At 36.9% G+C, this 144179-nt stretch overlaps 3 protein-coding genes and 1 long non-coding RNA gene across 15 annotated transcripts in view; 2 read left to right on the top strand and 2 right to left on the bottom strand.

Annotated features, from left to right (window-relative positions):
- col22a1 (collagen, type XXII, alpha 1) overlaps positions 1–3050 on the top strand; it is a 69640-nt gene extending 66590 nt beyond the window's left edge. For all 6 annotated transcript variants that reach the window (XM_048202977.1, XM_048202978.1, XM_048202979.1 and 3 more), the window contains one exon: positions 1–3050. This exon is cut by the window's left edge and continues 2 nt beyond it. In XM_048202977.1, coding sequence (XP_048058934.1) covers positions 1–192 — 192 coding nt within the window. In that variant the 3' untranslated portion in view covers positions 193–3050.
- A 2520-nt stretch (positions 3051–5570) lies between these two features.
- On the bottom strand, positions 5571–63037 carry LOC125275747 (collagen alpha-3(IX) chain). 7 transcript variants are annotated; one of them, XM_048202987.1, is made up of 45 exons: positions 62900–63037; positions 61300–61452; positions 56812–56934; positions 56553–56633; positions 56257–56321; positions 54132–54320; positions 52352–52388; positions 43847–44002; positions 39127–39209; positions 35977–36048; positions 34915–35044; positions 31351–31747; positions 29040–29120; positions 28418–28435; positions 27769–27861; positions 27004–27039; positions 25122–25193; positions 24740–24784; positions 24276–24311; positions 24070–24093; positions 23927–23980; positions 23472–23543; positions 23063–23104; positions 22622–22681; positions 20761–20814; positions 20592–20645; positions 20417–20470; positions 20068–20121; positions 19310–19363; positions 19135–19188; positions 18684–18737; positions 18425–18478; positions 18134–18178; positions 17982–18035; positions 17583–17636; positions 17367–17420; positions 16898–16969; positions 16774–16809; positions 16605–16649; positions 16477–16509; positions 15882–16028; positions 15708–15762; positions 12189–12383; positions 9355–9432; positions 5571–6265 (listed from the first exon to the last, which is right to left on the bottom strand). In XM_048202987.1, the coding sequence occupies exons 8-45, from the start codon at positions 43870–43872 to the stop codon at positions 6066–6068; spliced, it is 2841 nt and encodes a 946-aa protein (XP_048058944.1). In that variant the 5' UTR covers positions 43873–44002; positions 52352–52388; positions 54132–54320; positions 56257–56321; positions 56553–56633; positions 56812–56934; positions 61300–61452; positions 62900–63037; the 3' UTR covers positions 5571–6065. The 7 variants fall into 7 exon arrangements, with proteins under 7 accessions (XP_048058944.1, XP_048058942.1, XP_048058943.1 ...); XM_048202985.1 differs by having other exon boundaries at positions 52352–52391; XM_048202986.1 differs by lacking the exon at positions 52352–52388 and having other exon boundaries at positions 61300–61449.
- Positions 52802–116229, top strand: fam135b (family with sequence similarity 135 member B). The gene is made up of 20 exons (XM_048202982.1): positions 52802–53042; positions 63574–63665; positions 72338–72417; positions 83858–83997; positions 92652–92722; positions 94490–94663; positions 95662–95788; positions 100479–100632; positions 101586–101635; positions 101768–101923; positions 103921–103994; positions 104216–104370; positions 105602–107819; positions 109017–109183; positions 109301–109392; positions 109802–109899; positions 110851–111002; positions 111224–111334; positions 111416–111529; positions 114459–116229. The coding sequence occupies exons 2-20, from the start codon at positions 63586–63588 to the stop codon at positions 114662–114664; spliced, it is 4419 nt and encodes a 1472-aa protein (XP_048058939.1). The 5' UTR covers positions 52802–53042; positions 63574–63585; the 3' UTR covers positions 114665–116229.
- Positions 67529–75551, bottom strand: LOC125275749. Its single transcript, XR_007186498.1, has 3 exons — positions 75494–75551; positions 72855–72979; positions 67529–67584 (listed from the first exon to the last, which is right to left on the bottom strand). It is a non-coding gene; the product is annotated as an uncharacterized LOC125275749 (long non-coding RNA).
- Positions 116230–144179: the final 27950 nt, after the last annotated feature.

Genomic DNA, 144179 nt, shown 5'->3' on the forward strand with positions numbered 1-144179 from the left:
CCTGCAGGTATGCCAGGATATGGAAAAGACGGTCTTCCTGGAGCTGCAGGTGCTCAGGGAGAGCCTGGTAATCCCGGTCCTCACGGTCAGCCCGGACCTCCTGGACCACCAGGACAGTGCGACCCCTCACAATGTGCCTACTATGCCAGTCTGGCATCAAGACCTCACACTAAAAACGTCAAGGGGACTTAATACACCCCTCACTGTCCTGGGCTAACACCTATTTATGAACTTGGACATTCAGTAAGCCAAGAAAATGTTCTTTACCATCAGGTGAACTCCAGAGTCTGAAGGGTGTGTAAATATATGTGTGTGTAAATGTGTGTTTGTAATAGGCATTAATGCCTTTTTTAACCCCGAGTAAAGACCATTTTTAGTCCTGGGTTAAGTAGCATTTCACACTTATAGTTTTAAAAAAGTGTTAGCGTTTAGCATGAGCACTTTCAACTGTGTGTAGTGAAATCCAGCTCAAGAGCAGGGTTAATCATGGAAAATGTATGGAGCTTTCTATAGTGAATATTTTCTAGTCGTGCCTAGATATTTTGATTCTTTTAGAAGTTGTGTTCTTTCAATGAATCAGTTGAACTGGTTCACAAATCGGTCAGAATTGATTCATTAGTGGGTTATAATCACAAACAGCTCGAAAGATCATAGAAAATCATTAAAGTTTTTTGCTATAAATTCTTGTAAAGACCTCATTAAATATTAATGCTAACGCTTCTGTGATTGCACAGTGTCTGAGAGAAGCAGTTAAACATATTTTGGTAAACATGTTTAATAAAACCCATCTTGTGTTCTGTACTTGTCCACTCAATGAATAGATTCTTATTTGCATATCAATAATAAATTCAGATGTAGAGTGTGAAATCTCTACAAACTGACAACTCAGGATCAAATGCTAAACTAGTATAGTGTGAAACACATTAACCCAGGGTTAAAAATGGCCCTTGCTCAATAATTTTAAGTGTGAAGAGCCCACAAGTGTCCTGCCGGTCAGAGTTGGTTATGACTTCTTTTTTTTTTTTTAGGGGAGGGTGGGTGAGTAAGTTTTAGCTCAAGGTCATTTACTTCATTTACTTCAAGGCTTTTCATGTAACAGGACGTGAATTCCTGCCACGAAAGAAAGATGTTTACAGTACTTACCAGACCGTGATGTCATAGTGACACAATCTGTCTCCAGATGTTGTCCCGCCCACACTCAAGTTCTGCTGACGCCGTTTACTGAGGTCATCGATCGGTAATCAAGAGTTGATGCATTGTTAGTGATGTCTGTACCAGGGCAGGATTGGCTTATCAAGTCTGGGGAATTCTCTGCTTGAGTTTTATTGATGGAGCGCTCTGTTCCTCTGGGAAAAGACGCCATGCTTTTGCACTCATCAATAGGAAATCTCATTAAGGATCATTAGAGGTCTTGGAGGTGCTGGAGAAGTGCATTTCTGCTCTTTTTTTTAGTCTATGTTGTATCTCTTTTGTAGCCATGCATCAGGCCTTTTTTCATATTGGATCATTAAACTTGCATTCGTGATGACTGAAAGGCAGCTGCTCAATTCAGTGCCTGTTTAATAGTTTAACACAGCTGGTTTGTCATGAAAACAATTACCAAAAAAGTCTGTCACTGCAGAAATAAACACCACTCTTATAATGTCATTTATAATAGGTTCGTGTAGCACTTTCCTTTAAAACGGCATTGCCTTTTTGTCATTATGAAGGTTCAGGAACACAAAGTCCTAGTTAAAGGTCCAGCGTGAGTGCGCGCTACCATCGTTTGTGCCACTAAAGAATTTAGATGGATCAATCCTGCAGATTGCTCCCTTGTGAGCCAATTAAATGCGTTGAAAGAGGCGAGAGTGTCAAAACAAACTCGCTTCAGCCCACAAACAGGTGATGAGCATTGTAGCAGAGGTCAAGAAGAGTTATCAAACGGCGTTCAGGAAATTATGAGTTAGCTTGAATGGAATTATGAAATCCAATTTTTTTTTGTGTGTATTCACATATAAATATTGCTTAAATATATTATTTTTTTTTAAATAATTATTTTATCTTCCATTTTTGAATCGGATTATCTAAGGTTGAAAAACTACAAAGAAGAGATAATTAAATTTTCTTAGTTTTTTAAACGTTTTTTTTTTTTTTTTTTTTTCCAAATGCTAATACTTCAAGATATGTTGTTTTTATTTTGATATATATATTTTTTTTTTTTAAATAGTCACTATGCTTTCCTGACACGTATAACTGAAATAGGTGTCTCTGTGACACAGGGAGTGGTCTGTTCTTTCCCAGCCAATCAGAAAGTCTCTCTGCCTGTCAGTCATTTTGCATTTTCACATTGGCTTTCTGTGGAGGGCGGGGTTTTAGTGTGAGGTCATGTGTTGAATTTAGCAAAATGGCTGAAATAACGTACAGTATCATTAGTGAATCTGTTAAGAATGAATTGAATTTGTTGATTAATTATATTTGAAAACAAAACCACCCATGATACCAATATAGGCTTTCTTGTACCTCCTTGTTTTTTCACCTCCATTCAATGCTCAAGATAAATCTCTTTGTAATTAGTATTGTATACACAAACTTGATAAGAACAAAATTTCTTATGATTGTTTCTTTTTTTCTGCATTTCTTAATTGTTTGTCCTTGTTTGCCCAGCCTTCAAGAGTGGATGTTTTGGTGCTGTATTTTGAAAAGCTGATGCAAATTTATGTAAATTCATGGTGCTTTTTCATTGCAAGCCAAAGAAATCCCAATCAGCATTGCTATCATGTTCTCCTCCACTTTATTCAAATATAGCTGCTTTTTTGACTTCATATCCTCCTGTTAGTTTGTCTTCTTCAAGCTGTTAATGACTGTATTTGTTTTTTTCATATCAATTTGCATTAAATTATTCTAATGAACTACAGGTGCAGGTGATGTAAAATAGTATAATTTATGCATGGTATAATCTACCTGTTTATACTGGTTCTCTGGTGCTATAATGAATCATAATTAGTTTGATGTATGTGTATGTGTGGAGGGAGAGCATATGTGTTAATAAAGAGTGGAACAGGTCCATTTTATATTGGGCTGTTATTGTGGGGGAAAAACTTATGAAGTTAATACCATATACAGTTTTTCAGTGATGAACTCACAAGTTTTCATATTTTATTCCTGCAAAACAATCTAAATGAACAAAAAATGGTCGAATGGATTATTATTACTATTATTACTATTATGTTAAGATAAATTTCTTGTTTATATGACCGCAAGGTCTTATACTGTACATAAAAGCTTTCTTTTTTTTCCCCAAATCAATGCAATTTCAATGGCTATAATTTTTTTATTTTTAATTTTTTTTTTAATATATGAACCGGTCAAAGGTCAGGCACTTTTGTTTTAAAACAGCACAATTTTTTCATGTGAATTATCAGTTTGTTTAAAGTATTCCACTTTTGTGCTTAAACCACCATCTGTGCATCGCTCAGTTATCATGACCATGTAACATTTGCATAAGGAAAAATTACTATAGGTACTTCAAAATATGGCCGCTTGTTTTCAATTCCTATATGATTCAAAATAATTTTCTGTGGCAGTTGACAAAGTCACTGATGCTGTACATAGAGATCAAGGAGTATTGAACCTGGAATTGTTCCTTTTTGCCAGTCTATCTATAATTATCTTAAAAATGTAGTGGGCAACCAGTCCACTAGTCTTAAACACGAGATCGAGGGGTTAAAGGGATAGTTCACCCAAAAATGGAAAAAACAATTGTCATCAATTGTTTGTTGTTCCAAACCCATAAGACTTTCGTACATCTTTGAAACACAAATGAAGATCTTTTAATGAAATCTGAGCAATTTCTGTCCCTCCATTGACAGTCTATGCAACTACCAATTTGACGCTTCAAAAAGTTCATAAAGAGATCGTAAAATGAATCCATAGGAATTGAGCGGTTTAGTCCAAATTTTCTGAAGAGACTCGATCACTTTATATGATGGACAGATTTTATTTAGGCTTTAATTCACATAAACACTGATCAGCGAATGTAAACTGATGCAACCATGCTTGATGGGTGAGAACAAACTTCATTCGTTTTTGTGTGTAACATACGGAAGAGGATTAGGGCCAAGCAATAATAAAAAAATAGAACCATCTCGAGATTAAAGTTGTTAAATTTCGAGAAAAAACTCGTTAAATTTCAAGAAAAAAGTCGAGATAAAATGTTGAGAATAAAGTCATTAAATTACGAAACAAAGTCGTTAGATTATGAGAACTAATTCGTTAAATTATGAGAAAAATGTCGTTAAATTTCAAGAAAAAAAGTCAAGATAAAATGTTGAGAATAAAGTCATTAAATTACGAAAAAAGTCGTTAGATTATGAGAACAAATTCGTTAAATTTATGAGAACAAATTCGTTAAATTATGAGAAAAAAGTTGTTAAATTTCGAGAAGAAAAGTCGAGATAAAATGTTGAGAATAAAGTAAATTACGAGAAAAAAGTCGTTAAATTATGAGAACAAATTCGTAATTTAACGAATTTGTTATCGTAATTTAACAACATTTTTCTCACAATTTAACGAATTTGTTCTCGTAATTTAACAACTTTTTTCTCGTAATTTAACGAATTTGTTCTCAACATTTTATCTCGAGTTTTTTCTCGAAATTTAACGAGTTTTTTTCTGGTAATTTTACGAGTTTATTCTCAACATATTATCTCGATTTTTTTTTCTTGAAATTTAACGAGTTTTTTCTCAATTTAATGAGTTTATTCTCAACATTTTATCTCAATTTTTTTCTTGAAATTTAACAAGTTTTTTTCTCGTAATTTAATGAGTTTATTCTCAACATTTTATCTCGACCTTTTTCTCGAAATTTAACGAGTTTTTTTCTCGGAATTTAATGTTTATTCTCAACTTTTATCTCGACTTTTTTCTCGAAATTTAACAACTTTAATCTCGAGATGGTTTTATTTTTTTATTATTGCTTGGCCCTAATCCTCTTCCGTAGTAACACATGAGAATGAACCTCATTGGTTCTTGCATGTCATGCGAACTCGAGCTTCTGTTTAAATTAAATTAGCCTAAAATAAATCTCTGCATCGTATAAAGTATAAAGTGATCGAGTGTCTTCAGAAAATTTGGACTAAACCGCTCAATTCATATGGATTAGTTTTACAATCTCTTTATGAACTTATTGAAGCATCAAAGTGGTAGTTGCGTGGACTGTCAATGGAGGGAAAGAAATTACTCAGATTTCATCATCTTCATTTGGAACTACATGAGTAAATGATACATTTTCATTTTTGGGTGAACTATCCTTTTAAGGTCAATGCCATCAAAATAATAATAATCAAATGATATCACTAAATATTATAAAGCCAGGTCTAGTTATTGGAGCTCTGCTATATATAAATAATAAAAGCTTTTTAAGAAAATATTGTAACAATTATAATCAGTCCTTCTGAAAGTACAGTACTCATTTAAGAAATACATTTTCTGCAAGTAATTGTCTAAAAATTATGCAGTTCTTATCTACAGGTTGACAAAGCTCTTCTTACTAAAGCTTTTCATGAAAAATAAAGCATAGCACGCAGGTAACATGGTGGTGAAAAGCTTTTATTTCAAGCTGCCCTGTTGTTGGATCACACTGTCGTTCTGTTGGCGTAGCTTAATGTCTGGCACCATGTCTAACATTGGTCTTTACAATCACATTTTTTTATGAAAATTATTTAAAAAATACATGCAGAAATGCAATCTCATGGCATGTAGAGGTCCGCAAATTACTTCACCATTGATTTTACCAGTTTGTGGCCCAAGAACGGAAACATCAATTTCCAATTAATTTATTTATCTGCAATTTACTGTAAACCATCTGAAAGAACAAACACTAGTTTATGTACAAGGTACAACAATAAACCATGTGAACTGGATCCACCATCAGGAGCTGCATCCGTAGGTCTCTATACAACTGTCACGTTTGTTTAACTCGCCGTCTGCTCGCCGTTTGAACTCTTCAAGTTTGTCGGAAATGGACTGCATCTGTGCTCCTGATGATGATGGTGATGAAGGTTTCTAATAGGTTTCTATGTTTCTGTTCATGGACCCTTGATGTTGACGGATTTCTTCCCGCCAACCAGGTAAAGAGGTTGAGGCCTGTAGCAGTTTGAAGGATCACAAAGACCAGGGGGACCCTGGGCTCCTCTCGCTCCAGGAGTTCCTGGGGTTCCAGGCACACCGGCCTCTCCTCTGGCACCATCTTGACCATCCTTGCCAATGCCAGGCTTGCCAGCTGGTCCTGTTATAATGAAATAAGATTTGATAAGGAAGGGTTTTGAAAAGGTTCATACAAGAATTTGACTACAACATATAGTACAGTCTAGATCAGGGCTTCTCAATTCTGGCCCTCAAGGTCCACTTTCCTGCAGAGTTTAGCTCCAACCTTGATCAAACTTGCCTGCCTGTAACATTCTAGTAATCCTGAAGACCTTGGCTGTTTAAAATCGCTCCCTATACCCTTATTCACTATTCCCAACATTACTTATAGTTCACTTGAAGAAGCGAATTAAAACAAGTGAGAGAATTCAGATACCGAGTGTGCCGGAAGGGCTGCCGCTTTTGCATAGTTTGTACTTGGTGTTTAATAATCATTTGAAACTTACAAACTGGCAGCTCCAGTAGTAGTGAAAACATTTATCTTGAACTCTGTCATTGGAAATAGCATGTATAAACCTTAATTGAACAATTTAATAACCAATTAAAAAATGTATTTATACCTGTATGATATTATGCTGTACCCACATTTGACCAGTGGGTTGGAAAACGGATGGATGGATGATTCAGTCACGAGCACCATCTTCAGGTCAGGCGCGGAAATTCATTTGGCATGACCCTCAACAGTGCATTATGGGTATTCTCTAACCATTGCGCGCATAGATATATATATACATATCTATGGTTGAGAGTACATTGGTTATTGTGGTGCATTATGGGATTGAATGAGTGCACTCGATATTGCCGACTGGTCACCGTGATTTTGCCAAGTAAGACATGTTCCTGGATCAACATACAGGTGCTGGTCATATACTTAGAATATCATCAAAAAGTTGATTTATTTCACTAACTCCATTCAAAAAGTGAAACTTGTATATTATATTCATTCATTACACACAGACTGATATATTTCAAATGTTTATTTCTTTTAATTTTGATGATTATAACTGACAACTAAGGAAAATCCCAAATTCAGTATCTCAGAAAATTAGAATATTGTGAAAAGGTTCAATATTGGAGACACCTGGTGCCACACTCGAATCAGCTAATTAACTCAAAACACCTGCAAAGGCCTTTAAATGGTCTCTCAGTCTAGTTCTGTAGGCTACACAATCATGGGGAAGACTGCTGACTTGACAGTTGTCCAAAAGACGACCATTGACACCTTGCACAAGGAGGGCAAGACACAAAAGGTCATTGCAAAAGAGGCTGGCTGTTCACAGAGCTCTGTGTCCAAGCACATTAATAGAGAGGCAAAGGGAAGGAAAAGATGTGGTAGAAAAAAAGTGTACAAGCAATAGGGATAACCGCACCCTGGAGAAGATTGTGAAACAAAACCCATTCAAAAATGTGGGGGAGATTCACAAAGAGTGGACTGCAGCTGGAGTCAGTGCTTCAAGAACCACTACGCACAGACATATGCAAGACATGAGACAAGGAATGCGACAGCTGAAACCCAAGCCACTCTTGAACAACAGACAGCGTCAGAAGCGTCTCGCCTGGGCTAAAGACAAAAAGGACTGGACTGCTGCTGAGTGGTCCAAAGTTATATTCTCTGATGAAAGTAAATTTTGCATTTCCTTTGGAAATCAGGGTACCAGAGTCTGGAGGAAGAGAGGAGAGGCACACAATCCACGTTGCTTGAGGTCCAGTATAAAGTTTCCACAGTCAGTGATGGTTTAGGGTGCCATGTCATCTGCTGGTGTTGGTCCACTGTGTTTTCTGAGGTCCAAGGTCAACGTAACCGTATACCAGGAAGTTTTAGAGCACTTTATACTTCCTGCTGCTGACCAACTTTATGGAGATGCAGATTTCATTTTCCAACAGTGCCAAAGCTACCAGTACCTGGTTTAAGGACCATGGTATCCCTGTTCTTAATTGGCCAGCAAACTCGCATTGCTGCAGTAATTCAGGCAAAAGGAGCCCTAACTAAGTACTGAGTGTTGTACATGCTCATACTTTTCATGTTTATATTTTTCAGTTGGCCAAGATTTCTAAAAATCCTTTCTTTGTATTGGTCTTAAGTAATATTCTAATTTTCTGAGATATTGAATTTGGGATTTTCCTTAGTTGTCAGTTATAATCATCAATATTAAAAGAAATAAACATTTGAAATATATCAGTCTGTGTGTAATGAATGAATGAATATAATATACACGTTTCACTTTTTGAATGGAATTAGTGAAATAAATCAACTTTTTGATGATATTCTAATTATATGACCAGCACCTGTTTTATTCCTGTCCGAAAATTTAGTCTTAACCCTATTCCTACCCCTAAACCTAATCCTACCCATAACTTCTCCCTAAAATCAGAGGGGAAAGAGGTGAATAACATTGATGTAGAAGCACCTAACCCTGGCTGCAAGCCTAAACTTAACATAAATGGTAAACTTGTCCCTCAAATCTGATTGGTTGATTGGAATGTTGTTCCAGGATCAACAAAGATGTTGATCCAGGAACATGTCGTACTTGATGAAATCACATTCACCATGGCTGAATCCCAAATGACACCCTAAACTCTCACGGTCTTCCTCTGAGTCTGCACTTTCCTGACGTAATGCCGCTTTGACTGCCAGGTAAAGTCCTCTGTGTAGCTAGCAGACTTGCAGGCTCAGCTGAAGTGCGCATCCAGGGCATATAGCGGCCGCAAAAGGGGCGCTCGCGAGCAACCTTCTGAAACCTAAAATGATGAATGGGACACCCTACAGTCTCGTGGACTTAACGAACGTGCTCGCGGCAGCCATTGTAATTCCACAAGATCGAAAGTGCATAAAAGTGTGCCATTTGGGATTCAGCCTATGGTTCCGGACACCACTACAAATGGCTGTCCCCTCAAATAGTGCCCTATTTAAGGGTATAGAGGGCGATTTTGGACACAGCCATTGATTAGCTTATTCAGGTGTGTTTGTTCATTAGTGCTGGAGAAAGTGGACCTCAAGGGCCAAAGTTGAGATCTCCTGGTCTAGATCAACACTTTTGAAGTCTTTCCACCTACTCAATATCTAAACACTAACTAGAACAATCAACAATTTTCACCAGTCTAAAATGTCTATAGCTTTCGAAATGGTGCTAAAATATGACTAGCAGAAAGTTGAGGTTTAGCGTTTCGTACCTTGAGGTCCGGGTTCTCCAGGAATTCCTGGAATACCAATTCCATTATCGCCCTTGTCACCTTTTTGTCCTGCATCACCTACACAAATGCATAAACATATAAAGTATTAGACAATAAAATCTATCACATTGTCACTTTATAGACATTTATATAGTACATTTCATATGGAATAGCAAGATGCTTTACAAAAAAATTTTCAGATAATCATCATTAGAATCAGATTATATTATGATAGTCAGAGTTGGGTAATCCAGGGGCCAAAGAGTAAAAGTCCTGCCATATTTTTATTCCACCCACTGAAGCATTAATGAGATAAATAAGTGATTAATTGAGTGATGATTGAGCATTATTGAAGACACCTGATGATAACAAGCAGAATCACCAAAGGAGAAAATCACAATTTTTAAGTTACCATCATCGAGGTCAAGGTTTGCTTTAGTTGGGCTCTTGACCCTTGACTTTTTAATATTAGACTTTGTTTGGGCAGTTTTAACTGCATTAAAACCAACCAGACAAGCAAAGTTAAAAGATGATCAGGTGGTGTTGGTTATGTTTTTACATAATCAATATTTGATCTGAATCACTGAACTCATTTAGAGCCCAATTTCTGAGTTAGATTCACATTATTGATTACAGCAGCACTGTGATTCTACAGCACAAGATCTGCTTTTACAATACAGATATTTTTTTTTAAAAAGTTGTCCTTATCACAAAAAAAATAAATATATATATATATTTTAGGCACACACAGACATCAAGAATCAGCCTGTGAATCTCAATGACGGTGACAAGCAACATATTGTGATCAACAGATCAACTCTGAACATTAGAAAACAAGCTACTAAAAAGTCACAGAAAAACAGCAAAATTTCAATAGTGAGAATAAAGAAAATTACTAAGACAATTCAGCTCATAATTTATTCATGCAGCAATGCATGATGGGAGGCATGGATGAATTTTGATTGGTGGCACCCAGAATGCATTGCAACATGCTTTATGATGGGCACCACTGTTGAGATTCACAGGCTGATTCTTGATGTCTGTGTGTTTAAATGAGCTCTGTTTTTTTTTTTTTTTGTTGTTAAATCAGAACTCTAAAAAAAAAAAAAAATGTTTTGATAAAGCTGATCTGCTGTAGAATCACAGTGCTGCTGTAATCAATAATGTGAATCTAACTAAGAGATTGGGCTCTAAATGAGTTCAGTGATTTAGATCAAATAATGATTATGTAAAAACATAACCAACGCCACCTGATTATCTTTTAACTTTGCTTGTCTGGTTGGTTTTAATGCAGTTAAAACTGCCCAAACAAAGTCTAATATTAAAAAGTCAAGGGTCAAGAGCTCAACTAAAACAAACCCTGACCTCGATGATGGTAACTTAAAAATTGTGATTTTCTCCTTTGGTGATTCTGCTTGTTATCATCAGGTGTCTTCAATAATGCTCAATCATCACTCAATTAATCACTTATTTATCTCATTAATGCTTCAGTGGGTAGAATAAAAATATGGCAGGACTTTTACTCTTTGGACCCTGGATTACCCAACTCTGATGATAGTTTGATATGTACCATAGTACTGAATTTTTGCCATATTCATGTATTTAAAAAAGTGATAATTACTGATTTCAACATTTAAATTTGAAATGTTGAATTGGCATTTTACAGATTAATTTGTTAAATGTCCATTAGAACATGTGCATAGACAAGTACTGCATATACCAACATGAAGCAACTTTGTTTGAGTGGTAACAGTGTAGTTTTAATAGTGCTGACATTAGTGAATCCGGAGTATTCTATCACTCTCTCTCTTTTAAGCTCTTATAAGGGTCTTCAGAACCTCTTCTGACATTTATACTGTCAAAATCCCTGCTAGGCATGAGTGCTCAGAGAATGCTAGAACATTTTCCTCTGGAGAAGCATTTGTAAACTTCAATAAACATGTTGACATCCTCAGAGGTTCTGCAGAAATAATTGAGGTAGATTGAGATGCAGTCGGGGGCTTTTCTAATCATCCTGTTATTGCATCTCAATCTCTGTCTTATTAGCAAGCGTAGCATTCCTCCTCGGCTCGGTGGCAATTAGCACAGACTGCACTCACTGTACAACAGCCTCCGCTCGTGAGGACAAAAGAACTGCAATGCTTAACATTCTGGAGGCTGTTACCCTTGAATGACAAGACCGCCAGTAACTGATCGAAATCAATGTGAGCTCGCAGTTTCAGAGGAAAAATCCAATTATGAAATAGCATAAAAATGGCTGATTCTTGCAGAGATATTCAGCTGTGCACATTATGTGATATTAAAGGAATTTTAGCAAGCACCATTAGCATGATGTGGATCACTAAAGGGGCTTTACAACGTGCTCTTTTTAAAATTGGCGAGTTGCCTGAATTACTTTTAAGTGCTAAGCCGATAAAGCTTATTGTATCATATTATTATGCATATGCAAATTTCTAAAGCCTCTAAACTGTCAACGTGATCAAAACTTTGCTGAAAAACCTACTGTACACAATCTAAATGCCTTCTGTTGTCTGATTAATAGTTTATATTTTTTAGCAAGTGTCTTTTTGCTGTGAAATCTTTAATGAATATTTATAAAGTAAACAATTTGCATGACGCAGCTGAAGCTTAACTCAATATTTCATAATTACGAGCATTTGATCTTGAGAATTCACAGGCAATAAAAAACAAATAAACGATGTTTGCATTCAAAGGCTCACTGCAATCACAACACTGCATCCTCAAGAGCTTAGCTTAATTCAGCTGAGCACCAATTGGAACAGTGAGACATAGTTTGGAAATATCAAAGGAAGTGAGAGTCAAATCAATGGCACCTTTAACTCCTGGTTTTCCAGGAAGGCCATAGTATCCTTGAGGCCCCTTGGGGCCCATAAGTCCTCTGGGTCCGGCTTCTCCTGCAGGACCTGCTGGTCCCGGTGGTCCAGGTGGTCCCATGAGTCCTGGACTTCCAGGGGCTCCAATGGGAAGAGGTTTCTTGGCTAGTTCCTTCTTGTAGGCATCTAAATGTTCTGTTTAGTACAATACGATGTTACAGTTTAGTTGCCATTTATAAAGAAAAATATGATTGATGTAGGTCAGGAGTGCCCAATCCTGTTCCTGGAGATCAACCTCAGATCCAACTCTGCTCCAACACACCTGTCTGTAATTATCAAGTGCTCTTGAAGATCTTAAGTAGCTGGTTCAGGTGTGTTTGATCACGGCTGGACTTTGAATGAAGGTAGATCTCCAGGAATAGGACTAGACACCCATGATGTAGGTGTTTTAAAGTGATTAAAGTCGGCATTAAATGGAAGTCTTTTCTTCCCTAGTGTGATGTACTGTAAATCTGATTTAAGGTATAAAGACAACAGGCACAAGACAACACCACTGTCAAAACGATCTCCGTTTACACAGATCCACGAAAATTATTATAAACGCGGTATTATTCACATCAGGCCAGTAGTTGGCAATGTCACTTTGTAAAGAAACACTATGCGCCTACAGACTGAACACGTGATGTAATATGCATGGGCATGACATCATCTTTTTCACAAATTCGTGTTTTTACACGGAGACGATGGCAGTATAGTTTGATACCCAAAAGTTTGTGTTTTCAGGCCACTAAAACGCCGTTGTCATGTAAATGAATGACCAAAATGCAAAAAAAGTTTTAAATTTTTAGCTGAAAATGTCTTGTAAATGGCCCCTGAAACAGCTTCTCGATCAAGATAAAACGTAGGGTGGGTATTGATTTTGTTCATCGGTAACTGATTGGATGATTGACATGTGAATGACAGGTTGTGCCAGTAAACAAGTCATCAGAGAAGAGATGTTGTTGCAAGAGGGAGTGGAAGTTATTTTGATAAAAGATTACGAGGGCACATTAACTAAAGAAAAGAATGATGTGCAGAGATAAATCATTTATAATAAATACTGCAATATTCCATAAAAAATAAGAATTGTCCATTTTGATTTCATGGTGACGTTAAAGGATTAGTTCACTCCAGAATGAACATTTCCTGATAATTTTCTCACCCCATGTCATTCAAGATGTTTATGTCTTTCTTTCCTCAGTCGAAAAGAAATTAAGGTTGTTGAGGAAAACATTCCAGGACTTTTGTCCATATAATGGACTTTAGTGGGGGACAAATGGTTGAAGGTCCAAATTGCAGTTTCAAAGGGCTCTACAAGATCCCAGACGAGGAACAAGGTTATTGTCTATAGAAATTATTATAATTTTCTAAAAAAAAAAAAAAGATATACTTTTTAATCACAAATGCTCGTCTTGCACTAGTTCTGCGATGCGCATCCACGACTTCACACATTACATAATCACGTTGGAAAGGTCATGTGTTACGTAGGCAGAAAAATGAAAAATTCCATCTCATTTTCTCCTCCAACTTCAAAATCTTCCAACATCATTGTTTTAGCTTTTTTTTTTTTTTGTAAAGGCCGTTTGAAACTGGGTCGGTACTTCCGCCTACGTCACGTGTGACCTTTCCAACGTGACTACGTAATGCATGAAGTCGTGGACGCACATTGCAGAGCTAGTGCGAGACAAGCATTTGTGGTTAAAAAGTATATAATTTTTTAGCGATCGTTTCGCTAGATACTGTGTCCTCCACAAATATTGGCACCCTTAGTAAATATGAGCAAAGGTGGCTGTGAAAATAAATCTGCATTGTTTATCTTTTTGATCTTTCATTAAAAAAATTCACAAAATTCTAACCTTTCATTTAAGTGAAACATTTGAAAATGGGTGGAAAAGCTCATTATGAAATAAATGTTTTTCTCTAGTTCATGTTGGCCACAATTATTGGCACCCAATTATTGCAACATCCTTTTCCCAAGATAACAGCTCTGAGTCTTCTTCTATAATGTCTGATGAGTTTGGAGAACACCTGACAAGAGATCAGAGACCATTCCTCCATACAGAATCTCTCCAGATCCTTCTGATTCCCGGCTCCATGTTGGTGCTTCTTCTCTTCAGTTCACTCCACTCATTTTCTTTAGGTTTCAGGTCAGGGGACTGGGATGGCCATGGCAGAAGCTTCATTTTGTGCTCAGTGACACATTTTTGTGTTGGTTTTGATGTTTGTTTTGGATCATTGTCCTGATGGAAGATCCAACCATGGCCCATTATTGGATTTCTAGCAGAAGCGGTCAGGTTTTGATTTTTTTTGTTAGTATTTGATAGAATCCATGATACCATGTATCTGAACAAGATGTCCAGGACCTCCAGCAGAAAAATAGGCCCACAACATTAAAGATCCAGCAGTATATTTAACCGTGGGCATGGGGTACTTTTTATCCATGTGTGCACCAAACCCATCTGGTGGGTTTGCTGCCAAAAAGCTATTTTTTTAGTTTCATCTTACCACAGAAGCTGGTCCCGTTTGAAGTTCCAGTCTTGTCTGACAACTGAATATGCTGGAGTTTGTTTTTGGATGAGCAATGAAGGATTTTTCTTGAAACCCTCCCGAACAACTTGTGGGGATGTAGGTGCTGTTTGATCAATTTTTAGGCTTTCTGAGACTCAAGACTCAACTAATCTCTGCAATTCTCCAGCTGTGATCCTTGAAGAGTCTTTGTCCACTCAAACTTTCCTCCTCACTTCACATTAGGACTATTTAGACACACGTCCTCTTCCAGGCAGATTTGTAACATCTTTAGTTGATTGAAACTTCTTAATTATTTCCCTGATAGTGGAAATGGGGATTTTCAATGCTTTAGCTTTTTTCTTATACCCATTTTCTATTTTGTGAAGCTCAATGATCTTTTGCTGCACATCAGAAATATATTATTTGTTTTTTTCTCATTGTGATGAATGATTAAGGGGATTTGGCCTTTGTGTTTACACATATTTGTACTCCTATATATATATATATACTGGCTGCACAATTTCATGCTCCTAGTCACCCTGGTATGCTAAAAAATGTAAATGTGAATGGGAATATACTTCAGAGATATTTTACTCAGAAGAATTTCTAGGGATGCCAATAATTGTGGCAAACATGTATTGGAGAAAAACATTTATTTCATAATGAGCTTTTTCCCCCATTTTCAATTCTTTTCCTTCAATGAAAGGTTAGAATATTGTGAATTTTTTGAATGAAAGATTAAAAGGATAAACAATGCAGATTTTTTTTCACAGCCGCCTTTGCTCATATTTACTAAGGGTGCCAATATTTGTGGAGGGCACTGTAAGACCCTTATTCCTCGTCTGGGATCGTGTAGAGCCTTTTGAAGCTGCATTGAAACTGCAGTTTGGACCTTCACCCCATTGGTAAATGATCAGGAAATTTTAATTCTGGAATTAACTAATCCTTTAATAACTAATAAAGATGTTGTACCTTCAACAATAACTGAACAAATCTCACGGATCTTCTCGTCATTCATCTTGGGACCCTTTAAAAATAAATTTTTTCAACAACATCAGCAACAACTGCACAAAAGGCATTTTTAAATAGCAACATACTGTCCAGTCAAAGATGAAAGTGAACAATGTCATTAAGCCATGTACTGACAGGTAGACCTCTGGGACCAGGGGATCCTGGCAGACCTCGTTCCCCCTCCAGACCTCTGGCTCCCTGGGGTCCTGTCAGACCCTCATGACCTGGCTGTCCTGGACGACCATCAGCCCCTGTAGCTCCTCTCTGGCCTTTCTCTCCACGCTTGAATAAAACAATGAATAAGAAGAAAAAACATACAACAAAAGCAATCATTTTTACTTCCTGAAGGAAAAGTGTTAAGATGTGGTAAGTTTAGGTCTATCATTTTATATATATGTATATATATATATATGGTTATATGGTTATTATTTATCAATACGTTAACTAAAGGATTAACCAACTAATCAGAAAAGAATCGATAGATTAACCATAATAATAATTAGATTAATAGACTAATTGAAAAAAAAAAAAATATATATATATATATATTATTCGATCAAAATAATTGCTAGTTGCGGCTCTAATATATATGTATTTTATAAAATAATTTATTTAATTTCTAAATCTATTATTGATTTGTTTTATATATAAATACTTAGATTTAAAAATGACATTTTTGTTTGTTTTTCACCAATATGTTTTGAATGGATGTTGAAGGTGGCACACTTACCTCTCCCTTGATTCCAGTAATACCCGGAGGCCCCTGTAAACCATTATTAAAAACCATCACACTACTGTACACATACTGAAATATAATTAGAGGGTATGACCGGGTATGTTGCTATAAATATGTCGAACCTGATCACCCTTCACGCCTGGTTCTCCCGAAACACCTGGATCTCCCTTTAGAATGAAAAGAGAGAAAGACATTATTGTAAAATTACATGGTATTAATGCAAGTGCAGGAAGCAGCAGGCATTTAATAAGGTCACTGAGTGCATGGATCGACTGGGGCTTTATAATTTACCTCACTTCCTTTGGGACCGATGGGACCCATTGGACCCTGAAATAACAGAATAATGACATGATAACACAGTGAAAAATAATAAGGTCTGCTCTGTTATGATTATTAAAATGAACAATGATCACACCTGGTCTCCTTTATGACCCGTGTGACCCTTGATTCCACGAGGACCCATGAGTCCTTGGTCACCTTTATCTCCCTGCGCAAGTAGTCAAAATAATAATGAATTACTGTACAATAACAATGTATAAAGCGCTTCACCATATAATTGCCTTTTATCAGTAGTCACGCATTTACTGTAATTATACTAATTGGGAATGGGGGTTGTCATCTCTCGAAAATGAGTTTTTGCTGGGTGGGATGCCTGTAAATGCTTGGAATCACATGCAAACATATGCATCATATGGTAGTATCAAACAATACACGTTTGTTTTTGTTTTTTACTTGCACGATAAATTACAACTTGCTCACATGGACTGTCTTTGCCATCTCCAGTAAAGTACATACTTTTACTGCATAGTATAAATATGCAAATTGGAACACAGCCATTAAGATCCATAATCAAACAAACAGGTCCATTGATATGTCCAACCCACCTGGATTCCTTGCGGGCCCATTTGGCCGACTGGACCCTGTTTTCCTGTTTCACCCTGAGGAGGGAAGTTTGTTGATTAATTGGATCCATTTTTTAGGAAATTACGATGAATTATAATCTCAGCACAGAATGGTGTGCGCCAAAGCAAAATAAGTAAATAAAATAATAAAAAACAAAAAAGATGTTTGTATGTATGTTTGAATTGTGTTTTTATTACAGTGGCTCCTTTGGCTCCTGGAGTTCCATCTTCTCCTGCTGGTCCAGGTGCTCCCTAAAATATAAAATTAACAAGATTAATAATCATAAATAAAAACAGTAACACTTTAGTTTAGGGTCCAATTCTCACTATTAACTAGTTGCTTATTATTATCATGCATATTACTAGGATATTGGCTGTATATCAGTACATATAAAGCACATATTAATGTCTTCTGCATGACCGTATTCTACATCCTTAATCCTACATAATGTCTAAATTTAACATCTACCTTACTAACTATTAATAAGCAGTAATTAGGAGTTTATTGAGGCAAATATTGTAGTTAATTGTTAGTTACATTGTTAGTTGACCATAAAAACATGTGCATACAAGTGCAAAAAATACAATAATACTCACATCTTTACCAGGAAGCCCAACTGGACCAGTCGGTCCTACAGCACCGATTTCACCCTGTAATAGAAAGAGTGCAATTGCTTGCTATGGCATCACTGTTTTAAAATTCAAATTAGATTCAGCATGTATAATTTTTTTATGTAAATGATGTTTACCTTTTGGCCTGCAGGACCCACGAGTCCCTGTTTTCCTGGTAAACCCTGAATTTGAGATGCAACATTGTTAAGTCAAGGTGAGTCACAGATTACAAATGAGTAAAAAATCTCCTCATTTACAGTTTGTTGGTGTCAGTACCACATGCCTCATGTAAATTCAGTATTTACTGTAAAGGCAAAATCTCTTTCGATAGCTTTCAGAGTAACAGCAGCAGCTTTGAGAATCATTTCAGGAAAAGCACACACAAATAACACATACTGAAACATATACAAATGCACTGATTAACTCACTGGAATTCCCACAATTCCTCTGACACCAATGGCTCCGGGCAGACCTGGGTCTCCCTGTCAAGCAGACGGCAAAATCTCAAATTCTTCTTCAGTTTTTATCAATTTAAGAATCAATGATTTGAGTCACAAAACAATACGCATTTTAATAAGCAAAAAGGTAAAATTGCATCATAAAAACAGGATATGCATGCAGTGCACCAGGTACAAATGGAATGAATTTTGAATTGTATGCATTAGCATAAACATCATCATAACTCACCTTCTCTCCTTGAGCTCCTGGTGCTCCATCAGATCCATGCTTTCCTGGCTCACCCTACAAATACACATCCTCTTCAACATCATTAAAGTTATCAAAGACATTTCAAGTAACTCTTCAGCACAATTTCATAAATATTACAGTGATGGTGAATATGAAGGTCATTTGAAGCATAAATGCACAGTAAAATCCCCAGAGTTAAATCAACTCTAAGCAATTAATAAGGCTGTGACTGAAGTCAGTTGTAGTTCTTGTGTTTCTATTTTTTTCAGTGATTCTGCTTGTTAACAGCAGGTGTTCATCACTATTGCACAATCATCACTTACTTAATTGTTTAATTATCTCATTAACTTTAACTCTGCTTCAGTGTTATTTTAACACTATTTAGAGAGGGACCATATGTACTCTGAGCAGAGTCGATTTAACTCTGGAGATTTTGCTGTGTGTCACTCACAGTGTCACCCTTGGCACCAGCAGCTCCCTTCTCTCCCGGGGCTCCAATCGCACCCTAAAACAACACATTGTAATTCGTCAGAAAGAAACCAGGTAACTTTAAATGATTTCACAGATTGTTATTTCATTCATAGTGTTCTTGAGTAGAGTAGATCACATGGACAGCAATAACTCACATCATCTCCTTTAGGACCAGGATGTCCCTGTCGCCCTCTGATGCCTTCAACACCCTGTTAAGATACATAAATACTCATTTACTTCACTAAACTCAATATAGAATTCATTATCTGTACAAGTAATGTCCCAATAAAGCAGCATCCAGTTATGATTTTACTAAATACAATCATATACACTGAATATGTTGTTATTATTGCACTGTTTTATAATATACTACAATACACAGAGGTGTAAATATCTGCCAGTATTTGCACTAAAAACAGCAATATTTTTGGGAACACTTTATTTTTGTGATGTCCACTTTATTTTGCAATTGTCCAGTTTAGACATTCTAACTATAAGTAACTTTTCAAACTTACATGTGAACTATCAATCATTAAAGCAGTGTTTCCCAAACTTTTTTTCAGTCACGGCACCCTTTGAAAATTTTCAAAAATTTGTGGCACCCCACACTAGTGTTGTCACGATACTACTTTGATATGATACCTTGAAAATTATCGATTTTCAATACAACAGGGAAGGACCATTGTATATTATACTTAAATTTAGTGTAAATAGCATCTATCGCTGCCATAAATTTATGCTGATTCTGAAAATTAATTTATTGTATACAATATATAATATATAATATGTTATTATATTAATATATTGTTTATAATAAATATAGATATTATAATAATTTATATAATACATATTATTTTTAGTTTAGTATTTATTTAACTAATTTATGCACTCATGGTGCACTCTGCTCACGTACTGGGGATCCTGGTGGTCCGGTGGGTCCCGGGATCCCGTTGAATCCAGGGGGTCCCTGCAGAGATGAAACAGGCAGGCTAAAACTTTACCAAAGCTCATTCTGCTCAGATGGAAAATGACATTTCTATTGCTTTTGTGTAGTCACACAAGCCTAATTTTTTTACCCTGCATACATTATGCTAGCACAGCAGTTTTAATCTGTTCACTGACTGCAGATGTTATTTGATTGGCTTTAATGAGCTTTAAACAAATGTAATAATTATTTCATGCATTGGAGGATACTGCTCTGCAAGCGTTCCTCTGGCTCTTTCCTCAACTGATGCAGATGAAGAATATTTTTTAAATCTTACCCGATCTCCTTTATCGCCATGAGCTCCAGGGAATCCGATTGGACCTCGCTGACCCTGCAGGGAATTTGAGTAAACATAATATGACAAAGTGTAAAAAATATATTCTTGTGATGGCAGACAATATTAAAAAGGTGAACACATCTCGATCTACAAAGAATGAACAAAGTTTTCATACATCATCTCCTGCACGTCCAGGAGGACCTTGCTCTCCAGCGGTCCCTCGCTCTCCCTGTAAATAAAGAAGAAAATGACTACAGTTTTTGTTGATTAATCATTCTGAAGAGCTTGTGTATTGCTCTTTCTTGGTTTTTATCATTCTTAAGAACGTTTCAAAGCATTCTTACCTTTTCACCTTGGATACCTGGCACACCGTCCACACCTGGAAGACCACGATGTCCCTGGCAGAGAGATTCAATTTAATAACACACTCATTCATTAGAAAAGCAGTTGGTGTTTGGCCAAAGAAACATTCCTCAGTGAGCAAAATTATGCTACTCCAGACAACACATTTAATCTTTGTGCAACAATAAGTAAATGGAACCTACAGTATTAAGAAACACAAATATTATATATATATATATATATATATATATATTTTTTTTTTTTTTTTTTAAAGTTTTTAAATTGTTTATATTTTTAAAGTTTAAGGACTAAATACATATTTTTCCAATTGTTATTGAAAACTTTCCAAGTGTACGGGTGTTCGGTGTGTTACTAGGGTGTTGCTATGTGGTTGCTAAGGTGTTCTAGGGCATTGGAAGGCGATTGGGGTTGATCTCGGGTGTGCCGCACATGTCTTTAAAAGTGAAGCCAAACCATTTTGATCGTCCCCAGGTGGCTGGATGCTAGTGTTGTAGTCAAGACCACCTAAACCAAGTCAAGACCAAGACCAGAGTGTGTTGAGACCAAGACAAGACCAACACTCCTTAAATTCATCTAAAAATCCATATCTACGGTCTGAGAGATGTCTTATATGTAATCAATAAATACAATTACAATAATAAGACACTATAGAGCTGTTACCAATCAAATCACTAAAATTAAAATTCATCTTTGTGCTGTACAGAAGTTGCATCTGAATTGGTACAACCTGCATAAATAATGTTGAGATTAATGTTTTAAAAATAACATTTTGAATATAGAAAATATGATGGAAAAATAAAATGATGCACTTAAAGGTGCCCTAGAACTTCTTTTTAAAAGATGTAATATAAGTCTAAGGTGTCCCCTGAATGTGTCTGTGAAGTTTCAGCTCAAAATACCCCATAGATTTTTTTAAAGTCATTTTTTTAACTACCTATTTTGGGGCATAATTAGAAATGAGCCGATTCAGGGTGTGTGGCCCTTTAAATCTCGTGCTCCATGCCCCAAGAGCTTGCGCTTGCCTTAAACAACATAAAAAAAGTTCAAACAGCTAATATAACCCTCAAAATGGATCTTTACAAAGTGTTCGTCATGCAGCATGTCTAATCGTGTAAGTACAGTGTTTATTTTGATGTTTACATTGATTCTGAATGAGTTTGAGGCTATGCTCTGTGGCTAACGGCTAATGCTACACTGTTGGAGAGATTTATAAAGAATGAAGTTGTGTTTATGCATTATACAGACTGCAAGTGTTTAAAAATGAAAATAGCGACGGCTCTTGTCTCTGTGAATACTGTAAGAAACGATGGTAACTTTAACCACATTTAACAGTACATTAGCAACATGCTAACGAAACATTTAGAAAGACAATTTACAAATATCACTAAAAATATCATGATATCATGGATCATGTCAGTTATTATTGCTCCATCTGACATTTTTTGCTATTGTCCTTGCTTGCTTACCTAGTCTGATGATTCAGCTGTGCACATCCAGACGTTCTGACCTTGTCTAATGCCTTTCATAATGTTGTCTAAAATTTAAGTCACTTAATATTAACTTCTTTTTTTATTGAACGTTTGTATAAAATCAGTATCACATTTGGCTCAGAACAACATGATTAGCGCAAAATGTTAAAATTGGAGCTCCTTTCAATGTAAATTTATGACATTTTTTGCATGTTTTGTCATCCATCAGGTGTAAATCAGAACTCTGATCACGTAGTAAGTAACAGCGGATTTCTCCTCAACAAGACACATGATTAGAGGAATGATTCATGTCTAAAGCACAAGCACAGATGTGTTACATGCCAAAGTTTAATACTTGGGGGTAGGGACTCACCTTCATCCCTGGCAGACCAGGCAATCCCTGTGGTCCAGCTGGGCATGTTGTCTGGCACTGCTAACAAAATGAGACACACAAGCGCATCAGGTCCATTCATCATTAACTGCAGGATCAGACAGGAAGTGAAGAATAACACACATTCAGCCTATGTAGCTCACCAGAGACATGCAAAAGAAGCACTGAAGATTTAAGAAGAGAGAACTGCAACCGACTGTCAAGTCTTATTAAGATTTTGCTGTAGTTCCATCAGCCAATGATAAATTACAGAGCAAATATAGTGCAAGTTGACATATTTTCCAAGTTCTATATGTTGCATACTGTATCTTTTTGTGTTCCAAGATATAGGCCTTTGCCAGAAAACATGTCTTGAATGCTGATGTGCAAGTTCTGTGTGTCCATGTGAAGCATGAATATTATTAAAATCTAACAAGCACTCACAGTCTCCCCACTTCCCTCAGGGTTCCCAGCACCTTGTGGCCCCTACGGATAGCAGAATGACAGCAGCGTAGTTTAGATTAAAGTAAAGTAAGGGTTAACAGCAGGGACAAAATTACTCAAAGAGTCTTAGAATGTACAAAGACAAAAAGTGAATTACAATGTAAGTTCCGAAGATGGAACTTACATTGTAATTGTGTTCTGAAGATGAATGAAGGTCTTACGGGTGTGGAACGACATGAGGGTGAGTAATTAATGACAGAATTTTCATTTTTGGGTGAACAAATCCTTTAACTAAATTAAGCCCATACCAGTATCTGTTCCTTTTAAGTTGTTTAAAAGCATTCGCCATATGTAAAATTGCTAAACTTATGAAATTAGGAAATATGTCAATAGTAGAAGCAGGTCTTACTGCTGGTCCTGGAGGTCCTGGTGGGCCTGGTGGTCCTGGGAGCCCAAGTCCTCCTCTTGGCCCAGGAGGACCCTGGAAAATATAATAAAGAACATTTATAATCAGGTAACAGAGATAACCAATAAAGCAATGACAATGAGAGCTACGTTAAGTATGAAAACCTATATCTAATGCCAATTTTACAATGCAAAGGTGGCACAGAAGCACTGAAATGGCATTTAGGTGTCTGTTTAATGCTGCTTAAAGGGTGGCATAAATGCATTTAAACAGCAATTATAACTGTATACTTTGATACTAGGGGCTGAAGTGGATTAGAGCAGACATAATTTAGTCAGGATTTTATGCAGCATTACACAGAATTTTGAGCAGGCAGAGAGTAGCCTTAACTCTTTAGCTGTGTTAAGATGCCTTAAGGGTATTAATGCATTTCATGACACTTTGAAAAGAATTCCAACCTCTGGTCCGATGTTTCCCTCATCTCCTGGAGTACCAGGCTTCCCTGGGGGTCCCTGCATGAGTGGAAAGTAGCATTAAAAAGTGTAAATGTAAAATGAAAAGCTGAGAGTGAGACAAATTACAGCGATTTATTTATACATACTGGAGGGCCAACAGTCTCTGGTCCCTAGAAAAGATAAAAAAATGGAATAAGTCAAACCTTCAAAATGTATACATTTTCTAAAAAAAACATGACAAGTGTAATTTTTAAATACAATACAAAATACAAGAAACCAATATGACAATACGATGTCAATAGAACACGTCAACAGCATGTGTTTGCTTTCCAAAAATGAGGAAAAGACTTACAGGGGGTCCGGCAGGTCCAGGGAAACCAGGAAGACCCTAGAAACCCCAACAAAACCAAATATTAGCATAAGTTTAGCTTTGTTTTTTGTTGTTTAATTAACATTAATGACAGACGGCAGCAGGTTTATTAGGCTGCTGTCACTTTAAGATCTGATGCACGGATCCAATATATTGACACATCTGATTTTCTCCCATCTTTTTACACACGATTTATGTGAAAACTCGCCAAAACAGACATTCAAGCATGTGTGATGTTAAGGTGGCTTTCTGTTTGTGTGCACTTCAGGTGTGTGTCAGTCAGTGTGTGAATAATGTTTGTGGCTTATTGCACTCTTTTTAACATCAAGCATGTCCTGTGCTTTATTTTCACATTCATACGTTTCTTTATCACACTAACGTGTCAATAACTTGTGAATTCAATGTGAATTCAAACAGATTTAAGGGATCATTCTGAGGTCTCTTACTCTTTCTCCCACTGGTCCTCGTGGCCCCATGGGGCCCATTGGTCCCTACACACATACAAAGAGAATCAATTAACATTACAGTGATTCATTTAGCATAATGAAATAAAACAGTTTGTGTGGAGCTGTGAAACTGATTACACATTATTGATTGTCTCACTGTTAACTCTTTCCAATAAGGTCCCATCGCATTAACTAACATAATGAGCAATACATTTGTGATAGTATTTATTTTTTGTTAACATTCGTTAATAAAAGTACAACTATTCATTGTTAATTTGTGTTAACTAATGCAGTTTAATAACATTACCAAATGGAACTTTATTGTAAAGTGTTATTGTCTCGTTTAGGTTGTGTTATTAAGGCCATGTGTCTCAATACTAACCATTGGTCCTGGGGCCCCCTGCAGTCCTCTCTGTCCTGGCAGTCCAACCTCACCTCGATCTCCTTTGCTGCCCTACAACACACACAGAAAGACAAAAACAGGTTTATCATCATTCAGCATCGACTGAAGCCGTTGCTAAGATATGGCGGAGCTTGGCGGGTCTATTCTAACATAATTAGCGATGCCGGACTCCTCTCTTCATCTGTCCTCATCTGATAGGACCACAGTCAGCTCTGAGCAGTATTTCACCTATTTATGACACTCCAGATGATGGTGCAATTCAACCATGCTTTCCCTTAATAGATATTGACAGAGGAAGCTGGATTGATTGGCTGTGTTTTGGATCTGGCAGCCTGAAAATGCATTTTCTGATTAGGAGTTATAATATAAAACTTGCTGCTCTGTTTTAATGGATATAGCGGTCAAGTTCAATAAAGGTGATGTTCAGTCTTACTGAGTGAAATCTAAGTTTTCGTTTTAGTCTATACTTACTTATAAACTTACATACTTGTATATTTTCATTTTAGAAGTTTATATACTACAAAATATTGTATAATACAATCCATGTGACACATAGGGCATTGTTCAAATTTAGTTCTCAGGACTCTGTTCTCATTTTATTTAAAGGAAAATCCACCCACACAATGACACCTCTTCCTCCATGCTTCACTGTGGCAGAGATGGATTTATTATTATATTTCTCAACAGATTTTCGAAGACACTGCTCTGGAGCATGCAACTCGTGTTTCATTGTGATTCATCACTCCACATACAAATTCCCATATTCTGCTAAAAACTTTATTCTGTCTTTGTTTTTTTTGTTTTTTTGTTTTTTTTGAGACAGCAATGGATTTTTAAAAAGTGGATTTGTTTAAATTTTGCTAATTAATTACCTGACCAATAATTTGTGGTTAAGACCATTAAAAGCTTAGTGTTTAGTCACTTTGGGCTTGACCTAATTTCTTTTCTTTTTTTGCCCAGAAGTGTATATATCAATTTTACAATATTTTTTTTTTTTTAGTGTAGATTTATATATCAGCTTTAAAATCTTTGTAGCTTACAAACTAATTCTTTTTAGTGTGTTTTTTATTTTTAGAATTGAATTGTATATGAGCTTTATAATCCTTGTAGCTTACAAACTATTTTTAGCAGGTTTTCATTAAAAACATGTACAGAATTCTGTATCAGTTTTGTAAACTTTGTAGCTTACAATATTTATTTTAGTGTTTAATAATAATAATAATAATAATAATAATAATAATAATAATAATAATAATAGATTTATAAAACGGTTAGTTCCAGTCCTTGATTCTGATTGGTCAATAGCCGTGTTTTATTCACGATAAAACACGGCTATGACCACTTCACCCAACAGTTTTATGTATCACTGCACAACACCCTTAGCAACCACCCTTAGCAACTCATGCATATGTTTGTTCTCAATGAAGTTTGTATTACCTGCATTGATATAGCATTTTCCTTCAGGTTAGTCCTTTGTTCATATTAAAAAAAAAATCCATCTGAATGTCAAGACATATCTTGTCTTTTTAACAGTTAAGGGATTTCCCGAGCCCTGACACTGACAACGCTAGTGTCTTTCAAAATAAAAGTCTTCGCTACTGACTGACTCACTCTCAAGCAGTCTTTGCTACAATCTGACTTTACCTAGTCTGTTTTAAGTTGATCTCCATGAGATGACGCATTCTGTTGCTGTTCATGGTCAGGGACTATTTTTTCCAGTGGAAGGAAGGCTTTTAGAGATTTTACTTCATGAAAGTTGCATCTATAACCCTCCGCGTCATGCCTAACATCGCCCCTTAGCTGTTATAAATTCACTGTTGATGTTGGAGATGAAGAAGTTCCGTCAATATTTCACACTTACCTGAGCTCCGGGGGTGCCCGGGGTACCTGGAATACCCTGAAGAACAGAAGAAAATAAAAAATGAGAAAAGGACACTATGTGCTAAAAAAAAAAACAAGAAAAAAAAAAAAAAAAAAAAAAAAAACTGTAAGTCAGTGAGTGAAACAGGACAGAGGTGTTGACATAAGAAAATCTCTAATGAGCAGCTTCTGCCTCCCTGAACAAGAGAACAAAACCCCTAATGAGCTGCCCGGGACGAAAGAAGAAGTGGTTCATTAGCTTGAGCTGCTTAAGTCTAAGGAAAAGCTCTAATGGAGGTTCACTAGACTTTTAGTAGAGGAAAATCTCTGGATCACAGAAGATGACAATACAAAAGAACATGAGTTAAAAAGTATTGTTGCAACTGATAATCATTTGAATTTGAGTATCTCTGCAGGGAATGAATAGGAAAATCGAATCAGTTGTTGATGCTATAAGTAGATGACATCTTGTTGAATATAGAGACTAATGTTATGGCTGTTAACATACAGTATGCAATCATTTTGTATTTCCTATTTTTCCCAAATAATTAAAAAGAAAATTAATAGTTTAATTATTAAACTATGCTGTAAAGTGTAACAACAACAACTGTCACCAGGCTAAATAAGTTGATTTTTATAATATTATGTATATTACATTATGTATTATAACATTGTTGTTTAAAAACATTTAAAAAACAAAGTTTTTGCCTGTAGTGTCTTGCCTTAATTTGCATTAGTCAAGTGTATATTGAACAGAAAGACATACATCTCTCCCATCTCTGCCATCTTCTCCTTGGGGTCCACGAGGCCCCTCAGGTCCCTCAGGGCCGGGGGGACCAGGGATTGGTTTGGGATCCGGCTATAAAGTGTTGAAGGCATAAAAGAAGGAAACAATGAGCAAACGTAAACATGAAATGTTTTAGAATCCTTTTTATTGTTTGCTTTAGTCAAATATAATTAGTTTCATTAAACGCCAAAATCAGTAACTGGAAAGGCTGCAAATAATCTCTCTTTCTCAAGGACCATAAACAATTACTTTAACACAATAAAGAATAAAATGAGAATTGTTAGGTCTCTGCTGTCAGCTACTCTTTATTAGCTTAAGTTTTAAGCAAGCCAAGGAACAACACATTTAGAAAGTAACCGTATTCTTTAAAGTATGGTTAAGTTAAATTCCAAAGAAATTTCTTAATAAAATAATACATTATTTACCTTGAGGTGTTAATAATCTCATATATAAATACATAATATAAATACATAAAAGCTGTTCTGGGTCATGTTTTGTGGATTGCAGTAAGTATAGCAGGTAGCAATGAGTCACTTCAGCAACAAAGCATTGTAGTAGATTATTTGCTAAAAAATAATAATAAATTAATTCATTAATTAAAAAAAAAACAAAGTAAAAAATTAAATACCTCAGCATTGGCATACATCTGAAGAAGCAAGAGAGAGAGAATTAAGATTATTGCAGTTAGTGAAAATTAAACCCCTTCACCAAAAAGAGAAAGCACACCTGTAGATGGCGCCACAACATGCGGCCTACGATAGCGCCCCACCGGCCAACTCGTCAAAAAACAAAGCAAATGCATGAATGTTGACATTGACGTTAAGTTGCAAAGTGAGGTGTTGTGAGGTCTTTTGAGGCAACTAGCGTTTCCAGTCTGCCATAGCAATAAACTGTCGACATTTTAAAGGCCGTACCTTGGTTATGCAGTGCATATATTAGAAAGAGTAATGCTGTTGATAATACTTAATTCAAAAGTCTGACTAAAGTCTTAAATTGTACAGTTTTATTTGCAGTTTACTGCTTAAAACCTTCTTAAACCAGCCTAATGTGGTTTGATGGTCTTTGCTGGCAAGGTTTGAGAGTTTCGGGTGCTTGCTGAAGAGGGTAAAAGACCAGTCAAACCTTTCAGCCTTTAAGAAGGTAACTGACTTGATTTTCCCATATTTAAGTGATTAAACATAACAAAAAGAGACTGTGATTGGTCCATTTCTCATTTAAGACAAAACAGGAAGTGATGAAAGAATGGTTACCTCAGCCAGAGGGAGTTCTGTACAGCTCTCTCTCTGAGCTCTCTTTGGGTCACAGTGAATCAGCATCCACTGCAACTCAAACTGGAAAACATAAAACAAGTTATTGCTTTATTTGTACAGTAACTACAACCAAAAACAATGACTATATCAGAGACGAAAATTTCCCATCATTTACTGAATCTTCAGAAAATCTTTTCTGAAAAAGGCCATCAGTGATTTTGACAGATTACACTGTAATTCCCACCCCTGTCCAGTTGGTGGCGAGTGCACTCCAGTGTGGCAGCAGAGCAAGGTTTCAGCCTCAAGAACAAAATCTAATAACAATGACCTCTGCATCCGTGTTGATGCGTTTGATTATGCACAATTGAAAACTTGATGGATTTATTCAAACGTACATGCACACTGAAGAACAGTAAAAACATAATGAATATGTATGATGCATATATTTAGCAAAATGCTCCCCTCTAGAGTTATTTTTCTTGCTGACTATTGAGTTTATGGCCACTGAATGGCTTTTCTGAGGTAAATGTAACATTACGTGACGTTTTTTTATTGATGCCTTGACTGACTATCAAAAGTATCAAAGCACATATTTGAGAATCAAAGCACTTTCTAAATCATAAACATCTTAAAGACATTTTCTAAACGTCTATTTGACATCTGACAGGAAATGTCCAATGGACGTATTGCAGATGAGCAAACACTCTTAAAAAAAAAAAAAAAAAAAAAACTCTTCCAGACAGGGAAAGTTAAATTCTTGGAATTTAAGAATCAATATCGTTTCATAAAAACGTGCATTGATTAAAATCGAGAAATCAATATTTTTTACCTAGCCCTAGCGTTGTACATATTTGCCTGTTCAGGCAGAAAGGTCGTGTTTTACATGACAACAATGTACTAAAAATGTAAAACTTGTAAAATTTGCATTTTTGCATATAGACAACAACATTGTCAAAACAACCCCCATTCAATCCAAGGATCCACAAAAGACAAAAAAAAAAAAAAGCTGTATTATGCTGCAAGGCCAGTAGTTGGCGATGTAACTTTGTTAAGAAACACTTTGCGCCTATAGACTAAACATATAATACGCATGCACATGACGTCACCGTTTTCACAAATTCACGTTTTTGTAGTTATCACGGAGATGATAAGAGTAGGCCCCTAAAACGCAGCTGTCGTGGAAATGAATGGACTACATGCATAATAAGTTTTCCGTTTTTGAAAATTGATAATGATATAACTTTTTACGGTTCTGTCCATCAAAGTGACAGACAATGCGAAAGTCTAATAAAGGTGAAGACACACAGGGCAACTTTTTGAGCGATGCTGCCGGGAAATTTTACTGAGCGATGTTTCTTGGGTACTTTCCCATTAAGAATGAGCAGCAAATCTAGATAATTTTGATCGATATTTGTTGCACATTCTCAAAGGGAAAGTACCCAAGCAACATCCTTCGACAAAACTGCCCAGCAACATTGCTCAAAAAGTTGCCCCGTGTATCATCACCTTAATGCAACCACTGGACTATACAAATCCAAGCTTTTTATGATTTACATATATCAGCTTTAGGTTTTCTGTTTTAGTTCACTGACTGACAGCACTATCAGACTTATTTTTATCTGTCCTTTGGACAGGAAGTGGCAAGGTGCCGAGGGTCCAGCAATCTGACAGTAACACTCATCAGAGGGTTTGACAGTTATAAAGACCGACACATTTATCACAGGTAGAGACTGTAACAGTATGTGATGGATTTGGCAGGTGCAGGGTGACAGTAACATTCATCAAATACTGTGGAGATCAAAACAACTGAATTAACCCTTCCAAGCGTGTTCAATATTAGGTCTGTAATGACAAATCTTGGAGTGTTTGGTATGGTAATGAGTATGACAATGTTGTATGTTTGGTTTTGGCGGAATAGATCTGCTACGCTCCTGCTGCTTTTATTGCTGTAGGCTATTGCTGCTGCAGAGCAAGAACAGGACTTGCTACTGCCAATACATACACAACACGTTATTTTTTATTATTATTAATAAATACATAAATAGCCAATGCATTTTTTTATATCTAAAACTATATGCAATTCATCACATGAGATGTATATTTTTAAAATTTCTGTTAAAAACATACTATTAATTTCTTTCTTATAAATAAATAATGCATTTTATAATAATGTATATACATCTACGTGCAATTAATCTCATGGGACTGTACATATCTGTCAAATGAATGAATGAATACTTCATGTGTAAAAAAAGTTCCACACATTTAAGAAAGTGAAGAAAACACTAAAGATGAAACTGTTGCCTCTCACCACTACAGAGGTGTTGGGATCAGAATCCAGTCTTCCGATCAGAGTGTCTCCTTCCGTGTTGACGTAGCCTTTCCTCTTGATGGGCTTCTGGTCCACCGGGTGACAGTCCACGTACAGCGTCACCAGCTCCTTCTCCACGCCAACCATCACTTTGTGCCATTTAGTGTTGAAAAGGACGGAAAGGCCCGGAAAGGTGACGGTCTGGACGTCTCCTTCCATGGTGGTGAGAAAGAACTCCAGGGCCTGCTGGTCTCCATTCAGACGCATACCTGCCTGCTTCAAGCCGTCTTCATCCACCACCTGCCAGATGTTCCACACCTTGTTCACAGTGTTCTTGATCATGCGGAAGGTAGTCATGAAGGAATACTCATCTGGGAAGCCCCTTGGAAAGTTCAGCCTGGTGGGAAACAAATATGGATATTTATTAAATATATGTACCTTAATACAGTTTGTTTTATTTTGCACAAATGGATTGCAGACGGCAATCAAGATCAGTCAGCGCTGTTAGATACAAACAAACAAAAAATGTCTGTATGATCTGTTATGATCATATCATGGTTGTGACACAGCAAATGTAAGTTATAAATTACCTAATATTCCAGCTTTAGAAGCACACTTTAAAGTTTTAAATATATATTTTAATCTATATTAATATTGAAATATGGTCTGAGGACAGGTGGCTTTAGTGAAAATGAGAAGAAAAAATAAATAAATAATGGTCCATTTGTATTGAAAACATTCTAGTGTTTAATTTCAAAGCAGAAAAATTGTAATATTAAAAAACTAATGGCAGGTAAAATTGTGGAACTTTTCTTACAAACAAACAAACAAACAAACAAGCAAACAAACAAAACAAGGTTTTGAAGCCTGTTTCAAATGTTTAAATATAATTTAATCTATATGAATATATACTGTAAAGAGAAAAATAAAATAAAATAAAATAAAATAAAATAAAATAAAATAAAATAAAATAAAATAAAATAAAATAAAATAAAATAAAATAAAGATTATTTTTAAAGTACAAAATGACCATTTTACAAACTGATGGCTGGTAAAATTGTTGAACATTTTTCAAGAATTGCTCTGTAAAAGCTTATATTTCAAACTATAATGTTGCATTGGTAGGTTTGTTAAATATAAAGTACTTCTGCAAATTCATAATGAAGTTACGTTATCGTCACGAAGCGCATCTATTTATAAAAGGGATCTATTACCTCTAAGAATAGTAATTCACCTCCATTATTGTCTGATCATCAAGGGAACAGCCTGCATTATACACACAGATCAGCTCGGCTTCAAGTTGCTCTGAGATAAAATTATGAATAGCAAACAGATCAGAGCGAAGTACACTTTCATCTTCAAAGCCTGTGTGCTGTTGTCCGTTAGTTATTTCAAAGGGACGGTGCTGGCTTTCACAGCGGCGCGTTAAAGAATCAGAGCCCGGGCTGCAGGCAGTGAGTGAACAACACACACCATCTGAGAATCAATTACCTTGTCTGGTTTTACACGCACCCTCTCTGGGCTCGACCCCGTGTGGCGTTTTAACAGGCAGAGGTGCTCTGCGGGAGATGTTTTTACAAATGAAGCTACAGTGGCCTTTAACCAGCTTGTAAATGGATCAAGGCAAGGCCATAAATATGGAGTATCCTGTTGGCTAGTAAAATTAATGAGGGCCAATGTTCGGAATAATCTCAGTCTCAAGAAATCACTTTCTCCCATTCCATTTCTAAGTCATGCTCTTCCATTACTTCAAAGACAAGCTGAGAATCCATTTAATAATTTGGTGGGTAGTGTCAGTTGCATAACTGTTTCCTTTTGTTACAGCACAGTTTTTGGATTGTGTTAGTAAAGATTAGCGTTATCAAGACGCTCAGGCCTTGTCTTTCATGAATATTTTACAAAGCTGCATCCCCACAGAGGAAAAGGTTCAATATAGAACCTTAAATGGTTCTGTCAGGCACTTCATATGTAGGGGTTCCAATCATGGGATCATTTTATGGATTTAGTTTCAATTATTTAATTTTGTTTTAATAAATTTTAAACTTTTATTACATTTTATTAATTAAACAGCTCATAAACATACTTTATCTCTAGAAAAAAAATAAAAAAATAAATGAAGGCAGCAGCTATTTATATGGAAGAGGATTAGGGCCAAGCAATAATAAAAAAATAAAACCATCTCGAGATTAAAGTTGTTAAATTTCGAGAAAAAAGTCGAAATAAAATGTTGAGAATAAACTCATTAAATTATGAGAAAAAAGTCGTTAAATTACGAGAACAAATTCATTAAATTACGAGAATAAATTTGTTAAAATATGAGAAAAAAGTCGTTAAATTACCAGAACAAATTTGTTAAATTATGAGAACAAATTCGTTAAATTTATTGTAATTTATTAATTAATTTAACGACTTTTTTCCTCATAATTTAAAGTGTTTATTCTCAACATTTTATCTCGACTTTTTTCTCGAAATTTAATGACATTTTTCTCATAATTTAACGAGTTTATTCTCAACATTTTATCTCGACTTTTTTCTCGAAACTTAACGACATTTTTCTCATAATTTAACGAATTTGTTTTCGTAATTTAACAACTTTTTTCTCGTAATTTAATGACTTTATTCTCAACATTTTATCTCAACTTTTTTCTCGAAATTTAACAAGTTTATTCTCAACATTTTATTTAAACTTTTTTTTCGAAATTTAACAACTTTAATCTCGAGATGGTTTTATTTTTTTATTATTGCTTGGTCCTAATCCTCTTCCGTATATTTGCACTAAGTGAAAATAGCAATATATTTTGTTTACACTATATAAAAGTAGCAGTTCTTTGCAATAAGGCAAAACATTAAATAACCCATTATACATGAAAGTATGCGTTTCTCAGAAATCGCAATTAACATGAAAATATTACATTCTGTTCGCATTGAAATATATAATTTCCGTAATAAGTACTCTTTTAAAAGTATGCTAAAGTGTGCTTCTTTTTCACAAAGGTATATAACTGATGTTTATCATAAAATTCATAGTTTATTATAAAATTCATGCTCTTTAAAGCATAAAAATATTTATAATCATTTTTATTTTCCTCTAAGACTAGTCAGTTATCAGTGAGACTCTTAGAATGTCTTTGTTCCTCAAACTATAAAAAAGAATTACAAGCAGCTGAACCGTGGCTATTTGTGTGTCAGCGTGATTGTATGGGGCCGTCTGGGTATGCGGCGTTTTGCTGAAGCGAATCCACATGGGTTCAGACAAGTTAGTTTTTGCATTATTAGAAGCTGTTCAGAAGGTGATAACACCTGTCTCTGACCTGTAATAATGCAACACCTGAAACAAAGATCACGGATGCCAACATGGTTGTGTGTGTGTGTGTGTGTGTGTGTGTGTGTGTGTGTGTGTGTATACAGTATGTGAAATATTTAGCTTTGGTTCATGTAGTGCACTTATGCATATATTGATAAGAGTGTAGTTTTTTTGCAGTTGTACATAATTTATGTGTGTTGTTTTTGCACATAGTGCAATATAGTGCATATAGTGTATTGAGTGGTCAGGTTTAGAGTTACCTGGTTGGGATCTGGAAGTTGGCCTCTTTGTCGAGTCTGTACGCCACCTGGATGGGTGTGGAACCTTCTACCTTTCTGACGCCCCTCATGGGGATGACATCCAACTGAAACTGTGTGATTAGATCAAATCCTGCCGCACACAAATACAACTGAATTGGCTCCTTTAAAGTAAACATTTCAAGCTTTCTATAGACACATATCTCATGTCTGTGTGGCAAATATACATCTAGTTTTGGTTTATTTTTGTAACGCGCTCAAAAAAGTTGCTCACGGAGAACAAGACGGTAGAAAGCGCACCCTGCTTGTATTCTAAGTTCTTTCCACTGTTATCTGCTATCTTATTTCTATCATAATTTGGAGTGAATTCTGATCAAATAAAAAATTGTTAAGGCTTTATTTGCTGCATTAATTGAATAAATTAATAAATAAATAATTAAATTAATTTAAAAAGACAATTGTGTACCGATTGTATACAATGCATTTTATTCTTACAAAAATCAAATTTTAACCTGATTAGATCCAATTATTATAACATTCATGCAATAAATAATTGAATGCAGTTAAATGCATTAATATGCGTTTATGCATCAAAAACATCCAGTAGGTCTCTCTAAATCTGTTTGCTTCAGTAAATACATTGCAACTTGCTTACTCCCTGTTTCCAGCCTGTGCACAGAGCAGCACATGTTTGTGATTTGAGGTTGCACCCTCCGCATTATTTGTTAAAAGCGAAGGAGTCGCAACCAATTAAGATCTTGCTGAGCTAGAAGTGTTTCCACTGCAGAAATTGCCTGGCCAGAGACGAAAGTTTTATTTGCCTCATTTGAGATCTAAAGATGTCTTGAAACAAGGCGACTATCAGCTTCAGCATCTTTATTTAATAAAACAAACAGCTTTGTGCTGCTGCATGTCCTACTTAAGGGTATTTATAGGTAAACAATGCCTAAAAGAAGAACATTTTTTATCAATAATAATGCAATTTGTATACAACACGCAGTTCCCAAAAGTCGGCATTGAATGCACACAGTTCACAGCATGTTTTTCACAGGCGCTCTATTTTACCTGGAAGGTCATCTTGTCCATTCTTCATGGTTGGGCACACCGTGTCGCCGTCTAATCTGTTCAAATCCAGCTCTGAAAAATTCATAAGTGACATGAGTGTCGTTTCAGGCCTTTCTGCAGTAACATATCACCAGAGAATACGCTCAGATTGTAAAAATGTTACATTCGTGCATCTCTTGACAGCAGGTAAATCTTCCTGCTCGAAATCTTTCCAGTCAAGCTACAAGAGTAAATAGGAGTACAATAAACAAATTCATTTTCTAATTCACACCAGCATCATTTAAAGGCCATATGTGCACCGTTGAGCGTAAGATGTGATCAATTTGTCGTAATTACAGTGGGGAAGCACTTTCTGGAATTATGGACTTAAGTGTACATGTGTGGGCCTGCAGGACAGCTTTCAGAAGGTCAGATGACGGACAGATAAAGTCATCTGTGCTCATTGTATTAATCTAATGTAAGTGCGTGAAGGGAAAACAAATGTGACACTCCATCTATCACAAGGACAGTTTCCTACCATGAACATTAGACCCTCTGATGGAGAACATTAGCCCTGTTTCCTTTCTATAGTTCACTGTTTGACAGCCTGATGCACTTAAAATATGCTGAAAATGGACATGATCTGTCGTTTTTCATATACGTATGGACTTCATGTTAAAGATAGCCTATTTAAGATGCTAAAATATCTGTTCAGTGTAGCTCCACTGTTCTGTGATTTAAAAAATGATAAAAAATGCTATCAAAATGTAAAATAATTTAGATTTGTTTCAACATTTGATCACTTCCCTAAAGCCCTATCACAACCGTACCAATGATATGTTTTGGAAATTCATCATGGTTTCAGGACAATACTGTGATGATAATGCTATGGTATTCTTTTAAGTATCTTGTTAATAATGTACAGTACAGCCATGGCATATTTTAAAAGTACCACAGTATTACCATCAGGTACCACCAAAGGTGGTTTTTGTAAGGGTTGAAGTTTGGCTCTGAAAGTCAAAAGACACCAAAACCGCAGTGCTGAAAATCATGAAATAACAGCACGGGGCGGTGGAGGGCTTCATCTGCTGACGCAGCGCTTTAACACAGGAACAGTATGAACAGACACACTGACATCTGGAACTTCTTGAAAGACTGAAATAAACAGGCAGGAGCAAGAGGTACCACAGTAAAAAAAGGCATTTCCCTGTGTTTTTACAGTGCTGTTTATCCGGGAACAGAGCCGTGTGAGAGCGCTTTAAACCCTCATATCCTCTTGTGTCATTTTAAAACCACCCATTAGTGCAAATGAGGGACAAAGCCGAGAATGAAGCCGCACGCGTTTATACATGCAAGCAGACACACTTATGCAGGGTGATCCATTGTGAACCACACACTGATGTCAAACTGATCACAACTGTACATAGTTGTCAAAATTGAAAATAAAACCAAGACTATTAGGGTACGTTTAAAAATAATATTTCAGTCTTTCAACAGACTTTCTTTTTTTTTTTTTTTTTGACACAAAGGATTTTCTTTTTCTCGAAAAATCTTAGTCATCACATTGGACTAAAACCTACTGACTTTGCTCACAAAAGATATAACAACTTTCCAAAAATGTTCTCATAATTATTGTACTTTTTTGGGATTTTTTCTCCACCATGTTAAAAGTATGGTGTTTCCAGTCAACAATAACCTGCCTTTTCAAAATTGATTGAGAGTTAAAAAATTATCAAGACATTTTTGGGAAGTTGTTAGAACAAAATCAGTAGATTTCAGTCCAGTAAAATTAACCTTTAAAAGCATGAATGTTTCGCCAATCACTATTACATATTCGGGTCTTTAGTGACCCAGATCTATATCTAACACAAATGGATCTCTACCTGTTATGATAATATAAAACTCTCCTGATAATAACAAATACAGAAGAATAAAATAAAGCATATTTTGTTAGCTTTTGGGGCTTGGAAGGATTCAGTTTGAGCAGATGTTTTATATTATCATCACTGTCCTCATCAGAGCTCATTTCCTAGTACATTCAGCATCTGGCTCATATTCGCCGTCTCAAACATATTCTCAAAACTATCATTTTCAACATCTTCAAAATCAATATTTTGATCGCTGACAGCTTCTTCATCAGATCCACCATCAAGTGACAGTTACACTAATATTTGATTGCGTTCAGTACTTCCTCCGCAGTAAATTGCTGAGCCATTTCAAGTTTTGTTGATGATACTTCCTATTCTTTTGTTTTCGGCCTGTGGTAACTATGAGTGAAACGTTACTTATCGTTGTGTATCAGACATTGCCACCTTGTGGAATAAAGGTGAACTGCACTTATTCAGTCATTAAAGATTCAATTATTGTTGTGCAGATATATATATACACACAGCTCTGGAAAAAATCCACCACTCCAAAGACCACTCCAAGTTCAGAAATCAATGTTAAGTGGTCTTAATTTTTTCCAGAGCTATATATATATATATATATATATATATATATATATATATATATATATATAAATATATACCCTTACATAAAAAAACACATGAATTTCACATGTGATCAAATGTGTTTTTGCACATGTGAAGTTCATGTGTGTTTTTTTTTTTTTCCTGTAAGGGTATATATATACACTTTCATTGTTACACACCACAGGTCATTAGCAACCCTATACAATTTTTTACAAAAAATTAATGGGAAAATAGGCATTCTTTTATAATTTTATTATTTTTTTTCTTGTTATATTGTTTATAATGCATTGATTGAGGAATAATAGGAAGGTTGAGGTCTAACTTTAAAAAATGAATGAGGAGGAGGAGGGATATAGTGAATGACGTACCGGGTCACTAAAGACCCGAGGTATGTTTAATGGTTAACTAGCATTTTCAGGAAAAAGAAAATCCTCTTCATGTCAAATTGACCGGAACACATGAGGTTTAAAATGTCTGCTAAATGACCAAATCGAACCTTCATTAATCTTCCGTCATTTAAAATAGCAGTTTTCTTTATTCCTAATATCCTTCTAAGATTCATTATTACATTATTATTACAACAATGACTTAACAAACAGGAAAGACAAAAGCATTATGGGATGAGTGGCAGTGAAAGAGTATTTTATCACTAGTCAAAATGTCTGGGACACATTAAACATCAAAAGAAGATACTCACGAGCGAGAGCTGGAGCACAGAGCAACGTGAAGACAATCATCCGTGTTAAACATCCTGCCAACGTCCGTCGCCAGATCCGACTCCTGCCAGAGAAAGAGACAGACAACATTCTGATTTACAAAACACCACTAATACAATCAAATATTCAAGAGCGAGGAAGAAGTAATGCAAAAGTTGAACTTGTAAAACTATTATTTTGAATATTGGTAAGACATGTCCCCCTGGATGCCTATAGAAGTATAATTTTGTGTCTCTGATTCAAAATATGTTTTGATGTGCACTACTGTCGAAAAGTTTGGGGTCAGTCAAATTTTGTTATTTTATTTTTAAAAGAAATTATTACTTTTATTCAGCAAAGATGCATTAAATTGATGGTATTAATGGTATTTCACAATATTACTGTTTTTACTATATTTTTGATCTTAAAAAAAAATCAGCTTTGGTGAGCAGAAGAGACTTGCTCCTGACTGGAAGACAGCCATGATGAGACAGGGACAGAGACACTGAGCTTTTGATCAGACCCTGAGCCACCTGTCCACTGTGGCATCCCTGTGTGTGTGTGTGTGTGTGTGTGTGTGTGTGTGTGTGTGTGTGTGTGTGTGTGTGTGTGTTGTTTTAAATTGGCTAGAGATGCACAAGAAGGTGACAGGAAGATATTCTTCCACAGTAATGATGAATGAGTCATGAGTCTCACACAAGGAGCACCATCTATCCACAGCATTGCACACACCTAACACTGTCATCCATCCATCACAGAGCGAGCTTTAGGCTTTATGCTCTTGTCAGTGTCAGAAGCCAGAACAGAATACACACAGCAAGTTATTCAGTCCCCTGTTGTTCCACTGGATTAATGGTAAACATTTTAAAGCCGCTGTAAGTGATTTTTTTTGCAAACATTATGCATAAATTGTCCTGCATAAATTGTCCTGCTACCTGACAGATATCAGATATTTGAAACAGATGCCCTGAGAATTCACAGCAGTCACTGTGACAGCTCTAAAGCACAAAAAGAATCGGCCTACGCATGTGTCGCTTGATCACAAAACTTGGCAGGCTCTCTGCCCATCAGTCATTATGTGTTCAAGTTTCCTGACACTGATTCATTGAAAATATCTGCCTCAATAAATGATTCAGACATCAGAACTTCTCTGATTAAATCTAATGAATGCACTAAGGCAGATGTCAAGATTTGAATAACAACTTTTGAGTTACTAATTTATATTTCAGTTTCTCATACAAAGCAGATTTGGAATAATATAGATACCGGACAATATATTGAACAATAAGCTGAACAACGGGTATTGTTTTTGTCTCTTCTGCTCACCAAGGCTGCATTTATTTGATCAAAAGTACAGTAAAAACAGAAATATTGTGAAATATTTTTTACAATTTACTAAGTGTTTTCTATGTTAATATATTTTAAAACAATTTGTTCCTGTTTGAAATTTCTTCAGTGTTACATGATCCTTCAGAAATCATTCTATTATGCTGATTTGCTGCTCAAGAAACATTCTTATTATCACAGTTGAAAACGGTGCTGCTTTATATTTTTGTGGAAACCGTGATACTTTTTTTTCCAGGATTCTTTAATAAATAGTAACAGCATTTATCTGACATAGAAATCTTTGGTAAACAATTTTATGTCTTTACTGTCACTTTTGATCAATGGAATGCATCCTTGGTGAATAAAAGTATTCATTTTTAAAAAAAAATTCTCTGTATTAATAATGCTTTCATATGCATCTCAGTCAACCCTGTTAGAACTGTCAATCTAATCCTCTCTCTCTCAGCTTAATCTCACTCCCTTGACAAATGGTTTTGCTTTGCAAGCAATTGTTCTATTATACAAAAATAACAGCTTGTATTTTTCAGTTGCAGCTGTGTTGAGGCAGAAGCGTGTGTGAAGATGACAGAATAGTGAAACAGAAGGATCAGAGCACAATACTGATAATTATACAACTTCAAATCTGTGATTTCAAGAGCACAGAGAGTTTTCAGGTGGACATGTGAAAAAAAAAAAAAAATAGAAAATGAGCATATGAAAATACTAATCCACTATAATGTAAAAATAAAGAGTTTGCCCTGTATGTGTGTTCCTGGTAAACCCTACATTGTGGGGACAAAAAAATATATTATTTTTTTATGATTTATAAATGGAATTATGTTTTTTGAAAATGAAAATGTAAAAATGCAGAAAGTTTTCTGTAGGTTTAGGGGATAGAATATACTGTTTGTATAAAAAAATCATTATGTCAATAGAAAGTCTCCATAAAACTTTGAAACCCACTGTGTGTGTGTGTGTGTGTGTGTGTGTGTGCTCGTTTTTGTGATTTATGAAGACACAAATTTGACATTTCACGAGTCCACATATTTAAAATAGCTTTAAAAACATACTGTTTAATTAAATTTCTGTGATGGGTAGGTTTAGGGGTAGTGTAAGGGGAAAGAATGTACAGTTTGGACAGTATAAAAACCATTACGCATGTGGAATGTCCTCACTTTGATAGCAAAACAAACCTCTGTGTGTGTGTGTGTGTGTGTGGGTGGGTGTGTGTGTGTGTCACACATATGGCAGTGGTCCTCGAGCTGTCGTGACATTTGTGTGTGAGCCAAATTTCCTGGCAGCTTTCCTGAACATTCACAGTGTCTTAATTAAAGTATTCCCAACCTTTCCAACTGCTACTGGGGGAAAAATAAAAAAAATATAAAAATAAAACTAATTTATAGGATAGTTAGGGCTCTCGGATATGATTAAAAATAAAATTATTGAAATTAAAAACATTTTGAAAAAAGAAAAAGAAAAAAAAAGAAAAAACATTTTAGGGTCATTATGATTATTTAGCATTATGACATTATTTTCATCATCATTTGGCACATTTCCAGCAATTCTCAAAGTTGCAAATTAATCCCAAAATTAAAAAATAAAATAAAACAAACATCCTTACTAATTACGGTAATAAAGACTGGGTAAAAATGTGCTTAATTATCATGAAACAATATTACAAAGCCATAAAAAGTCATTAAGCAAATTAAAAATATAATTCCCTATTTCATTTACTAGATTTTGGGGTAATATGTGACTGTCTCTGTGAGAATTACCTAACTACACAAAGTTTTCTAAATACTTCACCTTTTCAAAAGGGTCAATCAATCAATCAATCAATCAGGAATATGTTAATTATTCAGTATTTAGTACCATTATACATTAAATACTACATACTATATATAAAGGCAGTATGGCATTGTCATCTGAGACCATGATACACAAGGTTTTTCGTGAGGTTTTGTAGGATTCTCTCTCTGTCTCATACAGTAGTGGGTGAAGCTCAGATTAGAAGGTGGGGTTATCTAAATCTTGGATTTCATCCTGTCGAACACTCATAATCCATGCAGGGAGGAATATATCCTCCCACTCACTGCGTCATCGGGACGGGTTTCATTCCCTTTCTGAACACAAACGATGAGAGAACGTTCCGGAAATCACAAGCTACTGAATAATCATGGTACAGGGGATTTGTGACCAGCAACAGAATAAAAATGCCAAAAAAATCCCAAAAACGGAAGGCTCTGTCTGCTTTATATAACAACTGACTCACTGACACTTCAGTCATAAAGCACAGATATGGTACCATGGTTATGAATGTTTTTTTTTTTTGTTTTTTTTTTTTGTTTTTTTCTGGAAATGTTCCATATTAGTACCAAGTAATATGTACAGTAAATATCCATAGAAAACTGTGGAAGCAAAAAAAAAAAAAAAAAAGTAAAAAATAATAATACAATGGCATTTGTCCAAAATGTATTAACAAAAAAACATGGTAGAACCATGGTACTTCTTTGGAAGATCATTTTAGTGGTATACCATATACTAAAGTTCTGTGCTGGGTTCCCAAAAGCTTTTGACCAAAGAATTTGCATTTATTATTAACTAAAAAAAAAAAAAAAAACATTTCACTGAAAAAAACATTTCTTATATTTTAGAACCTAGCATAACTATAAAAAACATATTAACTAAAAAATATCCAAGCTTTGTATTACTCTTCCAGGCCTGGAAATCACAATTGAAAATTCCCTAATATTTACAGGTTTTCCATAACCACTGACCATGATGGTCAATATACTCCTATGAAGTAATTTCAATTGAGTAGCTCACATGTGGCCTAATGTGTCCGACATTCTCATCTTGCAAACAGACACACTGTAATATGGGGAATATCATCAAATTTGTGCTGGAACGTGTCAGTCTCTTTCAAGACAACTGCTGTTTTCCTGATCAAACCAACTGCTGTCTTTCATCCAGATGTTGAGGGAAGTTCCTCCTCAACTTTCATCTAAACTATAATTACAAAGGCACTTAGAAGAAAAGAAAAATCATACAGATTCATACAGGCATTTTATCATGTACCAACAGAAAAGAACCTGCTTTAAAAACACCTTCTGAACAACACAGATGCAGTTAAGGCTCAATTTAGGTCCTAAATAAGTGTTTAATACACTTAGTGCACTAAAAAGGGGGGAAGTTAGCTTATCGAAGGGAAATTAGACACACATTGCTCAGGGAATAGGAATAAGTTTCACAGTTTGTGAGAATTCAAAACACTAGGCACTCAACAAAGGGTCAAAACAACTCATCAGAGGGAAATATTCCCAAAAATAGTCTCAAGAAGAAGTTTAAGATCTTTTCCATGTCTTCAGTAAGGGTCACCAGTGTTTGAGATCTTACCTGCTCATGCTGAGGTGAGGAGCCATGTTTCTGTCCCTCAACAGGGATGTGAGAGTCTGAATGGATGTAGAAGTTTTGTCCTTTGGCCCAGAGATGCGTTGTCCCCCTCCAGTCCGTATTCAGCTGTGCCCACGGGCCTCTCTGACTGAAGACGACCTGTGCAAGAGATGCCAAAGTTTTGGGACACATTAAGGGTTTTTTGCAAGGGCGACCTGGCTTGGTTTCTGGCGTCCGATTGGCTGGGTGAGCTTTGAGGGGTGGTGGCAAGGTTTTTTGTTTTTTTATGACTGATGTTTAAGGGAGATGTTGAGCCTCGGGCGTTACGAGCACCTTTTTTCATTTCTGCACAGGAGCTAATAACACATGTTGAGCAACGGTAATTCTTCTAATGGGAAGCCCTACTGCGGGGAGAGCCTGTCATAAACACAGTTAGATTGTGTGTTCCTGACGCTGGTTAAAAAAATACATTCAACATCCCACCTGGTTGACAACCATTATTCGCGAATCATACGTCAAACAGCATGAATAAATCTGGGCTGACTGCACAAAGGTTGCATATGCAGTTAGAGATATTGCTACTAAATCTAAGAAGGTTTCTCCAGGTAGACTGGCACTGAAACTACTGCAATTTACTGTTCCTTCACTTTGTTTTGCCACATTCTCTGCATTAATTGTTGAAGAATATCTGCAGAAGGGATTTAACGTTTGAAATTTCAAGTTTGCAAATTCATATCATGTAAAGAGGTGACCGATAGACCAAGTGACCTACATCGCTTTGTTTTGTAGTAGTGTATATATGAATATTAATTTGAACCATATTAGATGTTTTATGCACAACGAAATTAGATGAAAATATGACCGAAATTCTAGAATCTAGATAGCTCAGTAAATGTTTATATGTTTGTCAATGAATGGGACGCTAAATATCATTTTGGCTTTAGTAAGATTATCCCAATAAATAGGCAAGAATAAAACCTGGTGTCCTACATGATTCCTGTTCTTTCCAACAACAAATTACCTGAATGCAAGTAGCTTGTAATCAAGACTTCAGACGTTGAAGGCAGCATTAGATAAAGGCGTTTGAGTGAATAATAATCAGTATCTAGCCTGATGAAAAAACATTTATTCAGTGTTATCCACATTATATTTCATCTGAAACAAAATTGTGAACTTTTATAAAGATATGTTTAGTCATTAACTTTTACAAACCCGATTCCAAAAAAGTTGGGACACTGTACAAATTGTTAACAAAAACAGAATGTAATGATGTGGAAGTTTCAAATTTCAATATTTTATTCAGAATACAACATATCAAATGTTTAAACTGAGAAAATGTATCATTTTAAGGGAAAAATAAATTGATTTTAAATTTCATGGCATCAACACATCTCAAAGAAGTTGGGACAAGGCCATGTTTACCACTGTGTGGCATCCCCTCTTCTTTTTATAACAGTCTGCAAACGTCTGGGGACTGAGGAGACAAGTTGCTCAAGTTTAGGAATAGCAATGTTGTCCCATTCTTGTCTAATACAGGCTTCTAGCTGCTCAACTGTCTTAGGTCTTCTTTGTCGCATCTTCCTCTTTATGATTCGCCAAATGTTTTCTATGGGTGAAAGATCTGGACTGCAGGCTGGCCATTTCAGTACCCGGATCCTTTTTCTATGCATCCATGATGTTGTAATTGATGCAGTATGTGGTCTGGCATTGTCATGTTGGAAAATGCAAGGTCTTACCTGAAAGAGATGACGTCTGGATGGGAGCATATGTTGTTCTAGAACTTGGATATACCTTTCAGCATTGATGGTGCCTTTCCAGATGTGTAAGCTGCCCATGCCACACGCACTCATGCAACCCCACACCATCAGAGATGCAGGCTTCTGAACTGAGTGCTGATAACAACTTGGGTTGTCCTTGTCCTCTTTAGTCCGGATGACATGGCGTCCCAGTTTTCCAAAAAGAACTTCAAAATTTGATTCGACTGACCACAGAACAGTTTTCCACTTTGCCACAGTCCATTTTAAATGAGCCTTGGCCCAGAGAAAACGCCTGCGCTTCTGGATCATGTTTAGATATGGCATCTTTTTTGACCTATAGAGTTTTAGCCGGCAACGGCGAATGGTACGGTGGATTGTGTTCAGTGACAATGTTTTCTGAGCCCATGTTGTGATTTCCATTACACTAGCATTCCTGTATGCGATGCAGTGCCGCCTAAGGGCCCGAAGATCACGGGCATCCAGTATGGTTTTCCGGCCTTGACCCTTACGCACAGAGATTGTTCCAGATTCTCTGAATCTTTGGATGATATTATGCACTGTAGATGATCCAAATGAGAAATCCAAAATGAGCCAATATTTGGCATGACATTTCAAAATGTCTCACTTTCAACATTTGATATGTTATCTATATTCTATTGTGAATAAAATATAAGTTTATGAGATTTATAAATTATTGCATTCCTTTTTTATTCACAATTTGTACAGTGTCCCAACTTTTTTGGAATCGGGTTTGTAAATGCATCATTCAGCAAACAAAGAGTTCTCCGCATTAAAGACCAACGACTGGCAGATCAACGTGCTAATACATTGGTTTCGTATATGGTTTCAAATGAAATTAAATTAAATGTGAAGGATGTTATCTGTGACAAGATGATTGACAGGGCAGTTTAGACAGTGACACTTGCATGTCACCAAGCAACAGAACAATCCGTTAATGGCGCAATTACAAAGTCGTATGTCCCAAAGCTTGTCTACTCTTCCGCTACACACTCAAAAGTACTTTTTGTTCATAAAAACAGTACATACTTTTAAGACATATGCGTAGGCATGTCTATGGGTTTTCACCAGTTTTATTACATCCCTGGCAAGTCCAATCACACAATATGAGGTGTAACACATAAACTTACTTTTAGCAATCACCACTAATTAACCAAAATATCTAATAGAAGAATATGTGTAGAACTTGGTTTTGAAATTCTATGTAATGTTCTGCAGAATTCAGTGGGTGCAGGTTTCTAGTCAGACCGCCTGATGACTAATAGTGAAGGATGTGAAATCTGTCAATTGGGACATATTGCATAATAAACCTCAATTTATGCCAAAAATATGTTTTTAAACACTGAAGGGACCAAAAAAAAAAAAAAAAAAAAGAAAAAAAAGAAAGAAAACAAAGAAAAAAAAAGCTGAGGGAATTATAAAAGAAGCAGCAAACAAATCTTCCTCAGAAAATGGTAAGACATTCTGATGACTAACTGTGAGGGATGTTGAGGTACATCTAACAGATGGGACATATTGCACAATAATTAATAAACCAATAAAACATTTGTTTGTTTATATTAGATTAGTCCTTATTTGATTATATAAATGAATATAGGAGGCACCGCAGGGACTTTGGGAATGCTCTAAAAAGAAAAAAGGAGATTGTAAAGTCACTGTAAAATGACGGTTGATCTGTGTCTGCTTGCATAAGCACCCTCAGTATAAAGGTCTTGCCTTGCAGCTTTGCCCTCATCAGAGGAGGATTCTGGGAAAGGAAATACTAATGACATCAAAACGGGTCTATGAAAGTGACTTGCTAACAGGCATGTCAGCCACAATGTCTTCTGTTACCTCAAATGTAATATAATTTATACCTTACAAGAGGACTTAGGGTATCGCCGTAGGGCTCAGACAGTATCTGCATTTCATCTTACAGGATATATAATTCAACACCTTCATTCACTCTTCACAAGATTAAAGTGGTTTAGTCTGTTATAAAAAAGAAAGTGAAAAACACTCAAAACAGTTATAGCAAAAGCTTAAAACGAAGAAATGCTGAAGCATGCAACATGTCCTCATAAAACACATGTTCAGGCTGTCATGGAACATCTGGATGGCTGGTCATTAATTAAAGATTTTAGAAACCAGGCAAAAACACTTGAAGAATGCGTGAAGACTGCAAAATTACTCACTGATAGTGAGCCATAAAAAAGCAAGGCTGCTAATATAGCATTCAAATTGACTGACTGAGAGCAAGTGTGGTCAGTTAGTACAGAATGATACCGCTGAGGCTAGGTTTGAAAAAGAATACTAACATACTGCTTAAAGCATACTGCATATTAGCAGGTCAAACAGTACATATTATGCAATGACAATGTGCCAAATGTTTACACTGCACTGTGGAAAAAAAGGTAACATTTTATTTTAAGGTGACGTAGTTACACATTACTAAATGTACTTCCTATAGTAATAACAGTAAATCATCCACAATTACAAGTTACTAACCCTAAACCCAACCCTAACTATGACTCTATAGTAAGTACATGTAGTTAAGTAATATTTGACAAAGTACAATATAACTATGTCAACATAGTTATATTGTACTTGTGTAACAAAAAAATCCTGTTAAATTTACAGTAAAAACTGGCAGTTGTGGTTGCCTGAAATTTATCGTAAAATGTAAGAACTTAAGGAAATGGCAAAAGAAGAAAGAACACGCAAGAACATGTTTCTAAAAAGAGCCCTTTAGTTTCGTCAAAGACCTCTTTGCAAAGGAAAAAAGCAGAACCTTGAAAACATCAAGGCAGGAATTGGAGAAACACCTGGAAAACATCCATCATAACACAAAAAGGCATGAGCAGATAGTCATTCCACCTGAAATCCCCTTAATTCAACCACCTGAATTCAACTTGGACACTAGCCGTCCTAAATTGAAAGAGGTAGAAAATACGGTCTGCAGAGCAAAAGCAGCATCTGCTCAGGGGCCTAACAGAGTACCATACAAGCTCTATAAGAATGCACCGGACATCCTACGCTTTCAGTGGAGGCTTATGAGGGTAGTATGGCATGAGGCAAAGAATACCCAAGGCTGTCTGCCTTCTCAATGTAGAGGGGAAATCTTCTTTAGCATAGTAGCACAGAGGCTGTGCGCCTACCCGGAAAGAAACAAGTACATTGATGCATCTGTACAGAAAGCAGGAATTCCAGGATTATCTGGCTGCATGGAGCATACGAGCATGATCTGGCACCAGATTCAATCAGCCAAGAAGGAAAAGAGAGACGTACATGTGGTTTTCCTCGACTTGGCCAATGCATTTGGCTCAATTCCCAATAATCTTCTCTGGGAATCTTTCAACTTCTTCCACATACCAGAACATATCACAACACTGGAAAAGACCAATTTCCAAGACTTACAATTGTGCTTTACAACAGCCGATTTTACCACAACATGGCAGTGCTTGGAAGTAGGGCCTCATTATCAGGGCCTCAAAATGGGTGGTGGGCAGGGAACGAACCAGGGCCGGGCTCCACCTTCCACCTATCAGAGCATACATGGACGACATGACAACTCTGACCACTACCGAAGCATGCATCAAGCGGCTACTTGGAAATCTCCAGGAGAACATTGAGTGGGCCTGAATGAAAATCAAGCCAAGCAAATCTTGAAGGATCTCCTCAAGGGGGTGCTTAGAGGCACTAAGTTTTACATTGGGGATGACCCAATACCAACAGTGTCTGAGCAGCCTGTCAAAAGCCTAGGCAGATGGTACGACTCAAGCCTTAAGGACAAAGAGCAGGTGCAACAACTAAGGCAAGAGATTGTTAACAGCCTGGACATCATCAACTGTCAGGGAAATTGAAGCTCTGGTGTTCGGAGTACAGTTCGGACTCACGCAAAAGGAGATACACTTGGAGACACAGTCAGGTCCTCAAGATCCTGGCATTAGCTTTGGAGAGCAAGCGGAGTGCGATCAACTCCCAGCCACCTACAGCAAACAATACCCTGAAGGTACCAATGTTTGTCAGAGGAGGAAAGAAAACACCCCAAAATCCTTTCACTAAATAAGAATCAGGAAAACTATGCCTGGCCCATGACTGGAAAATGCAGGCAGACATCAGCCAATAGTTAATCTTTTCACCTGAGATCACCCTCACCAACCTCAAGACAGACTTGGTACTCTGGTCCCCCACACTTAAGATGGTCTACATCGTAGAGCTCACAGTCCCATGGGAGAACCTAGTTCAGGAGGCCTATGGGTGAAAGAAGCTGTGCTATGCAGCGCTTGCAACAGAAGCGAAGCAGCATGGCTGGCACACCAAAGTTTATCCAGTTGAAGTGGGATGTAGAAGATTTGTGGCATCATCTATCATCAGACTGTTGAAAGAACTGGGAATCCACGGTCAGGCTTTGAGAAAGACCATCAGAGAAGTCTCAGATGTGGCAGAAAGAAGTAGTCAGTGGATTTGGCTCAAGCAGAATGACTCGTGCTGGGCAACATAAATCACTCAAGAACACCTACCTGTTAACCTTTCAGCCAGCTGCAGACTCCTTTAACAGAGTGAATTTCAGGAACACGGGACACAAGCTGAGGACTGATCATCCTGCAACAGGCCACCCTTGGGGAGGGTGTATAGCGTTGAAAGGCTGAATCACCCAATGATGCAAGGACACACTACTGATGATGTGTCACGTGCCCAATTGACCCGAAATGGTACCCTGACCAAGATTTACCTCCCACCCAACATGGAGAATCCCCACCAGTTGATTGCCTACCATTCCCAACAATAAGCCTATTGGCACAAGAGACATTTAACATTTAACATTTAACATCTTGTCCTGGGTTTTTTTTATCTTTTTATCTGTCACAATACCTTTCACACATAGGCTACAGTAAATTACAGTTAAAGGGATAGTTCACCCAAAAATGATATTATCCCATGATTTACTCACCCTCAAGCCATCCTAGGTGTACATGACAATCTTCTTTCAGATGAAAATAATCAGAGATATATTTAAAAAAAATCCTGGCTATACCAAGTTTTACAATGGTAGTGAATGGGTGATTCTGCATTTTTAAGTCCAAATTTTGTGTAAAAATGTCTTAAACATAAAGTGTGTCATTTTTTTTGTTAAAATACGTTCTCCTGTCCCAACAATAAGTAAACATTCATGGGTTGATTTAAAAAAAAAAGTTTAAACAAAGTAACTCTGTGGGCCTTTCAAAACAAAAACTTTTCAAAAATTAATTTTGTGCATAAAATGTGAAACTATTTATAGCAAACATACTAAATACTGCAGAAATAGTAAAGGTGATGATCATTGGGGCAACTTTTTGAGCAATGATGCCGGGCAATGTCGCCAAGTGATGATGCTTGGGCACTTTTCCATTGAGAATGGGAAAAACATGTTGATCTAATGTATCCAGATAGAAATTTGTTGCTCATTCTCAATGGAAAAGTACAAAAGCATCATCACTCGGCGACACTGCCTGGCAACATTGCTCAAAACGTTGCCCCGTGTATCATCACCTTAAGAGTTGCATGCAGTTTCAAGTTTCTAAGGCTTGCAGAACTCTTGGTATTTGCTTATGCAATAACTAGTATTTCAGGTTTCCTGTATGTAGATACAATCAGGAAGTTACCTGTCCAAGACCAGATGGTGCACACCTGCAGAGTCTGCTAGTACTCAGAAATGCAGCATTATTGTGCAACTACCCACATAAGCTTTTAAAAACACTCTCAGAAGGATGTATATACTGACTGCACCGATACAGCATCAATATTTGATTGGTACACACAGTGGCCAAGGTGACCTCCATGTTCACTGGCCGAAACAGACCTGCATGCTTTTAGTGTACAGCACACACTGTGTGTTTGAACAACCATCAGTATGAATGCAATGGATGCTGGGTAACATACATATGTTATTACGAATAGGAGAGGTTTATCACCCAACAGTCATGGCCATATAATTAAAGCAAGCCTCATAAATCTACAGAAATACTAATGTTTAAAAAAAGACGATCAGACCAACAGTACATCAAAATTATGTGAGTATTAAAGGGAAAGTTTACCCAAAAATGAAAATTCTGTCATCATTTACTCACCCTCAAGTTGTTCCAGACCTGTATGTGTTTCTTTCTTCTGCTGAACACAAAAGAAGATATTTTAAAGAATGTCCCATTGACTTCCATAGTACTTTTTTCCCTCCATAATATGGAAGATAATGGGGCCCATCAACTGTTACCCATATACTTAAAAACATCTTTTTTTGTGTTCAGCAGAAGAAAGAAATTCATACAGGTTTGGAACAACTTGAGGGTGAGGAAATGATGACAGAATTTTCATTTTTGGGTGATCTATCCCTTTAAGGGAGGTACTGGCAAATATAGGGTTAACCCTGTCTTTTAACTTTAAGTACACAAAACAAGGTTTTAAGTTGTATTGTGAATTTACCCATTTAAACTTATTAAATAATATTAATAATAAATTATTATTATTATTTAATAAGTTTAAAGACAGGGTTAACCCTATATTTGCCAGTACCTCCCTTAAAGGGAGAGTATTACATTTTACACACACACACACACACACACACACACACACACACATATATATATATATTATTTATGTATATATATATATATATATATATATATATATATATATATATATATATATATATATATATATATATAGTATTAAAGGGAAAGTTTACCCAAAAATGAAAATTCTGTCATCATTTACTCACCCTCAAGTTGTTCCAGACCTGTATGTGTTTCTTTCTTCTGCTGAATAGTCATATATATATATATATATATATATATATATATATATATATATATAGTAAATAACTTTGGCTATTATTTTAGATTTATGTATTCATTGGTTTATTAACTGACAGATAATGTGCAAATGGAAATAGTTCAATCCAACCACAATCAATTTAGGTTTTAATTCTCAACTTTATCTGTAAGTACAGACACATTTGGTGTGTTGAATGTGTGTAAAGTTGAATTATCTCACATCTATTGACACTGATGTAAGCCTGTATGCATAGTGCATCTGAAAACACAGAGCACAGATCTATCCCTGAGCATTATTATGCATCCAGCTTCAGAGAGAGAGAGAGAGAGAGAGAAAGAGAGAGGGGGGCCAAGCGAGTGGCGCAGCAGCACTTAGGCAGATTGGACATCATCTCTGGAGGTGGGAGAACGCAAGCGCGTTACCGCAGCACACAGGAGCTGAATGATCACTATGGCAACAACAGCATCAGCATCAGTACCAGCAGCAGAAGCAGCCGTGAGCCGCTCATGTCCGTGTCAACATTGAGACCTGCCGTAGTCACACACACTCCCTCCCTCTGAACTAATGACATAGGATCAAAGCGGGTGCGTGGATCACGCCTACAGGGTCGCACAGCAGCGTCGTCGCACAGGCAGGTAAGGTGATGGACGTTTACGCTCTTTCTCTTTTATTGTTCATCTGTGTTTAGCTCACGTCGACTGACTGCTTTTGAATGCAGCTTCCTAATGACTGTCTAGTCTGGTCTGGTCTTTAAGCTGCTCTTAGATGGACTGGCAGGAAAATATTCCGTTATCCGGCATAAATCCCTGTTAGGAACATATTGGATGCATATTCTGCCAATGCAACGCACCAGCCATCTGGCTCCATCAGAGACGCACAGCAATATATTTGTACTCCAAAACCACACATTTAAAGCGTGTGACGGCTGACATTAGTGTTGACTTGAGCGGTACGCAGTGTGCCGGACACCACGTCTGGGAATGATTTGATTTATTTGCATGTACACTCATTTTGTTTCTGTTATTTGTAAGTACACTAGTTAGCTGTGTGTCAGAGGGCTAATATGTCACTTGACAGGTCAGAAACAGTTCAATCAAAACCTGAAGGAACCACATATGAGTCATAACATGGATTTATATGGTATATGACGCATTTTTATAATGGTGAGGAAAAACATCTAGGCTTCTGGTTTCCTTCATGTATATGGTACAAAACTGAGTGTAAACATCTCTTCTAGCGCTCTGAGAGATTTTGTGTGATGAGGTGTTTCTAGCAGGGCTGAACTGACAGAAACAGCCTGCTGAAGACTCAAGAAACTCCCGGCTACTGAAGCTCACAAGAATGGAACAAATCCACTGGAATTTTACTTTGGAATTACTATTATTCTGCATTTATCAAATTCAGACGTCCACCTTGAACGGGACACTTTTACATCAAGACGACAAAAAATATCAGATCAAAACATAATCTGAACTGGAATTGCTCAGATGGTTGAGGGATGATATCTTTTTTTTGTGAAGGTCAATAAATCTGACATTCACAGCTCTGTCTTGGCGAGTTGGGCTGCGGATCTACTTTTCAAATTACGTCTCGTGTAGAGGAGACTTACAAATTCAGCTCATGGTATTTGACTTTACAGGCCGGTGTAAAATCTGGAATAATCTGGACTGTAAATGAGCGCTGTGAATGTTGGACTATATAGATAGTGACATTCAAATGCAAACCTGCAAGTCCCGCTGGGGCACAGACGCTTTTCGACGTGTTTAATGGATGTGGCCCAGGCTTGCCGGAGGACAAGGAATACCCCAGACACCAGCGTGCCATTACTGATGTGGTAAAACAGCAGATTTTCCATCAGACTTCCGATCGGTCAGGTCTGTCCACGCTGCTCCAGGCATGATATTGTGGGAATGCTGGGAAAAAAGAATACAAGCTATGTTTAGTCTCTGTAGACGATCTAGGAAAATCAACGCAAAGTTGTATAATGCTCAGAGCACTGGAATTCAAGGGATTCCAGTTCCTGAATTGTGATTGATTGTGGAGTTTTCATAAATAAACTAGTTAGCATTGTTCAGATTTTTTTATGTTAGCATATCTTTTTATGCTAACAGATGAAGACAAATAAAAGAGCAACAGGACGTTTAATTAGTAGTTCTGTCCACAGTGAAACTGAAATAAAAATAGCTGTACATTAAATATGAAATAGGCATATGTTCAAATTGTCTCTAATTATGTTGTGCCATTCAGAATTTTTCTTTACTTTCAGTGTGGAGAGACAATTTACTTTTAGCTGGAAACATTAAAAAAAAATATTGTCCATGTGATTTTTGTACTTACCAGTCACAACAATTGGACATTATGTTGCTTGGATAGCAACACCCACAGCGAAATTTCATTGGTCAAGTTCTTCCCCTCAAAACTGCATATTAAACATCATATAGTCTATAATGTTTTGAATTGGCTTTGATTGAGTTGCATCAGCATTTTCAGCTTCATTAAGAATAAAAAGTTGTACTTTAGCATGATATTATCTCTGTATGGCCCACTCTCTCGTTCCAGGCAGTGATCTGTGGCTATTCAGGATGTTGTTACACGTTAACAGATTTGAGTCAGCCGTGAAAACTGTAATGTGAACAGCTCTGTGTGAAAACCTCATCAGACAGCATGTGTGTGCATTTCATGTCAGGTTTTCTCAGGTCACTTTGAATGGATTTGTAACAGTTTGTACTCAGACTGGTCTCATGCGGTCCTGTGACTCTCTCTCATGTGATCTCTCTAATCGCTTTTCACTATCACATTGTTCCCGCAGGGTCAAGCACATGCCGTATAAATCTTTCACCAGCACCCTCGTCCTACTGCAGGACATTTATTACATAGAGCTAAATATCACTGTTGCAAACTTCATGCAAATTATCTATCTATCTATCTATCTATCTATCTATCTATCTATCTATCTATCTATCTATCTATCTATCTATCTATCTATCTATCTATCTATCTATCTATCTATCTATCTATCTATCTATCTATCTATCTATCTCTTCTTGTACACAGTAAGAATCATTTATCTTTTTTCATTTTTCTTTGCTTTATACGTTTAGTTCAGTCATATTTTCTGTCGTGTGATCTAACCACAAAAACCAAACCCCTGTCATCTCACCCTGTCTTCTGACTGTAGGAATTTTTGGTCTAATTCTGGAGCAAAGTAAAGACTTGCGTCACAGCCAGCGTACTTGAGAAAAACAGTATGTTACTATTGCATACTAATACCTAAACTAAAGAAAGCATACGAATACTATGCAAAGCATGTGCATTTTTGAATGCATGAAACAGCCTAGTTTTTCTAAAATGTGCATACAAAGCACAGTGTGTTAGATACTGTATCCCACAATGCAATGTGCCTAACTTAACCTTTCATTTCCAGTGTGATGAAGTACCAGAAATTATTTTACTCACTTCTTGAATTAGTAGTTAATCATCTATCAGACTGGCAAATGCTTTTACACAAAATTCTATTAAAAATGTCTTACAATCATAATTCGAAATGGTAAATGATGAATTGAATATGCAGCATAAAGAGGTCATGTGACATCAGTGTAGCAGACTACTGTTTTAAATGTTTGTTGTGAAATATTGCATACTGTTTCACTATTTTTAAGACTAGTAGGTACTAGGTAGTTGCGGTATATTCTGCACCATATGCTATATTCTATCTACCTATCTGAAGAAGAGCTTAGGAGATGTCTAGATATCTCACACATGCATACACACCCACATCTCCAAAACTACTACAAATTCATTAGTATGATGGTACGGTACAGGGTAGACACGTGTTAGACAGGGAGTTACCAGAGTTTGACTTTTGAGGCATGGCTTGAAGTGTGTGTGTTCAAGGCTGGTGAAGTTGATTTGTGCTGTAAAATAGAAAATGCAAAAGTCATTCCAGGAATATGCTGTATGTTGACAGAGTATAGCATTGAATGTACCAGTTCAACAGCTTAATTCATTGCCATTGACTGCATTGTGCCTGCTGATGTGTGCCATCTAAAATGTTGTTCAAGATTTTATGAGCAGGGTCAGCAGTTTTTTTTAAGCTTTTCTAGGCAGAAACACTGAACTTATTGCTGCATATTTGTCTTTCTTACCAAGGCCACGTGGAGCCTGACGAGGATTTGTTGTATTTGGGTTTAAACTGATTTCATATCAAATGATTTGTGGTCGTATTCCTGCAATGGCGAAACATTACTGACTTTAGAGGACAAAAAGAAATATTTTAATAGATTTATATAATATAAACATCAGCATAATGACATCAGCTGTGCGTGAGCTCCAAATGAACTGGAAAACCCCTTCGGGAAAGGCAAAGGAACATCTGAACTGAATGCAAGAAAGCTTGTGACTCACCAAATGACCTTCTAGGTGTTTATTGATTGATTTCAGCCATGACTCAAATTAGGAGTGGAATTAGGATGTCCGCTGGTTCATTTCCTGTCTGATGCGTGGTGCAAGTGAATGCGGTGTTCAGTTCTGATGAAAAATAATTTTGACATATTTGATTTTTGATATTCATTTGACCTCATTTGGTCTTTTTCAAAGAAACAAATGGGTCTTCCCCATTCTGATGCTCCATTTGAACTTCAGCAAATCATCTTGACCATGGCTAAATGCATTTTTGCCCATGTGATTGGCTGATTAGATATTTGCGTTAACAAGCAGTTGAATGGGTATACCTAATAAAATGGCACAGGGTTGCAGCTCAATATTTGAGGTTGTTGAAGAACATTTTCTGAAGGTTAAGCACCTCCTTTCACTGACTATTTGTGTAAGTGGCTTCATTTGATTAATAGTGGCCCAATATTGTCCTCTATTCATGGAAAGTGCCATTAGCATTTGGCACGTACAATTACAAACACAGGCTCAAATAGATGTATACAGACTGACACAACCTGACAGGCCCATAAGACTCTTCACTCCTGCCAGAATGAAATCATAGATCACTCACAGCAAGCCCACAGCCTGCAGAATTGATTAAACACAAAAGTCAAGCAAGTGTATTCAGTCAGCAGTAGATTTATGCCCGCACACAAACATACACTCGGGAAGGAAACACAAAAATATTGAATATTACTGGAAGTAAGCTTGGAGCAGGGCAGGTTACAATCCCATCATTTTTGCAGATCTGAAAATATTACAGGTGCCCAGTAATTCAGTCTCACTGAAATATGTTCAGTTGATCTCTTAGCAGTCCACACACATGAAGAAATTCATTTCCCTGACTTCCTTTGCAAACAAGATGTTTGATAGCAGTTTAATGTCCTGGTAACATCCGCTGTGTGTGAATATAGCTTGTAAAGGAAGCAGTGAACTCAGTTAAACCAATATTGTTTAATCATCATACCACTCCACTATCTAAATCTAATTACAAACAAGAATCTCATATATGCATCATATATGAATCTTGTAGCATGAATCAATCAAGCAGTTCATTCAGGTTCCTTGTTCCTTTCACAAACTTTATTTTATTACCTTTTATGTATTTATTTTTTTTTTTCTCAGTATTTTCTAATTAAACAGATTTTTAGAAAAAAAAATTGCATAGAGTAAAATAAAATTGGCTTAATGTAATGCAACCTAAAATTATTCTATTCCACTCATCCATTCTTTTAAAATTTAACTGATCACATGTAAAGCAACTTCATATTAGTCTGTTATGTTCTATATTATTCTATATTTATTTTATCAAAGCAACTTTATATTATTCCATTATGTTCAATTTTATTATATATTTATTTAGGTGTATTCTCAGAAAGAAGCTTCATATTATTGTTATGTTCTATTTTATGTTCTATTTTACTTAGCAAATGCATTATACCCAAAGTAATGTTATATTATGCTACTATGTCCTATTTATTTTATATTTATGTATTTAGCAGATGCATTTACCCCAAAAAAACGTATATATTATATTATATTATATTATATTATATTATATTATATTATATTATATTAATTATATTATATTACATATCGTTAGCCTCATAGCATAATTGCCCAAGTCATTTTTTGGCCAAATTGTGATATCTGCCTTTGAAATATGATCTGGGCAATTATGCTATGAGGCTAACAATATTTACCAATTTAGCATATTTACCCAAATCATTTTTTTTTTTTTCTATTCTATATTTATTAATTTAGTAGATGCCTGAAGCAACTTCTATTCTATTCTATTCTATTCTATTCTATTCTATTCTATTCTATATTCTTATGTACAAAAGTTACTACATGCGCACTGTATTTTTCAAATTAAGCATGGTTACCCATAATGCCCTCTGTTTCTGCTCAAGCAGCTGCAGAGGTCAATGCTCTCCAGCCCGTCTCAGACTGGCTCTCAGGATATTGAATCAGGCAGTGAAGTCAACACGGTGGAACACTGTTGCTGGTTAATGCAAGGACAGCATTTCAAAAGGAAACATATTTTTCATTTCTCAGCATCAGCTGCCAGAGGAAGGTGACTGCACCTCCAGAGCTGTTAACCTTTAACCGCCATACTGAGACAGAGCACTAAACCGCTAATAATAGCCATCTAATGCTACGTCACACTCGCTCACGTCCCGCCTCTTCATTGTTTCTTTTTTCAACTCCCTCTGTTAATGTTTTCTAGAACTACATTCTTATAAATATTTCATAAGTGGTAACAGAAACATTTTTGCGCTCCCCCATCATGAAGCTGTAGTTTTCCTTACTATGGCTCACAGTTTGGAAACATTTTAATCTCTGTTTATTAACAGGAGTATCAAGTATCAAGGTCCCTCCCATCCTCATGCAGACTGAATCACAAGCACAGTTGTCAATCATGACATTTCACCCTGTCATTATAGCATTAAATAACTATTAAAACCAAACTTAGTGGAAAAACAAACACTTGAACAATAGCTTGCATGATAATAACTACCTAAAATGACAGAAGCCATCTTTGGAAAATAATTAAATAAAATTTAAATAAATTAAATAAATTCACTTTTCAGGACTTGTGCGGCACATTTGATAGGAAGCTGTCATAGAGATGGTCTTATTATTGGGTATAAGAAACAAGGGTTTGTGGCTCTACCATTGAAAAAAGCATAACAGATAAATTGGATCATGTGTGTCACATTACAGTCTTTACATCATTGAATTTCATTCAGAGTTGTGCAACAAGTCAATCACTGTTTGCGGATAACATAGAAATGAATCAGAAGATGGAATACCCAGTCATATAATAACAGACTTTGGCTCAGGCATTTTAGAACAACCAAAACAACATTTGAGATACTGTGCAATGAAATTGGTCCTGGTTAGTCCAGGGGCCCTATCATACACCCAGCGCAATGCGACACCAGGCATGACGCAAGTGTTTTTAGCTAGTTTCAGCCTGACGCAGTTATCATTTTCACGTCCAGCACCCATACTGTTTAAATAGCAAATACACTCACACCCATCTGTTCGCCCACAGGCGTGCTGGTCTGAAAACGAGGCGCATTGTTGGCGTATTGCTATTTTGTCAATGGCGCAGTAGTTTTTTTGTTGTTGTTGTTTAAAGGGCGTGTTAGTGATACGCGCCTATAAGCGGGTACACAACGCACGTACACTCTGCTTATTACACACACAGGGATGCGCAGCAGCACACAAACATGCCAAATATTAAAAACAAAAAGATTACATAATGGATAGTCATTGCATGTATCAGAATTACCTTTTTGCAGTAATGACAAATGAAATTGGCTAATTATTTGACCAATCGTGGCAATATACACATGTATTTAAACTGACTTGTCAGGTTGAGGGTGTCTATATTCCGCCATGTAAATAGCAATCTGCCATAGTGTAAACGCACCTGGCTTTGGAAGATGAATGGGAATGGAAGATGACACTCTGATTTAGTACACACCCATGACACATTAAGGGACTAGGTACAACACTTTTGAACCATTTTTTCCGTCGTTAAACTAGCAAAAGTGGATTTGGACACGTGCACCTGGGCCATGTGCTTCAGACCATGCGCTTAGATCGTTAAAATAGGGCCCCAGTTATCCAATCACATTCGCTGTTGAGGCAAAGTCAACGTTTTTTTGTTGAGCATTTATTTGGTAAACGTGTTTCCATCATAGTTTATGCGCATGCCTTCTTATCAGATAAAAACTGGATCCACCTCAATTGAGTGCATAAGTTTTTATTTTAGAATCTATGCACATCTTAGTGTTTCCATCAAGTGTTTTGTATGCAATATCCTAAAATTTGCATAAAAACAGGTGGAAGGAACTGTCACTTTATTTTACAAGTTGAATTCAGTGAATCCAGTTGGAAACCAGTAAGGTTATTTTGTATTTGTATTTGTATTGTGTTTGAATAATTAATCAAGAAAAGAAAAATTACAGTTGATATTGTTATATTCATCATACTTGAAATGTCAGGTCAAGCATTGCATTGTGGGACACAGTATTCTGACACCAAAGCATAAGAATCAGGAAGAGTTCTTGGGAAAAATACATCTCTATCTGCTTAGAATGTTCCAGGCTGTGATGATGTTCCAGGCTGTGACACAGGTACTAATTTTGTTCAGCAACTAAATAAAGCTATTTTTCATTTTATTTTAATTTGTCTGGCTAGTCTGTTTGGCTAGTCTGGCTAGTCTAATCTAAGCTTCACTGAGAACTTTGAGACATAATGTTGAGGATATGTCTCATTGACCTTGATTTGGATTATGACAACTTTGACCTTGTTTAGTTCACTGGAGCCTGACAATAATAAGCACACGCTGGAGTTAACCGACTGTACGAAACACACATGGATCATAAGGGTCGGTGCAAGTCTGTTTGGCCGTCGCATTCTGTTGCAACTGGTTTTCTTGCTCACCTGCAATATGCCAGCTGATTTAAATCCAGGAAATTCTGCTTCTTTGCCCCCCGCTGATGGGACATCCTTAAAACTGCAGATTCGACAGTGCAGTTCATGGACACATGCTACGCATTTCATAGAAAAATATCTTGATGTGTCTTCATAACACTGCTGGAAAAGAAATGATACATAAGTCAACTGAAATAAACCCATGCTTACTAATGAAGCATAACTGGTTGAATTATTTCCAGTCCATACTGTACATATAGGATTACTGATATGACAGCTGATTTTATGAAATGTTGTTTTAAAGAAATAGTTTTCAGCATTGAAACATTTTAACATAATAGAAAATATACACTGCCCAACTGTTTGAATTTAAATAGGCAAATGCTGAAGAGTCTATGATTGGATCATTATTGCAGTTATCTTTGGTATGTGCTGGAGAAGACTTTACAGAGTGCTTGACTCTTGCATTGTCAATACAAGATCCTGACCAAAAATTGATGCACATCTTGATGGAAATAATGTTACAATGCAAGAGGTGAGCACTCTGTAAAGTCTACTCCAGCACATCCCAAAGACTTTCAATTAAATTAATGGTCAGAGTTTGCTCTGCGTCATCCATTAAAATGACTGACAAGTTCGCTTCATGAGCATATTGTGGCTTGTTTAGTACCTACCTGTTGAAACCCATGCAAACACTATACGAATGTAGCCGTCATTCCCGCTGTTAAATTATGTACTACATTCTCACTAATATAAGCGCGCTCTCTCTGTATCTCCCAGCGCTGTCTAATAGACTGTCGAGACACATGCAAACACTGTATGAATGTTATAATGCAGCTAGAGTGGGAATCAAAGCTTTGTCGGGACAGCATTCTTGCACCGAGAAGCGCGATTACACAATGTTTTAAGATGAAGAGGCGTTTTTTGGTTTTTAACTGCAGTAGCCTAACTAATGTGCTCACTCACAGAATCAAACACTGCTGCATTTTAAATAACATTTCCCATTATGATGATATCATTTGGTTCGTTGGTCTGGATTGCTTTCACACCACAAGCGAACCGCCCCAGAGTTCGTTTGCAATCGGGCCGTGTTCACATACGTTTAAACGAACTGAGCCAAGGGAGAAAACGCACCAGGTTCCAAAACAAACGCTCACCTATTTAGATCTAAACAGCGACTTTTTTTTTCCTTTTGGCCAGGCAGTGTGAATGACAGTTCAGTTGTTGTAACATGGCACAGAAATCAATTATTCTGAAAGTATCTGCTTCTAATATCAGGCGAATTAGACAGATTCAGATTATAAAAAAAGTCAATATTTCTATTATTAAGATCCTTGGGAGTTTTTGTACTGCAACATTATTTTCAGGATAATTAAGCACATTTTATTCCCCAGTTCTCATTACAATAATGAGTTTGATATTTCCTTTCTCAGCATTATTACTGATGATTCTCATTACTGTAAAACACGGTTTTCTTTATTACAGAAGAAATGTTTTCCCATTTTTCTCAATTAAAATGATTTAATTTAATTGCACGCAGTATAAGAAATGCTGCCATAATATGTGTGTGTGTGTGTGTGTGTGTGTGTGTGTGTGTGTGTGTACGTACATCAATATACGCTGATGGCCTGGTGGATATATCAGTCTTTCACTACAAGAAAGACAAATTCATGACAAACTGTGAGTGAATTTGTGAATACTAATAACCATGGCTAAGTATTCCTGTCTAAAACACGCTCATTCATCCACCATAAAGCCAGTCTGGAAAAGCAAATATCCTCTCAGATTCCAGCCATTCCACTCATGTCACAACCACACGACCTGTTGTGTGGGAAGAAGCCATTAGATATGATTAGCATCCCGTACAGGTCCAGCCTGAGCGAAGTGGCTTTGAACTGTGGCGTCTCTTAGACGGATGGTGTCATAAGTATGATTTGGGATCATGTCCAGAAATGCCACCGCTGTCATTCGTCTTGGAGCTGTGCATCATCGCGGAGCGGCACATCAGTTTCTCAGAACAAATATTGTCTGTGATGAGTCAGAGCCTGAGTAATTAGAGATGGCGTCTTCCTGAGTCACGGGTGTGCGCCTGCCGCTCTATTACTGAGTCACTGGATTATGTTCATTGAACAACACACTCCCTCACAATGGGCAAACAGCTCCGCTGACAACGGTACAGCAACACAGAGAGTTCTGAAAGAGAAATGCATTCTGGGTTAGCTAACAAAACAATGCAAGCTTTGATGTGCTTAGCTGCAAATGAACTTCTCTTGGTCTCTCTAGGTGATGGAATAGATGATGTCGGAAGTACAGGGCACTGTGGAGTTCTCGCTGGAGTTCCACAAGTTTCACAATGTGGATCTCTTCCAGAGAGGGTAAGTCTGTGTTCTTCTGCATGTTTGGAGGCTCTGATGAATGGCTTAAGCGTCTGTTCTCTAAACAACCTGTTCAGGAAGAGCACATGGTGACGGCATCATGTGCAAACGCTAAGAGCAGGTTTGGATCGCTCTGTGCAGTTGTGAATGGGCTCTCACATTCCAGAATTTTTTTATGCTCTTTTCAGATGCAATGAATAGACGGCATTGTGCTGGAGTTTTAGTTCATGTTTCGTTAGCTTGGAGATCATATGCTAACAGTTAGTGTTTCTAAAAGTAGACATAATTAACTTTTAGTAGATGCATTTTCTTTAAAAATGTTAATGACTCATCTTGGACTCAAGGGCGTATCTAAAACATGTCCAATCAAATGCTCTCTACTATGAGAACCCTAACAACATCTGCTTAAGGCTGTTCAGACTTAAACTAAATCCATATTTAACAAGTTAACTAGCTTCCGCCAGACCGCCTTCCGTATTCAAATTAGGAAAAATACAGAACTGGCGTAGCGTCAGTCGTAACTTGAATAGGAAAGGCGATGTTATAATCGAACTTTGAACTGCTAGAGTTTTACACTTTCTTCGTAACTTCAATACGGAAGGTGCTCTGGCGGAAGCTAGATATTTTACGTCATAACCTGTTAAATATGGATATTTTTTTTTTTTTTTTACACAAACGCATTGCTTCGCTTCAGAAGGCCTTTATGAACCCCCCGGAGCCATGTGGAGTACACGTTTATGATGTATGGATGTGGATGGAGACACTTTCTTCAGCTCATACTTGTTTGGTAGCGCTTACTGCCATTATATCGTCTGTGCCAGGATATTTATTTATATTTCTCTGATTGCGTTCATCAGAAGAAAGAAAGTCATATACAGCTAGGATGGCTTGAGGGTGAGTGAAGCCTACACTCTAAAAAATGCTGGGTTAAAAACAACCCAAGTTGGGTTGAAAATGGACAAACCCAGCGATTGGGTTGTTTTAACCCAGCGGCTGGGTTAAATGTTTGCCCAACCTGCTGGGTAGTTTTATTTAAACCAACTATTGTTTAAAAATTGCTATATGGCTAGCTTACAATGAACCCAAAATAGTTGGGAAATTAAAAACCAGCTGCAATTAGAGGCAACAATAATAGACAAAAGGTGAATGTTTATTAATAAGCTGTAATATTTTATTAATATAAATTTAATAGTTTAATAGTTTATTAATATAAATTTATTAATAAGCAATTTAATAAATGTTTATTGTTTAATAATTATTCATTGAAATAAATGTTCATTTCCAACATACTTTGGGTTAATTTTAATTAAGCAATACAGTAATTTTTAAACAATAGTTGAGTTAAATAAAACTACCCAGCAGGTTGGGCATTTTTTAGAGTGTAGGGTAATTTTTATTTGAAAGTGAACTAATCCTTTAAATAGTTTGGAGCCAGTAAGATTTGTTAATTTTTTTGCAAGAAGTCTCTTATGCTCACCTATGCAACATTTATTTGACAAAAAATACAGTACAAAGTTATATTGTGAACAATTATTGCAATTTAAAATAACTGTTTTCTATTTGAATTATTTAAAAAAAAAAAATGTAATTTATTCCTGTGATGCAAAGCTGAATTTTCAGCATCATCACTCTTCTGTCTTCAGTGTCACATGATCCTTCAGAAATCATTCTAATATGCTAATTTGCTCAAGAAACATTTCTTTTTATTATTATCAATGTTGAAAACAGCTGTGCTGCTCATATTTTTGTGGAAACCATGATAAAAAAAAAAATCCAGATTCTTTGATAAAAAATGTTCAAAAGAACAGCATTTATTTGAAATAAAATCTTTTGTAACATTATAACTGCCACTTTTGATGAATTTAATGCATCCTTGCTGAATTAAAGTATTCTTACTATTTTTTTTTTCAAAAACAAAAACAAAATCTTACTGAAACTTTTTTGTCACTCAAACTTTTTTGTCAATATGTGCCACTCCACTCTCCTGTTTCAACAGGAAATGCATTAACAGGAAAAGAACACGCAATTTAATTAATTTTTTAAGATGAAATGTGTGATTTCTAGGCCATTAGTGACACCAAATTAAATTGTAATCTGTTTGGGCAGCCTGATTGGTTCCGACATAACATTTACTCAACCAATGGTGTGAGTTTGGGGCGGGACTATCTGTTTGACCAATAGCAGACTTGGAGAGTGAAACTGAAACTTATTTAAAAAACAATATATTTAGTACAACTAGTGATGCAAAAAAGTACATACTTCTCAGAATATGTGTGTGTCAGGAATTTCATCTGTATGTATGTTTCATAGAAAAAAAAAATATTTTACTGACAATAGTGAACAATTAAACTTATTTGTAGTGACGGCTGTGCATGTCTAGGCACAAACATATGCAGAAATGCAAGCTATTTATTGAGAAGAGAATCTTCCTTGCTAATAAAATTATTAAAATAATAACTAATAATAATAATAAAATACTTTAACACTGTCAATGCACTCATTATCTACCATTATCTACATTGCAAATGCAAAAACCTAGATTGCTTTGACTATAACCATAAAGACTGTCTACACTGCAAATGTCTAAAGTTGTAATGGGAGTGAGGTACCGCTCGCTAGTGCGGACTGAGTGTTAAACACTGTTTTCATATACATCTCCCCTGCTAAGACCATGAGGTGTCACGTGAAGGTGTTCGGTTCAGTAGACTGGTAGATTAATGATTGATTTGTGCTGTTTTTGTACATTATGTTCCTGTCGTTGGTTCAAGCCAAATCAATTACACTCTTGCTGTGAGCAGCAGGTGATGTCTACAGGGAATTCAATAATTTTACAGGTCCCTGATTTTTAACTATGCAGCATATATGGATCTGACTAGCAACTAATTTGAGTTTCAGGGACAAAAATGTGCTGCCTGCCATGACCTTTATGATTCTTCTGAAAGTTCTGCTACAGTCACTTTGGTGCTAATTCTGTGTTTAGATGGGTGGTTGACATTAAATATAACTGGCATCATGTTATACAATAATGTTCAAAAGATGGGTTTTTTTGAGAGAAGTCCCTTAAGGCTGGAACACACCAAGCCGACGGTTGGCCATCGGGCAGTTTTTCTTCGTCGGCCGACTAAGTTTTCTCAGTGTGTTCCGCACCGTCGGCTGAAGTTGGTCCTCGTCGGCCTTTTTTCGGCCGATTCGAAATGTTGAATCGGCGTTGGAGCTCGTCGGGCCGTCGGGCCATCTGATGATTCTGATTGGCTGCTCAGCTACTGCCGCCTGCTCTTTCGGAAAGGCATTTCATCTCACGCAGGCGCAGAACTGACGTGCTGCTTGGCCGTCGGCTGTTTAGCGTCGGTTTGGTGTGGCAGGGCAACTTTGGACACAGACGCTGCCGACGTGAGCCAACCCCACAGTCTGCTTTCGTCTCTGCTAGTTCGTCGGCGTCGGCTTGGTGTGTTCTGGCCTTTAAGCTCACTAAGGCTATTTATTTATTTAATAAAAATAAAAAAAATTCTATTTTAATATATTTTAAAATATAATTAATTCCTGTGATACAAAGCTAAATTTGAAGCATCATTAAGCCCCTGGTATACTTCGTTTTAAGCGTACGCTAGTGTATGTGCACAGTCGAACACACAGCCTTGCAAAGTATACTTCATTTAACTTGTACACAGGCGTTTGACGCATGTGCAGTTTTGAGCAATCTCTCGCCACGAGTTACAACCCATGTAAACATCGCTGAACTCTTTCATGCAAGAGTTGTACAAATAAGGGTACTTTCTAACCTCATCACACAATCTCTCGTCTATGTAGGCCTCCATCGTCGCTGTAGCTTGCATGTGTTCTGTTTATGCAGGTTTTCTTCGACTACCTTGTGAATTGATGACCCCAGGGCACGGTTGCCACCTTGTGGATAAACGAATTACTGCAAAAAAAATGTAAAAATTAAATGCACATGTGCAACCTAAGTGTACAAATACGCACGGTTACAAAAATCGTGCTAGTACAGTATATGCATACTCTTCTGATGGCGAAATTTGCATCACACACTGTACGCTGACCCTCATGTATGCATAAAAAGTGAATTATACTTTGGGCTTTACTCTAAACTTCAGTGCCACATGATCCTTCAGACATTATTTTAATATGCTGATTTGCTGCTCAATAAACATTTCTGATTATTATGTTGAAAACAGTTGTGCTGCTTAATATTTTAGTGGAAACTATATTTTTTATGTTTTTATGACAATGGAATAGAACAATTCATGTCAAAAATTCATGTCACACCACAGATCAGTTTAAAATGAATTAGCAAAGGCCAAAACATAATTAAAATGAGCCAATTTCAGGACTTTGCTAACACTTTCCATTTTACCTACATCTAAAATTTGACCAAAAACCTTGAGGTTAATAATAATAAAAAAAGCTTGTGTTAACTACCCATTAAAGACAATATGAAATCAAATTTTATCCTATTTACTGTATAAATATTCCTGGTGTTATTAAATTGCATAAAAAAAGTGTTTGCTTTTAGAGTTGGAGGCATTTACAACAAAGGAGAATTGCTATTGGTCATAATTAATGTAAATTGTGAGTATTAACAGTGGAGTCAGCAGTTAATTTGTACACATTTTGTGTACTGTTGATAAAGAGCTGGGATAAAACATGAAGAAAAATTTTACTAATTCTACTTGTTTATTTTATAACACAAAAAGCTGTCAGACAAATAAAAAAAACTGCTTATTGCCTCTCTCACATCACACCATAACTATAATATAATATGATATCTAAAATCATAGGCAGCTTCGTAGGAAGACTTGAAGACCACAGAATGCTAAAGGCATTGTTTACGACAAAGAGAAAGTTGTCTCATGTTGTCTTTACGAACAGGGCAGTGCTAACACTAAGGTTGCAAGCTCAACCCCAAGGGTGACCATCAAAGTTTCTGGAAATGAACCTAAATAGTTTGCTCTGTGCCTTGGATAAAACGAGTCTACGATAAGGCCAGACATCCTAGAGACTCCAGCAGCACATCTACAGTCAGTTACGTCTCATTAGACAACTGTTTGTCAGCAGATCTAGAATAGCATTTCCTCTCTATCCTCAGTCTCCTGACAGCTGTGTGAAGCAGAGGTTGTGATGGAGTAGAGGTCAGTCATAATGTTGTTCAGCTCACCGCGTCTGCTCTGAGATTAAAGCAAGGCCGTTGGCTGAAACATCAGCTTTGCAGAGATTTGACTGCCCCTTCCCCCTCCATAACGCAGGAAGCTAAACCTCTGAATCTCCTCTGAAATAATCCCCAGAAGACACAGACTGCTGTAATATACTGTTTGTTTTTAACAGCCCCCGTTTTTTTTCAGTGCAGTGGCAAGCAGTGACAAACTAAAAAATGTAGGTCAAAAATTAAGATAAATATATTTTTTTTTTAAACCGTTACCTTTAAAGAAATTGAGTACATTTGAGAAGAATATATTTTTGTACACTTTGTTAATTTTACTTAAAGGGTTAGACCACCCAAAAATGAAAATTCTGTCATCAATTACTCACCCTCATGTCGTTCAACACCCGTAAGACCTTCACTCATCTTCATTTTTCATAAAATCTGATGGCTCAGTGAGGCCTCCATTGACAGCAAAACAATTAACACTTTCAGATGCCCGGAAAGTTACTAAAGACATATTTAAAACAGTTCATGTGACTACTGTGGTTCAACCTTAGGCCGTGTGTCCACCAGAGCGTTTTTAGCCAGCTGAAAACGCTAGGCGCTCGGCTTAAAACGCCCGTCTGTGAGCGCTTGAGAGCGCTTCTGCAGCGCAGCGTTTTTTTCCGTTGAGACGCTTTGTTACTATGATACGGAATATCCGCGGCACTGTTACTTATAACTGATTTTGCAGGTAATTTGTTTCAGACTTAAAATGTTGACACAATGTGAAATTACTTTGCTATGTATTTTCGGAGAGCAGTAATATTAAATTCTCATCCATTTTGTTCCGTTCTCTGTTTGTTGATGTTGTTGTACAGCAAGAATGTTGTGACGGTTGGCCGGTGTAGTATTTGTCCCGCCCCTCCTCCACTCTGATTGGACGGCTGGCTAAAAAGTGACAGTGATGAGCGCAGCGTTTTACTCAAAGTTGAACTTTCTTCAACTCGAGGCGACCAGAAAAAACGCCAAGCTCTCAGCGCTTGAGCGTAAAAAAGACGCTCAGTGGCTCGTTACGCTCCTGGCGTTTAAAAAACGTGGCGCTCCCATTGAAAACAATTGAAAAAGTACGCTAGCAGCTGGAAAAAACGCTCTGGTGGACACACGGCCTTAATGTTATGCAGCGACAAGAATACTTTTTGTGCACAAAAAAACAAAATAACGACTTTATTCAACAATATCTAATGATGGGCGATTTGAAAACACTGCTTCATGAAGCTTCGAAGTATTACGAATCTTTGTTTCGAATCAGTGGTTTGGTAGCGCCCCCCAGTGGTGAACCATTGAAATTTCGAAGCACTTATCACATAGCGAAGCCTTGATTACTGAAATCACGTGACTTTGGCAGTTTTTTTTATACGCGCTCCGAACCGCTGATTCGAAACTAAAGCTTCGTAAAGCTTCGAAGCTTCATGAAGCAGTGTTTTGAAATCGCCCATCACTAGATATTGTTGAATAAAGTCGTTATTTTGTTTTCTGTTTTTGCCGTACAAAAAGTATTCTCGTCGCTTTATAATATTAAGGTTGAACCACTGTAGTCACATGAACTTTTTTAAATATGTCTTTAGTGGCTTTCTGGGCATCTGAAAGTGTTAATTATCTTGCTGGCAATGCAGGCCTTACTGAGCCATCGGATTTTATCACAAATATCTTAATCTGTGTTCTGAAGATGAGTGAAGGTCTTACGGGTGTGGAACGACATGAGGGTGAGTAATTAATGACAGAATTTTCATTTTTGGGTGAACTAACCCTCCAACTTAGTTAGTGTATCTTTAAGTAAAATCCACTATGAAATAATTGGCCCTCTAGCGGTTAAAAAAAAAAAAAAAAACTTTTGCGGAAGCACATTGTTTTGGTTGTGCTTCAGCTCTGCATGACTGCGGATGAATGTGGTTTGTTCTCATAACTTATCCTACTGCTCATAAAACATTCACTACTTAAGGGTTAGTTTACCCAAAAATGAAAATTCTGTCATTAATTACTCACCCTCATATTATTCAACAATTTCTTCTCTTCCGCGAACAGCGTTGAGACTGACATTATAGAAGAGAAGAAATTGTTGAATAAAGCCTTTTTTGTTGCTGTTGTTGTTTAGCTCAAAATATTCTTGTCACTTCACAACATTAAGGTTGCACAACTGTAGTCACATGGACTATTTTAATGATGTCTTTACTACCTTTCTGGGTCTTGAAAGCTCTCGGATTTCACCAAAAATATTTTATTTGTGTTCCGAAGATGAACGAAAGTCTTACGGGTTTGGACGACATGATGGTGAGTAATTAATGACAGAATTTTCATTTTTGGGTGAACTAACCCTTTAAGATGTGCTACAGACATCTGGTGCTATATAATTTTAGACATGTTGTAGCTTGTGCTACATTGTAGACGTGCTGTAACATGCGCTACAGACATTTTAGCACATGCTGCTACAGTCCATCATGTATTTCAAACATGTTGTAGCTTGTACTGCACTGCAGACATGTTTTAGCATGTGCTACAGACATTTTAGTGCTTGCTATAGAGCATAGACACTTTAGCACAGCATGCTACAGTGCATATAATAATGCTGTAGACACATTTTATAGTGTTCTGTCAACATACTGTGGTGTACATGTTCTTACGGAGCTGAAGTGAAGTGCAGGGATGACCCGACTTGGTCCAGGAACTCCAGAGAGTGTGATCTGTGAAGTGCTTCAACATTTAACATGCAACCGCAGTCACTTCACTGGCCAAGGTGACCTTTGTTTGTACAATCCCCCTGATGGAGTCTGGGCCGTCCGAACATGCCGACTAAGCTTTCACATTAATTCATCATCATTATTTATGATCTAATAGAGATTCACTGCATACGATTTCACACTGACCAGATAAACGGCTGTTTATCTTGGTCTTGGTCAGTGTAAGTGCTATCAGAACATGCATCATATCCATTATTTATTGCCATTTTGTCCTGAAGGGATTAATAATTTAGTCACATTTGTAGAGATCTTTACCAGTATGTTTGGGAAGAGCATCCCCACAATCTTTTTATTAGGAAACACAAGTTGTTCAAATGACCAGATTTTACACACTGGAAATTCTTCTAAAAGTTTGGAATAATTCATATTCTTAAACGTTTTTAAAAGAAACTCACCAAGGCTGCATTTATTTGATCAAAAATAAAGTAAAAACAGTAATATTGTGGAAAAATTACTACCATTTAAAAGTGCCGAAACATTAAATTAACCACAATTCATTGAAACTAGAAAAGAGTTTCAAGAACTGTATATTCTTCAATAACGGGAAAAAAAATAAGATTTTAGTTTATACTGTATCTTGATTTTATGTTTGTGCTATGTGATTTTTTTTTAAGCAAGGATATCTGTTTCAGACATAATGTAACTTTCTCTGCTTTGGTTTGTCTCGTTTCAAGGTCTTTTCCACTTTGTAATCTGTGAATGAAATCTATAATAATTCAATAATTCTCTGTCATTTGCAGCTTCTATCAGGTGAGGGCAAGTCTACGCTTGTCTCCTCGTGTTCCCCACAGAATCACTGCCACGACACCTGGATACACAGGTGAGAACTTTCTTTATTGACCTATATTCTTTACTTTGTGTTGTTTCAGTGTCTCCATAAATCTATGTGTCAGACAATACGAAACTAATCAGTTGGTGACACCAGCTAGTGAGTGTATATTCATTCTTTTGTTTCCATTTTTTAGATTTAATATGTTTAGTGGTGGTGGTTTAGATTCAAGATGCACCATCCGAGAGTTTTAGACTGTCAGCATGCTAAAATCTTCTCTAAGGAGATGCATCTCTAAATTCATTCCTTTTACAGGGCCACTGCTACCTTCAAGCAGCACTTTCAAAACAAATTCAAATTCACCTCCTGAACAACAATTTTTAGAGACAATTTTACTGTCAAACTTGCTGCAAGCACTGTTATTAAGCACAATGCGTGTGTTTGTGAGGACTTTAATCATTTTGGTTACAGTTATTGATTCTATATACCTTGTTTGACTGATGATAGTGAAGCCCATTGAAAGAGTCTGCTCCAGGATGTCAGTGTGGTTTCAGTCAAGGGCTCTTTCCCAGAGAGGATTTTGGGAGGATTCCCCTCACTGTCTCTGTTCCTGCTGTTAAAAATAAATGTGCAGACAAAACACAGCCTTTAGAGGACAGAGAGAGAGAGAGAGAGAGAGAGAGAGAGAGATAATTTTAATTATAATTGATAATTTTACAATCGGGGGAACACTTCTCAATCATGTCACATATTATAATTATTTGGGTCTCACAATCTCAGCTTCTGGACAATTTGAAATGGCAATGAAAGTTCTGACCGATAAGGCACGCAGGGCTTATTACAATATAAGAAAATCATTGTTCAAATTCAACCCACCCATAAAACTGTGGATGAAAATTTTTGATGCCATCATCAAGCCCATTCTTTTGTACGGCTGTGAAATCTGGGGCCCCAAATTTAAATTAAACTATGAATCGTGGGACAAAAATCCTATTGAAATTTTCCACCTCGAATTCTGCAAAAATATCCTGGGTCTCCACAGAAATGCCCCTAGTCTGGGTTGCAGGGCAGAACTGGGCAGATTCCCTCTCTTATCTGAAATCCAGAAGAGAGCAGCGAAGTTCTGGTTTCATCTGTCAGACTCACAGGCAGATGCCTACCATCACTGTGCTCTTTCATACAGGGCAGGACACCCAGAGAATGACCCCTTGCACTATTTAGTAGAAACACACCAACTAAATTCAAAAATTCAATTCAAACTCTCAAAAATTAAAGAAATAGGTCAAAGAACCCAGGAAAAATACACCCATGATTGGCAGATCAAAGCAGCACAAATAAACAAATTAAAATACTTTCACAAAATAAAGACAGAGTATCAATTGACACCTTACTTAATAAAAATTAAAGAATATCGTCAGAGAAAGCTCCTGGCGAAGTATCGTCTGAGCGACCACAGCCTGTATATAGAGACGGGCCGACACAAACAGAGCTGGAGAGCCAGAGAACTCAGACTCTGTTCAAACTGCTCCGATGGAGTCGTGGAAGATGAACTACATTTCCTTACACAGTGCAGCAAATATAATAATATTAGAGAAACATATTTCACCCAAATTGGTCAAATTCTACCTGAATTCCAACAAGCAAGCCACATTGAGAAACTTTGTTATATTTTAGGAGAGAAAGAGAAGTGTGTCCACCTGGCAGCAGAGTATGTGTCCTCCTGTCATATTATGAGGGACAAAGAATAAACCCTCTCCTTTCATTTTTTTTTTCTTTTTCTTTTCAATCTCATTACTGCTCTCTGTATTTATTTACCATGTTTTTTTTTTTTTTTTTTTTTTTAACCACTTGTTAAATTATATGATAACATATACAATATAGCCATGCATGTATATATATATTTCTTTTTTATCTTCTTCCTTTTATTTTATTTAATTATCAATCTATACCTGTATAACCTATTACATGTTTATTGCTTTGGCAACATTGTATCATAACACAGTCATGCCAAAAAAGCCAATTGAATTGAATTGAATTGAATTGAATTGAGAGAGAGAGAGAGAGAGAGAGAGAGAGAGATAAAGTCCCTAGTTTTTACTATCTAGATATAAAGCTTTTAGAGTTGGACATATTATCAATTATACTCTATCACTTACTTTCAAAGCCAAGATCAGCAATGGCAATAAGTGAAATAAAAACTGATTTGTTCAACATTATTTCAAAAGATTTTAAAGTAAAGAGTTTCAAATTGTATAAATTCATTACACAGTTCTCTGAAATACTTAAATTTAATTAACTATAAAGGGGACACTTAGTACATTGCTATAATATTAGAGGTTAAAATTAGCCTAACAACAGAGCCCAAACTATATTGAACTGCTTCTTTTGAGATATAATAACTGAACTCAAATAAAAACTGAAATGTTTGTATACAACTCAATTGCACATAAGGCAGTTTTAATAAACACTTTAAAGGTGCCCAAGAATGCTTTTTCACAAGATGTAATATAAGTCTAAGGTGTCCCCTGAATGTGTCTGTGAAGTTTCAGCTCAAAATACCCCATAGATTTTTTTTTAACTGCCTATTTTGGGGCATCATTAACTATACACTGATTTTGGCAGCGCGCCGCCCCTTTAATTCGCCTGCTCCCTGCCACACAAGCTCTCGACTATATTACAGTGCATTTACAAAGTTCACACAGCTAATATAACCCTCAAATGGATCTTTACAAGATGTTCATCATGCATGCTGTATGCATGCTTCGAATTATGTGAGTAAAGTATTTATTTTGATGTTTACGTTTGATTCTGTATGAGTTTGAGGCTGTGCTCTGTGGCTAATGGCTAATGCTACACTGTTGGAGAGATTTATAAAGAATGAAGTTGTGTTTATGCATTATACAGACTGCACATGTTTAAAAATGAAAATAGTGACGGCTCTTGTCTCCGTGAATACAGTAAGAAACGATGGTAACTTTAACCACATTTAACAGTACATTAGCAACATGCTAACAAAACATTTAGAAAGACAATTTACAAATATCACAAAAAATATCATGATATCATGGATCATGTCAGTTATTATTGCTCCATCTGCCATTTTTCGCTGTTGTTCTTGCTTGCTTACCTTGTCTGTGCACAGATCTAGACGTTAATACTGCCTTTCCTTGTCTAATGCCTTGAACATGGGCTGGCATATATGCAAATATTGGGGTCATACATATTAATGATCCCGACTGTTACGTAACAGTCCTTGTTATGTTGAGATCCGCGTGTTTTCCGGAAGTCTTTTAAACAAATGAGATTTACATAAGAAGGAGGAAGCAATGGGGTTTGAAACTCAATGTATGTCTTTTCCATGTACTGAACTCTTGTTATTTAACTATGCCGAGGTAAATTCAAATTTTGATTCTAGGGCACCTTTAAACATAGTAAATGCTCCTCTCTAGCTAAATAAAGAATTGTGAACACCTGATAACTTTCCTGAGGTAAATGCAAGTGAAATATTGTTCCCAAGCTGTTTTATTGACATCTTTCCGGGGTTTAAACACAAACTGAGACATACTACATTTCGGTAAATTGTACTGTATCTTTCAACGTACCTTTTGATGTTCATTCATCGTCACGTCACATTTAAGAGTATCAAACGCCATTTATTGTTTGAATTTCGTGAAAACTACATAATTTGGAAGCTGAGACTTTGTTTCTTATCAAGAGTAACAAAGCACAAAGCTCTTTGCGCTAGGCTATTGGATGGGAGGCGCGCTACAAAATAATGTTTTGTGTAGGGAACCGCGGACCTGGCTAGCTTGAACTACAGGTAATTCAAAGGGTCAAAAAGTCTTCTGTAACGACGCTATTTTTTATGCCGTTTTTGAACAGACAGACCTCATCTCCAGGAAATTAGTTTTTGCAAAGTGGGATGTTTGAATAGGCTACATGGCCTCTCATTGGCTTATTCTAGCATACTATACATAAAGGTTTGCATTTGCTGTTAATATTTTTGCTGCATGATTAAAGACATTTTCTCATGGTTTTCTGTGACCTGAACCCCCCTGGTTACACAAACATACACACTATGTAATTTACGTTTGTTCTGTGTGCTAACTTACATTCTTCTCACATTCTCAGCTCACACTTTGTGCTCAAAACAGTAATCTACAGATGGCTTTAGTTTTATGGCCATCTGACGGCAGTCAGGGACAAGGACGCAATGTAGTGTCAGCTTAAAATATAGTCTGTTTTCACAACATTGACGGCTTCTAGTCACACACACACACACACACACACACACACACACACACACACACACACACACACAATTATCAGTGTACACACTGCTGGTATGACACCTGTTTAGACCATTTTCAAAAGATCCTAAATAACTATTTAACCCACACACACACACACACACACACACACACACACACACACGTCTGGTTCTCTATCCTTGTGGGTATTCTTCAACACAGTATTGTCAAGAAACCTTCTTTGTCATATCTTTCCAAACACATTTTTGAGAATTAATCACTCCTATTTACCAATGGGACTGCCGATTACTTCCAATTTTGCTTTTGCAGTTATAAGAAAGTGCGTTAGCCACAGATACTCGTGATTCCAGCACACTATGAAGTACAGATCAAATACTGTCATCCGAATGACATCACGTCACTGTAATGAGCTTCTGAGCACACTTTCATCTTCTGTTTACATGCAAGGTACTAACAAGACTAGAATTTTGTTTTTGGATGTCTGCTGACTGATCTTATGATTCTTCTGGTATTTATAAAAAAAAGACACATTTCTTTACATTATTCACTACAGTACATGCCATTATTGCAGTCTTATTCTAATGTGCTGATTTGATGCTGAAAAGATTAATAAATATTGTAACAAATCAAATGTCTTGCTCATTGCTAGTTAGTGTTAATTAAAGCAAAAATCTTTCACTTTTGATCAATTTAATCCGACTTTACTGAATAAAATTATTATTTTTTATTAAAAAAATCGTACTGACCCTAAACTTTTAAACAGTAGTGGTTTTTAATACACACATACAAAAAAACTGCAAAACTGTGTCCAAACCAGGAACAAAACTACAACAAAATTAAAAAAAAAAAAACCTTTGAAATCTCTTTTTTTTTTTTTTTACTTTGTCCTAACAAACCAGGACACTAATAAATGAAGTATTTCCTGTTCATTCAGTTGCTCATTTTGTTTCAGTTCTAGTTATATGAGAACAGCAGTGTTTCTTTAGCTATCTTATATTAATGTCTTTATTGAGGATTTACAGTGTGTGTGTGTCTGTATTAGGCAGCAAAACTCTGCGGCCTCTGTCTGACATTGAGTCTTGGCGTGGCTTGTTTGACTGAACGCCAGCAGAGGTTTGAATCAAACTCTCACACTCACTGGCATCAGCGGCCATTTTGGATATGTCCGTCATTCTGGCTCTGAAGCGATTTCATTTCCAGTTTTAAAATGCCATCTGGACAACTGGCTGGCTGACTAACTAAACTGAAGTGTTACAGTGTCTGTGTGCTCTCTACTGTTAAAATATTTAAACTGTTAAAATAGTACAAACTCCGTTTTGCATTTTAAGTTCTTCTTCAACTTGCGCTGCTTTGGATGCTTCCCGCTCTGTATTATTATTCATTATGCACATTATTCCTGCCATTATCACGTGTAAAAAAAAAAGATAATGCAGTGCTATACTCACTGTCAAAACAGTGTATTAAAATCTCCACAGTTAAAGGTGCCCTAGAACTTCTTTTTAAAAGATGTAATATAAGTCTAAGGTGTCCCCTGAATGTGTCTGTGAATTTTCAGCTCAAAATACCCCATAGATTTTTTTTTATTAATTTTTTTAACTGCCTATTTTGGGGCATCATTAACTATGCACCGATTTATTGGTTGCGGCCCCTTTAATTCTCGTGCTCCCCGCCCCCGGAGCTCGCGCTTGCCTTGAACAGCATAAACACAGTTTGCACAGCTAATATAACCCTCAAAATGGATCTTTACAAGATGTTCGTCATGCATGCTGCATGCATACATCGGATTATGTGAGTATAAAATTTATTTGGATGTATTACATTTGATTCTGAATGAGTTTGAGGCTATGCTGCGTGGCTAAAGCTAACATTACACACTGTTGGATTGATTTATAAAGAATGAAGTTGTGTTTATGCATTATACAGACTGTAAGAGTTTAATGAAAACAGCGACGGCTCTCTTGTCTCCGTGAATACAGTAAGAAACGATGGTAACTTTAACCACATTTAACAGTACATAAGCAACATGCTAACGAAACATTTAGAAAGACAATTCACAAATATCACTAAAAATATCATGTTATCATGGATCATGTCAGTTATTATTGCTCCATCTGCCATTTTTCGCTATTGTTCTTGCTTGCTTACCTAGTCTGATGATTCAGCTGTGCACAGATCCAGACATTAATACTGGCTGCCCTTGTCTAATGGCTTGATCATGGGCTGGCATATGCAAATATTGGGGGCGCACACCCCGACTGTTACGTAACAGTCTGTGTTATGTTGAGATTCGCCTGTTCCTCTGAGGTCTTTTAAACAAATGAGATTTATATAAGAAGGAGGAAGCAATGGAGTTTGAAACTCAGTGTATGTTTTTCCATGTACTGAACTCTTGTTATTCAACTATGCCAAGATAAATTCAATATTTAATTCTAGGGCACCTTTAACACATCTAGCTTACCTTACAGCTTCATACAACAGGAACAATATTATAGGTATGAAGAGAATGAATCATATGTCACATGATATGATAATTAAACCCTGGAGACATGAGCTAAAATGCTAATTCTGACTGTACAACGTGTCAGATTGCAGTGCAGTGAATTACCATACTGCTATCAGACAGCTGCAGAAACTGAACTAGTATATGAATGAGTATATTCTTTTGTAAATGTTGCTCAAAAAACATCTTGCTGTATCAATAGTTTTTGCATATATGGTGACAAATGTTCTGCACTAGGACAATACAGCCAGAAACAAACGCCCCCAAATATAAAAATTCTCTCGTTTACTCAGTGCCATGCTGTTCCAGACTTGTATGGCTTTCTTTCAGCTGTGAAACACAAAAGGGGAAATTTTGAATGATGGAGACACAAAAGAACCACAAAAAGCAAAAAGATGATCTGTGATTGAATTTTCTTCATGCCATGTTGGGTATTTCATAACAATAGATTATGTTTATAATGCAATGCTAATTGGGATAGCTTTTCTCATTGTGCAGAATACCATAAAAGAATATATTTTCGGTCTGATTTTTTTATCCGATGCCACATCACATCACAGAAGGTTATTTAAAACACTCGACTTGTGATATAAAGTAAGTCAAAACTTGGTTTTAATCTCATAAATTGTCATATATTGATGGTGTGCTAAGCTACATGCTAGTCCTAGATGTACCTGCCAGGGTGCCATCTAGCTGTTATTACGAATAATTTTTAAATGTAAAGCTTACTGAAATGTTTCTTTTTTCACAAAGGGCATTTGATTCGGTTTCAAAGAAGGTGAAGTGAGAAGTCTGATGAAAGAAATGAGGGCTGACAGGTTAAATGACAGATGCTGGCTAACAGGTTAAATGATTCATTAAAAATATTAAACCTAAAACAATGATTCAGTCATCAATCAGAGGTTGCAGCTTCTCTCATAAATGTGCTAAAGTCTGAAAAAGTCTTAAAGGGCCTTAAAGGGTTAGTTCACCCAAAAATGAAAATTCTGTCATTTATTACTCACCCTCATGCCGTTCCACACCCGTAAGACCTTCATTAATCTTCAGAACACAAATTAAGATATTTTAGTATTATAGTATTATAGCTCCGTGAGGCCTCCATAGACTTCGGTAAAGTTGGTTTTATATTCGCACATTCGGCCATCCGTATTCAATAGCCTTGTTAATCACACTACATTGGACATTCAGTGGACATTCACAAGTAAATATGCCATTAAAACAATACTTGCCTATTTTGATCGACTGTGAAAAATGTTGTAAGTTGACAATCGTTGGTTGTCAATATCATGTCGGTGCTTAAAATTCGCAAACATTAATTTATTGCACATTTATTGGAAAGTCTGAATTTATCAGAAGTCCGAATGTGTGAATATAAAACCAACTTTACCCAAGTCCTCCATAGGGAGCAATGAACACTTCCTCTCTCAAGATCCATAAAGGAACTAAAAACATATTTAAATCTGTTCATGTCAGTACAGTGGCTCAATATTAATATTATAACGCGACGAAAATATTTTTGGAGCGCCAAAAAATCAAAATAACGACTTATTTAGTGATGGCCGATTTCAAAACAATGCTTCATGAAGCATCGGAGCACAAATTAATGAATCAGTGTGTCGAATCATGATTCAGATCGCGTGTCAAACTGCCAACGGCTGAAATCACGTGACTTTGGCGCTCCGAACAGCAGATTCGACACACTGATTCATCTGTGCTCCGATGCTTCCTGAAGCATTGTTTTGAAATCGGCCATCACTAAATAAGTCGTTATTTAGTTCTTTTTGGCGCTCCAAAAATATTCTCGTCGCTTTATAATATTAATATTGAACCACTGTACTCACATGAACCGATTTAAATATGTTTTTAGTAACGGGTGTGGAACGGCATGAGGGTAAGTAATAAATGAAAGAATTTTCATTTTGGGGTTAACTAACCCTTTAAAGTTTATATATATATATATATATATATATATATATATATATATATATATATATAGGAGCTGCAACAATGTCAAATATATATAGCTATATAAATAGGAGCTATATATATATATATATATTATATATATATATATATATATATATGAAGCCCCTCCTTCTATAAAGTGCAATGTGCTTTGATTGGACAGCTGGACCAGTGTGTTGTGATTGGTCAACCACTTTGAGTATCGGAAGGGTTCATCCCTATGCCCTAATCCCTTCAAAGGGTTTACCCTCCGGAGTGAGAGCTTTGAAGGGATGAAAGGTGTAGGGGTCAAAAAAAACTATTTTTTTGGAACGCACTTCAGCATCAATCAAGGAGGCGCCTTCGTCTTTTTCCCCCTGGTTTACTCTTTGTATTAATACGCATTCATTTACTGTAACATCATAAGCTACTGTCGGTCTTTTACTTTAAATATAATGTATATTGTGCATGTATTTGAACCATTTGAACGGACTGATAAAGGGAGCTGTAAAGTATTTTTGTTGAAGTACAGTGTCATTTTGACTATAATAATGTACCAAATCTAACTCATATAAATATTACAGTATAGAAAAATACTATATATACACATTTATAGGTAAAATCAAACTCCTAACCTCCTGTACCTATTCTGTGACGTCAAACAACTTCCCTGTGCAAAGGATCATGGGGGCCCGAAGTGTCCATCAGTTGTACCCTTCGAAATCCTTCATTCTGAAGGGCCCTTTGAAGTGGCTAGTTTTGAGCACTTCGGTTTGGAACGACCCTTCAATATGGCAGCCATGATTGTTTTCACTCCGAAGTGCCCTTCGGAGGGTGATATATCCCATTTGGAACGCACCACATCTCGGAAATGTCACGCTTATGACCACATTTTTGAGTATGCCTTAGGTGGGAATCATTTAAATGATGACTATTGTGGTGTTAACATTTCTGGAAGAATACTCAAGACTACAATCAAGGCGTTTCAAGGAGTTCAGAAATAATAACTCCCTTTGGTGTGACTTTGTACTTTGTAACTTTGCAGACCTTTTTCATGCTAAAACAGCAGTTACACACTAAAGAAAGTTGAACATGTAAAAAAGCATAATAGATCAAGTCGGAAGTATTAAAAAAAAGTCTTAAATTGCAGTCTGTTCTAACATGAAGCTATCAATTGACTTTGAAAGAGTGCACAAGTCATATGGACTACTTTTAGGATCATTTTTAATAATAATTTCAATATTTTGGAGATTGACAGCCCCTGGCCTCCTTCATGTTCATTATGTTGAAAATAGCATCCAGGATATTCATCATAAATCATCTTTTCTTGTTTTACAAAAGTCATACAGGTTTTAACAACCTGAAGGTGATTAAATAATGGCAAAATGTTCATTTTGAATGTACTATCCCTTTAAGGTATATTATAGATTATACAATATGCCGCATTACAGAGCAGTGCTGTGAATTTCCATACTGCTGTCAGACGGCTTGAAATAGTGTTCGTCAGAAACACACTGACCTTATCCATCATCTTTTTTCTCGGTTTCTGAATCTTCCCCTCCATCAAACACACACACACATACACACCACATGACATCCCCTGGCAAGATTAGACACTACTGTCCGACTCTCTCTCTCTCTCTCTCTCTCTCTGCGTCTCTGGGGCATCGGCGCACTGCAGAACTGTTTTGGTGACACACAGCGAGGAAGAAAGATATAGAAAGAGAGAGACAGACAGAGGCAAGAGACAGACAGACTCAGCAGGGGTCTGTCTTTACGGGAGACCCTCACTGTTTCGCTCAGCACCTCACTGACATGCGCTATCATCCTCTCCACTGAAGAGAAACCCCACTGAGGTGCTGTCATCCATCACAGACAAGATCTCGGTCTCTCTCCGGGTGGACGTGGAGCCAGTGGCCGGCGTTTGATGGTTATGGCCTTGATGGTGGCTGTTTTAGTGTCAGGTTAGAGAAAAACGGGACGAGTAATGCTGGATTTGATGGACAGATTCATGATTTTCTCTCCTTAGAGGAAACTTTTATTGCCCTCATGTTGATCTTGAAGCTTTTATCAGATGTTTCTGCTAAAATTCAACTGGAGAAATAGGAAGATTTCACTCAAATATGAAATATGATCATAATTTACTCACCCTCATGTTCCAAACGTTGACCAGGGACTGCTAAAAATGATGAAAAACAGAAAACAAACAAAAACAAACAATAAAAATAGCCCATTTTTTTTCAAGGTTTTTTTGGGGGGTTTCTTAAACATTTTTTGTTTTAATTATACAGGAACAAATGACAAAATATTCTACTTTTTTGTGTGAATTATATTATATTATATTATATTATATTATATTATATTATATTATATTATATTATATTATATTATATTATATTATATTATATTATATTATATTATATTATATTATTTTATATTATAGGCTTTCCACTTATTCTCCATGTACCGCCTAGGACTTGCAATTTAGATAAAATAATTGTATTCCTACAGGCACTGCATAAGCACAAGTATTTTCATTTGATTTTTTGCTTTCTCTCAATTTCAGAGCCCCAAACATACAAAATCACATTCCTGCCATACACTGTCAGAAAACAACACACTAAATATGAATGAAACACATCTACATCTCTCTTTCTGCTGGGACCCGTCACTGAACATGCTCTGATGTGCACACAGTGGGGAATCTCTCACTGGAGATGCTTTGATGTGAACAGTGGAGAAACTAATCTACCTTCTTTTCTCTGTGTCTGGGCAGGCGAGTGCAGTTTCAGCAGCGCTGGGGTTCATGATGGTGGAGTGTTCAGTCGGATCTTTCAGATCCTGTACAGGAATGAGGAGGTGTCCCTGGAGGATCGCATGAACTTCAGAGTGCACCTGCTGCTGGACGGGGAGAGGGTGAGTGTCACGCTGCTCTGAAAACAGAAGTGAGGGTCGTGATGTGGGTTATGGTGATATCAGCAACCTAGTATTAAAAAAAAACTGGGCTGGTAGGTGGAGGGTTGTAGGTTCAAATGCCACAAAAAGAATCTGCTACATGCAGAATACTGTCACGCAATGGGTTGCAAACATGAAAATAAAGAGCTGGATCTATATGCAAGCATGCAAGAGCTGGATCTATAAGCAATAAACTCAAATTTGCATTTTTTTCATGAAATATAGAAGAAGAAAAAAACACACAGGAAACAGGACAACCACAGTATCGACAAGCTCCGACCAAGAACAACTGAAAATCAGGACTATATACAGAGGGTACGGAAAGTATTCAGACCCCCTTAAATTTTTCACTCTTTGTGATATTGCAGCCATTTTTTTTCCTCATTAATGTACACACAGCAGCCCATATTGACAGAAAAACACAGAATTGTTGACATTTTTGCTGATTTATTAAAAAAGAAAAACCCACGCACCTGTCTATATAAGACCTTACAGCTCACAGTGCATGTCAGAGCAAATGAGAATCATGAGGTCAAAGGAACTGCCTGAAGAGATCAGAGACAGAATTGTGGCAAGGCACAGATCTGGCCAAGGTTACAAAAATTTCTGCTGCACTTAAGGTTCCTAAGAGCACAGTGGCCTCCATAATCCTTAAATGGAAGACGTTTGGGACGACCAGAACCCTTCCTAGAGCTGGCCGTCCGGCCAAACTGAGCTATCGGGGGAGAAGAGCCTTGGTGAGAGAGGTAAAGAGGAACCCAAAGATCACTGTGGCTGAGCTCCAGAGATGCAGTCGGGAGATGGGAGAAAGTTGTAGAAAGTCAACCATCACTGCAGCCCTCCACCAGTCGGGGCTTTATGGCAGAGTGGCCCGACGGAAGCCTCTCCTCAGTGCAAGACACATGAAAGCCCGCTTTTGCTAAAAACACCTGAAGGACTCCAAGATGGTGAGAAATAAGATTCTCTGGTCTGATGAGATCAAGATAGAACATCTTGGCCTTAATTCTAAGTGGTATGTGTGGAGAAAACCAGGCACTGCTCATCACCTGTCCAATACAGTCCCAACAGTGAAGCATGGTGGTGGCAGCATCATGCTGTGGGGGTGTTTTTCAGCTGCAGGGATAGGACGACTGGTTGCAATCGAGGGAAAGATGAATGCGGCCAAGTACAGGGATATCCTGGACGAAAACCTTCTCCAGAGTGCTCAGGACCTCAGACTGGGCCGAAGGTTTACCTTCCAACAAGACAATGACCCTAAGCACACAGCTAAAATAACAAAGGAGTGACTTCACAACAACTCAGTGACTCTTCTTGAATGGCCCAGCCAGAGCCCTGACTTAAACCCAATTGAGCATCTCTGGAGAGACCTAAAAATGGCTGTCCACCAACGTTTACCATCCAACCTGACAGAACTGGAGAGGATCTGCAAGGAGGAATGGCAGAGGATCCCCAAATCCAGGTGTGAAAAACTTGTTGCATCTTGACCCAAAAAGATGGCTGTATTAGATCAAAAGGGTGCTTCTACTAAATACTGAGCAAAGGGTCTGAATACTTAGGACAATGTGATATTTCAGTTTTTCTTTTTTAATAAATCTGCAAAAATGTCAACAATTCTGTGTTTTTCTGTCAATATGGGGTGCTGTGTGTACATTAACGAGGAAAAAAAATGAACTTAAATGATTTTAGCAAATGGCTGCAATATAACAAAGAGTGAAAAATTTAAGGGGGTCTGAATACTTTCTGTACCCACCGTATACACAGAGAAACACTAGGGACTAAATTAGATAATTAAAGGGATAGTTCACACAAAAATGAAAATGATCCCATGATTTACTCACCCTCAAGCCATCTTCTTTCAGATAAACACAATCGGAGATATATTCCAAGGGGTTAATGAAGTCCTTTTGAAGCAAAGCAATGTAGTTTTTGTTAGAAAAATATCCATATTTAAAACTTTACAAAAGTTTACAAAATATAGTCATATACACATAGGATAGCTTGAGGGTAGGTATATCATGAGATAATTTTCATTTTTGGGTGAACTAACACTTTAACAAGACACAGGTGAGACACATGAGGGCAAATCAAAAACCATAGTAACTAATGAACAGGGACAAAGAAATCTGAGAGGGAAACAGTGCAAATCAAACAAGAACAAAACTCAAACCCAGAACAGATGTGACAAATACAGTGTGAACTGGAATAATAAGAATAACTTTACACTTCAATCAAATCAATTAAATAAAAATCTGCAGAGGTAAATTGTATATTATAAAGGAACTATGGAATTTTAATGGAAACTGTGATGCTTTTTTTTTTTTCTTCTCCAGAATACTTGAATAGAAAGTTGAAAAGAACAACATTTATTTAAAATAGAAATCTATTGTAACAATGTAAAGGCATTTACTGTCACTTTAAAAGTCTTTACTGTCACTTTATTCATTTCTTTAAATAATAATAATGATAATAATAATAATCTTATTGACCCAAACATTTGAATGGTAGTATATGATTTCATGATGTTAGGGGTGTACTTGCACTTTTGCCACACAAGAAAAGGCAATATTTGTTCATATATTTGTTACAAAATGTATAATCCAGGTGCCATTTGTTGAATTATATGGCCTTTTTATCTATTAACATTGATGAAATGCCAGTTAAACCTCAGTATGTCCAACAATGTTGAAGAACAAGAACAAAAAAATAAATTTTCACAGCACTGTATTATATTATTAAACTATGTTATATTCAAATAGTATTACCTTATTATTATTACCATTATCAAACACATACACCAGCTCATTTTAGACATTATGAAATATGTGAAATGGGTAAAAGAGAGATAGGGAGAGGCAGGGAGTTGTAGGTAGGAGAGTGTCTTATCAGATTTCTATGGCCATCATTCTTATTAACCTTGAAGCAGTTATCTGTGCCCGCTCTCCTACCTGTCTCACTCCATTTCATTCTCTATCTCTCCCCCTAGATAAGAAGTCTAAAAATAGCTTTCCATTTCCCCAGAGTGTGAGTTTAATCAATCTGTGTATCAATAATTGGAGCAGCCCTGTTTGTTTTCAAAGATTGACGGACGGTGCACCAGTTTGTCAGAACGGTGTGGAACCTCCTGTGTATGTCACGTTTTCATGTAAGGGTCCGTCATTAAATATCTGCACACATGTGAGTGCGCATAAAGTTCATGTGGTTCTGTTCACTCTCACCTGTGATCACATAAAGATTCTGCACATGGGAAACAATACTGTTACATATGAGACATGTGAGCATGTGAAAAAACAAACAAAACAAAACAAAAAAACTAAGAAATATTATAGTTATAGAATACGGTTGAATGGTAAAAAAAGAAAGTATTTAATATTTGAGTATTTTAATATTATTCATATTTTATATAGCATTTTATTTTACAAAACAACTGTAAAATTACAATACTAATATTCTTTGCAGTTTTAATGTCTTTGCTTTCAAACGTTAAACCATAGAGCTTTAAAACTACAGGAGAACCTTTTTTCTCTTTTGTTGACAACAGATTTATAAACAACTCTTATAACAAATTTGGGAAGATTGTTGGCGTTGTGTTTTCAAATGCACATTATAACTGACAAAAATGCTTAATAATAATAATAATAATAATAATACACCACTAATAATGAAAGAATCAAATTTAATTTAATTTAAAACGTTCTTCTTCAACAACAATATGCTTGTTGACATGATCACATAAAATGGCGAAAATTAACCCTCTACAGCACAGTGTTGCCCTCAGGCAACGGAAAGTTTTCTTAAGCCCTATGTTTAGTACATTTTTCTTTAAATGATTACAACCAATTAGAAAGGTCGAGAAAGTACCAAATAACAGTCCAGTAAGGTGTTGGAGTCAATATCAAGCACCATTTAAAGGTGGGACGTCCTGTTCTGACACATGGTCACAGGAGCACATGGTGTGAGAAGAAGGCAATATTATTTGCTTTAGTAATCTTATTTAAAACGACATGAACTGTACATAAAAAATATGTGTGTGTGTATGAAGGTGTAGAGAAGCCTTTTGTCAGGTTTTATGAATTTTTTTATTTTATTTTGCATGTTCAGAAATTCAGTTTTTCTTTTCGTTGCCTCAGGGCAACGTTGTGCGATAAGGGGTACTTTTCGAGGAGGTTTTAGACAGTACCTTGTAACAAAAATTGTAACATACACCACTATGTCACAGCAGAGAAGAAATCTTATTACATGAAGTACATTATATGGCATAGCACACTACATGATACAGACCTATGCATGTATCAAATTCAATATATCAATGTCTTTGAAGTGTTTTTCCCTTTTTACTAAATGATTTCTTGAATTAAAAAAAAAAAAAAAAATTGATTTTGATGATAATTTTCTCTATGACTCTGTACCATTGTTGCACAACGTTGCCCTGAGGCAATGAAAAAATATTTTGGGGTTGGGGGAGGGTAGGGGGAAAATTTTTTTATCGATAAAATGCTCCCAAATGAACCAAAAATGATGTGGAAGATTTTTTTTCTTTTTCATGTGCCATCAACATGTGTGCAGTAGAGGGTTAATGTGGTTGTGTCCACTCACATTAAAGGGTCATAAAACTCCAAAACACATTTTTTGAGATGTTAACAGATATGTACTGGTTTCACATCAATGAAAACAACGATAGCATTCATTATGTTTATTATTAAGGGGAAAGTGGTTATTTTTTTGCTTTTCTGAGCCATTTCGTTCTTCCGGTTTAAAAAGCAAAGTTGAACCAACGTCACAAACAATGAGATATAGGCCTATGTGTTAATTAGAAGTGGTGATTGGCTTCAGTGGCTGGAGAGTACACGTCTATGTCATCAGTTTCTGAGCTTTTCTTTGCATTATTCATGAGAATTAAAGGTGCTCTAAGTGATGTCACGTGTTTTTAGGCCAAAATATTTTTTTGTCACATACAGCAAACATCTCCTCACTATCCACTAGCTGCCTGTCCCCTGAACACACTGTAAAAACACGGTCTCTGTAGTCGCCACAAGCTCCGAAAACGGCAATAAAAACAAACTGGTGCAGCCTGGACCACAAAACATAATAAATATGCGCCCGCCAATAACCGACAAGAGTGATTTTAAATGCGCGTTCATGACTGTTTCAGAAAGCAAGGAGGGGAGGAGGAGGAGGGAGGGTCTAGCTAGCCTCTGTTTTGTTTGAAAACACTTCGAACGTCAACAGGAAGTTTCTCCATCCAGGATCGCTTAGAGCACCTTTAACTCTTTTAACTCTTCCCCTGCCACTGACAGAATTTTCCGGCTTTCCATGTTTTCATTGTTATACTGTAGGGGACGCCATTACACATCTTATGAACAAGTACAGAATCTCTGGATCAAAACACAGACGAAAAAGAAGCAGAAAAAAGCAATAAAAGCCTTGCTTATGCACACTGTAGTTGCGATTTTCTCAGCTTTTTGTTCAAAATGTTGCTTTTTACCTTCATTCAAGTGATGATAAAAAAGAATGCATGAAGTTGGAATAAAACAGTTTTTCTGTTCTTTCTCAAATTCATTAAATTATGAGAAAAAAGTTTCGGGAAAAAAAGTCTAGATAAAATGTTGAGAATAAAGTCGTAATTTCGTAATTTAACGACTTTTTTCTCATAATTTGATGAGTTTATTCTCAACATTTTATCTCGACTTTTTTTCTTGAAATTTAACGACATTTTTCTCATAATTTAACGAATTTGTTCTCGAAATTTAACGACTTTTTTCTCATAATTTAATGAGTTTATTCTCAACATTTTATCTCGACTTTTTTCTCGAAATTTATCGACATTTTTCTCATAATTTAACGAATTTGTTCTCGTAATTTAATGACTTTTTTCTCGTAATTTAATGACTTTATTCTCAACATTTTATCACGACTTTTTTCTTGAAATTTAACGAATTTTTTCCCGAAATTTAACAACTTTAATCTCAACATTTTATCTCAACCTTTTTCTCGAAATTTAATGAGTTTTTTCTTGTAATTTAACGAGTTTATTCTCAACATTTTATTTCGACTTTTTTTCTCAAATTTAACAACTTTAATCTCAAGATTTTTTTAATCTCAAGGTTTTATTTTTTTATTATTGCTTGGCCCTAATCCTCTTCCATACAGTACTTTTGACAACTCTATGAGATCATAAAGACAGAATGCAACCACTTAGCGCCTACCAATCACAACGCCTTAGCAACCACAAAGCAACAGCTTTCAATTAAAAGTATTTTTAATGGTTCTAAACAATTCATTAACTAATACTGATTAGTTAATTGATGCTACATTACTATTATGTTTTACAACAGATTGATAACAAAGAGTCTTCTTGAGTTTCACTCTATTTACATTTAGGCTTGGGTATCCAGTATCGAGTATCGATTGGAACCGGGACTAGCTTTGCGATTTTCCCGGAATCGTTCAAAAGTTTAAATTTCGATTCCTAGTTTCGATTCACAGTCCGCCGACTGGAAGAAGAAACCGCTGAACACCAACGAAGAAAGCGTCCACCGGAAGTGTTGGCATAACCGAGCGAGTCGGACATGGATAGCGTGCGTCAGCGGTCCAAAGTGTGGCTTCACTTGTCTAAACAGAACAAAATCTCGGCAAAATGCAACATTTGCGGCAAGATTGTTTCGTGCATAGGAGGGTGCACGTCGAACATGATAAAGCACCTCAGAGCAGTGGCGTACCGCATGTCTGTGAGCCCCCCCCCCACAAAGAATGAGATGGGCCCCTCCCCCAATGCAGTGATGTCATGTATTAAAATTTGTTGTGCACCTGAGTCCGTCTCAACCACAGTTTACAAAAGCTGATTTAACAGTGAATCATGTGGTGAATTGTCATTGCACTGATTCATTTGATTTTATTATTGAATAATATTATATATGCTATATAGCCTAGGCTATATGTTTAGTGATTTTGATATCGCAGACTAAAATACCGGCAGGAATAAATATTTAGGCTAATTTCCTCATTAAAACCAAAGTTGTTCATCAGTGATTGTACATCAAGAGCAAGGACACGTTGTGTGCATTTTGTTTTGTGCTTTTACCAGAACAAAACGCTCAATTGTCTGTTGCATGAGAACTGATAACAGCAGCAACGAGCACTGGCCATGATTTCAGAAACAACACACTCCAGCGGATAGATCGCCTCTTATTTAACACAGACCTACAAATTTCTTTTCGAATGGAGATGTTTCTTTCTTTTAGGTACAATTATTCGCTGAGTTTAAGTTCACTTTTGAGACGTTTCAGAAAGATTCTTGCAGAGAGACATGCTGAAAGCGCACCCTGTTTTTTATTTATTTTATTTTACAAAAGCACAAGGTTTTGTTGTTATTGTGAGCATGCACAAATAAAAGTAGACCATTTGTAGTCTTGCACTAATCTAGGCAATCGCCAAAAATGACGGAAGGCCTGTTTTAAGTTGTTTCAGCTGTCATGAGGAAAAAATCCATCAGAACGCGCCAGCGCATTCGTCGGCCAGAGGGATAAAAATAGCCAATTTAGTAAGTTTCATATTTATATTTAAATATTGGGCTATAGCCTAATATTATTAGGCTATTATTTTTTAAATTTCACCTAGGCTATGTTTTGATTATGAAAAGTGAACATCATGACGGATGCGCGATGTTGGGAGACATGCATGCGAGTTTGACCACTTCATTAAGTTTTGTTTTATAGTAAGTCTTTCTTTAAAGTGAATTTCGTTTTGTAGAAATTGTATCTTAATTTCAATCAATGTTTCATCAACCAATTGCCTGTATTTAATAAATAGGAAGAAAACCAAGAACGTCAGGTGTGGAATGGATTGAAGTGCGTAACAAACAAACCCATGTTTCTGCGGCCTTTGAATAAGGCTGAAGCAATAGACGTCTTTTTGTTTTTATTAAATTTCTTTATTACTTTATTACATGTCTTTATTACTTAATTAACTGATAAGATATTTTTGGTCTAACAATATATTTTAGCTGGTCTAAATTCTAAGTTAGACACAAATTTGCGTATAGGCTATATAAGGTTCCCTTCTAGACAAGCGCGTAAATTGCTGTTTCTGTGGCAAATTTTCAGTAATTTCGATCGGTGCATCAAATGATATAGGCCTAAACTTAATAAAAATAAAATAATAAAATTAATAAATTCATAACTAAATTCAAGTTCATAGATTTGATATTTATATTGTAGTTGAAAACAGCCCTGTGAGAAATTCATAGTAAAGTTCATAAAAAGTAAAAAGTTCATAGAATTAAAATTGATGGAGAAGGTCAGACTATTTCCTTCAGAAAGACCATTGGTTACCTAGCTCATTTAAAATATCCTAAACTTTTTTGACCCTGCCTCTTAAAAAAAGAATCAGAATCGAGAATCTTTAGGAACCGGAATCGAAACAAGGAATCGAAATCGGAATCGGAATCGTTCAAATTCAAACGATACCCAACCCTATTTACATTACATTTATGCATTCAGTGTATAAATCGGGTCCAGGACATTGGCACTGCTAACAGCATGCTCTAGAAAAGATTTTGGTTTGTTTTTGAAACCTGCAGTTAGCTTTGACTGACAGGTGTGGTGATGTGTCTCTCTCAGGTGGAGGAAGCCGTGAGTGAGGTGGACGTCCAGCTCAAACTAGATCTGCACTTCACTGACAATGAACAGCAGTAAGTCTCTTTTCCACCTTTTTCTTTCTTTGCACCATCACCGCCTGTGTTCAGAACAGCATAATATCAGGCTATTTTTGCTATATGTAGTCAGTATACTCTGCACAGTATGTGGATGTTCAGTATTCACGAAATGACCTTCTACGTTCTATAAATGTTTAATATACAAGCAGAGCATATTGCACTGGGTACTGTATCCCACAATGCAATGCACTTTATGTTGCATGTACAGAGTGATGAATGAAAATGAAGCAGTATCGACCATACTTTTTAACATTGAAGACTACATTACAGTTCAAACATTTGATCAAAAATACAATAAAAGCAGAAATATTATGAAATATCAAAATAACTGTTTTCTATTTGAATATGTTTCAAAATATAATTTATTCCTGTGATCAAAGCTGAATTTTCAGCATCATTACTCCAGTCTCCAGTGTCACACGATCCTTTAGAAATCATTCTAACATGCTGATTTGCTGCTCAGGAAACATTTCTTATTAATATTAATGTTAAAAACGTTTTTTTGTGGAACTTGTGGCATCTTTTTTTTGTCTTTACTGTTACTTTTGATCTATTTAATATAGCTAAATAAAATTACAAATAATAATAAAAAATCTTACTGACCCCAAACTTTTGACATTCACTTTTGTGTATGTTTGGTATGGAATATTACCCTACTGCATTATTATATACGATTTATTTGCCTACAATTTTTGACAATAGTTTGTAAAAAATAAATAAATAAATAAAGCATTATGCAATTTATCCAATTTTGAATAATAATATCTTTACATTTGCCAGTCCAATGCATCAGTGTCAACAAAGAGATGTTAAAAATCACAACTGATATTGTTTCATTCATCACAGAGAAAATGGAAGATCAAATCAAGTGCATTGCATTATGGGAGACACACAGTACACTCTATTCAGTACATTTAGTCATCTAGTTACTAAGCACTAAACACAGAAGTTGAAAATGAGGTAATGTGAGAACAATCTAGCATACATTTTGAAACATTTGCATACTATTTCACATACATTTTTTTTATGTAATATGTAATGCACAATATTTCATTCCAAACACATACAGCCATTTTCCCCCTCTTTCCAGTATTTCTTCTCTCTGTATCATCTCTCTGTCTGTCTGTATTTAAGGATCTGCAGTGAGAGAGAGTGTGGTAGAGCCTCAGGCTGGCACAGTGTGTGTGTGTGTGTGTGTGTGTTAATCAAGAACAGTAAGAGCAACCACACCGATGGCCCTCAGCTTAAAATACTTTCACACTCACACACACACACACTTCTGTCTCAAAGCAGCATAAATGAGAGCAATTACTTGAGCCTCTTACCTGCAGCGGAGCCCCAGAGCTCAGAGCGGCGGCAGCGGTCGGCCCCCGTGGCCCCTGAGCTCTGCAGGGACATCAGTGAGGCGAGCTCATTAACTACCCTACCTGTCCATCTCCCTCTCCTCCTCACATTTGCTCTCCTTCTTGAGTTTCCTGTATTCAGGTCTTTTTCTGCTGCTCTTTTTCTCTGGCTGCCACAGTATGGTTGTTACTTGCATATTGCAGACCTGAGACAATAAAATCTATCATAAATTCTATAATATATAAAACATAATATTTATTTAATTAAAAATTATCTATCTATCTAAACATATATGTGTTTTCCTCCTTATTTTGAATTGCGCATTGTATTGTTTCGTGTCTTAGGGTTACAGGAAATGTACGCAACTTTACTGAAAATGTCCATGTCTTTATGTTTTAGGTTGGCGGATATCTCTTCAGTGCCTCTGATTAGCAGCAGGACGTTGGGTTTGCACTTCCATCCACACCAAGGCCTGCACCATCACCTTCCCGTCATGTTTGACTACTTTCACCTGTCCGTCATCTCCGTCTCAATCCACGCCTCCCTGGTGGCACTGCACCAACCACTGATCAGGTGATCACACAAAACTCCGCCCCACCAGATTTCAGCCAATCACCCATTTTGATATTTTCATTAGTTGTGGTGTAATGCATATATTATGTAATTTAATTTAATTCAATTTATATATTTTAATTATTAAGGCAAGTATTATTTAATTTAACTGAATTGAATTACACAGTAAAAACAGTAATATTGTTAAATATTATTACAATTTAAAATAACTGTTTCCTATTTTAATATAGTTTATATATTTTTAATTTATCTGAATAATTAATGTAACTAACAATGCAGGCTTCATTACCATTCAACAGGTTGGGGTCTGTAAGATTTTTTTTTATATTTTTGAAAGAAGTCTCTTATTATTACAATTTAAAATATCTGTTTTCTATCTGAATATATTTTAAAATGTAATTTATTCCTGTGATGGCAAAAAGTATTATTTAATTTAATTTAATTTAATTTAATCATTGGGTGTGTTAGGGAAGTTTAATTTAATTTAATTTCCTTTTGATATTTTATCATTGGTGTATAAGGCAAGTATTATTTATGAGCTTTTCTAGTTTAATGGTGAATACTGTTTGTTGGATCTGTAGCCTACCTCCTGTTTGTAGGAGGTTGTATTGGCAGGATGCGATGTATTTTCACTGCTGTGGATCTGTTCTTTAAAACTGAGCTTTTAAAGTGCTAGATCTTTCCCTGAACCCTCCTGAAAGCAAAGCTGTCAAATCAAAAGTGTGTGTATTTGTCAGCTGTTATGTGTAATGGATTTCAGAGAACAGAAGCCTCATTAGTGACAAATATTCTCAAGACTGACAGTTACAAACTAATCAGACAGGTGGGTTATGTGAGGACCATGTGACACAGCAGGTCTTGTCTTCAGTCAGACATGCAGTATAAATAATCTTGTGAGAGGTCCCTCCCCGCGAACCCTTACGCTAATTCAATTGATAGCAGCTGCACACATTGATCACGCCATAGGTACCTACATTCTGTCATTTGTCTTCCTCTAGTTTTGCGCGCAGTGGTAGGGGGGCTTGGCTAGGTAAAGGATCTCCAGAGAGTGAAGCTCCGCCCTCTGCAATGTCAGTGGAGAATCTGATGTTCGGGGCGGGATACTGCAAACCTGTTCCAACAGAGGTAACCACATACATCTAACCTGATCAACTCATTTTACACAGAAACATAACCATATGTTTAAATGATTCTATTGATCTCTATATTGAATTTTTAAATCCAACCATGTGATTCTGACATCTTAGCTGACTGCCTGACAGCATTGAAACTATATTCTTAGATGGTTTAAGTCCCTTTCAATTTGTTAGAAAAGGAAAACTGCTGCAGAGATTGATTCATTACATGGTTTTTTTTTTTTTTTTTAATTTGTATTAATATGCACTGATCAAGCTCAATAAGAGAAAGAATATATCAAGAAAGAAAACGCTGCTGCTATGTTGTGTGAATAGCATAATTCCATACTACTCAAACAATTCTTGCAGTATGCATAGACAATCCATATGACCTATTATACTTGCCAAAATGTACAATACACTGAGATGCTATATGAGTCTCCCATAATGCAATGCAACTTAATTGTCTACTGGGTGCGTAATGCAATTATTTCTTTTAAAAATACCAGGCAGCATGCAGTGCATATAATATTCAGTATGCTAGTATATAGTATTTCCAAATAATAGCTACCTGCTTCAGTTTGGCTCTACATGAAATTCAGACCTTCAGCCAGAACAATTTAGAGTTAAACAGCATAGGTCATTTGTCCTTTCTGACCAGTAGCTGAGGACAAAGTAGCCCTGCATTTTTTTCTGATTGGAAGGATTGAGAGGTTTCTCTTGCCTGTGGAGATTTCCATTTAGGCAGGAAATCGTAACGAGCTTTCTCGTCTCCGTATGGGTCCTATGTTTACACCCCCCCTGCAGGGCACTTTATTAAGTACAGCGTTACGCTGGAGGGAGGCAGCGTTTGATCATCGTAACGAGCCCAGCTTTAACAGCCTTAAACATGAGGAGCAAGCATCTCTCTCTCTCTCTTCTTTCTATAAGAGCTCACAGGCCTCCTCAGCACTTTTACTTTACAATGAAGGATATAATGTGATGCTTTTTATCATACTCTTTTCACCATATATGCCATAAGATTAAATCTTTAAGCTTATTGGGTGATGAGTTGATATTTTTGTCTTTTGCAAAATGTATTTGGTCACTTAAAGGAATGGTTCATTAATCATTTACTCATCTTTATATTGTTCCATCCAAACTTTCTTTCATCTGTAGCCTAGAACACAAAAGAGAAATTTTGAGAAATTGTCAGGTTCTCTCCTACAATTACAATGAATGAGGACTGGAGATGTCACACTTCTAAAAGCATGCAAAAATAGTAGTTTACATTTTATTTCGATGGTCAACTTTAGATATTTTTAGACACTTTAGACATTTTTAACTATAAGTAACTTTGCAACTACATGTCACCTAACTCTCATTAGAGTAGACTGAAGTAGACTGAGGGCTTTTCACACTTGAAATAGTTAACCCTGGGTCATTCTAAACCCCGTGTAAACAGAATCCTGGGTTATCTTGCTTCACATTTCACACGGTTCATAATTTACCCGGGGTTAACAATCCTGGGTCCTGGGTACTCATAAGCTAACGTTTCACATTGTACATTCCTAAACCCTGGGTTAACATTCTTATATTTGCATATCTGTGGTGTCAGTGTCATTGATTGGATATGACCTGTTTACATAGCTCTAGCATTGCGCAATCATCGTATTGCTGTGCTGTTCTATCAGGTTTATACTGAATGGACATTTTGGACTATACAAGGAAGAATGAAACAGTCTCTTCACTCAAATTGTCACGTTTTCTATCAGCATTTGACATTTTTCCTCTCAAATGCTGAATTTAATGTTTAAATACAATGTGACTGTTCCATGACTGTCCAAAGCAGGCAAATATGAGTATGCGATTGGTTGTCTGTTGCTGTAACATTCTAACACCGTTTCACACTGTACAAGTTTAGCACCGCAATCCGGAGCAGGGTTTCATAACTCTGGGTAAAAAGCAGGACAAACCCTGCTTCTAAATTAAAAGTGTGAAACGTTCCTTTACCCGGGGTTAAAAGCGGTATTTGAACGATGATAACCTGGGGTTAAGCGCAGTGTGAAAAGCCCTTGATAGTATACTGTTAGGGTAGGGTTAGGTGTTAGGGTTCGGGTTAGCAGAATAAGTTGACCGTCTCAGGTTACGCATATAACCATGGTTCCCTGAGAAGGGGAATGAGACACTGCGTCCGAAGACACTTTGGTGTTCCCCAAAGTGTCTTCGGACGCAATGCGAGTTCCCGGTCAAAAGGGAAAAGTTACTTAGGGTGCGTTCACACTTGTCATGTTTGGTTCGATTAAAACGAACCCTGGTGCGATTGCTCGGTTAGTGCGGTTCATTTGAACATATGTGAACGCTGCCATCCGAACCATGGTGCGCACCAAACAAGCGGACCGAGACCGCTGAAAAGATGGGTCTCGGTCCACTTCCAAACGAACTCTGGTGCGGTTCGAATGATATATGAACGCAACACGGACCAAAGACATGTAACCGAACCAAAAACAGGAAGTAGAGACCCTAAAAAGGACAGAATCCTCACGCATGTCGGTTTTTCTCGTCATAGTCGCGAGTTTGCCCATCACAGGCATCAGACGCGCGTCTCCACGCAGCAGATCATTTGTGTGTGTGACGGATGGATTCCTGCCGGTGTTTTGACTACTTTACACATTTTATAAGCTCTTCACGAGTTCCCAGCTGGCCAAAATACCATCACATGCAGGCTACACACACAACGAGCGCATTTACCTCAGCACACAGCATTGTTTTGGATGTTCAGTAAGTTCCGTCTCAAAATAGGCAATACGTCATAAAATCCGACCAATCACGTTGTGAATGTATCCCTATGCCTTAAGGTTCGGTATCTTTTGGTTTGGTGATAAAATTGCCAATGTGAATGCTAACCGGACCAGGACTAAATGTTTTTTTTTTCATCTTTGGTCCGGACCAAATGAACCAAACGAACCGAACTACAAGTGTGAACGCACCCTTATAGTCAGTAGAATGTCTAGAGTGGACCATCAAAATAAAATGTTACCAAACAGTATCATAAAAGTAATATGGCTTGTATATATTACAAGACTTCTGAATCATATAATAGCTTTGTGTGAGAACTAAAACTTCAGTGAACAACCTAAAATTTGGATTGTTTTATATTCTCCCTGTTAACTGCTGCAATTGAAGATGGTGAGTTGAACTAGATCAAACTGATTCTTGAATGTACTTGTAATATATAGTGCACAGACTTGCATGAATGTGTTTGTACACAAGTTGACCACATGGTCACCCAGTGATGACACTATCCCACGATGCATTTACTCTGCACTCAAACTTCTTACATTCAGTTTGGCTCTATAAACTCAATCTATGATCAATATATGTCATTTTTTATGTGAGTGTAATATTGACTGTGTGAGTTTTCCAGCTGTTACAGATACTTAAAAGTGAGAAATGTCAACAGAAAGCACAGAACAGATGTTTGTGTGTGTGCGTGTGTGTGTGAGAGAGAGAGACTGAATTCAGTACGCATCTGTTTGAGTCAAAAGGACATAACTGAATGTAGATTACAAAGCTTCACACATATAATGACAGCGTTCACCACTATCTTTACACCTCGAACATACATACATTACACAGTATACACAAGTATGCAGTAAAGACATATTAGAGGCCCAACAGACACACAATCACTCCTGCATCAGCAATTTATGAGCTTTTGCTCCAAAAATTTAGAGCATCACCTGTGTTTTTTGGTATAGTTATAAAACTGTACATTTAAAAATAGCTTGCATTTAGTGTTAGATTCATAGAGAAGCCTGTTTCAACCCTAAAAAAATATAACAAGGTAATAATTTTTATTGTAACTTTTTTAAAGGAATTAATACTTTTATAAAGCAAAGGTGCATTAAATTGCTCAAAAGTGACAGTTAAGACTTTTATAATATTCAAAAAAAATTCCATTTGAAATAAACACAACTTTTTATATATATATCAAAGAATCCTAAGTATCACAGTTTCCACAAAAATATTAAGCTGCACAACTGTTTTCAACATTGATAATAATAAGAAATTTTTCTTGAGCAGCAAATCAGCATATTAGGATGATTTCTGAAGGATCATGTGACACTGAAGACTGGAGTAATGATGCTGATTCATCTTTGCATAAAAGAGTGACATAATATAAACAATCATATGTAGTTATCGGTACAGTATGTTAACAGAGAGGGTCTGTCGTCTCAGAGAAGTATACGTGTGCAGTTCCTGACGTCCCTGTGTCGTTCTCCATAAGCGAGTGCCACGTATGCACACTTCTATTTTACTGCTGGGAAACTGACTGCGTTTAAAGTTTTACCCTGCGTTTGATCTTCATCTAATTATTGAGCTTCAGGCTCAGCTAAACAAACATACAGCTGCTGCTCATAACAACCACTTCACACATAAATGATAGATAGACAGACTGACAGACAGACATGGTCTATTCTCCTTTTCCTCTTTTTGTCGTGAGAAGCATGTGCTTTCAGCTATTAAATGAGCATTTATAAGAACTCAGCAGTAGCTGTGTAACTAAAATTGTGCTAAAGCTGAGAAAACCTTTGTTCAGCGTTTATGCAACCTGGTTATGTGTGTGCAGAAATAACAGGGAAGAAGTGTGACATGCAGTAAAAGCTGACCTCCACCTCGTATGTCCTGTGTGTGTGTGTGTGTGTGTTTGTTTCCAGGGCAGTTTTTATGTGCCATCGGAGAACTGTCTGCAGAGAGCTTACACGTGGCACCGGCGCATCTGTAAACTGTTGCTGGTGGCTCACAGAGCTCTGCGCTCATATTACACAGCACTAATGAAGGAGATCCCTCAACTGCAAAGCATGGAGATGGGTATAAACACTACCTCTTATGCAACTCATTAATTTTAAATGTGTGGCTTTCTCTAAGATGGTTTAAAGGGACAGTTCACTCAAAAATGACTATTCTGTCAATATTTACCGTCATGTCTTTCAAAACCACCAAGATTTTCTTTCTTCTGTGGGACATACAACAATATTTTAAACAGAAGCTTCAAAAAAGACAAAAGCACAATAACAGCAACATAAAAGTAGTTCATTCATTATTTTTGTGTGAGGAACAGGACAAAGTTTATGTCAGTATTCAATAATTATCACTCTTAAAGTCTGACTTATTCACAGTACAATCAAGAATAATGCAGCCAAAACTATATGTGCTTAATAATTCCTTTTAGTTTAAAGAATGAATTGTTTCTTTAAAGCAACACAGAGTAGGAGCAGGTGAAACCATGACATTGTATGCCATAATAATTTTAATTAATTTCTGAATATATGGTGAACTGCAGGTGGTTTGAAAGTGTTGGAAAGCTAATGATAAATATAACACTTACTAAAAAAGATGAATATTTAATTTGTTTGCCTGCATGTCATGTGACCATTAACCAATATCAGAAAATCATGAACTTGTGAATGTGTTTTTAAACTACTGTATTGAAATATTAACTCTCAGGAGGTACTTTAAGTAAATACTTTGTAAAAGGGATTCAGCTGACAAAAAAGTTTGGGAATCCCTGCATTATATCATCAAGATAACACAGACATCTTCAAAACTGACAATATCATAATATAGTGATTACATGGATGGTAATATTATGGTTCTTTAACACATACTAAGTGGTACTGAATGATCACCAATATCATTTTATCATGGTATTCACATGCTCAAAGGTAATTTAAAGAAGAAAAAAAAGGTATTACCATGATAACCACTTTTTTGTAAGTGAAATTTTGCATGGTCTAACCTTTTCCTAATGTTCTTGTTTCCAGAGGATCTTCCCCTTGAAGAAACATTAAACCAGCTGACTATTGAACTGCAGGTTTGGGAAACACAAATAACTGTATAACACATAATTAATGGCAATGATGTAGGTTCTTTAACACCATCACATGAATAGTATTGTTCTGTGACTAAATAAGACTGACCTCTCTCTCTCTCTCCCTCTCTGTAGCTGCAAAGTGGCCATGAGAAGGTAGCTGAACAGATCAGTAAAGATCTGACGCAGCTCTGTGCTCAGCTGTCTGCTCTTTGGACACAGTTTTTGGAAGCCACGGTTCCTAATCCACATATCCGCTCATACCTGGCCCAGGAGCACCACACGCTAAGGGTGAGAGAGGCTGTTTTATGTTAGGCTGGGATTTTATCTTGTTAAAGGTACACTATATAACTTTTGGCCCTCTAGTGGTTAAAAAACAAAACTGCATGCATTTTGCTGAAGAACATTGTTGTGGTTGTGCTTCGGCTCTGTGTGACTGTGAGGATGAATATAGTTATCCTATTGCTAATAAAACATTCACTACTAGGCTTAACAATATAACCAGTTTAGATGGAAAGGATCTGACTAGCTGAAGATGTTACTCAAGCTTTACCCATTAGTAGACACGGTACTTCCTTGAAAATGAATTCCAGCATAGAGCTACAACAACCATAATCAAATGACCCTTCACAATAGATAATGCTTTACAATGAACTCTGTTAGAGCTACATATGGCAACTTATATGTTCAATAAAATACCTTACTCACCTGTTGAGTAAAAAAAAACACCATCGCCATGTTGCTTATACAACATTTCAAATCCCTCAGTTCTCGCCATCTCCAAAAAGCCAAGATAATGTTGGTTCTTGTTTTATTACGAGCTCTGTCGCATTTTCTTTTGCCAGCAGACTCCCCTCTGTTTATCGTGTTTTAAAACGGGCGATTCCCTGGAGGTTGGAGATTTAGTGGCTCCATGTCAACCATTCTCACTCGCTGTCAACTAACCTATGCCACTCCCACACCATACACGCATCAAAGTAGCCGGAGCAACTTTTCTCGATTTACTGATATGACGAGACACGCACTGGCAAGTGATTCATGTACACAATTTCCCACGAAAATCATCCCAATATGTTTAAAAGATGAGATATGTTATAATAGGCTTACCATAGTCAATCAGGGTAAGACATAAACACGTTTTGCAAGAAGCATTGATGATGTATTGGCTTATTTAAATTTTGTTAATTTTGAACAAAAAAAGTTACATAGTGTATCATGTTTCACTCAGAAATATGTAAAATTACATAAGTAAAATAGGTTGCAAAGGCCTTGAGCATGTTCAACACCTATAGGTTTTTTTCTAACCCTGGATTATGTAAGCCTTCTACAAATGTTGCAAAACCCTGTTTTTTACTGCCATACAGGGTGAATTTTTAAAGCCCATTTTCGCTTTATGAAATATATAAATTCAAATACAGTAGCTCACTTAATAATCCCACTGGCAAATTGGCATTATTCCCTGATTGCTAACAGTCGAATTCTTCTCTAGTCAGTCTGATTTATATTATTGTAGGATAAATCCTGGAATAAACTGGGGTTCGCCTACACAGCCTGAATTTCCAAGCATCCCTCACAACTCTGCTTCATCTAGAGCGATGTATTAGACAGAAACTTCATCTCTTCTGATACATGCAGTGATTCCACCCACAGGACAGCTCAGCTTTTAATTACAGAACTGTGAGTTATTATAATGATGAAAAAGATAAAGAGATGAATCCAATTTTGTCTTTATTACTAGAGCGGTTTTATTACACTCTCATACACAAGGTTCCTTTATAAAATATTCCTGCTCACCGTGGAGGACGTGTGACTGATCTTAAAAAAGATATATAAGACACAAGATTGTAATGCATTCATAATGTGCCTGCAAGACAAATAGAGAGAGAAAAGTTGAAATGATTCAGATGCAGCATGAATGATGTATAACTCAGCATGATCTACAGTGACTTGATACAGTATAGGAATTAGTTTGAAATGGGTGATTCTTCAAGAAGGGGAACTTTTTTGACAACTAAAAACTGATTTTATAGAAAAGAAGTAACTTTTTTCACACAGGCTTTTTAACAACTAAAAAAAGTGTTTAAATCACAGATTCTACTTTGCATGTTAAATATTTTTAGGTATTTGCATGTACAATTTATCATTTTATGTGAAGAGTTGATTTGAATAGTCAAAAGTGCCTCTGATTAAAAAATCTAAACGAACAACAAAGAATGTGTCATTGAGATCTACAAGTAGTGTTGTATGATTTGTGTACATACTGAATGTCTGTGTGTATGTTTGTGCAGGTCAGGAGATTTTCTGAAGCGTATTTCTTCACGGAACATCCCAAAGAGTCCTCACTTACATTTCAGGAGGAGCTGTGAGTCTTTTATCGTAGTGTCTGCCTTTCTCTTTCAGACACATACACAAACACAATAGCAAACTGACAATATCACTTTAATACCATGGTGCTGAATGATTACCACATTCATATACCATAGTTTTGTTTAATTTGTAAATAAGAATAATTAACATATATAGTACAGCAAGCATGTGTGCCAAGAAATACAGACTGAAACCTCTGTGTATCTCTCATGACAGTATCAACAGACACGCACAGGTGGCCACAGAGATGCGCAACTCTGATTACCTGCTCCGAATGCCTCCACTTCCTGTGGAATGCCTGGACATTGACGGAGACTGGAGCAGCCTGCCAATCATCTTCGAGGACAGATACGTGGACACGCCCTGTTTAGGTGACAGCCAACGGAGACCCTGTTTAAAATTAGAATGAATTAATGGCCAAACTAATGAATGAATAAGTTAACTAATTAATGAATTAATGAACAAAAGATTAAATGAACAGAATAATTAACCAACAAACTAATAAATAAAAGAACATAATAATGAACTTAAAGGGATAGTTCACCCAAAAATGATTATTTGAAAAAATAAATTAAAAATGAATTATCCCATAATTTACTCACCCTCCAGCCATCCTAGGTGTATATGACTATCTTCTTTCAAACAAACACAATCCGAGATATATTTAAAAAAATCCTTAGTGCTCCAAGGTTTATAATGGTTGTGAATGGTAACCTACATTCTGAAGACAGAAAAAATGCATCCATCCATTAAAAAAGTAATCCATATGGCTCCAGGGGGATAATAAAGGCCTTTTGAAGCGAAGGGATGTGTTTTTGTAAGAAAAATATCCATATGTAAAACTTTATAAACTCGAATAACAAGCTTCCAGTAGACGACCGCACGAAAAATGCGCAAGTTGACTTGCGCCAAATAAGTAACCCTCTGACGAGATGTATGACGCAGGATGTAGGAGTATCGTAAGCTTAGACACCTCTCACGGTTCAAACAAATACGGCTGGGCAACAAACTCAAGCTCCTCTTCTCTTATATCGAAATTTTAGACTTCTAAGGTGTGACCAGGGTTTTGTTTTGCTATCTCCTCTTCGCCTCTGCGTTCGTCATTGCGTTCGGGTCAAAGGTTGCTCTTCTGCCCAAATTGACGTGCGCAATAAGCATATGGTCGTCTACCGGAAGCTCGTTATTTGAATTTATAAAGTTTTATATATGGATATTTTTCTTACAAAAACACATCCCTTCACTTCAAAAGGCCTTTATTAACCCCCTGGAGCCATATGGATTACTTTTTTTATGGATGGATGCATTTTTTCTGTCTTCAGAATGTAGGTTACCATTCACAACCATTATAAATCTTGGAGGACTAAGGATATTTTTAAATATATCTTGGATTGTGTTCGTCTGAAAGAAGATTGTCATATAAAACTAGGATGGCTTGAGGGTGAGTAAATCATGGGATAATTTTCATTTTTGGGTGAACTATCCCTTTAATAATGCAGCTGGCTAAAAACCGCTTTGGTAGAGACATGGCTTAAAGTATCCTTATTTTTTTTTTTTAATAACAGAACAAACACAGTCGAACACTTTTCTGTTTCTCTGTTATAGACTACAACGTCCATGAGCAAAATCAGTCTGTTTTGAACTCTCAACCATGCCCTGAGCTAACCAGAACTATCAGTACAGTTGAAGGAACACATGACACCAATTCACCAGCACCACCCCCTGAGAAACCTCCCTGTGAAGATTGCATGGATTTGCCCACTTACATGGCGCTGATTGGCCAGCAGGAGGATTGCATCACTGATTATAAAGAGACAAGACCTCAAGGAGAGACTCTGATTGGCCATGTGTGTGAGACAGATATTGATAGAAGCGAATGCATCATGACAAGTAGCGATTCAAGAAATGAGTCTGTCGATGAAGCCACATGCCAATGTGAAACCGAGGAAGGATTTGATGTTGAATGTAGGTCTGTAGACAGCGATGACGCAATAGATACAGGTAACCTGGAGAAAACTAGCTGCCAAAAAGAAACCGATGACTTTGATGAATCTGATCATGCAGGTCTAAAACAAACTAATATTACCCAAAGTACTGATTTTAGTAGCAGACAGGCATTGCTGCTTGTTCCAGCAGATGCTGCAGAACTTCCCGACCTCACGAGTCTTGACAGCTTCGAGTTCTTGCCCAATCATAACCATGACAACCATCTTCAAACACCAGGCAATACTGGGAGTCTTGGCAACGAGGAGCCACAGGCAGTATTAGATGACAGATACATTGAAGCACCTGCAAAGGATTATGGGAGCAAGGATACATCACCAGCTAATCTACTGAACACCAAGTCTCTTGGAACCAATCCTTTAGCCACGTCCCCTTCTCGTAACTTTCTACAACAGAACCGTCGCTTGTCCGAAAACCCGCCCAGGGGCGTATTCTTGGGCGGGTCTAAGCTAATGAACCGCTCCTCCTCTGTGATCTCAGACTCCGGTATTGAGAGCGAGCCAAGCTCTGTAGCCTGGACCCTGGAGGGTCGAGGAGTTGTCGCAGGGGGTCGTGACGTCTTGCAGAACTTGGCACGGCATCAGGCGGTGCATCAGAGCTCTCTGGAGGGCTTACAGACGGAAAGTCACGGCAGCCTGCCCAGTGCCACACAGGCCTCTTTGACCTCCATAAGCTCGCTACCGTACGAAGAAGAGGATGAGAGGCAGCTCAACACTTTGACCAAATCCGCCTCAGCGCCGCAGATCAGCAGCCCTGACGACACCGAGGAGGATCGTGAAACACCTAATCAGGTGGTCTGTGTGGTCAATCAGCTGAGGCTGAGTGAGGAAGCAGCTAGTGAGGTGAAGCGGAATCTTTCTAGGGAGGACAAAGAGGAAACAACCGATCAAGAGAAGGGGGATGTTAGTATGGCCAATCAGTTGAGGCTGAGTGAGGAAGAAGCCAAAGAGGTGAAGCTGAATCTTCAAGGCAATACTAGGGAGGACAGAGAGGAATCAATCTATCAGGAGAAGAGGAATATTTGTGTGGCCAATCAGCTAAGGCAGAGTACTGAAGCAGCCAATGAGGTGAAGCAGAATCTTCAAGGTGTTACTAGTGAGGACGGAAACGAAACAAACAATCAGGAGATTGACACAGATGAGTCGTCCAATCAGGAAAAGACAGATCTTGCTTTTGTAAATACAGAAATGTTACTATACCAGCAATTTTTGTTGGATAATGGTGTTGAAAATGCCACAGTGGAGGAACTGACTGAAAACTCTGAGGATTGTCTAGGAAACGTTTTGCTTAAAGAGTATTCTGGTGTAATGGATGACAACATGGAGATCTGTAGCTGTGAAAATGAACACTGCAAACACAAAGGGGTGCTAGAGTTAAATGCATATCAAAAGGACCATGATGACATCAGTGTATGTAACATTCATTTGAATGAACTAATGAACCCAGATTTACCAACCGATGACAAGAGCAGTCACGGAATTACTGCTAATGAGAAAGAAAGGCCCGCAGATCTCATCAAGCTTTTGGCCAATGAGAGAGAGCAGCAGGCACTAGAGGGGCAGAGCAGAGCCAATAAAGTGCAAAGTACAGGTCTCGCATTCATGAATAAAAAAGTGGTGGAGGTTGTGAACCTGTCGGTGTCGTGCGCTCCCACATGTTTGCCCTTCTCGTCCGTACTTCGTGATTCACCGTCAGTCAGTGGAATCTCCACACGCCAAGCCACCTCCCCCATTACCCATCAACCCCTGGGCTCCTTCGGAATCATCTCCTCCAACACCTTCCTTGGTGCTGACCAGGAAATCAACGAGAGAATGATTAAGTAAGGTTTTCTTTGGTTTAAACAAAGTTTCATGCTTAAAGTTAGCAACAACATTTTATTGTTAGTGTGTTTACTATTAATAAATTAGTCACTAATGTGTGTCTATATACTATATAGTAGGGATGTAACGGTACATGTACTCATCCCGAACCATCATGGTACGGACGTCACGGTTCAGTGCATACAGTAAGACGACGAATACAGTCAGTCACAGATGATCTACACTCCAATCCAGCAGGGGGCGTGTGCGGTAATGCAACACTGTTTGCTAACCGCCACAACAGGAAAAAGTGCTGAAGAAGAAGAAGAACAGACAATCTATGCATAGATATGTTTACGTGTAATCTCTCACTCAGTGTTTCAACCACGGAAAGACATCAATAAAACAGCTTGAGAATAATATCTCAAGTAGCACTACATTTACCTCAGGCAAGTCATTTAGTGTCCACAGCATGTTAGTTCACTAGAGAAAGGAACTCTAGAAGGGAGCATTTCACTAAATATATGCACTATATTAGTTTATATATTCATTATATTTACTTTACCTGTTAGTAATATTTTAATTATTTAATATACGTTTAAATAAATTTGTCATGAAAAAAGGATATGACAGTAACTGTGTAAATGATTGATTTTATAATTAGATTTAGAAGTTAATGCAAAACCCCTTATGTGCAATATACAGTTTTTTTTTTATTTGAGTATTGATTATTATATAAAAAAATAAATAAATATTACCGAACCTGTACCAAACTGTGACTTCAATGCCTAGGTACGTACTGAACCATAATGTTTGTGTACCGTTAAACTCCTACTATATAGTGTGTCACTACTACTTGTGCTCATGCTTAATTATTTGAACAAATTGCTACACCTAGGTAGTAAATTTTGCTGCAATGTTTGTGCTAGGAACAAAAATGTCAATTTCCTTATCAAACTATAAATCTGCAATGGAATGTGCTAAATCCAACTGCATAGCAACACCCTGTTAACCAGCCCACAGCACCCTGTTACTATTTAAATACTACTTTAGTCAAAGGCATTGATTTGGTTTCAACTTTGGGGGGGTTGAACGTTGGTATGGTTGTATTGTACTGGGGGGGTTGTAACTGATGGATTTGAATACCCCCCAAACTACGCCCCTGACTTTAGTGCTTGTTCACTGTAGTATTAAAGTTCTTCATTGTTGACTCATAGCTTCTATAAGGCAAAGGAAGCCCTGCTGAGTGAGCTGGTGTTCAGAGGCACTCTCTACAGTGACCTGCCTTACCTCGCCTCTGATCTTCCATACTTCCCCCCTGAGGAAGACGACACAGAGTTTGAGGATGGGATACACCTCGTGGTGTGTGTCCATGGACTTGATGGTAAACGTTCCAACCTTAAAGACATACATTTAGATTTATAGAGGTTTACAAAACATTTAAGATGAAAAATAATGTATAATGTATCTGTAGTAATTGTTTTTGTGATTGTTTTACCAGGTAACAGTGCAGATCTGCGGTTGGTCAAGACATTTATAGAGCTCGGGCTGCCAGGATCTAGACTGGACTTCCTCATGTCAGAACGCAACCAGGTAGAACATCCATCCAATCAGCAAACTTGGTGAACTCCATTCAGCCAATCAGAGCACTCAGGACATTAATTACATAATGACAATGACAAAGTCAGGGGTTAGATCAGAATCACACCAAGATCACGCCAAAAATTAGCAAATCTTTTCAGCAATATTGAAGGATATTAGAGAACAACATGGAGAATATGAGCCAGGAAGGCATAATAAACCATTGGGAAGACTTTGTAGATTTAATAGGGACAATTTTAAAAAGTGATTAATTATTATAGGTAACAATGGTAATAAAACTATTTGGTGAGGTCTTGTAGCAATACTCATGTACTGCACTCAGCAACCAATCACAACTATATGGTCCCCAGTATAAGTTTGATCGGTTTTCTGTTGACATTCTCTCATTTTCTGTCTCCAGGTGGACACATTTGCAGATTTTGACACCATGACTGACAGACTTATGGACGAGATAATTCAGCACATCCAGCTGTATAACCTCACCATCCACCGAATCAGGTTTATAAACATATTACCTCAATCAACAGCAGAAAACTTACCAACATATTATATCAGTGCAATCAAACCACAGCCAATTTCAGCAGCACAGCATTAGAGCTCAAACTATTGGTCTGGACCAATAGACATTCAATTTCATGCTTTTTGCATCCAGAGAGTTACGGTATCTACTAGCAAGGCCTAACTAGGCCATGTTAACCAGTTAAACAATGCATATGACTTTCTAAAACCCTGTGATCCTACACACACAATGCACATATATACACAAATTACAGACTAGTGCGCCCCCTTGTGGTTGGACATTTAGATACATCTGCCACAACCACTTTACACATTGGTATTCATGAACAATTTGACAAAGGTATGATCTTCAGTGGTTGCTTGCTACTAAATAGTATGTTGTAGACAAGATTTGCCTCCAAATGCTTGATCCAGATGAAGTATAAAGCTTAACTTGTTTTTAGAGTCCACGATACAAATAGTGTACACAGAAGTTAAAGTTGATATTGGCTCCTGGATGGTAATAGACCACTGATCCCACTAGAACTGCATATGCTATACCTTTTATTACCACAAGATGGCAGTAGAGTTAAAGAAAGGTGGTGTTTGGAATTCAAAAGCAATTAAATTCACACAATCCACTGGAAAATGGAACAAACGTTTCTCCTAGTTCAGTTTTAATCTTAATTTTACAGTCATTTTATTGTCTTTTGATATACTTCCCATTCCCTGTCCTCTCTGTCTTTGTTCCTGCTATAAAGTCTCTAATGTCTTTTGAAAATCAAATGTTAAAAAAAGATTAATGAAGATCGTGAGAGACTTAATTGAAGCTGTAGCTCCTATGTGAAATGTAGAAATAATTTGAATGAAAAGAGACCTAGAAGCTCATCAAAACTGGATCCACCATTTTTGGAAAGTTTGATGCCTGACTTTTTTGTTTCTTTTCTGCAGTTTTATCGGACACTCTTTGGGGAATGTCATCATTCGCTCTGTTCTGACCCGACCCAGATTTCGCTGTTACCTCTGTAAACTCCACACTTTCCTGTCCCTGTCTGGACCCCACCTGGGAACACTGTATAACAACAGCACGCTGGTCAGCACAGGTACACACAGAAATACATCACACAGATACAAAACCTTTAAAACCTTTGGGGTCAGTATGATTTTTTTTTTTTTTTTTTTTTTTTTAGAAATTAACACTTTTATTCAGCAAGGATGTATTAAATTGATCAAAAGTGTCAAAAAAGATTATATTCATCAAAGAGTCCTGGAAAAATGTATCACGGTTTCCACATGTCTTTATAAACCCCTATGACTTCTTCAGGTCTATGGCTAATGCAGAAACTGAAGAAGTCTGGATCCCTACTGCAGCTTACGTTCAGGGACCACACTGACCCACGACAGACCTTCCTCTACACGCTCAGCAAGAAACCAGGTAGACACGTGGGCAAATAAGCAAGGATGAACACCAACACATATACATAAATACCTAAGTTTTCTTACTTTCTTTGTCCAGGTCTGCAGTTCTTCAAGAACGTGGTGTTGGTGGCCTCCCCACAGGACCGATACGTGCCCTTCCACTCGGCCCGCATTGAGATGTGTCGGACAGCCCTTAAAGACAGAACCACAGGTCTGTTAGCACAAAAATGTTTTCCAACCCAGAACTCCCTAGAAAGGACATAGCAACCCCCATAGCAGCCAACAGGAACACCCCATATATATATATATATATATATATATATATATATATATATATTATATACACATAGCCACCTCATTAGTGTCTGTTTCTATGGGCCGCTATACATAAGCCATCTGCTATATTGTAACGGCCAAGTTGTCTGTACATCTGCGACCTAGTTATTCACATGTATTCAAATATGTATATCTGCAATAGATCTTAGCAGATGATTTTCACAGTATTTAGTTTGTCATTAATGGGATAATTCTGCATATGGATATTGCATATTGAGTTATACATAAAAAAACAAACCAGTTTAACAGAGGCCAGCTAGTAAAGAGTTGTGCAGGTAAACTTCACTCCCCTGGCCTCAAGAAGTCTGCACAGAGCAGTGGAGTAGAACTGGAGGAGGTTATATTGGTGCCATGACCTGGGTGGAAGTGAGTGTAATGGAGGCCAGCTAGTAAAGAGCTGTGCAGGTAGACCTCACTCCCCTGGCCTCAACAGGCCCATCCGAAGCGGAGCAAGTAGAACCGGAGGAGGTTACATTGGTGCCATGACCCGGGTGGGAGTGAGTGTAATGGAGGCCAGCTAGTAAAGAGCTGTGCAGGTAGACCTCACTCCCCTGGCCTCAACAGGCCCATCCGAAGTGGAGCAAGTAGAACCGGAGGAGGTTACATTGGTGTCGTGACCCGGGTGGGAGTGAGTGTAATGGAGGCCAGCTAGTAAAGAGTTGTGCAGGTAGACCTAACTCCCCTGGCCTCAACAGGCCCATCCGAAACAGAGCAAGTAGAACCGGAGGAGGTTACATTGGTGCCATGACCCGGGTGGGAGTGAGTGTAATGGAGGCCAGCTAGTAAAGAGCTGTGCAGGTAGACCTCACTCCCCTGGCCTCAACAGGCCCATCCGAAGTGGAGCAAGTAGAACCGGAGGAGGTTACATTGGTGTCGTGACCCGGGTGGGAGTGAGTGTAATGGAGGCCAGCTAGTAAAGAGCTGTGCAGGTAGACCTCACTCCCCTGGCCTCAACAGGCCCATCCGAAACAGAGCAAGTAGAACCGGAGGAGGTTACATTGGTGCCATGACCCGGGTGGGAGTGAGTGTAATGGAGGCCAGCTAGTAAAGAGTTGTGCAGGTAGACCTCACTCCCCTGGCCTCAACAGGCCCATCCGAAACAGAGCAAGTAGAACCGGAGGAGGTTACATTGGTGCCATGACCCGGGTGGGAGTGAGTGTAATGGAGGCCAGCTAGTAAAGAGCTGTGCAGGTAGACCTCACTCCCCTGGCCTCAACAGGCCCATCCGAAACAGAGCAAGTAGAACCGGAGGAGGTTACATTGGTGCCATGACCCGGGTGGGAGTGAGTGTAATGGAGGCCAGCTAGTAAAGAGCTGTGCAGGTAGACCTCACTCCCCTGGCCTCAACAGGCCCATCCGAAACAGAGCAAGTAGAACCGGAGGAGGTTACATTGGTGCCATGACCCGGGTGGGAGTGAGTGTAATGGAGGCCAGCTAGTAAAGAGCTGTGCAGGTAGACCTCACTCCCCTGGCCTCAACAGGCCCATCCGAAGTGGAGCAAGTAGAACCGGAGGAGGTTACATTGGTGCCATGACCTGGGTGGGAGTGAGTGTAATGCAGGCCAGCTAGTAAAGAGCTGTGCAGGTAAACCTCACTCCCCTGGTCTCAACGTCCTTGTTATCACACCTGTCAACGTGTCTGGAGCAGTCAAAAACATCTACGTATATATTCCTTTGGAACACCCATGGAATAGTGCTGAAAACTCCAGCAACCACATACCAACATTCTAAAACACTCAAAACATCGTAGCAACAGCATAGCAATGCCCTAGCAACTTCCAGGATAATCTAGCAAGCAGTTAGCCACACCCTAGCTACTGATTTGAATGCCCTAAGATCAATCGCTTCAACAATTCTTTTAATTTTTTACATATAAAATACAAATCAACCTGAGATGTTTCTGCACACATACCCCATTAGCAGCAAATTGCTCTGCCAGTGGTGTGAATGAAATGGAATGAAAAGGAAGCTGCGACAAGAAGTTAAAAAGAAAGCGAGAGGAAAGAGTGTTCTTCAGTTTATGAGACTGTCACCAGTCTGTGGCGTGCAGCTCTTTGACAGGTATTTTTCTTTCAGTTTGAGAGACAGATTAGAGAATTCAGCCTCTCTGTGAGTGTCAGTGTGACAGACAGAGCTAAGGATACACACTCTGAGCTGTCACATACACACACACAAAGACTATGATCACATAGAACAGTGGAGGATGCCTAGAAATAGAGACTTTGTTTGGATATGAATGTGCATACTATGTCAATGCATAGCTAGCTGCAGACTGCAAAAAAAAAAAAAAATGGCATGAGCTTTCTCAATATGGCGAATTCCAATCAGATCGGTAGGATTTCCAAGAGTCTGCGGGCACAGGTTTTTCTCAATCCGCTGGGAGACAAAGTCATGTTTACGAATTCTAAGACCCTTCTGGGAAAGAACTAGTCACTAGATTTGCAGAATTTGCAAGGTTTATGCATCAGTTCTTTGAAAAATATTCAAGACTGCTGCATGCCATTTATTCATAAAAGTGCATTTTACATACAGTGCATTTAAAATGGAAGTCTATGGGGCAAGGCATTGCACCAGGAAAACCGTTACATTTATTTAGAATTTTTCACAAGTTTGGCATTGCTAAGAATTTTAAAAATGTTTTTGAAAGAAATCTCTTCTGCTCACGAAGGCTGCATTTGTTTGATCAAAAATGCAGTAATATTGTGAAATATCATTACCATTTAAAATAACTGTGATGCAAAGCTGGAATTATATTATATTATATTCTGTATGTAATGTGTGTTATATCCATTTGTTCCCTAACAGGTCCAGTATATACAGAGATGATCAATAACTTACTCCAGCCATTGCAGAGCGCTCCAGACTGTCGTTTGATCAGACAGAACGTGTTTCATGCGTTACCGAACACGGCCAACACACTGATCGGACGCGCAGCTCACATCGCGGTGCTTGACTCTGAACTCTTCCTGGAGAAGTTTCTTCTGGTAGCCGGGCTCAACTACTTCAAATAGCCGAGCTTTAGAGATGACATCATGCCTTGAGTTCTGTTGGAGAGCCAATCAGATTACATTTCAAATCAGCCAATCACATTTCATTTCAGAGTCATAACGAGCTCTGGAGTTTTTTCAATAAGTTCAGCCTGTGGACGCAAAGAAAACAGAAATTGAAGATTCAGACTGTGAATCTGAATACACGTATGTAAAATCTGTACAGAAAGAACACTGTATACTAAGCAAATAGAGGAAACTAACAGCTGGAGGCCTACACTCGCCTTAACGAAGCTTTGACGTAGTAACTTAACATTGAATAATCATAACTGGAGAGTTAATCATTTGAATGTAAATTCGGTGTGTAGCTGGTGTTGTAACAACAGCCTTGGTTCTTCATTCCCTCCAGTCACCGAACGTATATTTGCTGCGCCGTTCGTAACTTGAAGTTGATCTCACTGGAATTTAATACTTGAAGAGTAAATTCAGTCATTCACCTGGCGTTTGAGTTTCGCGTTATGAGAACGCTTCAGTGTTTTTAAGTTTCATTTTACTGAGTCAATCTTTTATAGTTTGTGTGTTTTGACCGTCATGTTGTGAAGTGTGAATCTCACTGTGAAATAAGCCAAATCCATTGTTTTTTGTACCGTGATGGAATACATTCCCCTGTAACAGTATTCATTTGGTGAACGGAGATCATGATCTGAATGTGTTTACCATTCCAGCCTTAACTATCACAAAGTGAGTATTTCTCAACATCTTCTATCATTTCAGTGTTTCGTTGATTCATTTTAAACGGTTAGTTCAATAGAATGAACATTCTGTCATCATTCCAAACCAGAGTTCTTCTTTCTTCCATGGAACAACAAAGGAGTGTTGGGTGTCCAAAAACTCCAAAAATGACAACATAGCCCTATAAAAACATAAAAAAAAAAATAAAAAAAAAAAAATTAAATCAATACATTCATGTAAGACATTTTCAATTTATTTTGCTGCAGTTTAACTGATTGTGTGAGCATTCATATCTATATCCTTATAAATACTTTAGGATTGGATGAACTCCAATGTATGGGAAAGATGTTTTGCCATCACACTTGACAGAAAATGCATTTCCTTATGTGATGCTTTTGTCAATACTCCTCCGAACATTAACATAATACTTTCATCTTTACTTATAGTGTTTGCAAGGCAGGGTAGAGCGATACTTGCATACTTGAATTGTAATTGGTTTTCTTTTTACACACATCCAATCATTTATAGCCTCATTTACACTATACTTAACATAGAAATTGATTTCGTGCACAAATGACAGAAAATATGTTTGTATGAAAAGGTTTTGACTATATGGAAAGGTTTAAAGCGGATCAAAGTCAAAAACCTTTACTAAACTAATATTCAGAAGTTTAGGGTTGGTAAGAAATTTTAAAATTATTAAAACAGTCTCACAATTATTAAAAGAGTCTCATATGCTCACAAATGCTGCATTTATTTGATCAAAAATACAGTAAAACGCAGTAATATTGTGAAATATTATTACAATTTAAAATGACTGTTTTCTATTTGATAATATTTAAAATGTAAATTTATTTCTTGTGATCAAAGCTGAATTTTCAGCATCATTACTCCAGTCTTCAGTGTCACATGATCCTTCAGAAATCGTTCTAATATTCTAATTTGCTGCTCAAGAAACATTCCTTATTATTATCAATATATATATATATATATATATATATATATATATATATATATATATATATATATATATATATATACAGTACAGTCCAAAAGTTTGGAACCACTAAGATTTTTAATGTTTTTAAAAGAAGTTTCATCTGCTCACCAAGGCTACATTTATTTAATTAAAAATACAGTAAAAAACAGTAATATTGTGAAATATTATTACAATTTAAAATAACTGTGTACTATTTAAATATATTTGACAAAGTAATTTATTCCTGTGATGCAAAGCTGAATTTTCAGCATCATTACTCCAGTCTTCAGTGTCACATGATCCTTCAGAAATCATTCTAATATGCTGATCTGCTGCTCAATAAACATTTATGATTATTTTCAATGTTGAAAACAGTTGTGTACTTTTTTTTTCAGGATTCCTTGATGAATAGAAAGTTCAAAAGAACAGCATTTATCTGAAATACAAAGCTTCTGTAGCATTATACACTACCGTTCAAAAGTTTGGGGTCAGTAAGAATTTTTATTTTTATTTTTTTGAAAAGAAATTAAAGAAATGAATACTTTTATTCAGCAAGGATGCATTAAATCAATCAAAGTGGCAGTAAAGACATTTATAATGTTACAAAAGATTAGATTTCAGATAAACACTGTTCTTTTGAACTTTCTATTCATCAAATAATCCTGAAAAAAAATATTGTACACAAATATTTTGTACAATTGTACACATTAAATGTTTCTTGAGCAGCAGATCAGCATATTAGAATGATTTCTGAAGGATCATGTGACACTGAAGACTGGAGTAATGATGCTGAAAATTCAGCTTTGCCATCACAACAATATTACTGTTTTTACTGTATTTTTAATTCAATAAATGTAGCCTTGGTGAGCAGACGAAATTTCTTTAAAAAATTAAAAATCTTAGTGGTTCCAAACTTTTGGACTGTACTGTATATATATATATATATATATATATATATATATATATATATATATATATATTCTTCTGAATAGTAGTGTACCTGACACTTCAACAGCTTTCTTTTTAGCACTGATATTCCTTTTTTTTTATATTAGCTTTTTTTTCTTTTTTCATTAACATTTATTGTTTCGCTTAAGAATTGTTCATTGAAACCCCATGGAAATCGAGAGAAAGTGTCTTTAGTGTTTATGGAAATTGCAGCCCTGTTTTGTTGAAAACATGTTCTGTAAGCAAATTTGTGTGCGTGGTTGTCGTGAGATGGGTGAATGGTTTCAATTGGCATGTCGTTGTGTTAGCGAAACTGTGTTTTTGGTTCTTTCTGGTCTGTTTTACCACTGAACTCCACCAGAGTAGCTCATCTTATTTATTGCATTGTATCACACTGGAATGACCTCGGTCTGATCTCTCTGAGGCCCCATTACAATGCACACACTTAGTTTTCCCATAAAGCCTGTTATTCATCTGTCTGCTCCTCAAGGGTAACACTTACAAACATCTCTCTGCAGCCACACCTCGGGTTTTCACCTCGTTCAGCATCTTTAGCTCTTGTTTTCCGTGAGTTCTGGGTCTCATTCAGCTGCTGTCAGCACCGTGTGATTGGGTTTAGATCAGTGCCGCCATGTCAGCAGACTTAGAAGATGCCCTTTCTGTCCCTGCTAAGCTTTTATGTACACGCTGACTGACGCTTGATTAGTCGGTAAATACACGGTCACGGTGATTGACACTAATTTAACTCCGCCTCTTAGTACAGGAGTGTGTCACATGACTCCACTGATTTTGTTACCGCTGAAGGAGCCATCAGCCTTAATGCCCCATTACCCATCATGCTCTGCTGCACTGGGGTCTCAGTGTGCTTATTTGTTTGTTTGCCAGCTAATGTGGGCTGATGGCAGAGTTTGCTCACACAAGTCAAGCATATTAATTACGGAAATAGAGCTGATCTGAAGGGCAAAACTGTATTAACAGATGCTATACATTAAAAAAAAATACTTGAAGCACTTGAACCCTTCAATAACCCGTTATTATTATTATCTTTCAGATTGTAACACAATCAATTAAGTGTTATAGAAAGTGTATGCAATAGAAACATTTCTTATTGAAGCAGGAAATTGGGGTTTTATACAATGAAGGACTTGTCCTTTTTCATATAGACTGCCCAGCCACAAAAAAAAAGAAAAAAAGTTGCGGTTTGAAATTAAATAGGCAAATGCTTATCATTATTGCCAAGGTTTGGATTTAAAAACGCTTACAAGTCTATGATTGGATCATTATTGCAGTGATTATTATGCTTCTGCTGTAGCATGTTATATGTTTGGGAACAGTTCTTTTAACCTTAATTGATGGAGTGTGTAGCTTTCATTTTTTAAACAACTATGTAGGAAGTAGGGATTTTCTAAAGTTGACGTATGTGATTAAAGTCGAGTCGACTAGTCGATGATGATGTCATTATGAACAAATAAGGGGCCGTTCACACAGAACACGTTTTTCCATTCCAATGCACTACTTTTCGATTGTTTCTTATATGTAAGATTTTTTCTATGCTAGACGGATGTGCATTTGACCGTTGCACTCACGTCTTGCGTCTTTTGCAGCGTCTCGCGCATGACACGGCATTCTAAAAACGTGCCGATCAAGTTCAAATTAAAAAAGCGCGTCGAGACCATGCATTTTTTCCCTATTAAACTGCCTGCGTTTCGCGTTTTTGAAAGCAAAAATGCATCCTGTGTGAACAACCTTAAATTAAGACTGGAACACAGGTTGCCTTGTGCACAGCTATGACAAAATGTGACAGCGCTGCCCACAAGGCTATTGCTCCTACATACATTTATTTTATCAGTTCTTTTGTCTTTGTGTCGTTATATTTCTCACAGATTTCTGCTCGTTCTAAATCAGATTCAGATAAAGTAACACAGTAAAGATTACATTTATATGAATGCATTAGTGAGAAAGCGATTGCATGTGTGAATTAATTCTATGTGGCAGCATCTCTCTACTAATAGTGAAGCTGTGGGTTTTAGTTAAAAAGAAATATTTACTAAAATTTGCTATTTTATTGATAAATCACAGAACGTGCACGATCTACAGTACAGTCCAAAAGTTTGGAACCACTAAGATTTTTAATGTTTTTAAAAGAAGTTTCGTCTGCTCACCAAGGCTACATTTATTTAATTAAAAATACAGTAAAAAACAGTAATATTGTGAAATATTATTACAATTTAAAATAACTGTTTTCTATTTGAATATATTTCACAAAGTAATGTATTCCTGTGATGGCAAAGCTGAATTTTCAGCATCATTACTCCAGTCTTCAGTGTCACATGATCCTTCAGAAATCATTCTAATATGCTGATCTGCTGCTCAAGAAACATTTAATGTGTACAATTGTACAAAATATTTGTGTACAATATTTTTTTTCAGGATTATTTGATGAATAGAAAGTTCAAAAGAACAGTGTTTATCTGAAATCTAATCTTTTGTAACATTATAAATGTCTTTACTGCCACTTTTGATTGATTTAATGCATCCTTGCTGAATAAAAGTATTAATTTCTTTAATTTCTTTTCAAAAAAATAAAAATAAAAATTCTTACTGACCCCAAACTTTTGAACGGTAGTGTATAATGCTACAGAAGCTTTGTATTTCAGATAAATGCTGTTCTTTTGAACTTTCTATTCATCAAGGAATCCTGAAAAAAAAGTACACAACTGTTTTCAACATTGAAAATAATCATAAATGTTTATTGAGCAGCAGATCAGCATATTAGAATGATTTCTGAAGGATCATGTGACACTGAAGACTGGAGTAACGATGCTGAAAATTCAGATTTGCATCACAGGAATAAATTACTTTGTCAAATATATTTAAATAGTACACAGTTATTTTAAATTGTAATAATATTTCACAATATTACTGTTTTTTACTGTATTTTTAATTAAATAAATGTAGCCTTGGTGAGCAGACGAAACTTCTTTTAAAAACATTAAAAATCTTAGTGGTTCCAAACTTTTGGACTGTACTGTATGTCTCTGTGTGTGTGTTATGTAGCAGTGCAGTTTAGAACGGCGACTAACTTACAATAAGCTGTTTAAAAAGTGCATTCATCCAAACAATATTGAGCATACAGATGGTATAATCAAACATATGTTGTGTAGCGCTCTTGAAAAATGCATTTATTTGTCATTAACTGTTGGATACGGAGCGTAAATTTGGACTTTAAAGATTTCTTATCCTGTTGCGGCCACTATAGGCCATGACTAGTGACTAGTCGAAGTCATGCTTAAAGCATTATATAGTCGATTAGTCTGTGCGACCCCTAGTAGAAAGACGCATCATGTCCATATTCCAGGATGACAATGTCAAGATTCATCAAGCTCAAATTGTGAAATAATGATTGGAGGGAGCATGAAAAATCATTTTCAGACATGAATTTGCAAGATCTTGACCAAAAATTGATGCACCTCTTAATGGAAATAACATCACAATGTTTATTTCCATCAAGAGATGCATCAATTTTTGATGCAAGAGGTGAGCACTGTGTAAAGTCTCCTCCAGCACATCCCAAAGACTTTCAATGAATTTAAGGTCTGGACTCAGAGTTGCCAATTCATGTGTGAAAATGATTCTTCATGCTCCCTCCCAACCATTCTTTCACAATTTGAGCCTTATGAATCTTGACATTGTCATCCTGGAATATGGCCATGATGTATCTTCCTACATGGTTGTTTAAGAAATAAAAAGCTATACACTCCATCGATTAGGGTTAGGTTATGTAAAATAATATATTTGTGCTTAATATGTTATTTGCAAAAATGTATTTGATCAGAATACACGGCTACTTACATCTATCCATTTATGAAGATGCTTTTTGGTGTCTAGATGCTGTAGTTACGACACTTTTAAGAGACCGCATTTCACAATCTAATCAGTTCCCAATAGATGAAGTCCTGCCTTTTTCTCGTTGAACATCCTGTTGAACTCAGAAATATGTCACATAATGGAAGTTAAATGGGGTGCAAACAATATGTCTTTAAACATCTTTCCTTTTACAATGTTACACCTTCCTCTGTCTTTAATTCAAACATCATGGTTGACAGATCTCTATGACACAAATTACTCCCATTCAAATCAAATATTTAGGAGTGTGTGTTTGTGTGTGTGTGTTTATAAAGAGGCAGCTCGTCTCCTCAAATGTTGGGTAAGCGGTTCTTCATTTAGAGCATACGTTTGTGTTTTCATTCAGATCTGTGTATTAAGTCATGAATGTGAAAACAGATGAAAATGTATTCACTGTGAGACTGTAATGTGTTTATTTGAGGTAGTTTTTCTTCCAGTATGTATTTTTCACATCTGTGCCAATGATATTCTGATGTTTTTTTTTTTCTATGTTTGCTTTAATTACTTTGTGTTCCTTGTAGTAGCTTATGCCCAAATATATAAATAAGTATATATTCTGTGTACATTGAGAAATATTACATTATATTATGATAAAATGAAGTATTACAATAAATAGTATTCTTCTTTTAAAAGTAGACTTTGTTTCTTTGTGTGTTGTTCATATTGAAATTGTGCTTTAACCTCACAATATCCACAAACAACATCCTATTTAAAAATGTAGCAGCATAGTGTAAACAGACGGGCAGCATTGACCAATTAGAATCAATTATGCAAAGGAACCATATAAACCAGTGTTTCTCAACTGAATCATTTTTATAGATCAGTGGTCACCACCCAAAAGTGGGTCGCGGAGTGCGTAGTCAAAGAAACAACAACAAACACGATTTTACGTTTATATCATGTGAGACTTATATTTTGAAAGATGTGCGTGAAAGCTGTTGACAAAGTTCAAGTAAAGAGTGCCTAAAAAAAGTGTGGTCCTGATTCAGTATCTGTGGTCAGATTCTATGTCAGTGTCATTATTCTAACGTTATTTTCATTATGAAATAAAAAGTCTCTCACTTCCTGTCCTGTCAGCCATTATACTGTGCTCATAGCGCAGTTATATTGCACACGCAAATGCGGCAGCACGTGCTGTATATCACTTCATTACAAATAAATTGCAAAAGAAATTACGATTATGCAACGTCGTGGTTATGTTGTCAATTAGTAAGTCATGAAATTACCAAAAGGTACCAATAAATTATCTAACTGTACATCGTGTGTTAGCTGGGAAGGATTTGCATCCAGATAGGCTGTTTATTCCATTCATCAGGAGCAGTTGACGTGTTTTATTGGGTCATTGACGAATGGAAAAAAAAAAAAAACTAAATGAGATATAATTAAAGGTGCTAAAGAGGATGTTTTGTTTTATACATTTTTGCAATATTACTTGAAACTGTCTTTACTAACTGATAAAAGACTATTTATTAGGTGCACTGAAAGGAATAATATTAATGTACATCATCTGTGCACGAGGTAGGGCCTTAAAAACATCAGCCAATCGTTTACGCGATTGGCCTTCTGGCTTGTCAATCACTGCCATTATGTTCCTTGTGAGAGACGTGCGCGGATTGGCCCTCTGGCTTGTCAATCACTGCCATGACGTTCCTTGTGAGAGACGAGCGCGGCTGCGCGCTCTAGTAACTTTCCACACTCTACAGGCGCCGCATGCAATGTTTTTGTCCGGAGACAGGAGTAACAACTGCAGATTATGAGTTACCTGCGGTGAGTCCGACATAATGAATCCACTAACACGACACAGCGAATGCCGGTGGTAAACACTCGTGTTCCAATACTTGTGCATGAGTTTTGGGAGGCGTTCCCTCGAAATGAGCTGTGAAGGAGGGGGGTTGTTCTTACGCATGCGCTCATTTCAAAAACTCAGTAACAGTCTTTGGTTTCTCAGTCGACGAAAAGATCCTCTTTATCACCTTTAATTTTGAAGTTTTATTGAGTGTTAAATGAGATTATGTGGTTTTTATAATCCATTAACAATGCTTTTGTCATTTATTATAAGAAAAATAGTCATTCGGTGTGGCGACCAGGGCGGGCGAGAGCCGTGAGGGAACGGCGCGAGGCCGGTGGCGCGAGTGTTAATGAGCTTCACCTGGGAGGCGCACCGGCCTTGAGTCCCTCACGGAGGAGCTCCGGGAGCATAAAAGGAGGAGCGACTACAGTGAAGGACGAGAGAGGACCAGGCCTGGACTTTATGTTATGTTTTATTATGTTTGTGTGGCCGGCAGACGTCCGCGAGGGTCTGCCGGCATTACTTTCGTTTTGTTTGTTTATTTTGGAGATTAAACTTTTGTTGAACGTTCGCCGGTTCCCGCCTCCTTCTTCCCACATCTGACCTCGTTACATTGGTGCCGAAACCCGGGAGGAAGGAGGGACATGCTGTCGAAGAGCCCTCGCTGCTGAGGGGGATCGCGGTGCTGCGGAGTTCGGGCAGCGCGGGAGTGTGTGTAGACCGCGAGAGGCTGCCCGAGGCGGTGGTGCTGGAGCCTAGTGAAAGGTGGGACGGAGACCCGGATGCCGTGCTCCTGGGACGAGGTGGGGTGGCTGCCGTCCAGGAGGGAGCGGAGGAGTCGCCGCCGTTCGCCGTGGGCCGGAGCCTGCTGCCGTCCGCCATTAAGGGGAGGAGCAGGGGACGGGGGACTCGCTGCCGGCTGCCCTCAGTCGGAGGAGCCATCGCCGGCCGCCAGGAGGCGGTCGAGGATCGGGCCGTCCACCAAGCGTCCAGTGCCATCGCATGTGGCACCGCGAGGAAAAGCCTCTCGGCAGGCTGAGGACCGAGCGGCAGTGTGTCTGGGAACCGGACCCAGAATTTTTTTTTCCCCTCTTTCTTTTTCCTCTCTCCCCTCTCTCGTCCTGTCGCTCCCCTTGCTTCCGTCTCCTTTCTCTCGTCTCGTCTGTCCTTACCCCCAGGTGCTGCGGCCGCCGAGACAGGCCCCGGGGGGGAGTAGAGCGCAGTCTCGGGAGTACCCCCCGGCCTGCGAGGGGCGATGGGGGTATGTGGCGACCAGGGCGGGCGAGAGCCGTGAGGGAACGGCGCGAGGCCGGTGGCGCGAGTGTTAATGAGCTTCACCTGGGAGGCGCACCGGCCTTGAGTCCCTCACGGAGGAGCTCCGGGAGCATAAAAGGAGGAGCGACTACAGTGAAGGACGAGAGAGGACCAGGCCTGGACTTTATGTTATGTTTTATTATGTTTGTGTGGCCGGCAGACGTCCGCGAGGGTCTGCCGGCATTACTTTCGTTTTGTTTGTTTATTTTGGAGATTAAACTTTTGTTGAACGTTCGCCGGTTCCCGCCTCCTTCTTCCCACATCTGACCTCGTTACATTCGGTTTAACCAAAATTTCTGTTTTACCGAATGACACTTTTGGTTATACCGAATGACAATATTTTCAAACAATGCCAACGGACTGATAGCTAGTTAGCTTGCTAGCTAGCTAACAAAAGGACAATCAAACATTTTATACTTTGTACAAGTTTTTAAAATATTCCAACATTTTCCATGTTTTATAGCGGTTGTACCGAATGACGTGATGTTTTGGGACATGCGTATTAGCATGCGAAAACATGAATTTTTCAAATAGTTAAGAGAGAATTAGTTGCTTCATGACCACAGGCGGACTGGCCATCTGACATACCGATGGCACTTTCCCGGTGGGCTGGCAGCAAAAAAAAAAAAAAAAAAAAAAAATTCTCTCAGCCCATAAACAGGCCCATAAAAGTGATAGGCCTAGATCGGCGGCCCAATGTTTTTTCAATTGACACTGGGCTGCTGGCCCAAAACACTTTAGTCAAAAATATCACATAGGCTAGGTTTTTTTCCTTTTGACAGAAGCGGCCCATGAAACACATAGCTCAGTGGCCCATTGATTGTTTTCTTGATTGACACTGGACTGGCCCAATCATATCTTTGAACAGCACAGGAGGTGCAGAGAAGCTGCGTGAGAGAAAAAAACAGGCTCTTCAGGCAGACGCTGCCAAATGTGTCAAATTGACACAAATGTTTTCGGCAGTAGCAGGACCTTCACCAGCTCCCGTGGCTGATGAAAGTGGTGGTGGTGTCGGCGGCAGTGGCATTAACAGTGTTAGTGAGGAGGAGAATCAAGAGGAGAGGGACAGAGATGAGGGAGTGAGGGTAGAACCTGCGGTAAGCCTTGATAAAAATGAGCCAAAAACAAGTGGTGGACAAACTGTTGATGATAACACTACAACAATAAAAGAATTAGGCAGGCTATACACTGTATGATTGCAGTTTGGCTAAGTGTGCGGGTGAAGAAAGCCATAACGTCACTGTTAAAAAAGGTCGGAGCAGCTAGTTAACAAGAATCAGTTGACCTTTAAGCTAGTTGTTTTACATCTTCCCGGCTAAGTAAAAAAAAAAAAAAATAAATAAAATAAAAATATATATATATATATATACATATATATATGAATGACCAGAAAAATATGAATGACCAGAAAAAAAAAGAAAAAAAAAATTATATATATATATATATATATAATTAGTAATATATAATTATATAGTCACGAAAAAAAAAAAAATATATATATATATATATATATATATATATATATATATATATATATATATATAAAATTTCATGATTATATATATATAATTTTATGACTGAAGAGGCCTTTCATAAGTTTTTGTCTGCCAATGCAGATAGAAAAGCTCCAATTCTGATTAAGAAAGTTTGCATGCAACATCAAATTGACACAAATATATATAGCATCAGAAACAAGAATAGGCTATAACACAAGTGGCTTATATAACATAAGTGGCTTAACATAAATAATAATAGTATTCTGTGCTCGTCTGCACTGTTAATGCCCTGTGGTTGTTGCACAGTCTAGTTTATAAGGACTCATAGGTGGCAACTAACCATACACTACCATTAAAAAGTTTTTAATACTAGAAATTAATACTTTTAATTCAGCAAAGATGCATTAAATTGATCAAAACTGAGAGTAACGACATTCACAAGAGAGCTTACGACTAATGTGCATAAATAATAATGACCTATTTGTTATGTGGTGGTGGGCCGGTCTGGGCCAAAATGCCAGGGCCGATTTTTGGTCTCAGTCCATCCCTGTTCATGACCATGTGGTCCTTTGCACATGTCTGAATGTTGTCACATCCTGTCACATGATATTGTATGAAATTCATTTTTACTGGACATTCTTTCTCATAACAAAGCAATGACTTCTACACATAATTTTAATACCATTTTGCACTATGTTGATATATGATGTTATAAAATCATGCCAGAATAAAAAATATATATTTATTACATTTCATTAAATTTGAATGAAATGGCTGTATTGGTCTTTGGACGGTTAAACCGAATGACCTTTTGACACTCCAAAATCTTTAAAATACCTTTATATGTAGCAAGATATGATTAAAACCTATTGGATTCAATAAAAGTGATCTAGTTGTACCACCTTACATACTTTGGATGTCATATCTTTGTTTTTTATTATTATTAAGGCCTTTGGACAAAAAAAAATAAATAAATAAAATAAAATAAAACATTGACCCTATTAACAGTTCATGTTATTGTGTATTTACCATGGTAACTCTTGTTTCTGTAAACCCACTTTATTTTGTTATTTTGTATATTTTAAAATTACTGTGGTGGCTCATACCAACTTATTAACTTTATTGTAGGCTATTAACAAATACTACTTTGGGACTGCTATTTAATAGCCGTACCTTAAGCTGTTTATTCATCAATATTAGTCATATTCTTACCATTTATGTGCATGTTAAGTAAAGTGGGATGGTTCTTGTGTGTGTCAACCATTTTTGTGAAATACATTTTTAAATGTGCTTAAAGGATTAGTCCACTTTTAAATACACTTTTCCTGATAAATTTACTCACCCCCATGTCATCCAAGATGTTCATGTCTTTCTTTCGTCAGTCGAAAAGAAATGAAGGTTTTTGAGGAAAACATTCCAGGATTTTTCTCCTTACAGTGGATTTCAATGGCTACCAACAGATTGAAGGTCAAAATTGCAGTTTCAGTGCAGCTTCAAGGGCTTTAAACGATACCAGATGAGTAATAAGGGTCTTATCTAGCGAATCGATCGGTCATTTTCAAAAAAAAAAATACAACCGTTTATGTTTTAAACGTACTTTCCGCTTCCGCATTCTTCATAACGCTTACGCTGAATGTTCTACGCCTTCCCTATTCTACTTACGGAACGAACGCGGCGCCAGTTTAGTTTTTTTTCATAACTTGAATAGGGAAGGCGTAGGACATTCAGCGTAAACGTTATGAAGAATGCGGAAGCGGAAAGTACGTTCAAGGCGATATTTTGTTTATAAAGCATAAACGGTTGTATTTATTTCGAAAATGACCGATCGATTCGCTAGATAAGACCCTTATTACTCATCTGGTATCGTTTAAAGCCCTTGAAGCTGCACTGAAACTGTAATTTTGACCTTCAACCTGTTGGTAGCCATTGAAATCCACTGTAAGGAGAATAATCCTGGAATGTTTTCCTCAAAAACCTTCATTTCTTTTCGACTGACGAAAGAAAGACATGAACATCTTGGATGACATGGGGGTGAGTAAATTTATCAGGAAAAATTTATTTAAAAGTGGACTAATCCTTTAATGAACATGGAAAAATTGGGTCCCATGGCCCAACCAATTGAGAACCACTGATATAAACTGCATTACTTATAGCAAATAGGCTACTCAATGCCAATGTTTTATGGAGATGTTGTGCCACTAAGGGGGATGTAGGCACTCGGTTTGCATAAGAACACTTCTTACCTGCAGTAAAATCCATTTAACGAGTGCATTATTGCTTTATTCAATAGGCTATATCTGCCCCATATTTGTAACTATACACTGTAAATCCCAGACATGTTTAGTTGCCATTAGCATGTTCACCATATCACTTGTTAAATAAAGATTAGAGTTTAATAATGAAGTGCAGACCTCAATAACTTGACCTTGAATTGAAGGAGGATTACACATTTCAAAGCATAACAGTAAGTCTGCAACATTCATTTCATCCCATAACAAATCCAGAGAGATTCCCAGGTATTAATGAGACAAACCCGAAGGCTCCCAGCACAAAACATTGTAAATCCTCTTAAAGGTTGTGAAACAACCCTTCTTGAGGACGCCGAAGCCATCAAACCAATCAAAGCCTGCCAAAATGTGACACCCCTGGCAACGAGGGATGTCCTCAGGAAATACATTCACGTCCTGGCACACGTTTAGTAGAGTAATTTTTCTTTTCTCTCAGCCTGTTTGTCATTTAACTCAAAGATTTGGCATAGTCTGCAAGGAGACTCAGCCTCAGAATCGAATCAATAAAGCCGCTTCCTCCCACGACGGCATACGAACGGGGCCCTCAGACAGATGGCAGCCATTGAGATACGCACTGATACAATAAAGCTTTTCATTCATCACTTATCAAGCAAAAACAAACACAAAATGAAATGAAACAAAGACAGTGAACCCCATTTACCACCGGCGTTTGATCCGGGTCACGCGTATTTCGAGTCCTCTGGGACCAATGCCATTCTGCTTATATCGGTCCGTGTTTCGTTGAGCCTGTGGGTGAAAATGATTTTTGTCATTAAATCCATCACAGGCCCTGATTGAAAGAGTATTCATTAGTTTGCGCTGCAGTGTGGGAAGCAGCTGGTCATTATTAGTCCCTCGACAAGCTTTTTCAAGGAAGCCATTGTCAATAAACGAGAACTCTGGCAGGAATAATTAGCATGCTGTAAATCTGACAACGCGAACAGTACCGGCCTCTCACAAGGTCTTATTAGAACACATGACACCAATGGGAGAACGATTGCCAGATTAAACAGGACAAAAGTAGCAAGTAGCATTCTTACTGTACGATACATTTTTGTGGAAAAGAAGGTGCATTGAAGCCAGTTAGTATTAGCGGTTACTGTATCCATCTTCAGCATATCCCTTGTAAGCATTTCAAATGGCTCAGAGATACTAGAGCTTGTGTTATGACACAGGTCTAACCAGACAAATATGGTCAAAATGATGACTTGTCGAGACATGGACTATATTAGTTGCGAGGTGGAGCCTCCATGGATCGGACTTGTTTGTTCAGCACATCCCACAGATGCACAGATTGAGATCTGGGGAATTTGAAGGCCAAGTCAACACCTTAAACTCGTTGTTGTGCTCCTCAAACCATTCCTGAACCATTTTTGCTTTGTGGCAGGACACATTATCCTGCTGAAGGAGGCCACAGCCACTAGGGAATACCATTTAAATGGAAGGGTGTACATGGTCTGCAACAATGCTTAGGAAGGTGGTACCTGTCAAAGTGACATCCACATGGATGGCAGGACCCAAGGTTTCCCAACAGAACATTGCCCAAAGCATAACACTGTCTCCGCCGGCTTGCCTTCTTCCCATAGTGCATCCTGATGCCATGAGTTCCCCAGGAAAGTGACACACACACACCCAGCCATCCACGTGATATAAAAGAAAAAGTTATTCATCAGACCAGGCAACCTTCTTCCATTGGTCCGTGGTCCAGTTCTGATGCTCACGTGTCCACTGTTGGCGCTTTCAGTGGTGGACAGGGGTCAGCATGGGCACCCTGACTGGTCTGCAGCTATGCAGCCCCATATGCAACAAACTGTGATGCACTGTGTATCCTGACACCTTTCTATCAGAACCAGCATTAACTTCTTGAGAAATTTGAGCTACAGTAGCTCGTCTGTTGGATCGGACCTCACGGGCCTGCCTTCGCTCCCCGCGTGCATCAATGAGTCTTGGTCGCCCATGACCCTGTCGCCGGTTCACCACTGTTCCTTCCTTGGAGCACTTTTGATAGATACTGACCACTGCAGACCGAGAACACCCCACAAGAGCTGCAGTTTTGGAGATGCTCTGACCCAGTCGTCTAGCCATCACAATTTGGTCCTTGTCAAACTCGCTCAAATCCTTGAGCTTGCCCATTTTTCCTGCTTCTAACACATCAACTTTGAGGACAAAATATTCACTTGCTGCCTAATATATTCCACCCACTAACAGGTGCCGTGATGAAGAGATAATCGGTGTTATTCTTACAGAGGTCAGTGGTCATAATGTTATGCCTGATCGGTGTAAGAGCATATGATGTTTGGCATCAAACTCGGTGCTATACATCTTGGTGCACTATACTTAAATATAGACGTGTGAATGAGATTTGAGGTTTGAAGTGAATAACAGCTTGAATTTCAGTCTGTTCCCCACATTAAGGTATCAAATTACTTTAGAAGAATTTAAATATAGCACATGAGTCTTAAAGACTATTTTTATGTCGTTTTATGCCTTTTTTTTCAACATTGAGCGTAATCACCATTCACTTTCTATGTACAGAAAAAAATCAGCATCGGCATCTTGCTAAATTTCTCCTTTTATGTTGTATAGAAGAAAGAAAATGGGTTTGAAAGAGCATGAGTGAGTAAATGATGACAGATTTTTTTTTAATGTTTGGCTGAACTATTCCTTTGAATAAATGCTCTATATCAAAAGGTTCAAAATATTTTTTTGACAAGACGTTTTCTAGCAAGCAAACAGATGAAGTCTGTAGGTATGACATGACTTAATTCAAAACATACTCTGCTCCCTGGCATTCCTTCACATAAAGCTACTCTTCAATCCGCACGCTCACAAGAGCTTGACACTTCAAACACCTACAAGACAGACGTTTGACAAGAAACTACAGCCAGCTGAGAAATCAAGTGTCCATCACAGCACAGTTTTCACTTTGTGAAAGTTGCATTGCTTTTTAGTTTTTAAGAGCTTGTTTTTAGGAGACAGCTGAAGATGTACACTTATCAATTATGAATGTGGCTATCTGTGCTTTGCAGATGCTGTTGTCTTATGGGCACTATTACAGTGTTAAAATAAAGTGTTGATGAGTGGAGTTTGCAAAGGCAAGAATCACCAACACTTTTGCTCATGCTATAGGGTTAGAGAACATGTCATACCTACATATATTTTGTGAACCTTATATAACTGAGATGCTGGCTCTGCATCAGCCAACCAGGGCTCTTAGGTCAACAAATAAACTGGAAGTCCCAAGGTACACGGTACAAACACTGGGGTGACCGGACTTTTTCTGTTGCTGGGCCCAGACTCTGGAATAAGCTTCTCGCTGATATGCGCACTATCACTGACCTGGGCCTTTTTAAAGCTAAGCTCAAAACTTATTTATTTAGACTGGCTTTTGAAATCTAGCAGTTGTTGTGGCATTTTTGTGTATTTTATTTATTTTCTTGTTGTTGGTTTTTAATTTTTGTTTACATTGTTTTGTTTTGATTGGAAAGCATTTATTGGTTCACCTTGAGTGTTGTAAAGGGCTGTATAAATAAATGTTGCTTGATTGATTTATATATATATATGCCCATAGAACCATAGAAGACCCATTTTGAGTTCCCTAAAGAACCTTTCAGTGGACAGTTCAAGAACCTTTTTTTTTTTCCCTCAAAGTGAAGTATGTTTAAAAAAAAATGTAAAGAACCTTTTCTACTATAAAGAACCTTTTGGGTTCCATGGATCTTAATGGAACCATAGATACTAACAAATAACCTTTATTTTTAAGAGTTTATCTGGTTTCTAGCTGGTCCAATGTTTTCTGAGCTATCTTGGATAACCAAAAAACCAGTTGGCTATACCAATTTAAAGGTCCCGTTCATCATGATCCCATGTTTCAAACTTTAGTTAGTGTGTAATGTTGCTGTTAGAGTATAAATAAAATCTGTAAAATTTTAAAGCTCAAAGTTCAATGCCAAGCGAGATATTTTATTTAACAGAAGTCGCCTACGTCGAACGGCCAGTTTGGACTACATCCCTCTACTTCCTTCTTTAATGACGTCACTAAAACAGTTTTTTGACTAACCTCCGCCCACAGGAATACACAAGAGTTGCGTTTGTAGAGTGTGTTTGTCGCCATGTCGTCGAAACGCTGTTATTTTCATCCCGCAGTCCAATCACCGGGTCTGATTCCGGCTCAAATTGATAGGGTAAAATTAAAGACATGTTTACAATAACACTGAGCGCACGCATCTCCACGTTATGGTAAGAGGCGTGACCTTTCCGGGCAAGGAGCGTTAAACTGCTGTCGAATCACAACACAGGAACCGCTGGCACAATCAGAACTCGTTACGTATTTCTGAAGGAGGGACTTCATAGAACAAGGAAGTCATCAGCCCGTTTTTATGACAGTGGAAACAGCGGTATACAGATAAGTAAATTATGTGAAAAATACTGTTTTTTTACACGCGAAACATGAACACATGTTATATTGCACACTATAAACACAATCAAAGCTTCAAAAAAACACAAAAAACGGGACCTTTAAAGGTGGTGAAGAGGTATGTTTTGTTATTTTTGGAACATCATGGCTGGTAAACCAGGTAATTATCGGCTTGGACCAGCTTTAAAAGATACTTTGTTGGCATCTATGGTTCCAAGAACCTTTAACATCCATGGAATCTTTCCAATCCACAAAGGTTCTATGGAGTGAAAAAGGTTCTTTAGATTATTAAAAAGTTTTTCACACTTAAAATGTGACCTGATCCAGCAAAATGAGTCACAGTGACCCAAATTTCAAAATTGAGATTTTGGTATCAATGGAAAGATGAGACAATAAGCTTTAAAATGATATCCTAGTCAAAGTCATACCTTGAATGGTTTTAAACATATACCCATTTTAATTATGGTCGTCTTTTTCCAATTGAAAACCTGAGAAAATCGCTTTTAAAGTTTTTTGCCCGTTTTTTTGTTGATATCTTTCAAAATCCATTGCATTTAAAGGGATAAACTATTTATTTTACAGCTTAATTTGACCAAAGACATTTATATATATATATATATATATATATATATATATATATATATATATAAATGCTATTAAACCAGGCTGAAGCTCAAATTATTTTAAAGTATTTATTTGAATTAACCCTTTAAGACCTGAAGGCTTTTTTAGAGTTCTTTTTTTTTTTTTTTTTTTTCTGAGCGACACACACAAAAGTAAAGACTCATAACTCCAAAACTCTAGCAAGGAGAGTCTAAAGGTAGGTATCATTTGATAGAAAACATTTTAAAATTTAAGAAAATATAAATTACATTACATTTGGATATTATCTTGCTGACAAACAGCTGATAAAATACAAAAAATATATATAATTTTTTAAAAATAATTTTTCTTTTTTTATTTGACATGGAATAACTCAGGAACACAATAAGATCGCTAAAAAAATCTTTTTTGGTGATGCTCTCCTATATGTGAGCTGCATCTGCTTCAAATTTCGTGGTGATAGCATAAAGAATAGTTTGAAAAATTGTTGTTCATTTTTTCCGCAGCCAGGTGGCGCCAACGGGCGGTAAACTCCGGTTTAGAGGAGCTTCTCAGCACTCGTTAGGAGTTTTTCAAAATGGTTAGATGCACCAGCGCTCATAGAGATAACAATGAATATTAAATAAAAAATAACTCCTCTGTATAGAAAATTGACATAAACATATGAGAATCCTATATTTCTCCAAATGTGCATACTTTTAAACTAAAAGCCTATATTCAGACTCTTTGCATCACAGAAATACATTATATTTTAAAGTATAATATAAAACCATTATTTTATATTGTAATAAAATGTTTCTGTATGTTTCATATACCATGATGAGCTTGAGACATCACAGAAGTTTTTTTTCACAGCCTACCTGACTGAAATGCCTCATTAATATGCAAGTCTTTTCAGGTCATTACTATTCAATTCTTTTGTCTTCACAGGTGAGAATGAGCCATTATTCATGGAGATTCACGCCTCCTCGCATACCGTGTTTCTTGGCAAAAAGTGTCTTACAAAAACTAAATCAGTATATTGTTATAAATGAAAGAGTAGTCAGCATAATTTTTACATAATTTTGAAGCAAAAACTCTAGTCTACAACCTTCAATACCCAAAAGTCTTGTGAACACAGATTTAATATACTTTTATTGGCCTTATATCAGTGACTTAAGTTTTTTGTTTTTTCAGTAACCACGCATAAACGTTATTCCTTCAAAAACACAAACATGTACACACATGTTCCTCACATATTATGGTAGCCTAGTTTGTGCTGAATACAGTGTAATGACACTTGTGTCATTAATATGTTTATGAACAACTGAAAAAAGCACAAATGTCAGGGCATGTCAAAACTTCTCCAGGCCCCAAATCAGCCTCAGACTCCAGAGGGTTAAAAAGATGAGATTCTAAGCTTTAAAATGATATCTATTATGTGTTATTCCACGTTGGAAAACGAACATGGATGGGTCCGGGAACATTGGATACACACTGCATCCTGGAGAGATGAGAGACATGTTTTTAGCCAAGTATGTTAAATCCAGGGACGTGCACAGGGGGGTTGCTCAGGTTGCCCGGGCAACTGCCCATATGCCCTTCTCGACTCACGTTGCCCTTCCGAGGTGGGAAAAAATAAATAAAAATATCTTACAATGGATGCAGAATTTCACGTAGGCCTAGATTAAAAAAAAAAATCGCAAAGCCTCGTTCACTTCCATATTCGGGCACCCGTCCGAAAGTGAAAGTCAGTAGGGGAAGGGCAAACTCTGTTTATGTGGCTGCAGCGCTGCACGCGACCGGCACCTGAGCTGAGCCTGCATGAGCGGCACTAGAAGGAGATTGTCGGGTGAGACAACTTAACGTTGTCGGAAAGGTGAGTAAGGTTATAATCTTTAACGAAAACGAACGAAAAAAACGAAAACTAGGTGGGAAAAAACATCGTCGTTAACTGAAATAAAAATAAAAACGAGGCATTACAAAAAAAAAAAAAAAAAAAAAAACGATAACTAACCAAAACTGTAATGTGTGTTTGGCAAAACTAACTAAAATAAAATTATAGATTAAATGTCCTTAGTTTTCGTCTTTGTCAATGTCTTTCATAGAGCAAAAGTTCAGCTGCATTTCATTTCCCTGCGTCTCTCACTCACGCGTCTCTCTCACATACTCGCGCGCGCACAGCCCCTCCCCTCCGTGCACACCGCGCGCGCCTCCATGAGAACGAGTGTTGGAAGCAAGTTCGCGAAAGGTTGGTATCTCGTGAAAACCTTTACACAAACACACATTAAAAAGTGGTATAAAAATATTTTTAATTCTGAATATAATTTTGTCAGTGTGTTAATGTCGACCCGAGAAGCGATTGCTACTAAGTTAACTAGACGCAAGTTTGAGGTAAAATGCACTTGGGTTGTCGATGTCAAAACACTATTTAAGCTGTGATTCAAGTAAGGAATAATTGACGACGGGCCGTTGAATTATTAGAAAAATAATGCACACCTGAAGTGGTGATTCGGTCACGACTCGAAGCGGAGTCAATTATTCCGCTTATACCACGGTTACCACACCTCAAAACATCGATCCGATGATATATTTAAAGGGATTCGTTCGGTTTTTGTACTTAATCGCTATTGTGGGTAGGACTATTTCTTCCTCATCTCATGTTATTCTCAGTCCTTCATATAGCCCGTGATTTTTTTGGGGGGGGGGGGGGGGGGGGGGTGTTGCCCTTTTTTTAGGTCAGAGCAACTGCCCCTCAAAATTCCTGTGCACGTCCCTGGTTAAATCATTCCGTGATTAATATCTTGTGATCAACGCAATATATTATATTGATTTTGGATTCATTTTAATCTTGAGAATCTGCTTTAAATATTGATGTGCGATTTTTATGATCTGTGCATTTTTCATGAAGTTATGAGCATGTGAATTATACATACTTGTATACAGTTAGCTGCTGTGCTATTTTTGTTGTAAACGCATATTACTCAGACTCATTAGAGGGTGCAAACAACACAAGAACACAGAAGCATGTTGGAGGCTTGATATTAAAGTTTAAAGTCTTTGGTTTTGTATGCAAAAAGAATTTTTGTGCTACCTATATGGATTCAATTTTTATTGGCTTTTAAAGAGAGACACGCAAATGGGAGTTTTATTTTATAAGGCGCGCTAGTCTGACAGGAGGATGGCTGGACCGATCGCGTGCCTGTCAGTCGAAACGGGGCTTCCCATTGTTAAAAATCAGCGTTTAGGTCAGTATGTTTACATTTCTAAGCTTTTTGATTGGTTCTATACAACGTGTAACACCATATTTGTAGAGCAGAGATAATGACGTTTCAGGGGATACCGGGAAATGCTCATAAGTGACGAGAGGAGTTGAGAAGTTCATTTCCAGCGAATTTAGTAAAACCATGTCAAATTTAATAGCCATTTAAATACCTTTACTCAATTATCTGGACTACGAAACTTTGGGAGATTATTTTTGAAAGTCTGTTCTTTGAAATTAGCTTAAAAAAAAAAAAATCGATTTTTTCATTGTTTTTCCACATTATCGGCCCATATCTTAAAATAGAACGTTGCGACTTCCGACTCATTTCGCCAGATCGGGTCACAAATGGTTCTTTTAAGAATTGTTCACTGAATGGTTCTATTGAATACCAAAAATGGTTATTCTGTGTATTGCTGCAAAATCCCCTTTTGGAAACTTTGTTTAATAGTGTAGACCAGGGCTTGGCAAGTCCGGTCCTAGAGAGCCGCTGTCCTGCAGAGTTTAGCTCCAACCCTGAAAAAGAGCTTGATTAACTTGTTCATGTGTATTTGATTAAAGTTGGAGCTAAACAGCAGACTGAACTTGCCTACCCCTGGTGACCAAGGGTTCTCAACTCTGGCCCTCAAGATCCATTTTCCTGTAGAGTTTAGCCCTAACCAAACACACCTAACAAGCTAATCAAGGTCTTCAGGATTGCAAGATATAGTAGGCAGGTGAGTTTGATCAGGGCTGAAGCTAAACTGTGGGAAATTGGACCATGAGGTCCAGAGTTGAGAACCCCTGGTGTAGACCATCTAGAAATCAGCTACCATGTACCAACCCTTACGAAAGGAAAATATATTTACCAATATATTTCTTAAAATATATTGTGATATATTGTAATATATTATTTTCCCTTTTTATTTTCCAATATATTATATATTTGAATACATTGAATAATATATTGATGATGCATATATTATACACTATATTATATATTCATGTAATATATTGCAATATATTGCAAAATATACAAATGATTGCCGCTTTCAATATATTACAATATACTGAACATGAATATATAATATATGTGTTTATATATCCCAAAATATATGCAATATTATATTTATAAATATCCACCATAATGTATTTAGATTTATATGGGAAAATGTGTTGGTAATATATGTAAAAATATAGTGCCTTTTTTGGTTTTGATTGCAATATATTTTTTTATATGTATCATTATATATACATATATGGTCTATGCATATATTGCAATATATTGAATAATACATAAGGAATTGCTTTTCATATTTTGAAAAATATGTGATAATATATTTACTAATATATCATAATGTATGTAATTTTATATTCAGTAACATACTTCATAATATATAGATTTCTATGTGATCAGATATGGTACTGCATGCATAATATATTGCAGATAGATTTACTCATGCAGTATAAACACATATATGTTAAAATATATTATGTAACACATTTATTATATTTTATAATAATTTACATTTTAAATGTTTTATATTTTCAAGGTAGTTAACAAAAGCACATCTGCATGTACTAACATTTCTACCAAAGAGACTATCACTGTGCTATAGCGTGCACAGCCGTTACATTTTAAATAAAATTATTATAGTCTTAATGGTGTTCAGCCAATCATAAACCTAACCACAGACTTTACTCCTCAGCACAGTGGTAACCCCAAAAACTCACACATACCAGAAAACCTTTTAAATTCCAAAATAATACAACTTTAAACACTAACAGATCTCCTCCTATATCAATATTGAGCAAAACACATGAAATAGCACTTAATTTTAATATTTACTTTCCTTTAACAGTCAGAAGCAAAGCATGCTGGGAACTAGAAGTCTGTTGTAACCACTGATTGTTACTCATTCCATGAATGTGTGGATATATATGTGTGTGTACAATATATATACACAATAAAGGATAAAACTTGATGAATGTAATGCTATTTTTTGTCTTCATTTATACATTTTTTTATATGTATCAATATATACATGGTCAATGCATATATTGCAGTATATTGAAAATTATAAGCACTAGTAGTTTCCCATATATGGAAATGTATTGTGTAATACATCGCATTATATTTTGCAGTATATTTCCACATATTTTTGTTCCGTAAGGGAAAAAGACAACTAACCAGTGTAAGATGGATTTTCCAACATGATATCTAGAGACCAGAATATTCAGGACACCCTAGTAACCACCAAAAACATCCAAGCATCGAGTTTTGCACTGGCAAAAACCCACTAATTTTCTTCAGAAGGTTGGTGTATTTACTCTTACCTCGCTGTCTCGTTCTCTGTCAGTTTGTTTCGCTCCCAGACTGCTCTTTGTGTTAACAGGAAGTTGAGTCATCTGCCTCATTACCTGGAGAAAGCCGTTAAATGGTCCATTATCAAACGTGATAGCTGCTTTCCTGCAGGAAGACAGACGTGGGCAGACGTTACTGGAGATCTGCGGTCTGTCTTTCGCCGAAATGATATCACATCTTTTCCTTCACATGATTTATATTAAAGGATTCGTCTAGGTTCAATAGAACTTAAGCTCTAAGATCACATACATACTCTACCGTTCAAAAGTTTGGTTATTCTTTTTTTTTTTTTGAAAGAAATTAATGCTTTTATTCACTAAGGATGTATTAAATTGACCAATAGAGACAGTAAAGATGTTTATAACGATACATTTGTATTTAAAAAAAAAAAAAAAAAAAAAAAAAGATAAATAAATCATTCACTTGATTACCAGAAGAAAAAAGTTTATAAAATTACATATTTAAAAGAAATACGTGTTTGTAAGACATTACGGGATAAACTTGTGTTAAAGTGACAATTCTGAAAAGTATAGCCAGAAAAGTAACACTGTAATAGTGAAGGACAAGTAAAACTATATGTAGTAATGCTTCATAAATCTTCATTTGTTTTAACCCAGAACATGTTTTTTTTCTTTGTTTCTGTCCTTTGTTTTTACCCTATAGATCAATTTCTTTGGTGTGAAAGAGCTAAACAGTTTAACGAGATCTTACATGTTTCCAGGTCACATGATCTTAACTTCCCAGCAGCCTGTTCTCAGAGAAGCAGCATGTTTAGTGTGTTTTCCAACAGGCCTGTCACGTATGATGGATGAAGAAACATCCCAGACTGAAAGCGAGCTCCTGAGGGAGGACACAGACGGCCACGGAGCTGCTTTTCAGGGATATGACGGATCTGGAGGACTGAAGGAAACCACAGATCTGTCTCTAACAGGATAAGAGTTCGACTGTTCGACTGTTATTGATTGTTGTGTGTGGGATTCATGTGAAAAATATTAATGGAAATTAAATATTAATAGGTTAGAGCATGGGAATCTGTATGCTTTAGAATGCTTTAGAATTTTTTTATTTTAATCAAATTTAGGCAATTTGTATTTTATACTTGTCTAGTGTTTTTTGTGTTTTTTTTTTTACTAGTATATGCATGTTTGTTTGTTTGTTATTATAAATACAATTATTTATGGGAGAATCTGTAAGCTTTAAAATGCTTTTTTTATTTTTTATTTTTTTTACTTGCTGGTCTAGGTTGTGTTTTGTTGTTGTTTTTGTTGTTTTGTTTTGTAGTTAATATTATGAATAAAGTTACATTTTTGGAAGCTTACAGATGCTTTTTTATTTTAATGAAATCTGACTCTTTTTTGTTTGTTTGTTTGTTTGTTTTATACTTTATACCAGTCTAGTTTTTCTTTTTCTTTTTGTAGTTGTTATTATTATAATAAAATAACTTTTTTTCTGGTAAACTTTATGCTTTAGAATGCTTTTTTATTTTAATAAAATCTGAGTAATTGTTTTGTTTGCTTATTCTTAATACCAGTCTAGGTAGGTAGGTATGTATGTATGTATGTATGTATGTATTTATTTATTTATTTATTTATTTTAAATGCCCACATTTATTTTATTTTAATGCAATTTGGGCATTTTATAAATAGTTAATACCAATTTATTTTGTTTGTTTGTTTGTTATTATAAATAAAATGATTTTTGGTGAATCTGTATGCTTTAAAATGCATTTAAAAATTTTGATATTAATGCAATTTGGGCAATGTTTATGTTTTTTTTTTTTTAAATACTTAATACCAGTTTATTATTATTATTGTAAATAAATAAAATTACTTTTTGGGGAATCTGTATGCTTTCAAATTTTATTTTAATTAAATTTTAATGTTTTTTGTTTGTTTGTTTTTTGTTTGTTTATTGTAGTAATTATTGTAAAAAAAAATTTGGGGGGAGGGGGGCAACTTGACTTTTTTGCTTTTTTATTTAAATGCAATGTGAGCCATTTTTAATGGTTTATATATATATATATATATATATATATATATATATATATATATATATATATATATATATATATATATATTACCAGTCTAGTTATTTTTTTTTTCTAGTTATTATAATAAATAAAACTCCTTTTGGGGGGAATCTGTTTTTTTTGTTTGTTTGTTTGTTTTTTTAAATGCAATTTGAGCCATTTTTAATATATATATTACCAGTGTAGTTAATTTTTTGTAGTTATTATAATAAATAAAAACTCCTTTTAGGGGGAATCTGTTTTTTTATTTTTTTTATTAGGGTACTTAATATACCAGTCTTGTTATTTTTTTTTAGTTATTATTATAAACAATTTTTTCTGAAGAAAATGTTTGCCTGTGGTTACCTGGGTACCATCGCTATGTGGTTGACAAGCTGTTCAGAGTGGTTTTTCATTTGTTGATAAGTGGTTCTATGTTTTTCCAGGTGGTCTTTAGGTGATTTTGTGCTGGCTTGAGTCAAAAGAGCCTATAAGTCGAAATAGTTTGTGCCTATTTTATCACTTGTCAGGTGAAATTAAAATCCACCAGGAAGAAAATTAACAGCACAAAAATGAAGTGGGATTATTTACACTCCAAATATTTAGGACTGAAATTTTGAAAAATCTTTAAAGTCAGCTATATGAGCAATAATAATAGTAATTTGATATTTAAAATTGTCTATTATTATGCAATTAAATTAAAGACTAAGCAATTTAGGTCTGATCACAAAATAACAATCTGTCTCACACTCTTAAAAATAAAGGTTCTTTTTTCCCATTGATGGTTCAAAGAAGCAGCTTTAACATCCATGGAAGCTTTTTATGTTCTTTACATTACTCTAGATGTTCTTCACACTAAGAAAAAACTGGTCATTTTAAGAACTGTTCACTGAAAGGTTCTTTGGGAAACCCAAAATGGTTCTTTTATTGCATCGCTACAAAAACCTCCTTTTGAAACCTTTATTTTTAAGAGTGCAGGATGTTACTGAGAATGAGTAATTGTGTTCAGTCTTGTTGTTTCACACCACTAGATGGTGCTCAGTATCTCTATGTGCATGTTGAAGTCCAGGCAAAGGGCGCTGACCTCAGTCCACTAGAAAGATCTAAAGAAACACACTTATTTACAAATATGAATAAACAGGCACAAATATGAAAAATTGACATGACAAATGTTACAGGTTACAGCCAGTCTCCAAGTTATGAATGTTTTGGACAAAAAGAATAAGTTAATATCCACTGAAAGATGGCACGCATGTCATACAGCACAAGCCTCAAAATAGTTGATCCTATTTAGTTTTCAGCAAGTCTTAAATTCGGCAAGGTGTACGCGAGTGGGCGCCAGTTTGACCTCTGGCAGCGTATAGGTCAGATCTCCGGTTTGCTGACATTCCTAATGAAAGCTGAGAGCATTTCTGCCCATCAGCGAGGAGGCGAGCGGACAAGGCATATCGATCTTCAGGCATTTAACAATTTACCGTAGCTGCATGCCTGCCTCCATAGAGGTGCAAAGGATGTTCCCTTTCCATTCCCACCTTCAGACGGCAGAACAGGAACATCTTTTGTAACCATGGCGATATCTTGCATCGACTTAATGCAGGTCTGTACTTCGTCAGCGCACAGGAAAGATGATGCTTCTAACAAAGACATGAGGACTCATGAGGAGTCGTTGAACTTCTGATATGCTTGAAATAAATAAAATATATATGAAATAAAAAACAAGTTACTTAAACATCAGATTGAATATTAATGTATACATATTGGCTTTGTGTGTATATATATATATATATATATATATATATATATATATATATATATATATATATATATATATATATATATATATGTGTGTGTGTGTGTGTGGCTGTCTTCAACATTCAAATTTTGGACCCTGTGGTCCCTTTCAATAGGGCAGTGTGTTGGGCTGTATGGCGTTTGTTGATGTGCTGATTATGAAAATGATCTTCCAAAGTGCTTCACAGTCAGGCCTGTCCATCTAAAGTGCTTCACGGTCAGGCCTGTCCATCTTATCCATATTTTCAAGGTGATTGGCCGGTCAGCGGGCAGTTTGGAAAAGCAACGAGCTCCTGCGTCTGCTGCGCTTACACCCACCAATCAGCACTAAACATGCAGCAGCTCACCTATAATATTCCTCTCCTTTATTCTAAACGGTAGAGGTTAACGTGTCCTCTTGTGTTCTCGGATGAGAGAGGATAGAGACGGAGGCATGGGAGGCGGGAGCAAGACAGAGCAAAATAGACAATGAAATGGAGTGTGAAAGAGAGAGTTGCCCGAAATCTTGACCCAAATATGAATTTGCCTTCACAAAAAAGGATTTGAGACACATAACAGTGATTTTAGCAGTGTTTTCACACCAGCTCGTCCTGAAAGGCTTTTATCGTGTGTGCATGCAGGCTGTGTATGGAAATGAAACTGGGTAAGCATGTGAATCTATCCTCTTATGAACATGAACCATCTGTTGAAAAGGCCACTGGTGCTCTTAATGGCAGCACAACACTTCATAATGCTGCTAATATAATATATAACATTGCATTCTGATCTGTGGGTCATTCGAGTTATGCAGTACTTTCTGAACTCTTTTAGGAATGATGATGTATACAGACTTTTTTAAAATATAATTTGCTTTTTGCACACATTAATAAAAAGAAAATAAACCATATGACTGGCAGAATTAAATTAAAAGTTAAAGTTAATCATTGCTTTGTGATCAAGAGTTAGTTTACATGATCATTTTATTATCTTAAGAAGCATCTTTTGAAATGTTCATCATACTGATTTTACTGAACATAATGAGAGAAACAAACATATAATAAAACACCACAGAATTAATCAAATGATGTCAAAAGTAACTTGCTTTTGCTAGTTAAATAGACTTAAAGTGATATAAAAAGTGATACTGAGGACATCTAATTAAAACATTACCAGTTGAAACAGTATTACAAAATAATCTTTTTGTTCAGAAAAATTAGGATTTTTTTGACTTGTTATTGCTAGTTAGTTAGTGTAGCACACAGAGATAAAAATAAACATCCAATCAAGCCAAGAAAGTAAAATGACAAAACATCAACCCTCACTTAATTGTGACATTGTGAAAAAAACAAAACTTCCTAACATTATTTTGAGCATTGTGTGTAATGGGTAAAATATTAAGAATCACAAAGATGTTTTTTTGTTGTTGTTGTTTTTTCTTGAAAGAAAATAATACTTTCTTGATATTTCATCATCAAGATTATCTGCTTTTTATTGTCATTCTTCTCCTTCTCCTCCTCACCGAAATACATCCATATACACTCGCAACCACATAAAAATTCATGCCTGTCACATCAAAGCAAGAATCTCTATATTATTATACAAATATACATGTGAGCCTTAAATGGGACATATGCAGAAAATCTGACCTTTTCTGTGTTTAAGTGCTATAATAGGGTCCCCGGTGCATCTGCCCACCCAGCAAAC

The sequence above is a fragment of the Megalobrama amblycephala genome, linkage group LG9, assembly GCF_018812025.1.
Source record: "Megalobrama amblycephala isolate DHTTF-2021 linkage group LG9, ASM1881202v1, whole genome shotgun sequence".
Classification (NCBI taxonomy): domain Eukaryota; kingdom Metazoa; phylum Chordata; class Actinopteri; order Cypriniformes; family Xenocyprididae; genus Megalobrama; species Megalobrama amblycephala.

What these genes read in the sequence shown, in the direction of transcription:
- LOC125275747 (XM_048202986.1), bottom strand. Translation starts at nt 43,872, where the DNA reads ATGGCTCCTCACCTCAGCATGAGCAG. An exon ending in AGGGGGCCCCAGGACCAATG is followed by an intron (nt 24,785 to 25,121) that starts GTTAGTATTGAG and finishes GTATGTGTGTAG; the next exon opens with GGACCAATGGGCCCCATGGG. An exon ending in CAGGTATCCAAGGTGAAAAG is followed by an intron (nt 20,646 to 20,760) that starts GTAAGAATGCTT and finishes CTTTATTTACAG; the next exon opens with GGAGAGCGAGGGACCGCTGG.
- fam135b (XM_048202982.1), top strand. Translation starts at nt 63,586, where the DNA reads ATGATGTCGGAAGTACAGGGCACTGTGGAGTTCTCGCTGGAGTTCCAC. An exon ending in GTGGATCTCTTCCAGAGAGG is followed by an intron (nt 63,666 to 72,337) that starts GTAAGTCTGTGT and finishes TGTCATTTGCAG; the next exon opens with CTTCTATCAGGTGAGGGCAA. An exon ending in ACTGCAAAGCATGGAGATGG is followed by an intron (nt 100,633 to 101,585) that starts GTATAAACACTA and finishes TCTTGTTTCCAG; the next exon opens with AGGATCTTCCCCTTGAAGAA.